This window comes from Hydractinia symbiolongicarpus, chromosome 11, assembly GCF_029227915.1.
Source record: "Hydractinia symbiolongicarpus strain clone_291-10 chromosome 11, HSymV2.1, whole genome shotgun sequence".
NCBI classification, from domain to species: domain Eukaryota; kingdom Metazoa; phylum Cnidaria; class Hydrozoa; order Anthoathecata; family Hydractiniidae; genus Hydractinia; species Hydractinia symbiolongicarpus.
In genome coordinates this window covers 26,504,195-26,648,373 of record NC_079885.1, presented here as the reverse complement: position 1 = coordinate 26,648,373, position 144,179 = coordinate 26,504,195, and the positions used below count along the sequence as shown (strand labels likewise).

General features: G+C 33.6%; 13 protein-coding genes and 2 long non-coding RNA genes across 17 annotated transcripts in view; 4 read left to right on the top strand and 11 right to left on the bottom strand.

Moving 5' to 3' along the window:
- Positions 1-5,649, bottom strand: part of LOC130614321 (uncharacterized) — a 6,038-nt gene extending 389 nt beyond the window's left edge. Inside the window, exon 1 of the mRNA XM_057435748.1 lies at positions 1-5,649. This exon is cut by the window's left edge and continues 389 nt beyond it. Within this exon, the coding sequence (XP_057291731.1) occupies positions 2,015-3,040 (1,026 nt within the window). The 5' untranslated portion in view covers positions 3,041-5,649 and the 3' untranslated portion in view covers positions 1-2,014.
- An 18,172-nt stretch (positions 5,650-23,821) lies between these two features.
- LOC130614328 (uncharacterized) lies at positions 23,822-25,297 on the bottom strand. Its single transcript, XR_008975855.1, has 2 exons — positions 25,243-25,297; positions 23,822-24,508 (listed from the first exon to the last, which is right to left on the bottom strand). It is a non-coding gene; the product is annotated as an uncharacterized LOC130614328 (long non-coding RNA).
- Positions 25,298-28,331: 3,034 nt separating this feature from the next.
- Positions 28,332-32,689, bottom strand: LOC130614327 (uncharacterized). The gene is made up of 2 exons (XR_008975854.1): positions 32,423-32,689; positions 28,332-28,932 (listed from the first exon to the last, which is right to left on the bottom strand). It is a non-coding gene; the product is annotated as an uncharacterized LOC130614327 (long non-coding RNA).
- A 1,634-nt stretch (positions 32,690-34,323) lies between these two features.
- On the bottom strand, positions 34,324-39,571 carry LOC130614322 (P2Y purinoceptor 8-like). Its single transcript, XM_057435749.1, has 2 exons — positions 39,365-39,571; positions 34,324-36,832 (listed from the first exon to the last, which is right to left on the bottom strand). The coding sequence occupies exon 2, from the start codon at positions 36,813-36,815 to the stop codon at positions 35,823-35,825; it is 993 nt and encodes a 330-aa protein (XP_057291732.1). The 5' UTR covers positions 36,816-36,832; positions 39,365-39,571; the 3' UTR covers positions 34,324-35,822.
- A 5,944-nt stretch (positions 39,572-45,515) lies between these two features.
- Positions 45,516-59,916, top strand: LOC130614318 (uncharacterized). The gene is made up of 29 exons (XM_057435746.1): positions 45,516-45,837; positions 46,264-46,502; positions 46,632-46,690; positions 46,786-46,843; positions 47,041-47,094; positions 47,544-47,735; positions 48,315-48,637; positions 48,872-48,911; positions 49,369-49,504; positions 49,644-49,745; positions 50,173-50,219; positions 51,125-51,292; positions 51,564-51,633; positions 51,918-52,106; positions 52,314-52,455; positions 52,680-52,786; positions 53,041-53,261; positions 54,052-54,867; positions 55,310-55,605; positions 55,686-55,815; positions 55,914-56,012; positions 56,606-56,841; positions 56,932-57,022; positions 57,571-57,710; positions 57,823-57,883; positions 58,586-58,619; positions 58,828-59,035; positions 59,122-59,198; positions 59,550-59,916. The coding sequence occupies exons 1-29, from the start codon at positions 45,531-45,533 to the stop codon at positions 59,744-59,746; spliced, it is 4,839 nt and encodes a 1,612-aa protein (XP_057291729.1). The 5' UTR covers positions 45,516-45,530; the 3' UTR covers positions 59,747-59,916.
- A 661-nt stretch (positions 59,917-60,577) lies between these two features.
- On the top strand, positions 60,578-63,118 carry LOC130614325 (uncharacterized). Of its 2 annotated transcripts, none has more exons than XM_057435752.1 (3): positions 60,578-60,632; positions 62,099-62,201; positions 62,698-63,118. In XM_057435752.1, the coding sequence occupies exons 2-3, from the start codon at positions 62,100-62,102 to the stop codon at positions 63,052-63,054; spliced, it is 459 nt and encodes a 152-aa protein (XP_057291735.1). In that variant the 5' UTR covers positions 60,578-60,632; position 62,099; the 3' UTR covers positions 63,055-63,118. The 2 variants fall into 2 exon arrangements, with proteins under 2 accessions (XP_057291735.1, XP_057291736.1); XM_057435753.1 differs by lacking the exon at positions 60,578-60,632 and adding an exon at positions 61,904-62,023.
- Positions 63,119-63,847: 729 nt separating this feature from the next.
- Positions 63,848-65,604, bottom strand: LOC130614320 (alpha-(1,6)-fucosyltransferase-like). Its single transcript, XM_057435747.1, has one exon. The coding sequence runs from the start codon at positions 65,508-65,510 to the stop codon at positions 64,059-64,061; it is 1,452 nt and encodes a 483-aa protein (XP_057291730.1). The 5' UTR covers positions 65,511-65,604; the 3' UTR covers positions 63,848-64,058.
- Positions 65,605-73,239: 7,635 nt separating this feature from the next.
- Positions 73,240-78,697, bottom strand: LOC130614324 (borealin-like). The gene is made up of 13 exons (XM_057435751.1): positions 78,550-78,697; positions 78,312-78,406; positions 78,130-78,163; positions 77,962-77,999; positions 76,977-77,017; positions 76,779-76,819; positions 76,629-76,660; positions 76,168-76,241; positions 75,724-75,813; positions 75,471-75,512; positions 74,997-75,090; positions 74,580-74,666; positions 73,240-73,976 (listed from the first exon to the last, which is right to left on the bottom strand). Exons 1-13 carry the CDS (start codon positions 78,683-78,685, stop codon positions 73,911-73,913), a joined length of 870 nt encoding a protein of 289 aa, XP_057291734.1. The 5' UTR covers positions 78,686-78,697; the 3' UTR covers positions 73,240-73,910.
- A 1,366-nt stretch (positions 78,698-80,063) lies between these two features.
- LOC130614369 (zinc finger protein 391-like) lies at positions 80,064-86,235 on the top strand. The gene is made up of 4 exons (XM_057435795.1): positions 80,064-80,164; positions 83,269-83,448; positions 83,863-83,983; positions 84,128-86,235. The coding sequence occupies exons 1-4, from the start codon at positions 80,099-80,101 to the stop codon at positions 85,639-85,641; spliced, it is 1,881 nt and encodes a 626-aa protein (XP_057291778.1). The 5' UTR covers positions 80,064-80,098; the 3' UTR covers positions 85,642-86,235.
- A 3,831-nt stretch (positions 86,236-90,066) lies between these two features.
- On the bottom strand, positions 90,067-100,556 carry LOC130614610 (pyruvate dehydrogenase phosphatase regulatory subunit, mitochondrial-like). The gene is made up of 17 exons (XM_057436046.1): positions 99,695-100,556; positions 99,175-99,318; positions 98,869-98,996; positions 98,474-98,555; positions 97,751-97,832; positions 97,414-97,495; positions 96,521-96,645; positions 96,274-96,294; positions 95,921-96,167; positions 95,582-95,706; positions 94,614-94,959; positions 94,076-94,200; positions 93,641-93,798; positions 92,302-92,515; positions 91,814-91,903; positions 91,538-91,714; positions 90,067-91,233 (listed from the first exon to the last, which is right to left on the bottom strand). Exons 1-17 carry the CDS (start codon positions 99,760-99,762, stop codon positions 90,985-90,987), a joined length of 2,463 nt encoding a protein of 820 aa, XP_057292029.1. The 5' UTR covers positions 99,763-100,556; the 3' UTR covers positions 90,067-90,984.
- Positions 100,557-117,339: 16,783 nt separating this feature from the next.
- Positions 117,340-118,561, bottom strand: LOC130614617 (dual specificity protein phosphatase 3-like). The gene has a single exon (XM_057436052.1). The coding sequence runs from the start codon at positions 118,057-118,059 to the stop codon at positions 117,454-117,456; it is 606 nt and encodes a 201-aa protein (XP_057292035.1). The 5' UTR covers positions 118,060-118,561; the 3' UTR covers positions 117,340-117,453.
- A 414-nt stretch (positions 118,562-118,975) lies between these two features.
- On the bottom strand, positions 118,976-120,770 carry LOC130614619 (prefoldin subunit 4-like). The gene is made up of 4 exons (XM_057436054.1): positions 120,607-120,770; positions 120,229-120,336; positions 119,874-119,941; positions 118,976-119,322 (listed from the first exon to the last, which is right to left on the bottom strand). Exons 1-4 carry the CDS (start codon positions 120,631-120,633, stop codon positions 119,118-119,120), a joined length of 408 nt encoding a protein of 135 aa, XP_057292037.1. The 5' UTR covers positions 120,634-120,770; the 3' UTR covers positions 118,976-119,117.
- A 751-nt stretch (positions 120,771-121,521) lies between these two features.
- On the bottom strand, positions 121,522-125,287 carry LOC130614615 (uncharacterized). The gene has a single exon (XM_057436050.1). The coding sequence runs from the start codon at positions 124,937-124,939 to the stop codon at positions 124,091-124,093; it is 849 nt and encodes a 282-aa protein (XP_057292033.1). The 5' UTR covers positions 124,940-125,287; the 3' UTR covers positions 121,522-124,090.
- A 152-nt stretch (positions 125,288-125,439) lies between these two features.
- On the bottom strand, positions 125,440-134,847 carry LOC130614609 (uncharacterized). Of its 2 annotated transcripts, none has more exons than XR_008975918.1 (2): positions 125,696-134,847; positions 125,440-125,615 (listed from the first exon to the last, which is right to left on the bottom strand). XR_008975918.1 is itself a non-coding variant. In XM_057436045.1 (2 exons), exon 2 carries the CDS (start codon positions 132,333-132,335, stop codon positions 126,156-126,158), a length of 6,180 nt encoding a protein of 2,059 aa, XP_057292028.1. In that variant the 5' UTR covers positions 132,336-132,441; positions 132,522-134,847; the 3' UTR covers positions 125,440-126,155. The 2 variants fall into 2 exon arrangements, 1 of the variants encoding a protein (XP_057292028.1); XM_057436045.1 differs by having other exon boundaries at positions 125,440-132,441; positions 132,522-134,847.
- A 1,751-nt stretch (positions 134,848-136,598) lies between these two features.
- Positions 136,599-140,580, top strand: LOC130614612 (uncharacterized). Its single transcript, XM_057436048.1, has 3 exons — positions 136,599-137,340; positions 137,487-137,798; positions 138,576-140,580. The coding sequence occupies exons 1-3, from the start codon at positions 136,701-136,703 to the stop codon at positions 138,779-138,781; spliced, it is 1,158 nt and encodes a 385-aa protein (XP_057292031.1). The 5' UTR covers positions 136,599-136,700; the 3' UTR covers positions 138,782-140,580.
- The last annotated feature ends 3,599 nt before the right edge of the window (positions 140,581-144,179 follow it).

The window sequence follows — 144,179 nt, the reverse complement described above, 5'->3', positions numbered from 1 at the left end:
AGATGTTTCCCTGGAAATCATTGACACAAAAAGAGGCTTTTTATTGATGATGGTTTTTTACGCTACAACAGTTAGGACATCTTTATCAAATTCTCACGATCACGATTCTCGTGATTTTAGGCTCGGGAACAACCCATTAGGATTTTTCGTTGAATGATCTTCGTGCCAAACTGAAACTATGTGTGTCACAAGTCTGAAGAATTGTCTATGCGTCTTTTCCTGTAAAGGCAAAGACTCGTGAGGTGTTCGGTCAGTTATTCAATACATAGTATTTGCTCTCAGTTTTGTTCATCTCTTGGGTGAAAAACTCCTCCAATGCTCAACATCACCATGTTTACCGATAATTTCATTTTCATTGCTATCAGCTTCGATTCGACAATCCCAAACTTCACAAGAATCTTCTATATTTGAGGCCATGTATATTCCTCCTGATACCTTATCCCCGCTATAATACCTTGATCGACCCCACAAGCTCGACATGGGATATACTTCACCTACTTCCCCTTTCTCAATAATAGATAACTTCTTCGAATCTTGATCATTAATTTCATTTTTAACATAAATAATACCAGGAGACTCAGTGTGTAGACCTGGTCTTCGTTGCAAATTTCCTTCCTCAACCACGCTTTCATGATTTGTCAAGTAACAAATTTTACCAAATTCCTGATATCTGTACGGATGCATATCAAAAATTTCTCGGATGAACTTTTTATAATATTTCTTTAAATAATTTGGTAACTTTGTGTTCTTAAACTTTAGAGCCATTATAAAAGGCATCATATTAACATTAATTTTGGAAATTTGATTAGTTGTTGGAACTGAAAGCTGCAACAGCCTAGAAAAGGTTCCGGGTGAACAAAATGATAATGGCAATCATCTTCATTAAAGCAGGGTCTGATATGTATTTTCACCGTTAGCACATAACTCCATATCATTTGTAAACCATGAGGAATACCATTCTATATTGGGCTGTCTTCATCATGTACACCAAGTAAAATGATTCTTGCAATAAGGTGTAATGGAGTTTTCAAAGTAAGATTGTTGGTTTCCTCAACTAAACATTCCATTTGAAAGTTTTAAAATTGTTTAACTTTTCAAACACAAATCAATATCTTCTCAAAACAACCAATGAATTTCTATTTTATTTTGTTTATTTTGCTAGAAGAAAAGAAGAATACAATCTGGAACCGTTGTATAATTTTAACATCTTGTGTAAGAAATTTATGGCAGTTTAAGCAAGTTTTGTGGAATTCTTAGTAAAAATGCTGTTGGAAATTTCTCAAACTTTAATCTATAAATGATGTATCTTAGGAGAAGAGTTAGAAAAACTAATTTTCCTGCAAGTCAAAAGTGAACAAGTATGACCAAAACAATGATGGTGCATTTATCAAACAAAAAATTAACGCAGGTAATATTTTCAAAAGAGTGTATTGTAATGTATTTCAAAAAATTGTCCGTGATGCAAATCTCGAAAAATTAAACTATAAAATGTGATGTTTTGTAATAAATTTTAATACCGAGTGACCCACAAAAAAGTGTTTGGTGGTCTCGTCGAGCATCAAACACCTAAAAAAAATTGTTGTTCGCCCGATATACGAATGATAACAAAAATTGACGAATAAAAAAAAGGTTAAATAATATAACAATAATAATTTAAATTGTGTTTATAAAAAAGTATAATAGAAGTTAATCTGTATTGGTAGTGAGAGAAAAGTATCCAAAAATAACAAAGATAAAAACATAATGAAACATCTAACTTAAAAGCACCATAGGTAAAAATAAAAAATAGCATGAAAGGTAAACTAAGTAAAAAGAAGTAAAAGATGAAACAATAGAGGATATACTAAAGATGTCCACAAATTTTCAGCAAATATTTTAGTTTAAATGTGAAAGACCCTCTTAAATAGTTATTAGAAGACCAAATACTGCACTCTAAAAACAGGGTTTCAAAAAGATTGTTAGATCATAGAGAAAGTCAATTTATTCAAAATAGACTTCAAATCCTGAACAGTCTTTACCCAATAACAGTTACATAGTCTTTATCAAATTTTGATCCTTTTACTATCCTTGTCATCTTAGGATCAGGAACCACACCATTAGGATTTTTAGTTGAATGATCTTCATACCAAACTGAAACTTTGTGTGTCACAAGTCTGAAGAACTGTCTGTAAGTTCCTTTTTTAATTGGCAAAGACTCATGAGGTGTTCTGTCAGTAATCCAATAAAGCACATTAGCTTTCATTTTCGTGGATTCTGGCAAGAAACTTCTAAGATGCTCAATATCTCCATATTTGCGGATCAACTCGTTACCATTATTATCTGCTTCGATTTGACAATCCCAAACTTCACAAGAATCGTCAACGGTTGAAGCCATGTAGATCCCACCAAAAGGGTTGTGGCAACTTTTGTATCCTAACTTGCCCCACCAAACAGGCAAAGGATAGATTTGATCGAAACCAGAACCCTTCTCAATGCACAATTCTTCACACTTCTTATCATCCATTTTATTTTTGACATAAATGACTCCAGGAGATTCAGTATGTAGACCTGGTCTTCGTTGCGATGTTCCTTCCTCAACCAAACTTTCATGGATTGTCAAATATCCAACTTTGCCCAGCTCATCATTATCACGAAAATCATAAAAAGCTGTTTCAATAATATCAAAATATGGTTCCAGATAATCAGGCAATTTGGTGTTTTCAAATTCTAGATCCATAATGAAAGGCATCATATTGATATTGATATCAGTTGGTTCAGGAAATTTCACTGGAAAACGAGCTTGAAAACCAGTTTGTGTTTTAAAAGCAGGAGGTGGCTCGAAATTCTTTTCATAATCCTCATTTTTCCCAAATTTGATATGCATTCTCATACCTGCTAACACTTTCTGCCATATCATTTGCACAATATGTGGCATACCAGTGAGTTTTGAGAAAGGACAGTTTTCATCAGCAACACCTTGTAAGATGGTTCGGAGGATAGGGTTTATTGGTTTCTTTTCTTTAAGCGTCAAATCTTTCAATCCTTCTTTTACCTCTGCCATTTTATCTACTTTAAAAAATTAAAAAGTCTTTTTTACAAAATTAAAACATATTTTAAAGAACTGAGCTTTAAGTAAAACCGTAAGTACTTTGAGGTGAAATGCAGGGGAAACAGGGGAAACTATGAAGAAACTGGGTGAAATAGCTGAAACGGAGTAAAACGGGCTGGAAACAAGGGTAAATGATCACGAAACTGATAAGTCGAGTGGAAATGATAGGGAAAAGACTGGGAAACAGGAAAAATTTGGGGACCGTAATATTTATGTAATTGTTATTATTAAATCGTAAAACTTGAAAATAGCTACATCGTTAAACTTATTTCACATTGATGCTAATACGTTGCATTCATTTCACTTTATTCACATTTTGATCAACAACACTTTTCGTTAATTTGTTTACACTAGCCGAGGACATGGCGTTGCACGCCGGGGTAAGTCACAAGTAAATGTGTTACCCAGCATTTAACAATCCTGTAGCGCAATTAATAAGAACCGTAAACTGTGCGACAAATTCAGGTGGAGCACTCTAGTACAGGTATACATATGTCGTTCAAAGTTCAAAAGTGAATGTTACTCCGGGCAGTGCGCTTAGTACAGGTAAACAATTCCCGCATTCATGTAGGTACAATACCTTTTTCCAAAAAAACTTTATCACAACTTTGGTCTAACATAAACACAGAAAACAGACTGTCGTTAACACTGGACTAAGCGCTTAGTTGCACGTGTTTATGCTAAATACCATTTTAGCATAAACAGTTACCCCATCATAGCAAAAAAAATCAATATTATTTTATTTTGCAGAATAAGTTGCACTAAGGTTAACAAATTAATCATGACACAGGATACACTCTGTTGAAACGCCGGGTTAAGCTACAAGTAACTGTTACCCCATGATTAATAAGAACCATCAAATATGCTACATATTCAGGTAAAGCGCTTTAGTACAGGTATATAGTATGTAGTAAATTGAGTAAAGTGCACACAATTCATGGTGTTCCTGGTGTAATAATTTTTTTTAAACATTCCACATTTTAAGCTGAAATAAAAACACAGATTGCAATTCGTTGTCACCCCGTCATAGCATAAACATCTAGTTTATGATGAAATCAATGCAAGTACCAAATGCAATCAAACGTGTTTTTTTTAATCAAGTAAATTTTATTTGAAAGAAATGTTACTAACAGCTGAGTGCTTAGTACAGGTAAACAGTGTGACACATCCATGTAGGTAGGTGTAATAGCCTTTTCCAAAAAAACTGTTATTGCAACTTTGGTAAAACAAAAAAACAGAAAACAGCTCACAGTGTCGCAGAGATGAGTATAGGCATAACACAACTTTTCATCATCATCATCATCATCATCATTCTCGGCTTAACGTCCGCTTTCCATGCTAGCATGGGTTGGATGGGGTGTATTAATGACCCTCTTCCAATCTGATCTAGACTGTGTCAGATCTAAACTCAACTTTCTCTGTATCAAGTCTGTCCTTATAACTTCCTGCCAAGTCTTTCTCGGTCTGCCTCTGGGCTTTGCCCCACTAACTATCAGGTCTCTACACTTTCTTACCCAATTATCCTCCTCCATTCTTTCCAAGTGCCCCAAGTACAACTTTTAAATATCTTTATTGCAACTTCGGTTAAAAAAATCCAGGAAACCGCCTGTCGTTATCCTGTTTAGTTAAAATATTGAGCAATTTTATTTTGCAGCATAAGTTTTCATAACAGTAATAAAAGTGGTTGCTGCCTAACTGCATTTATTTAGCACAATAATTAAGAATTGTGTTGCAGTCAAACACAGTGCATTTGGCTACTTTCACTTTTTATTCAGAGCTAGCTAGAAGGTGGCCAAAGGAGCTAACTTGGACATAAAAATATTGGCTAGGATAAAAAGCTATTATATCAAACTGAATAGTAATAACTAAGGGTAGCTAGCTACATGGCTTTGTGTAGAATGATCCTTAAAAATCTTCGTTCCTAGCCAAAAATCCTAAAAATGGTGCGTTTAAGATTTGTACATAGCTAAAAAACGTGACAATATATTTATCTTACGTGTAAAAACATATAGAAAACAAATAATACAAAATATAAAGGTTTTAGAAGAAAAAAAAGGTCAAGCAGCGCTAGAACCTTCACTGGACCACGACAACATTCAAAACCAAAATGGCCTTCGTCATCATGTTCCTTCGTTGGCATCGTCGGGGGATTTTCACGAAGCGAATTGAGCGGCGAATTCGACGGCGGATTGTATCTGAGCATGCGCAGTTCGATGCAAAATCAAAACAAACAAAACTCGCCGTCGAATTCGCTGATTTAATAAATAAATTTAGATATTGTTAGAATCGATGTTACATTCTGATACAATACTCTGGAGAGGTCAACGTCACTCATTATCACATTTGTTGCTGTTCATGTGCCTCTAAGACATAGTAGGCAGCTCCTCAACAAAGCAAAATTCAATCTCGTCTTAATCCATAAGCTGGACATTCTTTTGGTAACCTTTCTTTTTGCAACTAGATGTTCGGCCGCTTGAGAATAGAAACGACTACATTCCCGACTCATTCCACCAAAACACGTAAAAACAAGAGGGGTGAAAGACCCGTTTTCAACCTGCAGTATACGTTGGTTATACTGTCTTTTCTTTTCATTTTCGTTCTTCATGTGTGCAGCTGGAAGACTCTGATTCAAATTACATTTGGCAATTGGGTTGAAAACCCTGACGTCGCAAAAAGCCGTTTGTCCTCTGATCCAGAATCCTCTTGCTGACATCAGCTTTTGCTTCATTTGATGTGTTTGCTGAGGCGTGTACAAATTCTTCACCTGTCAATTGGGTGAGCGTTGGTTCAATAACAACATGTGCACATATCTTCCCAAGTATCTCGGCAGTCATATTTCTTAGCTCGTTATGTCTTGAGATGATCATGCCACCTTTTGCACACGAGAGCGCATGCTGGAGGTCAAAGGGACGGCCGCATACACATGTTGTAGGCATTCTTTCTAAAGGCACGTTGTATCTAATTCTAATCGCATCCCAAAATGCTTGCTTATAAGAAAGAAGCCATATCGTTTTAAGGGAATAACTAAGAGCCATATTGATCCTCCGTTTTCTCCAGCAGCTTCTACAGATCTTAGTTTAAATTTACAGTTCATGTTCATTTGAAGTTCTTCTAGGATAGCGGTGCTTTGCTTTCTCTTCTCATTTTGGATTTTTGCTTTCAGCTTACTTATTTCTTTACTGCCGTCGGTGAAGATTTTCGTTTTACCGATTACGTTCAAGGTGGTAGCTTTCGTAACATCCCGCCAGTTTTGATATTCCTGGTCACTGATTTTTGATGGAACTATCAGACCCATCCCACCAAGTCTTGCTGGTAATGAAAAGAGTGTTCTTTCCTCCTCATTAAATGCATACCCTTGAAATAACACTTTAATAAACGTGTTTATGGCAAGATCTAGTGGCTCGAAAAGGCTAGAAATACTCGTAATTGTTCTCATTACGTAGGTGTACCGATGTCTCAACCCATGGATGAATGCAGAAAATGCAGCATGTGGTTGAGTGCATGCAAATTCTGAGAGTTTGTTGAATTGTCTTACCCATTCGATAACTTTTTCCTTTACAAAACACTCTTTGTTGTCTCGAGTACCCACCACAGAACCTAGGTGACGATGGCCATCTGTAGTAATTTTGATGTTAAAATCTTTAAACGTTTCTCTAACGAAATCAAGGCGTTCTTCTTTTGTTACAATCCATGACTTGATTTCGTTTACGTGATAACCTAAATAAGGTCCATAATTTAGTAGTTTTATCCCCCATTGCTTTAATTCAGTTATTTTTCCAACGCCAGTTAAGTCATCGGCAAAGGCAACTTGAAAAAGATTTGTATTATCCTCATCCATAATCGTTGGAAGTAAGGGCATTAGCCAAAGAGCATACATGCCCATCGCTATGGGATCTCCTTGTGTGGTTCCTTCGTTTGAGTATATCTCTTTTTCACCTGTTATGAACAACGAGCTGGTCTTACATAGCAGTTGTTTATATATGTTGAAATTTCAGGACATAATATCTTTATATTGTGAAGAAGCAATTTCCGATTTATCGAATTGAAAGTTTTGTTTGCGTCTATTTGGATAAACCCATGTGTGGAATCACATTCAAACAAATCATGTACCGCATGTATTGCCACTTCACAACCGGCTTCTTGACCTGCACACATTTGCTCGTAACCCGTCGAATTTAAAATGTCAGGTTTCACTATTAACATGACAGCTTTTCCCATAATTCTGCGGAGTACTTCTCCTACTCCAATCGGTCGTACACCAGGACATTTATCAATAGGAATTAGGCGACAGTTTATCAGTGTTTCAATGCTTTCTGGATCTTCTAAGGTCAGTGTGCATAGTTGTCTGGTCATATTTGCTACAGCATGGCATAGATCATCGGAAGCATTTCCTCAGGTTGCATTACTCGTGATTTTTCTCCAGGAATCTGGGTCCAGACCGGATGGACCATGAGAACCTTTTGTTTTCGTACCACACTTTCTGATAAGCTCTGCGTTTATACCGTCAAAAACAATGTCGTTGACGGGTTGAGAGGACCGTGCAATATCATGGTATCATTTACAGGACTGGCGTCAGGGTGTTTTTGTTTCAGATTTTTTATAACAACGTCTGACAATGGCAAAACTCCCCCATTTGCCTCTTCATCTAACAAACGTATAGCAGAGTTTATTTTGCCTTCCAGTATTAAGTAAGAAAACCTTCCAGCTAATTCTTCCGTGTTCTTTTGCTTACTCAAGTTTCGGGGAAGTCTTTTTTGGATAGCCTCGTCAATTAATGCATCAATGTCTCGTTTCTTCCATAGTTCAATTCGTCGTTCTAAATGTTTTTTTAATTTCTGATGCTTTACATTTGGTTGAGGTCTTCTGTAGCATGAGAGATTGGACGACCATCGCTGCTTTTAGGCAGATGTCTCGATTTGGTGATTTTGAAGACCATTCATTAAAAAGTTTGGTAAGTTCAATAATAAATGATCTACCAGCAGCCCCTTTCGGAAGATCAAACAGGTTTCGTTTCCAGTACACTAAGAGATCGTATGCTTCAGAAATTTTATTCCGGTATTTTATTTCTTCGCTAAGTTCCTAATTTTCACTACCAGTGTTCTTTCTGTCATTTTCTGCGGCTACATTTTCGTTCTGTTGTCCTTTGCACTGTCTATTGTGTTGTTGACATCCCCGGAAGGTTTTGAAAGTTCTTTGGCATTTTAAACATGGAAAATAAATTTCATCGGCGTTATGTTCCATCTCTTATTGTTTATTCAACAAGTACAATCATTTCATCAATTATGATTATACACTTGTGCGTTTAATAAATGAAAGGTTTTTTTGTTGAAATAATTTTGTTTGATTGATTGGTATACTACGTGCAAGCAGTCAAAACAAATTAATAAAACTGTCAGTAAAAGTGTCCTATCTGTTTTCTGTGGTGGCTCTGTTCTGTCCAATCTTGGAGCGCGCGCCCCGTCTTAACCCTATTTCGCTCCGGGGTTTTTCGAACATATTATGACCCGGGGGGGGGGGGGGATAAGTCAAACTTGCCACACTTATAGTACGTCACAAAAGGGACAAAATGGCAGCAATAAATTTTTGCTTGCGTCAGCACATTTTCTGTGACGTCATTAAAAGCTTGAAATTTGTTCAAAATGCCACTATCTGCTTAAAATTTAATTACTTTTGTTCTAGAGCGAATTTTTACATTCTGTTTGAAGTTTCTGAAAGCTAAATAAATGTTATTTAACATATTTACCGGTTTTTACATAGATCGTATAAAAAATTGCCAAATATTGCCCGAAAATCCGTTTTTTTTCGATTTTCGGATAAAATCCGAAAAAATCGGGAAATCGGATTAGCTACGTGACCAAAACATGCAACAAATTTGTGTTGTAATTTTTAAGTTCTAAACATAATCCTAACAAGGGTTATTATCTTTTTCCTATTATAAGAGTTTCATAGAGATTCTTATGGGTAGTTTCGAGTAATAACCAATATCACAGCCTCTGAAAGGTATGGGACCTAAAAATTTTGCATGCAGGTGTCTAATAGATAAATATTAAAACTCGGTAAGTATTGTAGCCATGTAACATAGCATTAAAGAGTTATTAAAAAAAACCGTCAAATGGGTGGTCAGTCTGAAGACTGGACGGCCCAATCTATGGACGTAGATGTCCAACCTTAGAACAATTGTGGAAGTCAAAGAGAAAAATGAAAATTTTAGACTGAATTAGATTGAATACGATTTATCTGATTCTTCATTTTAAAAACATTTTATTTTTAAAATTTGGCTACTACAAACTGTGTAAAAATCCTATAAATGTATAATATGTTTAATACATACATGCATACATACGGCTAGGTTTTACTGTGTCCAAAAAACTGGACTAGTCAGTGCCGATTGAGTGAGTGCGCAACCACCCGATCGGGAGAGACTTACCTGAATCGGGTGAGTATTAGAGATAGAGAAATGTATGTTCTAGCACAGCCCCTAAAACGCACACGCGCACGCCCACGGTCAGCCAAAACAAGTCCCTAATATGCGACGCTTAGCCATGCCTAGCCATGGTTATTCCTTATTAAGCATTGTCAAACAACTACGAGATATCGCAAAAGGTCGTGGATTATGTAGAGGCTTTCAGAGACTGCGCAAGAAGGATCTGCTTCAACATCTCAAGAACGATATTGCAAGCCAGGAAAATTGGATCAAGGCTGTTGAGGAGAAGTTATATGCGCTCGCGTTTATCCCGGACCGGTTAAAGACGCAGGGCATGTGTAACAAGGTTGGTGCAAAGGAGCCCCTTATGCTACCGCTTGTCCCGGACCGTTTTAAAACGCAATACATGTGTAACAAAGCCATTGAGGAGGATTCTGATATGTTCGAGTATGTCCCCAACAAGTTCAAAACGCAAGACATGTGTAACAAAGCCGTTAAGGGGGATTCTGATATTTTCAGAGGGCATGTTCAGAGGGCACGCAGGGCATGTGTGATAAGGCTACTGAAAAAGATCCCGGGGTGCTCCAATATGTGCCGGATCAATTCAAGTCATAAGACATGTCGAATGGGGTTGTTGAAGGGGATCCCCACATGTTCAGGCATGTCCCGGATTAGTTCAGAACGCAAGACATGTACAATAAAGCTGTTGAAAAGGCGCCCTAGGTGCTCAAATATGTGTGACGGGAGCTACCTTTTTTTTTTTTGGGGGGGGGGGGGGGGTGATTCAAATCTTATAACATAGTTGTAATTGCATTAACTGTCAATCAAAATTCAGTGTATTTGGAAGTGCGACAGTCACGACCTTCATGGCTGGCGTTGGTATCTCCCTGCCACTGGTGCCGTTGGCACTGGCATTAGAAAAATCAGAGGAGAGGGTGAATAAATGGATGAGACATTCTAAGATGATCATCGTCCTTGTAGCTGCGATAAAAAAATGGAGTATTGCAACGACTGTGAACGTATATTGGATGCATACGACAGGTGCACCTGTGGGCGTCAGTTCCTTGTAAAGGGTAAAATGTTGTGCTGGTACTGCTACCATGAATATATTACATATAATGGGGGTGGTTGCGTATGTACAATGAGATGCAATCTTCTGACGTCGTTCGAAATATACAATAAACAAAATGCTGAAATTTGAAAATGAGCTTGTCAAACCAAAATTATTCTACTCATTTGCTGCTACCTTTACAGACATAAACGATATCAATGTGGGCTACCTGACGGTGTCAGATCCCATTCCTGCCAATGCTCCGACAAAAAAGTGCCTGATACAATCCGGAGAAACAAAGTAGAAGGAAAGATTATAGTGAAGAATAAACATTCGACATACTGGCCTCATATTTGCAAACATGTCCAATGCGCGACAGACAAATTCGCACTGGTGGAAATCTAGCCTTACGTTCCTTTTTTGTTCTCACATTTTTATACGTACAAAGTGTACTCACACTACGCGATAAGAATATATCGAAAAGGGAGTAGACACGAGACTTTCTGAATATTTGTCTGCATACTAAATGCTAATGATTTAGATTGAAAAGATTTTCTTGTACAAATAAAAAACTTCGAACAAAATTTTGTCAGTGAGGTTACGCTGAAGATAAAAGATTCGGTAACCGACCACGATATATTTCATTTTTGGTCATCTTTGAAATTTTTTAAACTTTTATCTGCAGGGACTTTGAATTTTAAGCAGTAACGACAGCAGGATTGCTGATTTTTAAAAAATCAAGAATAGAGAATTGTTCTTGTAAAGTCAGAATAGCCTTAAAACTTGAGTTCTTAAAAAGTAAAAAAAAAATAAAAAAAGAAATTACAAAAATGTATTCCATTAAAATATTTTTCTTTGATTTTACCTCAAAATGTTGCGACTGTGAGGCTTGGGTCTCTTTTTCAGTTTAAAATAAATCTAACGCTTACATCACGTAGGAAAATAATGTCATGAAGGAAACGAGAGAAAGATGCCACTAAGGAAACAATGCCATGAAACTATAGTATATAAATTAAGTGTGTAGATTGAACTGTGAATTTACTATCTTTACATAAAAAAGAAACACGTTTGACTCATTGCTAAATACTAGAACTTAAAAACACTATATCAGAAACAAGAGTTGTGCCACAACATGAAACAGCCTGGTTTTACTTGGTACAAGATAAAATAATGTGTCCTGCTTCTAATCCCTTACAAGTGTTTAAGTTTTTTACGGTTTATCTGACACAACTTCACACGTGTACAAAGAATTCTCCTAAGTCCCCATAACATTTACTTTTATATCCCATTTGATCTTAAACCCCCTAAAAGCTCTTTTTTTTTCGATATATTTACAGCATTTAAATTTTTGCACGTGATTGATGAAATTTATGAAGCTGGGAATGAAATTGAAACGGGCTAACAACTAATCGCTTATACTTTTTTGTTTATTTTTGAAATGAAGTAATAAAGACCATACAGCCTACGCTAAAGATGACATTACAACATTCTAAACAGTATTTGTCAAGAACTTTTTATGTTCCTCTTCTGCAATCTTTTTGAAAAAAAAACATTATTAGCTATTCTAAATACATATATAAATAAAGTTATAGAATACTTTTTTGAATTGACTTCTAAAGTATCACAGAGTTTGGAAACAACTTCAACGTAAAATAAATGGAACGCCCAATGATATGTTTAATTTCTGAGAAAAGCTGATGTAGTTTCATTCATCATAATTGCACGACAAGATAACTATTCTTAAAAAACCATCACATTTAGCCTACTAGCTATGCACATAAAATATATTTTAATAAAAAAAAGCGTAGTATCTGCAAAGGCCACATTGATTGAGACAACTATTAACCATTACAGTTTTAACCTAATAATTATGTGAAGAAGGTTTCCTTGTACTTTTACTGACAATCTTTGAACATTTAAATTTAAATCAATCTTGATGCGAGGTTAGAATGTTGTTTTATTCGTGTGGTTTTCGGTAAGGATAAAAGCGAGAGTTTAATCACTTGGAGACTGGTGACAATAAAAAACCGGCGTAAAAGTCATCTATAAACTTTGCCAATTTTGTTACTTTCGCAGTGGGCGAAAGAAAACTTGCCCTCGCTATGTGATTGTTTATTTCCTGGACGTGAAAAAAACCACTATGTAGGAGAAATTAGCAACAAAGGAGACCAACTATGTTAACAGTAGTGGCGGGAAAGTCTGACACGGGGGGAAAACAAAAGTATTTGTCAAACTGGGTTATGTAATACCTCAAATATTACTCATAAGCTTTGTAAGCCTTTTATTAAATAAGAATTTTCCTGGACACTGCAACATTTTAATATTTAAACCATTTATTCATGTTTGCAAAAAATGGTTTATAAGATAACAAAGGTTTTAATTTAGCTATTTTTTTTAATAAAAAAAAACTTTTATATATATAAACACCCTACATAACATTTTCTTGCATGTTTTTCCTGTTTTTTAAAGCCTTTTCTCTAGGTCAGTTATTTTATATGTAAAGTTTAGACTTTTGTTTTTAAAAACCCGGGAATTGAGTGCAGTAGGTTTTAAAAATATATAATTCCAAGCGCTGCTAAAAAGTACGCTAAAACCTTTGAGCGCGAAATATTTTTCCAGAGAAAATCTCACCTAAAGTTTGTTACCAGTCAGTTGCTTCACACTCGAGTAGTCCAATGCGCGACTTTCTTGTGTTTCTACGAAGCAAAGTTGATATGCTGAATAGCCCTAGTATTATGTCGTATTTGCTGAATAAGTATTTTTATGTATTTTGCATGCTTTTGCAATCGTTTTTGTTTAATTTAAAGAAATATTTTACAAAAGACACGGTTGGTTGACTTTTATTGTTCCCTTGTGCACGTAAAATAAAGTGTATGTCTGTTTCATTCCCGTCTTTAATTAAAATAAACAAATTAAGCCTTAAAGGTGTATTTTCCATAGAGCGCAATAGACAAAAAACGCCGCTGGTTCAGAAATTTTTGTGGTGCAGCGATAGAAAAAAGCTCCCTTGCAAAGTTGAACGAACTTGTTGTGAGGGAGCTTTTAAGCGATAGCCAATCAGATCACTTGAAAATAAAATAATTGCACGACCCTTTACATTGCTTGCAGCATTTGAAAACAAAATAGCATATAAACTTAATGGAAATCGACCTGTTTTTTAAAAAGATCCCTTTTTCAGTCAACACATTATCAGCTTCTGGAATTTTAGCCGCGGTTTATGAAAACGGTTCATGCTTGGTACCATTGGGTAGCTCAACTCCTCCTCTAAAACAGTCCTTTAGGGTTAACATCTCACTTAATGAAATAAATTTTCACAAAAACGAATTTCTCGATTTCGCGATATTTTTGGCTTAACGCGAAATGAAATGGGTTCTTGAAAAACAGCAACACAAATCTTCTTACAAATGTCAAATGTTCGTTCCCTCTCACTTGTGTTTTTTTGTGACTGTAACTATTCGGATTGGTGTTTCTGTCACCATACTGCTGGTTCGCTGTTACTTTTCTGATAGTCCTTGTAGTCTGTTGGTTTGATGCTCGTCCTATGGTCGTTCTGTGAAGAATGTTGGTTACCTGATGCAAGAGAATTTACGTCTAGAATTATTCTTATTTCATGCCAAACTTTAGCTCGGGTTGTTCTTAGTGTTAATAAAAATAATTTGAGCCCGTAGCTTTTCTCATTTGTTATGTTGATTATAAATATCAAAATAAATTGTTTGGTAGATACAATCACACTGAGAAATTGTAAACAAAAATGGATACCTTATTCTAGGAAATTAACGAGGCATAAATGTTCAATATTAAAGTGTAACGCAAATATCCGACGTTGAAAAAGTTATTCTTTAATTTAAAAGTTGTATTTAAATTTTAAAAATATATTTTTCTACCAACAACAACACAATATTCACATATACACACTGTTTTCCTTGTTTCATTGACTAAAAAATATTTCGACTAAAAACATTTTGTATTGTCCTGATGCAGTTCACTCACCTAATGTGATTATGGCAGGCTGCAAGGCAGCTGATATTGTAAACGTTTTGAAGAAAAACAAGAGATACAGGTTGTCTATAAACCTATTTTCGCGATACAGAAAAACATACTTCTTAATTCGCGTTATTTTATTGCTTTTTGTAAATTAGTTGGGCTAAATCGCGTAAGTTGTTCTAAGCAATCGCGTTATTTCCTTTATGCTAATTTATTGATTTCCGGAATAAGGTGATATGTTATTTTTTGAACTTGTTTATTTTGTGGTAAAAATCATTGAGGTCGAATCTCAAAAACTTTGTCTCTTATTTCATTCAAAATGGAGGAATAGCTACTAAAGAATATTAATATAAATATTTCGAAGCTAATTGAAAGTAAAACATAAAATGTGATTTATATGCATCAAGTATCAAGTGGAGTAAACATTCAAACACCAAAGAAATAACATATATGTATGTACGTAGCATATTTCTAAAACACTAAAAAAGATTTAAAAGACACGGTCTAATGTCAACTTTAAAGAAGCAAAAACAATTTTGTATCTAGGATACAAAATACAGTTTTAAAGGGGTGTTTTATCGACGGCTTTGCGGAAAACAGTAGAAAATATAATCGAACTTGCCTGTCACGGACACTTGGAACTGGCGTATTAGTATAAGAAATAAATAACGCAAAAAAAAGGCGAGAAAAAATGTATTAACAACATAAAGAACAAATATACGTCAATAATTTCCTTCGTATTTTTGGCTGCAAGAAGATGTATATCATGGGATCAAAAACATTGTTCAAAACATTAAATCCAATTAAGCCAATTAGAAATGTTCTTCTGTAGTACTTTGTTATCATTGGTAGAATTTCATGGGCTACCAAACTTGGTAGAAAAACAAACAAAAAAAATGTCATGACGATACAAAATGGTACCACATATTTACGAATTTTCTTTTTCGTATTCACTGTACTCGATGCAACGAGTCTCGACGAAACTATAACTTTGAATATAATCGACAAATATGCGACAGTCGTGAAAACGATAACAAAGCCGTTATAAATGTACGACGAATTCTGCACATACCAGCTATGATTAACAAGCTTTCCAAATTCCATCATAAAACCATAACTAAGAGCGATACACCATAGTATCACCAAAGCAACAATAATAACAAGTCGGACTATATACACGCGATACTTGAGTGTCGACAAAACGAACAAAAGTCGATCGCATGTCAGATATACCAAAGTCAATATGTATGAAATATGTGAAACAGTATAAGATACAACAAATCCTTCTGGAAAGACAATTTGATGAGCTTTATGGTATATAGCAATTGCATTGAGAATGATACTTGGAAATGACGTCATACTCAAATGTATTAATAGAATGCTTTGATTAGAAATCTCTCTTGTTTTTGTTTTCCATAACGAAGCAATACCAACCATGTGAAATAAAATGGCGAGTGTTACAATCACATAGTCTATACCATACACCAACCATAGTTCTGTCTCAGCTTCTGGTATTGCTTTCGTTGTGTTTTTTATCAGTGGTGTGTTGTTTAAGTTAGAAATGTTCATATCTGCGTTTTGGGAAATGTATTTTGCGTATTATCTTTTTACTTCGTTACCATGTTTCTTTGTCGTTCTCTGCTAGAAAATGCAGCACGAATTTTATTACTTTGGAACTCAATATTTATTGTAGATTTTTGTTATTTCATTACGCACGTACCTTATCAATTACATATAAATATTTTACAAAACTCAGCTGATATTTTTTATAAACAAATAATCTTATTCAACATAGAAAACACGAAATCTTCCAAATAGAATCCTACCTGTATAAGAAATATGTTTCGCAGCATAAATGTACTTTTGTGAAAGAAATTCTTCGTGGCCAGAATGTTATGCCAACTTGGAGACACTAATTCAGTTACCGTGATATTTCGGAAGTAATTTCACTTCGTTTGATGATTCTTTTTAGTGAATATAATCCTATTTTTTCCATAAAGAATGTGAAACTGAGGAGACAATCGCATCCTCCCCCTTTTTTTTAAAATTAAGAAAAACGCAACACTTTTTTATTGAATTATCACAATCAATGATATTTTATATCACATAAATTCAATCTTTTTGAGATGATCTGAACAGCATAATTTACAAAATTTCTCTCGGGGCCAAGCATGATAAGGTACTGTCGCACGTTTTCTTCTTGCTGACTACAGTTATGTTAGATGTCAAGTCCAATAGAAGTTTGTTATTTACTAAGGTTTTATCACAGTTTAGAGAACACAAACAAAAACTTCGTATTGAACCATATAAAGAAAAGATGGTTGAATTTTTTTTATTTTTTTTTTACAAGAGCAGTTTATCTCTCAACATCGCATAAAAAACAACCACATAGAAAAATGGATTAATGCTGCAATAAACCAGAATTTAAAGATTTTTAAAATGCTAAATTTAAACGAATTATTCAAATTAAGTAAATTTCGATGGTTTCTGAAAAATTAAACTTCGCGTGAATAAATTTTTGCGGTTGACTTCAGAGTTCAGGAAATTTTAATCACGTAAGGTACTCTATTATTCGGTTTAATTTTTTATTATGGTGTTTTATCACGTTTCTTATTTCAATTTGTTTTATTCATTTCACTCAATAGAACAGTTCGGGTTGTTTTTAAAAATGTAATAGAAGTGACTGAGTCATCAGTAACCTCCTGCTTTTTACTATAAGCTGATCACGCTAGAACTGTTTCCAGGCAAATCCATACTTAGTTTTTAGTTCTGCATTTTAAATCTATTTAAAAAACATTACCACTTATCAGTTCAGTCGTTGTCATTGAATAATATATTATTATCATGTCATGAACAAACAAGCGCATTTATTATTATTGTCATTGTCATTGTCATTGTCATTGTCATTGTCATTGTCATTGTCATTGTCATTGTTATTATTATTGTTATTTTATTATTATTATTATTATTATTATTATTATTATTATTATTATTATTATTATTATTATTATTATTATTATTATTATTATTATTATTATTATTATTATTATTATTATTATTATTATTATTATTATTATTATTATTATTATTATTATTATTATTATTATTATTATTATTATTATTATTATTATAATATGAATATTCGGATAGATTTGCATCATTTTTCTTTGCTACCGTAGGATTTCATATACTTATAAGAAATGTTTTTTTGTCATTATTTGGACAAGATTAGGATAAATACTGATTATTCGAATAAAAATCTCTTTTATTTGGAGCTGTGTTACTTGGCTTTTGGTGTTTTTTCCTTTTTGGTAATAATTGATAATAATTGATAATAATTGATAATAATTTTCCAAATTGTTATCAATTATTTGTAAACTTATAAGCGACTCGCCCAACGGCAACCGGCCTCATAATGTTTGATAACTTCATAATAATTGACAATTTCGCAACAACTGTTGACTCGACCACGGATTTGCATTGATACCATATCAAATAAAAGGTATTGGTGCCAACCAATTCAAATATAGCGAGTAGTTAAGGTTAAAAATTGCAGGCGTACATGTGAATTTATTGCCACTTTATTATTGGTATACTAAAGTGGCACCACAGCCATGTCCCCAGGGCCATCCCATTACTAATAATTGAAAAAAGCCCTGGGGACGAGGTTGATGGTACCAAAGTTAGCCCCTTCCAATCACATTTCAAACTTTTTTCTTTATTTATATCAGGATGGGAAAAAGTTCGTATCGCCGTCCCGATGTCAGAAAATATACAAGATGCTTTGGGGATGAGGTCGAGCAACTTCTAAAGTTACTACCGTGTAATCAGATTTACCATATGAAAACTGATTTTTAATTATTACCCATGATTTACTCCGGAGTTCAGGCGATATATTTTGAAAAGCATTTGTTAAAAAGAAGATGCCGGCGGCTTTTACAGACACCCGGCGATATTCGTTTTATTCCTGAGAAACCTGCCGGCGACAGGGTAATACTTTCAAAGAGAATTAGTTCTGCTTTGGTTAATACCTTTCTTCTTTTAGGCGCCCCACACTTGATTAAACACCTCCTCTTTCAATGATCTTCTAATAAAAGGGCCTTTCTTCGAAACGGAAGTTTCACCGATAAGATAAATACCTATACTATATGAAGTATGGAAAGAAGATATCACCGACATTGAACGCTCTTAATATAATTGGTGATGACGATATTGATAATGATGCAGATATTATATGAAAATATATGTATTCCATCGGCAAAAGAAAAGAAAAAAATACAAACATTTATTGAGCGCCTTCTCTTATAAACGCCCCCTTCTAATACGGCCCCTATATAAATCAAAAATTTATTAAAAACCCCAGGTGTTAATTCGAAGAGTTACGGTCCACACGGGCATTAGGATCTGCGATTATATCTTTACAAGAAAAACTCCAAAGGTTGAGAAATTTGGATGAAGTTAGCACAGCCATTTTTCTTCTAATTTTGTACCTTCGCGGGTTATGTTAAAGATTGTTTGGTAATGCAAGCATCGCAAAAAGCGCGAGTGGTGAATGCAGCGCTCTTAACGTGACCTATGCTCGTGAGAAAAATCTAATTCTGCAGCCTACCCACTTTAAAGTTATTGCTTGCCCGTTTAGAGTAATGGTTAAAAATTCGCTAGAATCTACTTTTTCGTCGCAGAGATTCAAAAAAATTCGCATTTCTTTATCTTCTAGAACATAATGTAAGAATGAATACAAAATAAAAAAATTGTCAAAAGTACATATTCGTGTATATGGTACGACTAATAGTAAATCTCATATAGTCTCATCTCAAAATAGAAAGATGATAAAAAACATTAAAAAACAAAATAAAATAACACAAATGCCGATATGTGAACAAACTTACGGATCAATTTAATGACGCCATTCTAAGTATGCAAATTGTGAACCAGTGCTAGAAAACAGTGACGTCAAAATTGACATTTACTCCCATACATCTTTCCCGAAATACAAGAGATCTTTTTACTGCTGGGGATTGTATGACTTCTTTAAAATATGATCCGTTACAACAGCAAAATTTAGCTTTTCGTTAATAATATGATAAAATAGAGACGCCCGGTAACTTTTTTTCGATGATACCTCAATGGAATTAGTGTCGTAGCATTAAAGAAGTCACAATCAAATTTTGACGATAATTTAAAAAATTTTTAAGCGTACGGATAATAATAGTCGAAAGTTCCTTAAGGACATTTCTGGCAAAAAATTTTGCAAGAAAGTGTTTTTCAAAGTACGCAAAGTAGTAGGCTTGTCGCATCTCTTGGTGCTGAAAAAAAAATTGTGATCCAACAGTATATTTTCTATGAGCACAACTTAGAGAGGTAAAAAGTAACCGCCATCTGTTGTAAAGATCAAAACAAATCCAAATTTCATGACAATGGGTATGGAAGTATCCAATCAAATTCTCCACTGTAATACACTATAGACTAATAAAAAAGACAATCGTCGATCAACTTACCTTTCTTTTAGATTTTTTATTTTTTCTTGTTCTTTCGTAGGACAATCTAGTTCGGATTTGGCTGAAAGAATACTTTTCTAGAAGTCCTGTACCGTCAAAACATTCGTCCACTCTATCTTCAGTAAGCTTTCCGCCCTTGATTAATTTCTTTCCTCGAGATACCAACACATCTAAGTCAATTTCTGAAAACAAGCAACGACGCTGAGACGGAGGCCTTTTCACTTTGTTCATCACTCTGAGTTTGACATATACTTGTCTCGGGTAAGCATCTATTGAACTAATTGTCTCACATTTCTACTTAACAAAACCATAACTAATTTCCTCAATTTTAAAAGCGGTTTCTATTTCACTCACTTCTTTTTCAGACCATAACTTCCGTTTGCTTTGCGAAGTAGGGGTGCATACTGATTGCGGATTTGCTGTTTTATCAGGTGTAGTAGTTATTGGTCGGTTTTTGTCATGGTAATCACTCTTGTAGAATAGATCTGTAACCACATTCGTCCCAATACTGACTGACTTTTTCATATTTCTTATGTAATAATGGTCTTCCGCCGTACTCTTACTATGCGCCATCAGGTTGGCAACTTCAGCGGTAAATTTGCTTTTATTTTCTCTTAATCCGATGCTTGTGGATTTCCTTATGATGTTCGCAGTTAGATTTTTTAGTACATCTTTGTTATCAAAGTTTCCTGCTTTCTTCCATGCTAAATGAAATCCTTACTTACGTCACCAGAGTTAATTTTCTGTCCTGACCAAGTTACAAAAACATTCTCAAATTTTGGGGATAGTTGAGGACTTGCTCTAATGACGTAGATCTTCAACAGTTCGTAGTTCTTTGTTGTTAAAATCACCTTAACCGGACTGTAGTGCTCAACTGTCTTATGATCCCACACTTCTATGAGCCATTTCTCATCTTCTTGCAACTCTGACCTTTTGAATTCTGCGATTGTCATGTTTGACGTTACGCCTGAGGGTGGTGCACTTGTAAAGTGGATCTTTGCTTACAAGTGACCCTGATGAGGCAATACTCCCGGTGTTTCATAATGTTTCAAAGACCGCAGCAGCATTTTCACTATTATTATAGCGTTTTACCTGTTCTTCATCAACAAGCATCTTAAAATTATCAATAGACTTTTATGTTTTAAAGTATTTTCCTGCCTTTTCTAATGTTTCCTCCACTGTTTAATTTTTTCAATTAATGTGTGCATGTCTCTCCTCTTTACATTCGCCATGACTATGTCTTCTGCAAGTAAAAATTCGCAGAAGTCTATCAGCGAGTACAGATATTATTTGATACTTGAGGGGTTAGTTCCTTTGGCACCGCAATGTTTGACGATATACAGATCACGGAAATCCGTTTCTAAAAACGATATCTAAGTCATCTTTCACTCCAACGGCAACAAAAATTCGCCGCACGTCACCAAAGATAACGGATATTGAACGCTCCTTTCGGTTTTTGTCAGGACCAATCATGTAGTTGAAAAATCTGTCTAATAATTTTTTTACACTTGGTCCCAGACTCATTGCTAGGCTCCAATCGGTATTTTCGTCAATCTACCAATCGTATTTTTCTTCACTTTCGCTGAATGTGCATTCCTTACCTGAACTCTCATAACTATCGGGTGAACTCTGTGAAAATATACCTTCTTCATTTCTGGAGTCCTTCTTTTTACCGGGATTGATCCTCATTTGTTCTTACTTGCAGACAATTATCAATCGGGCAAATTTTTTTTACATGAAAATTTTACTTTTGTTATCTTTATCTCAGTTTGTAGATGTTTTTCATGATCTGAATAAGATTGGTCGCAAATTTCACAATACTTCTTAGGCACAGGGTCACAGCATATTTGAAATTCCTCTTTCTTCTCCTTTTGCATGGAAAATAACTGCTTTACTCTCATCGTCAAAGTTAAAATCTGGAATGGCAAAGTTACGATACACCTGCGGTCGATATGCTCTATACTTGTCTTCTATTTTCAAGTACGGTTCTTGAAGCATCTCAGCAGAACTATCGATGGAGCTAAAGAGCTTTCTTTTGGCAACAGGAGAAACAGAGGATTTACTTTAAATATTTCTTTCCCAGCCGTAGATCGGATTGTATCTTCTTGTCTGTAAGGACCTTCTGAATTCAAAACACCTTTCAATACTTCTCCAGCAGTAACAGTTTTGTTGTTTTAGCTTTAAACGGTTCTTCAGAAGGTTTCATTTTTAGCATGACTAATTTAAATGGCTTTTCATACTTGTTGTTATTTCTCCATGGCAGAAACTTTTTCAGTTCACCTTAGTCGTACCTCAGTTCTGTATTCGGTGATATATCTTTAACGGCAATCAGGCAAAGATGTGGTCTGTTGTCGCTCAATTTCAGCATCATTTTACAATTTGCGTATTGCGATGGCGAGTCATTCACAAATCTGGCAACACAGTCCGATCCAGGACCGTCTATGCGTTTTTCTTTATTACCGATCTTGAAGTAAAACAAATAACTGCCAACGTCGTCTGCGTATGCCATTGCCTTTTCATTTGCCTCAGTTGCACTTAATAAAGCACTGCGGTATGTTAGGAGGGCATCTCCTTTTCTGTACGTTTGACATGAAAATACACCATGTCCTATAAGTGATGATAATGACATTGTTGCTCCTATTATACAGACATTATTCCTTACAATAAGCAATGACTACAACTTACAATTACTTAACCCTATTCGCTCCAGGTTTTTTTGTACATATGAAAGGGGAGGGGCGGGGTGGATTCCCTCCAAAACTTTTGATAGGCTTTTCCAAATTAGATCAACTTGGCACACTGAAACATAGCACGTCATAAAAGAATCAAAATGGCAGCAATAATTTCTTGCTTATGTCAGCACTTTTTCTGTGACATCACCAGAAGCTTGAAATTTGTCCAAAATACCACTATCTGCTTAAATGCAATTACTTTACTTTTAGAACAACTTATAATACTCTGTTTCAAATTTCAGGTGAAATCTGAAGTAATCGGAAAATCGGATTAATCACGTGTCCAAACTTTAAAGAATAATTCCCCTTAATGGAATACAATTGTGTTGCGACTTGTCAGTTCCAGTTTATAAGTATTTAATAGAAATTTAAGGGGTGGGTTCAAGTAATAACTAATATCTAAAGCTCTAAAAGGTATGGCACCTAAAATTGTGGTATGCAGGTGGTAAATAGATAAATATAACAACTCAGAGGTATCATAACCTTGTAGCCTAGCAAAAAGAAGTGATTACGAATAAACCAGCAGGAGAGGCGGAATCCGTCGTGCCCTCGGAGATGAAAAAACTGCGGATTTTTGAAACATTTGCGTGTTTCATGGATCATATATGCGAAATATTATTTTTCTGTAGGTTAGTTTAATAAAAAAAAGTATTTTTTCGCTCCCTTACCTTACTAAATATTACTAACAGGATCTCTATTTTTTATTTCTTTTTTTTGATTTCGTTCATTTTCATTTTAGGCTCTAGTTTTTTCATTTTTTTACGTGGATTTAACTTAATAGATCACGCAAATAATTTATGTAACTCACTTAATCCTTTATCAACGAAGGGGGGTGGCACATTCCCCGTCCTATGTTACCTTTCTTGCTACCATGGATTGATAAAGTAAGCTACCTGAGTTTTACTAAAACCTTATTAAACAAGATGCTGTGAATTGATTAGTTCCCAGGCCTTCCTGCCCTTGATTTATTAGCCATTGTTTAGAACTATTGATATACTTCTTTGGGAATCCTTGTAAAATAAAAAATCGTATAACTTTTGTTCGTCTCAGTTGAGTGTTTAACTAGAACTTGAAATTTCGATTCAGAACTCGAAGACTTAAGTGAACACATATATTCTCGTTATTTTTCGGAATCTTGATGACGTCATAGATAAAGTAACATAAGCGTTTTCCGCATTTTTGTTGCTCCTATAAATTTTAATCATTTCACTAAATTTCATCACATTATTATCCTATCATTAGTTTCCTCTGGAGATAGTTTGATAAAAAAATCCAAATGAATTAGGGCTAACGTACACTAACGATTGAGAAAAAAGAACTATTCAGTATAATACATAAATACTTCATATGATATAAAAAATATTCTTTATATGAATCGCATCGCAGTGGAGGGAATTTGCAGTTGGCTGAACTAAGAAGTATTTGACAACAAAAAAACTACATTATTTGCGACGAAGTACAAAGTTTTCCTAAGTATATACAAGTTTAACAGTAACCATAGTTACAGATTAAATACTAATTGTATAAATACAATGGAGTAGATCTAATGTTGTTATTCAACTGGGGACTATCCTGCATTATGAACAAAATCTCTTTAATCTCTAGCAAATACCAGTTGTTACGATGACGCGACATCTCACCTATATAAGTGGCGGTGCAGACACTGCACTTATATTTGTAAATGACGCCTGACTTTAATTTAATAAGAAGTATTTCATTATTCAATCATACCTATGAGAGAATCGATTTGATAATGGACAAATCCACTTCCGTCTAAAAACAGTGTATCCCTCCATGGTCTAATTGCATAATTTCTCACTCAAGAACAAAAAAAAATATACAACAATTAAAATGTTTGCCTTAAAAAACACAAGGTTAAAATAGCGTAAATGATTTTTTAAGGTTTTAAGGGCGCTTATTCGAAAGTATCGGTTATTCGAATAAGGGGGCGCTTATTTAAAAAATTGAAATTTTATTGTTTAAATGTTTTTGCTAAAACAAATATCTCTTTTCCAGCCTCTTCTATATCAGAATTTGTAACACCGAAGGGGGACTTTTCGGACACATTCCAATTATCACTTTAGAATGTCCAATTTCTTGGTGTGGCCAAAGAAAGAGAAATAGGGGGGTTGGACTTGTTGTGCCAGCCATGTACAGTGTTATGACAGAAAACAAAGAAATCATTCAAAGCAATAAACTCAAAGAAAAAGGAAAAACGTAACCATTTTGAGATGAATTTTGACTATCAAATAGAGATAAAAAGAGAGCTGTGTACTTATAAATGCTATTTTCTGTTTTATAAATTAATAAAAATTTAAAATAAGCGCCCTTTTTTGTTCCTAATTTCATACTCGAATAACCGCCTGGGGGCGCCTATTCGAGTAGGGGCGCTTATTTAAAATTTTCGTTTTTAGGGAGGGGTCGCTTTTTCGAACATCTACGGTAAGTAACAAAAAGACACGTACCCTCGTTCTGGAAGAAGTCATATTTTTGTATTTGCTGAACAAGTTGCAAGCCTAAAAAGAATACATAAAAAATCGACAAACAAGCGAGGTTTTTCAAAGTTGGCGTAAATATTTTATTAAGTGTTTAATACTAATGTATCAGTATATCTATCACGCAAAAACATATCACACCATTAGCGCGTGAGTAAATTCTTTAGTCAAGAAAAAATTGTAAGAAAATCTAGACTGAATTCAGTAACAAAAGTCTACCTACCAGTCCTTCAAAAACGTACACTCAATTTTGGACGGAAAAATTCATGATATAGTTTTTATCTTACTGCTTATTTTGTGTTATAAACGCAAAATCTCCCATAGCACTAATTTTTTCATTCTAAATGAATTTTTACAAGAACGCACAAAATGGAAAATATTAAATACTTTAAAAACAGCAAAAACGGGGGAAAATTCGAAAAAAAATGTGGAGCGTAACTAGGGGTAATATTAGGGCACTGTGGGGTAAATGGGTGTTATTAGCAAAATGTGTAATGTTTCTGAAGTATTTACACAGTACCATGAATGAAAGCACTGATATATAAAAAAATTAGAAACATTTTGAGATAGTGCTATTAATAACGGGCGTGTTATACCGTATGCTTGCCGTACCATCTGCTTCCTGCTTTTCTGAAAACATCATTTCGTCCTTTTATTCAAAATTAAAAAATATCGCCTTTGTAAAAGTCACAGACAGACAGACAAAAGCTCCGTATTAGTATAAGAGATAAAGAGATAGCTATCAGAGGTTTCAGGGCATTAGGTTACCCGTTTTAATGTTCCCTTGGCCTGAATAGAGTTAACAGGGCAATAATATAATCAGTATCACTCGAGTACTCGAAAACTCGAACATCTCGGTTGGTAGAACAAATTTGTCAGTCTATCGGAGAATTTTTCTCTATAAGTCTTTTTAACTAGAATTCGAACATTCAAATGTTTCCAAATCGTTCGATTTTGAAAACATTGTCAAAGCAACCAAAACTAAAACAAAACAAACAACTCTTGTGTTTAATGCTGTGCAAGAACGCGCCTGCAAAATGGAGATTAAACAAGCTAGGGATTAAAAAACAAGGACGTGGAAGAAAGTAATAAATATAAACTGACTACTTTATTGGAAAAGAAGGGAATATCTTCTTCAAGAGAAAGCACACGTTGTGGAAAATTCAACCAGTACACGCGGGAGCGAAATTCGCTCTCTTATAGTGAAAATGGGAAGCTTGTTATCCCAGGAGCCGGTTGAAAAACTTAAACAAAGCTTTGTACCGGATTTTTCCACAGAAAGTAACAAAAAAAGTAAAAAGCTTCCAAAGTCAATGTTTTCAAAAACTCGAACTCTGGATAGGTATTTTTTTAAGGTCTCGCATTTTAGCATGAACTAATGAGATTACTTTGCGGGGTCAGAAATGCAACAATGCACGACAATTTGCCGGTCGTACATATTTCCAGCATCGGTTTTTTTTGCCTCCTTGTTTGGTTGTTACCACGAAGTAAGGGATACGAAGCAAAAGTTCTCCCTTCCGTGAAAAATCAACTCTGCGGGGGACCAGGAATGAAGCTGCGCACAGCCATTTTAAACAAACAAATAAGGCTATTATTAAATAGACTTATTCGGTAAACCGTGAATCAATCCACGGGTTCGCGCATCCTCTATATATCGCCTCAGACATGACTTTCGACTCACGTTCAGACAGACAGAGTACGGGTTTTAGTAAGGAGACTAATCTTTAGCCCGTAGAAAATCTAACATAGGATGACATAACATGTAACGATAACCAAAACAAGCCGTTTATTTAAGTCTTAAAGTGAGTGAACGTAAACGTCTTTTTATGACCGCAGCAAAAAAAATATTTGAATTATCGGTCGATGTCTTCTGAAAGCGTCCTTTAAGTATTACTGCGAGGATAGAATTCAATTATTAATTAGACTTTACTGAAAGAATTTAATACTTTGCGTCTACTGGAATAGTCCTTATTGATATCGTCGCGATAATACGTTACTTTAGCATTTAATAGATTCTAAAATGTCTCACCGAAATAGCCTGGAATTGAGGTCATTACGATATTATGCTACCATTAAATAGAAATTATTGTATAACTTCTACTGAAATACGGGTTTCATTCAACTGAAATACGCGTTTTAAGAATAGCACGGCCTTATTTAATTTTCCCAGAAGTGGAGCAAGGCAGGACAATGACAGACCGTTCTCGGTAGCAAAGCCTACAAAAAGTGCTAAAATGTAAAGGCTAAAATGTAGAGACTCTTTTTAGAGAATTACAGTTTACCTTGGGATGTTTTTTTTTATTCTTATATATCAGCATCTCATTTAAGCCTCTCAAGTCTTGTTTTATAGCAAAATTATATAAGTTCCAAACATGCCAAATCCAAGGTATTTCGGAAATTCGCGAATTATAACAGGATACTAGGTCTAGAATTTAATACTGGTGCCCAAATGTAGACGAAAACCTGTCGAGATAAGCAATAAATCTCTCAAAACTCCTTTTGGGATCTTCTTTTATGCTTCACTACCAAGAACAGTAAGTTAGGCAAAGTCAAACCTGCACCACTTACGAAAAAGATTAAGTATAGCTGCGCTAATTCCGAAAAGGCTAACAGCATGGAATCGAGGCTGTTAATATATTACGCTAATTATGCCATGACATCTTCAAATATTACTGACGCACACACCTTGTCGCACCACAAGTCAAAAATTTTTGCCATTTATGGTTTCCCTTGAATTTCGCCCTTATACTCGTCCTAGAAAATTCGCATCAGGAAGATGATTCAGCCTTAAAAAATTCGTTTTGCTTAATCCACACACGCGACGCTTGAGAAACATTAAAAGTCGAAAACGCGCCGTGTTATTCAGCTATTTGGTTTGGCGTTGAGCCTCATATTTTGCCTAGAAAGGAATAACTATTAATATCCTCGTCAATTTTTTTCTCTATAACTTCCTAAACGAATACATTGAGGACTCAGCACATTTGACGTTGTCGCATCTGGATTTACGCTTGCAAATTGTGCCAACCGAGTTGTGTCACAGAATCCCAGGTATAACAGAGTAAACAGACATAAATTTATTTAACGTCAATTAAAAGGATACAAATGGAAATGTCACCTCTTGTATGAAGTCATGTATAGGATTTGATAGAAGAGTACGACTACACTTGGCTAAATTGACGATATAAAAATAAATAGATCTAATAAAAATAATAAGACTTCAGGCTGTGAAGAAAATGAGTTCAGACTTTCAGCTTCCTTTATACCGGAAGCACATCCCACAAATTTGCTCCAATGTAGGATACCGTCTGTAGACCATGTCGTGCGTTGCAATTAGGTCTACCTGTCAATTTACATAAATCTGTCGTCCTATAATACAAGTAGCTGCATAAAAACAGGATTGCAAATGAGTTTTCGTACGTATTGTTGGTCGGACACTGTAGTTGACAAGCAAGAAGGCTTTTATGGAAAAAATATGTAACAATTTGGACACTTTCTTCGTTTATTGAAAACAGTTTTCAATATGTCATAGTATTTGACGCCATTCTTTTCAAGTATAATTAATCTTGCTGCACGCTGACGTAACAATGGCGACATATTTTTAACAATTTCCAACGGTTCTACCAATTTCCATATGAACGGTTAAAACATTTGAAGGGTACACTAAAAAATGAAGAAAAAAAATGCATAAGCAGACCTGCAAAATATGGATAATAAAACGTAAAAGTTCTAAACCTACATTTAATAATTTACATTCTATTTGATCTTCTCGTATTTAAGTTACTCCAGAGTGGCCACTTATTTCCAAAAAAATAAAGGAGCTTCCAGAAGTTCTCTGTCCTTTCTCCAGAAAAAATTCGTTTGACAAAAACAGAAATTTCAATAAGCAAAATAATAATAAGATCACAACTCACTCAGTATTTTGTGTCACATATCTAAATGAACAAATAATGAGTGATGCAATTCTATCCTATCAATCCAAAATAATAATAAGATCACAACTCACTCAGTATTTTGTGTCACATATCTAAATGAACAAATACTGAGTGATGCAATTCTATCCTATCAATCCATAATCCATCACACATCTAAATGAACAAATACTGAGTGATGCAATTCTATCCTATCAATCCAAAATAATAATAAGATCACAACTCACTCAGTATTTGTTGTCACACATCTTAATGAACAAATACTGAGTGATGCAATTCTATCCTATCAATCCATAATAATAATAAGATCACAACTCACTCAGTATTTGTTGTCACACATCTTAATGAACAAATACTGAGTGATGCAATTCTATCCTATCAATCCAAAATAATAATAAGATCACAACTCACTCAGTATTTGGTGTCACATATCTAAATGAACAGATACTGAGTGATGCAATTCTATCCTTTTAATCCATAATAATAATAAGATCACAACTTACTCAGTATTTGGTGTCACATATGAACAAATACTGAGTGATGTAATTCTATCCTATCAATCCAAAATAATAATAAGATCACAACTCACTCAGTATTTGGTGTCACATATCTAAATGAACAGATACTGAGTGATGCAATTCTATCCTTTTAATCCATAATAATAATAAGATCACAACTCACTCAGTATTTGGTGTCACATATCTATATGAACAAATACTGAGTGATGCAATTCTATCCTATCAATCCAAAATAATAATAAGATCACAACTCACTCAGTATTTGGTGTCACATATCTATAAGAACAAATACTGAGTGATGCAATTCTATCCTTTCAATCCATAATAATAATAAGATCACAACTCACTCAGTATTTGGTGTCACATATCTATCTGAACAAATACTGAGTGATGCAATTCTATCCTATCAATCCAAAATATTAACAAGATCAAAACTCGCTCAGTATATCGTATCACACATCTAGAAGAACAAATACTGAGTGATGCAATTCTATCCTATTAATCTAAAAGAATAATAATATCACAATTGACTCAGTATATCGTATAATTAATTGGATTAATCCAAAATATTATTAAGATTATAACAGGCTGAGGTCACTATAAAGTGTTTCATGGTAAATATATAAACGTCACAATATTTCGGAGAAGTCTTCCATTTACAAAAGTAAATGCTTTAATTATGAATCGTAATACCATCTATCTTGTGTCTTCTGAAGGTTGAAAAACAAATTTAACTGATTGAGAAAGGAAATATATAGCTACTGCTTTTTTTCTTTCAATTTTATCAGCTTTCCTTTAGAAGCCTAGATTACCAAAGCAGTCTCTGCTCTGTGAAATAATAGTTACCCGCCAAAAACAAAAATTAACAGTGGATTAATATTACTCCAGATAATTATAAACAAAAAACCATACCTTTTTAGACTTTATTGGCTTTTACAACCAAGAAATAGAAAATAGAGATATGCCGTAATCTTTCGGTACACAAAGAAAGTATAGCTTAAGATCGCTGTATTGTGTTATATATAAAATATAGCAATTGAAACTAAATCGTGGTAAAAAATTATTGTCCGTTTATTATAAAAAACTTCAATAGCTTATGTGATCGTTAGCGCTTTTTAGCTTGAATGTTACAAGAACAAAAGGCTTCATCATGTCTTATTGTTATGGTTCACGCATGATGATAACAATAGAAAACAATTAAGGATACTATAAGGGTATAGACACATATTCAGTATATTCATTATTTCTCAAAAATTATCTTTTTCTTCAAAATTATTTATTGAATATAAAAGCAAATTAAATTGTCTATAGGATATATAAATATAAAATTTGAATTTTTTCCCCGTCCGTTTTATTTTTTTTCTGCGTCATATTAATCAATCACTATAGCATTACCATAGCAACAATACTTTGTCACATTTTTTCGAAAAAGCGTGTCGTTTGTTTTTTCCGTTTTAAAAATGTGAAAAAAATGAATTTTTGCTCACTCTTTTGTGTTTTAACCTCACTTTTTCTTTAAATAATCAAAATATACATAAAATGTGACAAAGTCATTTGCAGCAGGAATCGATGAGCTCGTGTGCAAAGTGGAGGGGAGTTTTTGACATTTTACGTCATGTATACATCGTGAAAAACAAACATCTAAAATTCCTCGTAAAAGAGTTTTTGCAACCTGACCTTTGCTACAATAGATATATATATATATACCCTGTTAAAAGAAAAATCTGTTGTGCTGAATGTCAGTTGGTATAAAAAAACAAACAAACTTTCAAAACAAATTAAAATTAAAGAGAATAAAAAAAAATGACTCTAGAACACGCTAGAAGAAAACTGATCAAGGAAAAGGTTTTCTTGCAACATTAAATCTACGAAAAAAGTTTAAAAAGTATGCTGAATAATTTAGCTTGTTTAGATAATATCCACACCGTGATCGTTAGAACTTGTAGAATGTTCAAAGTGAGATTCACACAGTGAGATTTTTTGTAAAAAAATTATATTTATACCCTCACAGTATCCTTAAGTTGAAATGTAAACAAAAGATATGTGAAGGTTCTATGCGAAGTTCTATTATGTAGATTTGAGGTTGTTATGCAAGGTTGTAAACTTTGCGTACACGTAAGAATACATTTAAGCGGTACTGTAAATTGTGTACACCTGACCCACTTATGATGATTTCTACTGGTAACATGAAAGAATAAGTCTATAGTTACACTGATTAAGCACATTTTATGAAAAATTGTATGCTAAACAAAATGTATGCAGGCTTAAAGTAATCTATACACAGATAACAATGTTTCAGTCATCATTATATTGCCACAGAATAACTCTATAGCTAGCTCTAGTTAGTATTGAAGTATCATTTACTAGCCATATTGCTAGCTAGCTAGCTAGCTAGCTATATATTTCTCAAAGCATTCAGCCTACCCACTTCCAATTCCTAGCAAAACTCATCCAGCAGCTAGAGCTGAAAGCCAGAGGCACAGCTCAGCTAGCTGGATAACATAACATAAATATAAATTGCTTCCATTTACCAACGAGATAAAGAAACTTGTGGGTAGCCACGAGATTAAAGAAATACATATATGAGCTAGCTCTAGCTAGCTAGGTGAAAAGACTTGACAGTGAACAGAAACAAATATATGTATGGCTTAGCTAAATAATATAAAAGTCCACATCAACTAATGACCTTCGTGTACTACTTACCAAAATAAATAAGCAGTAGCAGTTTATATAGCTGCTCTTGCTCGTCGTCCGCCTCAAGGTGCCATTTTAGAAATGTAAAAAATTACACGGCAGCCGGAAATGATGCAAATCTATCCGATAGCGATGCAAATCTATCCGATAGCGATGCAAATCTATCCGATAGCGATGCAAATCTATCCGGTACCGATGCAAGTCTATCCGAACGATGCAAATCTATCCGAAAAGTGATGCAAATCTATCCGAAAATGAAAAAGCATATTCTTATTCTTATTATTATTATTATTATTATTATTATTATTATTATTATTCGAGGGTCCTGCGAAGGGGGCTCCTAGTGCATAGGCTACGTTTCGACAGCTACAGTCGATTCAAAACTATTTCAAAGTTTTTTCAACAAATTCCTGTTTTAGTCTGTAAATACACCTCTTTAAAATACTGGTGCTGAATACCAGTATATTTATTCAAGTTATGGTGTCCCGATATAACTTTCAAAATTGAGCTGCAAGTCAAGTTTGATATTTCAACTGGGTTGACAATGGCATACTCAAGGACAACAGTAAAACTTTGATAAAAAACCATGTTGTAAAACCGAGAATTCGTTATATCGAATAGTTCATAAGAGTTATGAAGAGAGTGCAGAATTTAGTTCGTTGAAATAAAAAAACCCAGAAATATATCATTGAGAAAATGAAAAAAAATGTTTTGTAGAAGAGAATAGCAATTGTTTTAAAAGAGAGGACTGTTCCAAAATATGCCAAGGTTACAGCTTAGTTTTGCAATAATACTAATTATATGTAGCGAAGATAGAGAACAAACCATCGAGATGACTTTATCAAATCATTACATTGAATAAAAAATGTCAAGGTACATCAAGGACCCTTTACATCAACCAAAGAAAAGAATGATATCGGGCTTGAAAAATTTTACTTTAAACGATTTTGGTTGACATTGACACAAAACCGACCGATACTACAACTTGAAGATGGATGACGTGTTAGTTATGATGTTGGATCTTTAATTACCAGAATTCTATTGATGAGATAAGCGAGTTCATATGTGAACGATTTTTATTCATATTATTTATGTATAGCTGAAATATCCATTGGACGTCCAGTTTAAATTACATTGGCTGGATGTTTCATGAATAATTTTAATAGAGGCGTCGTTACTCCTATAAAATTAAATTTTACAAAAAATGTAAGTAACGCAGAAGGGAGAAACACTCTCCTAATGTTTTATTTATTTTAATAAAATCATTCTATATGAATTTGAAATTTACAATTGAAACGAAGACAATTCTTTGACATAAAAATTATTCTAAAAATATATATCAACGTTTATTGGAAGTGGTGTCGTTAAAATACATAAATCTACTTTTCCAATGGGACTCGGCGCAGCAGTGGTCAAGATACACATAAAGAAGGATATCATTGGCAAACTTTACAGAGACAAAAAGATCAACTTTTGAAAATTTTCATTCAGTTTGAAATTTTTACCAACAAAAATAAGTATAAAATAAATATAGACAATTAGGAAAACTGCATCTGTGAAACAAAAAATCTTAATGCGTTATCAAAACATTAAGGAAACTCAGAATCAACAAAGCATGTTTTAAGTAACATGGACCACACACTAATAGAGGTTAGGATAAGTTTAATCTGGATTCTATTCTCCTAGGTCTGGAGCACACTTTGGAATCGATACAACCACCGCCGCTTATGGGTTGTTTAAAACTCTTCTTTGTCACTACTCCTTGTGTAAAGCAAATTTCTATAGTCTGTGTAATTAACTAGTACCTGGTACATGCCATCCATATAGAATCACTGACTTGTGTATTGCGGAAGATAAGCAACGTTACGGGATAAGGGGCATTGTGAGGTCAAAAAAAAGATATCAATGAATAAAGCTATAAATAGATTCTGACTCTCGATAAATCAATGAATACAAAACTTTCACGAGACTGTCACAGCAATACATACGAAGAAATATTTAAAAGGACAACATCAACATCAATTTGACGCTATGCAGATCTACCACAATATATTAATATATAAAGACAAAACTAGACATATTTTGTTAGGTAGGATATTAAATAAAACAACAAAAAACGTGTGTCATGGTTGATTGGCGTACATCTACTTGCTGGCAATTTTTAGTTACTATAGATGAATTTTTACAGTATATAGCAAAGTAGCTAAGGGATAGAAATGTTAATCAATGAACTCAATCAATGTTTTGTGTATATCAGATAGATCAAGAATAAGGAGGAAGAAACGCGAATCAAAATTACCTTAGGTCAAATTTAGAGATGCTTCTACGCAAACAGATGATTTGAAAAAAAAATGGCGAATTTTTATACAAAAACAACATCTTTTAATAAAATAAAATAATACATTTGTAGCTAAGTCTAACAAATCACAAAAATATTTCTTTTCTTGTATTTCTAGAAACTGTACTAGTTGTCCTGAGTGGTTAATTAGCTGGAACACTCAATAAATACATTGCAAATACACTAAGCGTTTATAAGAGGGTGAGAATTACGGAATTTCTAATGGAATTTCATTCAAGGAGATTCAAGGTAAAGATTAAAAAGTTAGAATCGTTAGATTTATAACGTCCAGGTCAAAAGTTTAATCGAACATACAAGCTTTAAATAAAGATACATAATTTTTTGCCATGTAAAAATTAGTAAAAATTATTGGACTCTTCCGGTCTACTCAACCTTACTGAAAATAACTTAATATTTTACTTCCCGAACCTTCATACACAATAAACATTAAGATTTAAATTCCAGGTGAATTCTAAGAGATTTACAAGGGCTGGCCATTCCGTCAAATGTTTTTAAAATAGCAAACAATCTCCTATAAATAATTGCAAATGAATTAATGCTGGATTATATCTTTCGAGACGTAATTTTGCTAGTGTGGCTAATATTTACAAAAATAATTCCTGCTAATTTCTTTTCCAGGAGCCAACTCGCAAATATAACGCCCGGAAAACCGAATGCTGGCAAAACATACGATAGCGAAATATTTCTTTGATATTGGATTCGCAAAAATATATTCCGCTAAAAAATATATACAAATCACGCAAAATTTAAAATATTTTCTTAGTGAATCGCAAAAATAAATGCAGCAATAATTTGTCCAGCATTAATTAAGGTCTTTCCACAGGTTAAAATAAAGAATAATTTTTAAAGATTAATTTTTACATAAAAATAACATAAATATAAAAATAAAATAACTTTTAAAGTTCTTTAAAACACATAAGAATTTCCCATTTTTTAAAAAATCTTTTTCTTGTCAACATATTTAACCCAAAAATACCAAGAAAATAAAAGTCGCAATATAGTTTGAGTCAATGTTTACATACTTCATAGAAAACGAATCTATGAAAAGTCTTACTTCTGTTCATATCTAACATTAACCAGACTTGAGTGGCTGTATGCATCTAATGTACAATTGGAAGCTTTCTCTTTCCTTGCCTTTCTTTTATAGACCACTGTATCTGAAAGTGTTTTCTTTGTGTGGGTACATACGTGAGATATATACCTGCGCAATTTCTTTCGTATTTTTGGCTGCAGGAAGATGTAAATAATGGGATCGAAAACATTATTCAAAACATTGAGTCCAATTAGACCAATCAGAAATGTTCTTCTGTAATACTTTGTTATCATTGGTAAAACTTCGTTCGCTATCAAACTCGGCAGAAAAACAAACAAAAAAAATGTCATGACGATACAAAATGGTACCGCATATTTACGAATTTTTGTTTTCGCATTCACTGTACTCGATGCGACGAGTCTCGACGAAACTATAACTTTGAATATAATCGACAAATATGCGACAGTCGTGAACACGATAACAAAGCCGTTATAAATGTACGACGAATACTGCACATACCAGCTATGATTAACTAGCTTTCCAAATTCCATCATAACACCATAACTAAGAGCGATACACCATAATATCACCAAAGCAACAATAATGACAAGTCGGACTATGTAGATGCGATACTTGAGTGTCAACAAAACAAACAAAAGTCGATCAAATGCTAAATAGATTAAACTTAGTATGTACGCCATGTGTGAAATGTTGTAACACACAATAAACCCTTCAGGGAAATACATCCGATGAGCTTTATGGTATATAGCAATTGCATTAAGAATGATACTTGGAAATGACGTCATACTCAAATGCATTAATAGAATGCTCTGATTAGAAATCTCTCTTGTTTTTGTTTTCCACAACGAAGCAATACCAAGCATGTGAAATAAAATGGCGAGTGTTACAATCACATAGTCTATACCATACACCAGCCACAGTTCTGTTACAGCTTCTACTGTTCCTTTCGTTGTGTTGTTTATCAGAGACGTGTTGTTTAAGTTAGACATGTTTTATCGTTAATTTTCTAAAACAAGAAGTGTAGGTACATAGATATAAGTAGCTAATACTGTGTATACACAGTAGTGATTGCAAAGTGAAAATATTAGATTAAAATATTAGAACACTTGCTTAATTTGTGTGATATCCACACAAATTAAGCAAGTGTTCTCACTGTCTGCAGATTCGCTCATAAGAAGAAAATTTTCTGTTTTTAAACACCCGTATTCATAAAAGATAGAATGCAATCAAAAGATTTGCTGAACTTTATAATGTTAGAAAACTTTTAAACCTGAACTTCTGAATAGCATTATAAAACATTTACTAGAGATATAAAACACATCTGTGCAAACATACAGTTCAAAAGACAGACATGGTATTAAATTCTTTTTTTGTTTGTTTTCGTCACAAACAGTTAACCTATTTCTATGTAATTTCTATATATCAATTTAAATTAAATATATGTTTTTCTCATCTTCTTCTGCTTGTTTTTTTATCACAACATAATATTTTAATCCTATTTAACACAAATTTGTCATTAACTAAACACTGTTCCTAACGCTCCCAATTTCTACAGAATTAAAATCCATTTTCATAAATGCTAGGATACATCCTGCAGTGTAGCTCTATGATCTGAGTAAACAACAATATATATTTTCCAAATAATTTGTTCTTTATTAAGATTTAATTGACAAAAAAATATATGGTATTATTTTTTAATTTAGGTATTTAGACTCGCGTGATTCAACAGACTTTTTCAGATGTTTCAATCGTAATCACTTGTTTAATAATGATCATGCTAATAAGTAAATACTAAGCTGATCAAAATTTCCCTGCTATGCAATTTAACCTAGGTAACCTAGTTTTCGGGGTCTCCAAAGCTTATGAAAAGTTGGGGGAGGGGTGATAATTTTCTTAAAACGTGACAAAATTTTCAACATTTCGTGTTGCCCTCTTAAAATTACGTGACTATGAATAGTTTTTTTTGTTTCTTAAGACACCACAATGACATGCTACACACCAAAAAATGAAATTGTTATTTTACCACATAGGTGATAAAAGTAAGCGACACAATTTAAAATAACTCGTACTTGTTTTCAATGGTTAAAATAATTATACAGAAACTAACTAATATAAAGAATCAATAAGCATAGAAAAACAAACAAAAGCAACAGGTTGGAAACATGCACACAAAGAAAACAAAAAGAGGCTGGTCACACTAACCACAACTAAAATTTGATCAGCCCCAAAAAGGGGTGTGGCAAAATGGCTGACCAAAACAAACTATAGCCTAAGTGTGACCAGAAAATGCAACAAAATGGCACTATATAAATTATATATATAATACAAAATATCTAATAATAAATATAAATTTACTGGTAAAGTTTATGCCTAACTTTGCAGTGCAGCATCAAGAACAAATATGTGTTTGGTAAACACCAAGAATGACAAATACTTGGTCAACACCAAGAATGAACAAATACTTGGTCAACACCAAAAATAAACAAATATGACAGAAACAATTTTCCATGTCATGTCTTACTAGTAAATCATAAATGCTTTACGCTCCTGTATTATATAGTTATATAGCTAGTATGTTTTTGAAATCATAAAATATAACCAATTCTACATGGTTGTGTATTGATCAAATTGATAATACATGTTATCATGATAATATATGTTTGAAAACCTTAGGAAATATGGCTTTGATGAGTATTTACACTAAATGTTCCCATATACACCATTTTCCAAAATGCAGGACTCATAGTGAATTATATGAAAGCAGAGTGAGTTGAACTTTGGACCCTGTATTTTCAGTAGTTTTTCGGTAAACCAGACCTTTTTCCAACCTCTTAGTTGCACAAATTTCTGAATTATTTCAATTCCGGTTCAGAAATTTACAGTATCATGACATGAGACAGGGCCTTTTAGATTTAGTACTGATACGTAAAAAACAGAAAAATGTACCAAGTCACAGTATCAGTCTCTCGAAAAGTGTTTGCCAAAATTTGGGGTCCAAAGTTTAACTCACTACTATGAAATTTAAGGCCAACCCGGTCATCACTTTATTCATTGTATTCATTGTTTACATCATTGTACAGTTAGGCTAATTTCTTTTGTACAACACAGAATGATCCTACCTCTTTTTTCTAAACTTTAGTATTTTAAAATTTGCTGAGTTAGTTCATATGAATTTTTTTTCTTTATATACAGTTTATATTAACTTCAGCCTCAGATAAAAGTAGTAAACTGCGTGAAAATAATAATCCTCTTTCTACTCCTCATCTACCTATGTTTAACCCAATATATATATACTGCTTGCTTTATTCTTTAGAAACCACAACTAGAAGTTCCTTGCCATTTCATCAAAAAATTACAGGATTGACAGACATTATAACAATGAAATAAGCAAAATCCTTTTATATAAGCTTGGCTATACCACCCAAAATAACAAGAATTAAACATAATAAAATTCAATTTTGTCAGTTGGCTAGTTAGCTAGGTACACTTTCACTTTCGTTTGTTCGTCGTGTGAAACTAGGAAACTCTAGTTAGTTACCTTGTAAGTTTTATCGCCTATCAACAATGTCGACTACATTCCTTCAGTTGTTCAATCTAAAAAGACTTATCGTCATCATCACCACAGTCACGATTCTTAAATGTGTCATTAGCAAAGCAATTAATACAGACGTCACATTTAATCTCATTTGGGGGTTTCCACAAAGCTAAAAGGGAAAATCCCATGGAGTTCCCCGTCCATTCCATTTTACGGACCCTTGCACCCTCTTAAAATTTGATTAGTTTTTGTGTGCAGATTCCCTCAGATGTTTGTCCTTAGCGTAAGCATTTCTAAAAATCACTTTTCAACAGAATTTTAAATTCCATTCTATTTATTTTTATAATCTCTTATATGGCGATTTTTAAAATGCAAGCAGGAAATAAATTTTCGCACTGCATGAGTAAATGTCATGCCTGTACGCTTAGATACAAAAATGGCGCATGAAACGTAAACAAATGGTCTTGCCTTGTGGAATAAAATGGAAAATCTGAACAATATCTTTTTAAATCTGGCTCAGATAGCAATAGTATAGAGATAAGATTTGATTGGATGTGCATATTCTATATGGCTAGCCTAACAAATATTGAGAGATATTCTGTCTATTATTTTCTGGATAGTAATGTCTTGAGTCTCCTCTCCTAGAGAGTATTATTAATGCTCATTTCGATTATTAATTAGGATCCGTGCTCTACCAGACAACTCCCTGCAACGTCCAACGGCCCACTAAGTGTGTCGTCTTATTCATCTAACCCATCGAATCGCTGGAGCAACTTTAGCATTAACACACTGTTTTTTTTTCTGTTAATAATTATTGAGTGGCTTTGTGGCTGTATGATTGCGTGGCTGCAGGGCTGTGTGGATGTGGCCTGGGTAGCTGCAAACCCTTATAAATCCTAACCAATGCTTTGTCAATGGGATAAACCCTGCAGCTGTGTAGCCACGGCAAGTTTAGGTCAATGTCAATGTAGCTAATGATAACCTTTAGTAACGACAACTTTTCGTATAGTCTGATGCAAACCTCCAATAAGGAGGTTAAAATATTACTAAAAGAAAAACAAAAATGCTGAACAACTATGTATATGTGTTTTAATTAAATTTGTAATTTATTGCGCATGTGCAGGATATGGAATATTGTAAGATTCAATATCAAAGAATGTAATTTTGCAGCCAGGTCATTTTAGTTTTTGATTTAAAATAGTAAATTAACCACTAATCTGCGGCACCATTTAACCACTCAGCTGCAGCGCCATAAATATAAATAGTATCTATATAGTATCTCAAAAATTAAAAGACTAAGTTGCATTACACTTATATAATGATGATTATTTGATAATCAATATGGTAATTTGCTGAGCAAGAACAGGTCCCTATGTTTATAAGCAAAATACTTTATGTATAATAGACAGGGTATATCCCTCGATTTAGTGAGGCTAGTCATGTAAAATATGCATATCTATCTATCTATGTTCAATCTGCTCCTATAGACATTGTTAACAAAATCTTAAAAAGGTTCCTCAAGGAAAATTATATTCCGTCCTCAGAAATTCTTTTTCATTACGATATGTGTGCTGAAAAGAATCCCTAGGAATGAGATATTTACAAAATGCATTCGTTTTCAGAGAGTAAAGCTGCAAACAGATTGCAACATAAATTATCTTATCAGTTTTTGTAAACAATGCACTTTTCTGTTTCTTTTTTTTTTAACAAAAAATCTAGCAACATCAGAGAATGAGAATAAAATATCACATTTATTTATGTTGCATTGATTTTAAACACGCATACATTAAATATGGCAGAGAGAAGCGCTGACATGCCTTATAGCCTGTGGTGCTTTCTTGTATCTTTATGCTGTTTTTTTGCTACAAAACGACAGTTTAATCAAGAATTTGGAATGAGTTTGACACTGCTTAAAACTGGTTTGGTTAAACTTCATCAATCACAGTCTATAAGTGTGAATTGTTTGATTATAAATCACGAAGGAAGTTCAATAACACACGTTCAACAAGGAGAAAAAGTTTCTTGGTAATACTGATATTAATATGTGGAGATAGCGAACAATGTCCGCAACCAACTGTGAACTGTTTTTGCAAACAAAAAGGTATCAACTTTGTCCATCAAAATATATGTGGGTTCCTGTATAACTTACCACATCTAGAAACTTTTATGTTGAATACACATGGTAAAGTTGATGTTATAAGCTTATCAGAGACTCATATTGTTAACAATGATACTTTTGATAATGAGGTCTTATACGCTTTGCATGGTTACACGTTTTTAAAATCAATTTGGAACACTGGCCTGAGCGATGGAGTTGGTTATTATTTAAAAAATGGTTTACAATATCTACGAAGAGAGGATTTGGAAAATTCCCTCATGGAATCAATTTGGATATAATTTTTTTGTATTTAAAACTAAATCAATTTTGTTAGGATTTTACTATATTTAAAATACGAACCAGTCACAATAGAATGTGGAAATTATACAAACTATAATCACGAATGGAAAACATAGATTAGATTTCAGTGTATGAAGCCACAGATGTTAATTCGGCCGTAAACAATTTTAATTCTAAACTGCAAAATGCTTTTGACAGGCACGCTCCAATAATCTGAAAATTTGTCAAAGGCAGTAAATAAATGAACTGATCTGAAAAAAATCATGAACAACCAGGTCCAACAGTTGAGAAAAGCACGTAAAACGAACAAAGATTCTGACTGGAGTAAATATATGAGACTTAAAATTCATTGTAATTCCAACATACAAAAAGAGAAAGCAAACTATCAAAAAAGGATGATAAACGAATACCATTCTAATCCTCAAAGATTCTGGAAGGAAATCAAAACTATTTTTCCAAACAAACCCAGAAATGTTGGAGTCAAGTCACATACGAAAGATATTAAGTCAAAATTCAGCAATTTTAGTTCGTATTATAAAACAAACATTACAAAAATAAAGGAATGCGCTATACCTCTTGTCGATTTTACTTGGAAGTACGTACCACCTTCACCACAACGAACTTGCAAAACATTTGTGTTTGAGTATGTTTCTAAAGTCTTCATTGAGAAGGAATTAAGATCATTGAAAAGACAGAAAGCCACAGAAAATTGACACTTTACCATCCACATTTTTAAATAAATAATAAACCTTACAATCGAGACCTCGACTGTTCCAACAATTTGGAAAAGTGCAAGGGTAACGCCTAAATTTTAATCTGGGGATCCCTCACTGCCAACCAATTATCGGCTAATATCTATTCTTCCATTGTTATCAAAAATACTTGAAAAGGCAGTCCACAAAAATCTGTCAGACTTTTTCGAAAACGAAAACCTTTTAACGAACCGTCAATATGGTTTTCACCGTAACTGATCAACCAGGATGGCTGCAACGTTACTTTGTGATAAAATTAAACAGAATATGGACTCTGAAAAATTAGTCGGTGTTATTTATCTTGACCTTGTATAAAAGGAAAAGAACTGCTTTGGTGTATATTCTTCTGTTTAACAGATCACAACTCATTGAAATAGACGGTGTTAGATCTACTTTTGAACTGATTTTCTCTGGCATACCCCAGGGATCGATACTAGGCCCACTGCTTTTCATTATCTTCTTTACCGATTTAATAGATTTTGTTTCGTCATTGTGAGGTGATAAAGTATGCAGACAATACTATAATTTATTTTGCTCACAAAGATGTTTTTTTAATCGAGAAATTTCTTAACAAGGACATGGAATGCATCAGTACATATTGCATGGAGAACGAATTAATATTAAATACAAAGAAAAGAAAAAACTGAAGAGATGCTATTTGGCACATTAAAACGATTGAAATCATCTGGTAAAGAATTAACAATTAATTATAATGGTGTCCCAAGTAACTGTGTTACACAATATAAGGAACTTGGTGTTATAGTTGATGACAACCTTGCAATGTCTGACAACTTTAATCAATCATACAGACGTGCTAGCTCATGTCTTAGATTGTTAGAGCGTATGAAACATTTCTTAACATTAAAGGCATGCAAAAGTATCTATGTTTCAATGGTTGTTCCACTATTGACGTACAGCTGTCCTACACATTCAGTTTTTTCCAACATACAGATAGGAAGATTTGAATCCCTAGATAGACAAGCTAAAGCTGTATTGGCCATTGGTACACTACCTTCTATTTACAACCAGTTAAAGCAAGAGTGTGTTGTTCTTGTCAAAAATGTCTCAATAGTAAACTAGGTTGTGAAATTTTTAACACATTTTTTATTATTACAGCTCATGCTATGAATACAGGAAATAATTTTTCTAGCATAAAATTACCTCCAGTAAAGTTGGAAGTTGCTAGGTGTGGCTTTAACTTTGCAGGTGGTAATTTGTACAATAGCTTACCTTTATATATACGTGATATTACCAATACCTTAGATTTTAAAAAGTCTGTTTCAACATTTTTCAGCTGACTTTTTACCTTATATATACATTTTAATTTTATTGACTCCAGTGTTTTTCTTCTTTTTACAAAGTGGAAATTGTGATTCATTTTTTCTTTTTATTTATTTGCCTTCACATTATACCATTTAATGTCATCGTTACACACTCCATTTTTTCACTTTCTACATGTTTTTAACTAATTTTACTAATTTTTTTATCAAATATTAGTTTCACAATTTTTACTATCAACAGGACAAACTTTAATAGCAGTTTTATTGTACATACTCTTTGTATTATATGACTGAAGTTCCCCTCCTGTATAAATATTCGTAAAATAAAATAAATAAAAAAGTAAAATCCTTTAAAACATTTTCATACAAAGCGAAAATAAAGGTTATATTTAATGAATTGAACAAAGCTTTCTACAGGTTTAAGATTTAGATATTAAACAAACTCTGAATATACATTATCTACAAATTAAAATCTTGAGTGACTCCATTTCTGAATAGAGTTAATGTTTTATTTTTAATTTGTTCATTCAAGCAAGGTCTTTTTAAATTACTGTAAATGGCTTTTATTATTCTCCTTTTATTGCAGTTTCTAGGTGCAAAGATAATTACCTTCCAGCTAAAATAATGACCAAAGTGACTACAGCTATATACTTGGCCGGTTTAACTGTATATTTCTTGTGGACCATAATATAACAAATTTAAATTATTTTGTGTTAAATGGAATAAACCTGCACATAATTTTCTAATGTATATATTTCATCTTTTCTCTCTACGGATAACACACTTTATTGTATATAATTGATATTAAAGTGTGATAAACTTTTTCTTAGCCCTATGGAGGTCATCTATTAAAATGGCATTCCCAAAACAAATTAGGTACCTGTGTACTATGTAAGTTAAATAAAACTAATGCATATTAAAAATATAATATTTTATATCTATATTAAAACATTAACTACTTTTGTCAAAGTTATATTATACATGATGGATATTTTTATAAAGACTTTTAATCAGGATATACCCTGTCAATTGTTTTCATTGGGGTAAGCAAAGGTGGTTCTGAAGTGCATTGGGAGTGATTTAAAGCTTTCTTAAGCTACAAATCAGTTAGCCAATTAGCTAGTTATGTACAAACATTCCAACATTGATTCTTATAAGAATCGAAAAGATAAACTCCTCTTAATTTGTTTAAAATATACACTTTTGCACTCATCATATGTGTGGTGTTTCAGCCTGGATGAAACGAATTTGTGAATACACAACTCAATTACCGCTGCCTTTTCTGGTAAAAACGAGATGAATCTTTTCACCCATAACAGTGTTATAGTTTTAGCCTCAGGTGAAATTCTCCATGTAATCACTCACTTAAGCACTCTAGAAACACCTTTGTGGTCCTTCCTGGAAAAAAATGACAGGGCGTATCCTTCATAATAAGTGAGGCTAATCACAGAAGACACAACTTACCGTATACTTCTTGATACCGAATCATTAGAATTTTTAGCAATTAATTTATATTTCATTAAATCTGTATGAAGACTGAATTAAACTAATGAATTTTTTATTTACAATGTCATTAAGAGAAATGTGTTATTGGAACAATAACAAGAACATTATTAGAACAAGAACTCACCTTTCCCTAAACCAATGCAACAGCTACAGGCTACAGCGCCTGTAGTTGTTGCCTGAATGATATTTACATGATAGATCGAATGATATTTACATGATAGATCGAATGATATATGCATGGTAGATCGAATTATATATACATCATAGATCAAATGATACATACATGGCTTTATTTAGAAAATTTTATAAGTTCTGGGTTCTGTTTATTTTATTCTGTTTGTCTTGTAGAACTAAATGCAATAACATGTTTAAAAACAATGAAAAAAAGAAATGAAAATGAACATGCTCAGCTGCATTGGTCCAAAATCAGAGATGCTGTATTTGGACCTAGTAGTTTACCAAAAAGTGATGAAAATGTTTGGTTGAATTCAGATGGATGTTATGATGAAGAATTGGTTGAACCACTTGTGTTGCATCATGGTATGGTTTATGTGTAAAATATGTAACACTTTGGAAATGATAGGGTATTTATATAACAAGCGTGGTATGGTATTTCTGTACTACATTGGGAGCGTTAGGACTCACCCATTCTTTATAATACATTGTAATAGACACAAGGTACTCGGATAAAAGCTGCCTTATTTTATTTTTTACAAGGAAATAATAAAGAAATGTTAGACAATTTTTATCAGAATGTGATCGGAAAAAAAAAAGATTGTTCTATACACCTTGTGATTAAGAACAATACTATTTGTTTTTATTAATAGCTAACAAGTTTTTGTTTTTTGAATTGGTAACATAATCAGGTATTTGGTTACTACAAGTAAACTTTTCACATTTTCAAATTTAAAAATTTGCCTTAGAGATTTATTTGTAAATTTAATATATAAGTCTTTTCATTTGCAGGTACTAAGCTGTCGAAGTCAATTTGCATTAACTACACACACAATCATATCTCCATAAAATCAGTGATATATAGTGTTACGCAAGAGTCTTATATCTTGATTTTAACCAATGGTTATTTATGTGAGTGTGAACAAGATAGCAAGCAAGAAGTCTACCAATGTGTTCAACCAGTGTTATCTATTACTTCTGTTGAGAAATATAAATCATATGCTGTCATTTGTCAGGATAATGCAATAAGGGTAATTTTTTCTGAATTGTTGTCTCTTTTTTTTAATTTTCTATTTGCGTTTTTTTATTTGTTTTTATAACTACAAACTTGTACATCATTAAAATCTCTTAAAAGAAACTTATTATTTGTTACATTTTAGATTTTAAATAAAGATTTTGGCTTGGTTAATACTATTCCATTCAGTGGAACTTGTTTCGGGTATGTACAGACTCGTTCATTATGATTACGTTGTTTCCATTCTTTTATGATGTGTGATTTTTACATTTGATTATGAAGTCTGACTGTTTCTTTAGCATCCAGTACAATTTGTTTACACATGAGATTTTGACTTATGGAAGAGGCTCATTAACAGTAATTACTACTTTCTTTTGTTACTTAATCAAGATTTATTCAATTATCAATTCGTTCATGGTAAAAAATGATTTATGTTAAAGGTTTTCTTTTTTATCGAGCATATACGTTTTTATCAAGCATGCATTTGTGGAATATGTGTTTATTATGCAGTATTCTTTCTCTAAATAGTTTTTTTTAGCTTGTACTTTTTTTAGATTTGGATGTTTCGTGCTGCAGGTTCTTTGTTGATACCAAAAAAAATCATACAGGTAAGGAGTTTTTTACTGATTTAAATTTCGTTATCATTAGAACGTGTTTTTTATATATTTTGACTTCTACTTTATCTTTAGGAGTTGCATTTTTATTTTATTTGAAATATTATTGTTAAGTACTTAAAATTATTTAGGCTTGTAAGTAATTTTCTAATTACCTAAAAATTGATGAAAAAAAGTGAACCATCATGTTAAAAAAACCCAAAAATACATAAAAAGGATATAGGAATCCTCTGAAATGCTGTAAATTATTAAATTGTATGAAACAGCTTTGTTAACTAACATCTAAAGGTAAACCTATAAATTTTACCAAAGACTTAAAAAGACATGCATTTGAGTATGTGTTTTTATTTTAATGTTTATATAAAGTAAAGATTTATATTCTACCACTTCTTTACTAATGTCAATAATATTGCATGTCCTTGTATACATCCTGTGTTATTTAGGAGCAACTATCACCTAATGATGACGTATCACATGTGTTTATTGAAAATACATCAAGTAACAACCAAAGATGCTTTGTTGCTGTTAAGAAGAGCATTCTAATTTATACCTTGAGTGAAGGAACATGCATTAAAAAACTTTCCACTATCCACAATTACCCCATCACAAAAGTTCTTTTTTATGAACCGCTTAAGGTTTGTTGAAAACTTTCCTTTTGATAGTAAATTTAAAAATATGCAGAATAGGAATTTAAAATTGCTTTTGAATTTAAAAAATGGATTTGAAAAATTATTAAGCAACACTTAATATTTTATTAATAATTTATTTGTCATAAAAATAGAAAGAGACACGCTTTCAAAACAAAAGAAAGAAAACTCCAGGAAAAAAACTACAATAACTTCTTTCACACACTTCAGTTTATTTTCAAAAGTACCAAAACCAAGACTTTTTTCTTCTTTTCCCTTCTTACATAAATTATGAAAATTAATTGAACAAAATTAATTAACCATTAAGCAACTTTAGATATTGACAAAAAGATCAGCAACTTGAGATCTGACCAAAGTCCTAAGTTGTTCAGAAAAAAAATATGTTTTTAGGAGAATTAATTTTTTTCAAGAAATGTTTGTAATGTCGTCAATAAAAAAAATTTCTGGCATTAAAATAGTAAAACTTTGAACTTATCTTTAATGTCATTACATCATTTCTGGCACTACAATAGCAAAATTTTAAACACGTTCTCAGCATCATAACTAAATAAGTTTACCTGTTTTCAGCTACTTGTAACTGGAGGTAAGGATGGCTGTATAAAAGTATGGGATCGTTCTTGGAATCTTAACTGTCTATTTGTCGGCCATGCATCCTCCATTACTGCACTCACTGTGTTTCCTTATGGTCCATATATCATGTCTGCTTCTACTGATGGCACCGTACGTACATGGAGTTTAGATACAAAAGATGAAATGAATTGTCAAACACTACATGATCCAATTTATGGTTTACATTGCCAACTTAATGTGAATGTTTTCTTTTGTTTTACAAAAACAAATTTAGTTTTGTGGACAGTCAATCACTTGTATTCGCCTTTTATAGTATTAGGGTGAGTATATTGAGATAATACTGTAGAAAACAAATACAATATGCTAAAGAGAAGTTGCAACTAATTTTTTTGACTGAGACTTTGTGTTGGAAGATAGAAGATCAATCGTCAATTAATTTGGAAGTCATTTTTTTATGTTTTTAAGCAAAATGTACTTAGCAGATGTTTCTCACAAACTGCTTGTTATATAATACATGAATCATGATAGCAATTTCCACTGTTCATATCATTTAGAGTGAAGCCCAAGAAAATAAAAACAACAATAAATTCAAAGGTAGTCAAGATTTTTTTTCTTATAAACTAGTCAGTGTCCTGTCCTTTATTTTCTGCATTCGGTTTGTCTACTACTGCTGTTACCATTTTGCGTGACAGACGTATACGGGTGTTATAATATACGTTCATATTTATTCTACGCTTTTGTTTAAAAATAATCTCAATATTAGTGGCGCGTGGCCTTGTGGTTATGACATTCGCTTCGTAATCACAAGGTTCATGGTTCGGTTCATAGCGCGAGCATGTTTAGCAAGTGTCTTTACCAAAGCTACAGGTCAACCCATGCCATGTGAGGGAAATTAGGTAGGCAAGGCCGATGTATACCTAACATTCAGAACACATGACCCACATTGATATCAGTGTTTCCAACACGGAAGTGGCTGTATCCTGTATAAATATTTGGAAAAATAATAATCTGCTCGAGTTATTTGTTATTATTTTTTTGTCATTTATTAAAGGTTTCTCCAATATCATTTTCCATCTGTGATGATGCATGTATTCGAATTATTTGTCCTATCAATGGTGAAGTTGTGACTGTTTTTGTTAGTCCAGGCTTGACACCTATCTTAGATGCTGAATACCATGTTCTGCAAAGTAAGCTTTTATATTTTAGCTTAAACGTGGTTAAAATACTTTTGTGAAGGGTAAAAATAACCCTTTTTAATTTTGTAATGTATTTGTCCAGTTTTTGCTTCATCTTGAATTATTGTGTTGGTTTTTGTTTACATTCTAGACCTACTGTTTGTTCTGCTAACAGATGGTAGAATTGTAAAAGCTTTAACCACCACCAATCCATGCACTATCCTGCAACTGTGGAATAAAGATCAGACTTTCGGTAACTTTTTTAATTAACTTTATTTTCACGAATTACAGTCGTTTTTAGCAGCTTTGAAATATTTACTATCTTGGTTGTTGATCACCATAATGGCTACGAATTTTATTGGCCCTAATTTGAGGTTTTTTCAATGATTATGGCCGATACCATTCGTAAAACTTACCCAAAAATACCGAAAAACATAAAAAGCCAAAACGTCATTCGTTTTTTACCCCAGTGACTAAATCAATTAATTTTTTAAACAAAATTTATCGAATTTGCCAAAGAATCAAACATTAATACCGAAAAAATAATATTGTTAAGGTCTAATGTCCATGTAGAAGATTAAAAACACAAATATGCTGTACAAAAGCTTTGTATGGAAAATGTCCTCAAAAATAATTTTGGAAATAAATATTTTCTAATTATTGTACTTGTTTTCTTATAGCTCCATCAACTTGTACATCTATTTCACTGTATGAGTATGTAACACAGGTAAATACTTCTGAATATCTTAAATTTGAAAAAATCCTAAAAAATTTTGTGTTACCCCTTTGGAATTTGAAAGGGAGGCCGATATTCATGGAAACCCCTTGAAATTCCTTGAAAGCTGCAAAAATAGGAAAACTAGAAAGCTCCCAAGCTGACATTTCAAGAACTACTCCTAGGAAGTATTTGAAACTCCTGGAAAGTTGCAAAAAAAACTGCTGGAGAATAATTATTCTGCATCTGTTTTTGTTTAGGCTGTTTCTGTAGTTGTCAGGATTTGGGAACTGTTTCTGTTTTAAACCACATAATCCCTCGACAACTCCATAAAATACTCACTGAAGTTTTTTCTTTTGAAAGCGAGTGTATGATGGTTGGTTAAAAGTGTTAAAAAATTTTTTTAATGTATGCACAAGAAAGTAATTTAAATTTTGTTAAATTTTACTTAGGAATCAAAATATAGCAGTTGTTGTAATTAAACTCTTGTTGAGCCATAACAGCATTCATTTCTTTGATATTTCTATTAAAATTGCATGCATCAATAGTAGTCGGCCTTTTCTCTGCCCAATTATTTTATAAATATCGATTTTTTTCAGCCAAACGGTAGGTTAGTAAAGATTGAATTACCACAAACTAAAAACGAAATAATGAAATTAAAGGTATTGCAAGAAATGTTAATTAAATTAAAAGTGTAAAAGAAAATAAATCCACCGGGGTTAAACATCACCAAGATGTGTTGATTTTCAGTCCTTAGTACAGGCAAACAAAATACATAAAAAATATTCTAGTTTAAATTAAGCTAACCACCATGTTACTCTTTTATGTTTGGCAACTCACTTACAATAAATTGTTACATTTTGTTCTTCTTGTTGTTGTTCTTTTTGTATTGACATATCCTTATAAAACTGTTATAGAAACCAGATGCTCAAGATATATGGGGAAATATAATTGAGCAAGCAACAGTTAAATCACAAGCTAACCAATGCTCGACACTTCTCCTTGGTGGTTGTCATGATGGAAGTATTGTTGTGTTTAACTGGTTTGATGAGGAAAGAAGAGGGAGAATTAGTTTTAACCTGAAGGTAGAGAAAGAATGTACTGTATGAAGTTAGCATGAAAAGCTATACTAGCTGTACTGACTATTTACTTGTCACAAATCAATTTTTGCTATATACAAATTGATTATTTAAGTTATAAATACATCGCTTGTTGTACCTCTATATTGTTTTAAAATTACCTCTCAAAATGTAAGAACAAGAAGAAATGAAGAAATTGGTAAACTATGTTTTAGAAATTTTCAACCATATCCCACTCTTGATCTCTTCCGCAACGTATATGGTTATGTTCATTTAGGCTCATCGGGAAGAAATTACCATTATGGCGTCTAACAACCGGCTTAACCAATTAGCTACAGCTAGTAAAGGTGAGCAAGTTGCAGGGTATTTTTTGACTACAATCAGATTAACGGAAATTGATCACCTAATAACTGAGACATCATTCACTACATGCTAACAAGAAAATTTGATCCACACTATTGACCCTTTCAAACAGTACAACTTGTTAATCCACTCTAAAAGTGACATCCCTGACTCTAGACAGTACGACATTCAATTTTTTTCAGACATGCCCACACAACTTTTGTGAACTCTTAGATCATTGTTACAACTTCATGCAGCATGCTGTAATTGTCTGATATATTGTTTTCAGATATGACGTTGAAAGTCTGGCGAGTTTTTCCATTTGCTGACGAAGCATTGGCACCCTTGGTGATGTTTCTTCACACAAGCTCTGTATCAAATTTGATATTCTCCCAGCATGTTCTTGCGGCTGTTTATAAGGATTCTTCCAAATCATCTCACACTGTTTCACTGTATAACACTAAACGCACTAACGAAGGTATTTAGTGTGTTAAAATCATGGTATTTTCAGGGTACATATAAAAGGAGGGTTTAAAAATGTCGCTTCTTTATATAGCAGATGATGATGTTTGCATGTCTGCCTGATTTTTTGATATCATTGTCTAATATGAATAATTACAGAAGAACCTCTTCAGGATTATTGGTTTTATGATAGTGTTTATAAGAGTGTTCACTACTTCTCTAGCCCGACCAATTGAGCATGATGTGAGTGAAGATCATACAGACGTGATAACAAGTATCAGTTCATGTCTCAAATTGCGCCTTATTGTTACTTCTAGTATGGACAAAACTGTACGAATATGGAATGCTAGAAATAAGTTAATCAGGTATTTTACTTTCCATAATGTTTGAGTTTCTACATTATATATTTTCTGAGACGATTGTTGTCAATACTATCGCAGTTTGCAAGAACTTTCCATTAAGGGGATTGTTTTCGCCACGTTCTTGCATTAAATGTTCCTCAGCCTCAGTTGAAATGCAACTTTAGATTTACGTAGTCTCCAATCAACAAAAGAGTTTGTTTACTTTTAATAATTAACTTTTTAATTAGAGTATTACAACTGAATGAAGTAGCTCACAGTGTCGCCTTTTGTTCACAGAGGGGTAACCTCTTGCTGAGCGTTGGTACAAATATTTATTTTGTCCACTACAAAAAATGTAAGTAAGTTGTTTGTTTGTGTTCTACGTCTAAAGAAGTTGTTTTTTCTTCCAAACGTCTTCAAATATGACGTAAGCTTCTACAACCTTTAAAAATATTTTTTTTCTGCAAACTCTACATATTGTTTTCAGTTTTCATTCAGTGGAAAAAAACATACGATTTCTGAGCCCCAGATATTTTTTTTAAATTTTTATTTAGTTTTTAATATACCACATTTTTTATCGACATTCTCAATCGAACTCTTCTTAATTAGATTTACCAAGACCATATTTTTATCAGATGGTTGCCATGGAATTTACAGAGTGCCGACCGATTCCCGTCATTCCTATTGACGAAACGTCAAACTTGAGTGCGAGTGAAAAATCCAGAATAATGAAAGCACAGTCTTCTTATATCAAGTATATGTGTTTCATTGATAATATACCAGTTGATGAACAGAAGAAAAGAGAAGAAGAAGAAGCAACGAAGAAAAGGGTGATTTGTTTATTTTTGTTAGTCCATATGTGACTCTCTTTAGGCTCTATCAAAATGTCAGCTAAAAGCTAGAATTATCAGCATTTTTTTAGAAATTTTAAATTGGATTTTTAAATCAGTTCTAATTCACATTCTCAAGGATTAAAATTCAGGACTGTTCAAAAAGAAATTTTTACAGTTTTTTTTTTATCAATATGCCTGTAATTAAATATTTATTATTTTGGATATTATTGGATAAAAAAATAGTGTGAAATTTGAGCTAAAAATAACTGAAAATGTTGCAGGAATTTCAGTAAAAAAATGTCAGTTAAATGTCTGGGATTTCAGCAATATAAATGATAAAATTAAGTATACACCTTGTTAACACTTGATCTGGGTAATAGAGGCAACTAATTTGTTTGCCTTGTTTACTCCCGACGTGAACGTATGGTTTTATACGGTTAATTTGCTCAAAAACACAGGAATTGGCTGACACGGTAGCGATTTTTTTTTTTTGTAATGTAAGTTTTTTGTGAAATACGATACCTTTAGAAGTTTAATTAAACACCCCTGCAAAAAGGTTTTTCGGAATCTGATTCGCAAAAATAATTTTTGAGAATATAGAACAAAAATTATTTATTCCTCGCTGAAGCTTCTCACTAAAGCCACTAATTTGCAAAAAATACATTCGCAAATTGTTCGTTTCATATAATCCTGATCACCGCCTAACACTACCCCCGTCTTTGTCTGTTGTCATCAAAACAAACGACGCTAATTTCTCATCAAACAAAAAGCGCGTATATTTTTGTAGGAATTTGCAATTCTGGAAGCCAGAAATCGTGAATTAGATTTGATTAAAAATGGAGAGTTGAAGTCTCAGAAGCGTCAGAAATTAACCAGTGAGCAAAAAGAAGAAGCTTTTCAGAAGTATTTGAGTTTCTTTTATACAAGACCTGATATTGACTATCCTGAAGAAGATATTGAAGATAAAGAAGACAAATTCGTGTACAAGCTGGACGATCCCTACAAACCAAGTCTCCCCGGTGATGGATTTTTTTCGGTTGATGCCAAAAAGTCAGATATGGAGAAAATCAAAGCTAATTTAAGAAAAAGCAGAGAAGAAGATCTGCGAAGGAGGGGGAAGTTAAAGGAAAAACAACCGGTATTGAAAGAGGTTCGCTCTTTGTCAATTGAGACGGACACTGTCAATGAAGAGATTCCGAAGAAAGTAGTGAAACATCCTTTGTCGGCTGCTACTACATATACAGAGCGATTGAAAGCGATGAGAAAAATAAGAAGTGCGTCAAGACCTTGCGACGACTTTAATTTTATCGCGGAAAAGCTTCCCGTCATTGAAGCGTCGTCGACTTGTTATCCCAATCATGCCGAAACAAAAAGACGTGTTAATAAAACGATCGTGAGTAAGATCGAGCAGTCTGAATACCACGCTGAACCAAACCACGAAAGTATACCAGTTGCTCCCGATGGTTTTATACCCAATTCGGTGGTTGTGGCTTTGTATAAAGAACTTCGAAGAGAGGTATCGAGAGAAGAAAAGAAAGAAAAATGGCAGCCAAAGCAGTTAACAGACGAACAATTAGAAGAACTGGATGTGTTCAGAAAAAATGTATGTTAGTATTTCTCTCCTCATTTTTTTATAATGCTTATGTTGTAACTGCTACTTTCTTTAGCCATCACTGTTGTTGATATTGTTGCAAGCGCGTAGCGTTGAGGATAGATTATATTTTGAGTACTTTGAAGTCACCATTATAATAGCTGTATTTTTTCTGCTTTTACCACGAAGCCGAGACATGCTACAAGATGCACAAAATCGTTGGAAATGGCAAATGCGATATATTTTTTGGTACGACCTCTGCAAAGCAAATTGCTATTTTTGTGCTAAGGATAAACCAAATAGCAATACCCGAGACAGGCTAACGAATAGCCTCTTGAGAGCTCTATATCGAAATAAAAAGGCACCAATTGTAGAATAGTATTTAATATTCTTAGACTATACTTTTAATGTGTGAAAGATATAAATACTAAATAGTATTGTACGATAATTTTAGAGTGAACATGAAGAAGAGGTAGTTGAATCACCTGCAGAAGTGACAAAATTACCTTCGATAACTGAAGCGGCTGGATTTTCTGAGATTGAACAGACATCTTCTCGAATAGTGGATCATTTAAATCAAGAATTTTCAAATGCAAGTTCCGAAGATAGTGACCTCGACACCCCTCCTCTTACGCCACCTGAATCTCCAGTTCTTGAACTACCTGTTGAAGTTCCTTTCGTAAAGAAGGAAGTCATTCAACCGAGGAAACCAATCCAAAAGTTGATTGCAAAACCTGTCATTGTTGAGAGGTATTTTTTGTGGAAAGTCATATATTTATGTGGTGTCGATAGAATTAGAATTAATGTTTTCCATTTATTCTCTCTGTTAGGCCTAAAACTCCAGCGCGTGAGCTGACGCCTCCACCGCCTCCGCCCCCGCCATCACCACTACCAATGTTTATAACGCAATTTCAAACGTGTGATTGGTTTAGTGTGTGTTTTCCTGAATTCGATAGTACGGTACGTAATTTCCGTATGCTTAGAAGGTTGTGAGATATTGAGATGAAGCTTAATCTATACTGAGGAGTTAAATTTACTTTTTTTTTTCTTATTTATAGACATTTGAAAAGCCAAGAACCCGAAGCAAGTTTGTTAAAGCACTTTTGAAGTGCTTGGTAGAAACAGAGAATTATCAGTTGAAAACAAAACTTATTTCGGTGAGTATTAACATTTTTAACAGGGTTGTTTTTCTTTTGGTACACTTTCGTTTCTTGTAGTTGCATCAGTTCCATCTACCTGAAGTAACTATTTTTCCCAAATTTGCGAAAATTTGTCTGCGCAAAAACCTAAAAATGCTTAATAATCACAGGTTAAATAAGTTGTATAAAAGTTGTAAAAATGGTTGCCACAATTAACATAGTTAAAATTGTCAGTAACGGTAATTAGTTCGAATACTTCTTTAAAGCATATTAGTATAGTTTTGTTGACAAACAATTAGCTTAATTGTGTATGTTTGACTTATCAATACAAATAGCTACTTGTTTCATGAAAAAATTTTGTTACTGAAGTATTCTCTGTTTTTGTACTTTTGGATGTAGAAACAGGTTTTCAATATGACAATACAAAAACCCATTATTTACAACAGCTGTGATTTTTTAAAAAGTGCGCATGTGCATTGAATACACTGACGACGTTTTATTGTTGCACGACTGATGTACGATTTTGTTGTACGACAATCGTTCGATTTTTGTACAACAATCGGAAACCATCTTTTAATCTTTGTGTATATTTTAACGTTCTATAATTCCAGGCTCTTTTCGTTCTGTATAACCAAGAGAAGTTTGACGAAGAAATTACCCAACTCGTTCGAAGTACAATACTTCACCAGTTAAACCTCCCTGTAGAAGCGTCTCCTGTTAGCAACTCTCCTGCACAGTTGATATTTATAAAAAAATGTTTGCAACTTCTTTTCGAATTCAAAGAGATTACGCATGCACTCATTGTAGAGTTGATGACGCAATTTTTACTGGGAACTGCTTCATTCAGGTAGACAATTTTTTTTCGTTGTCGTATTTTTAGACCCTGTCCGATGCGGTTTTATGAATTTTTTTTCAAATTAATAAATTTTATTTGTAGAAAAGAAATTATGACAACTTTTGAAGAGTTAGGTTTGGAGGACTCTAATGGATATTTCCCAACAGAACTCTACACAGCTTTCGATGTCTCAGTAAGTCTGTGTCGCTTTTGTTTGGTCATTACTTTGAGTCATCTCATGGAGATATCATCTCAATTCATAGACTTTAGTGAATTCTTCCCGAAACACAACACTTCACTCAAATCACTTCATCTCAAATCCTTTTAAAACCCGAGCATCTTGTTTGTAGCCCAGCCTGAAGTGTGAGATTACAAAAAGTAAAAGGGCACAGAAGGGATTATGAACGTAACAATAACAAAACTTTCCTAAAAATCTTGTTGCAAAATTTGACAACAAAATTCCTTCTCCTTCATGTTCCATACGACAAACGTGAATCACGACTTTGTTGATATCGACATCAACAACTAAGCAACAAGCATGTTAACTTAAACAAATAAAGCCAAAAAATATTTATGTTGTTTATAAAAGAAATGCGTGTTCATATAGCATGATCCATGTTGATATTTCACTTATTCCCCTGTTAAAATTCCCTTCTTCTTTCTGCTAACATCTTGTTCCGCCATTTACAATTTCTTCTTGTTTTGTCTCTTTTATCTCTGATGTTTTGTGTGTGTATTTAGCAAGTTGAAGTCGGAGAGCAAAAACAAAAATTGAACAACCTTTGTTCGGAATGGTTGGGTTTGTGGACGAACAATTTCCAACGTCATATCACTTCGCTGACAGGAAAAATTTGTCGTGCTAGTAAAGGAAAAGTTGTAAGGTATAAAGTAATTCCGTGCTTGTAATGTTGTGGTTTCGTTCGAGGTTCGCAGTTCTGGTGACCGCGAACTGTATATTAAAACTGTGGTATTATTAGTTTGTGTTTTTCGCAGGGGTACAGCTAAATCAGGAAATGTGAAAAATATCTTAAAGAGAGAAGCTGGACGCGGAAAGGTGATTCTAACTTGTTCATTCATTTATACCACTTTAATTTGTGCGTGTGCTATCCACATGTTAGCGTTAATCCTATTTATACTGCCTGGAGGGGCGGATGGATTCCACCACTAACATACTTCTTTGTTATAACTCCTAAGATACTGCTTCCATAGGGCTAAAACTTGGTGACTTTTACATCTTTTTATTTGACAACATTTTGTGGCAAAGTCTTTAAGATCTTATTTTGGGAGTTGCTATGGCAACTGTGTCACACAATAAGATTCCTGAAAACGAATTCTCAGTTTTGAGCATTGTGTAAGTAATATTATCAAGGGTAATAACATAGAAAACACCAGTCACTTATAAACCAATCTAATTAAAAGTTGCTGATGTCGTTAAGTATTTATCTCCAATTAATTTCTTTCATAATACACTTTCTTCCAAGTTGGCATAGCTTAACCTATTCAAAAGTTATTTAAGGTATTTTTTTGGTCTTTTTTATCGCTAAAAGGTTAGACTCTGTCTTCAACAAGATTGATTTGTTTTTCAATCTTTACAGCTCAAAAAAGAGTTCCGCATGCAGCTGGGGCAAAATAAACATTTCCCAAAGTGGCACGTGGTTTATTACTTTACCAGTTGTAACGCAATATGGGGAATAAAAAAACTTAGTTGTTTTTAATATAACCTGCTTACTTATGAATGTTTGTGGTATATATTTAGAAGTCTGCTAAAGTGAAACAGCAAGAAAATTCAAGTAAGTTGATGGATTGATAGTTAGGTCAAGTATAAAATAGCCCAAATAAGTCGGGTACACCTGGTTATATGGAATTTTATACCTACGAGCAATAAAACGAAAAATTGAACTTTTTGTCTTTCTCATAGATTTTTGTGGAATATAAAACTCTTTGTGAATATTATTTGTGATGACTTCGCATTTTTCGTAAAAGTTATGTTTTATTTAGTTGCGTTTGTATCAGATGATTTTGTAAGCGAAGCAGCCAATCATATCACTCCAATTGAAGTAATCAATTATTTTTGTGAAATGAAGTATGAAAACCATCTTGAACGTGCAAGATTGGAAGCACTGGCTGCTCAGACAACACAAAAGCAAGTGAAGAAAAAAGAGGATGAAATTAGAAATACTGTGCTCATGTTGCCTTATGTGGAAGGGTGCGTTTGTTTTGTTTGTTTGTTTGTTTTTTTACATTGCTTATTTGTGCATTTGGTAATCTTAATAATTTTCGCCATCGTTTTAGATATGTCAGTCTGGCACGTGTTGGAGAGACACATCAAAGTAAATGTCACCCTGAAAGAGAAACATCGTTGACGCATCGTAAGAATGACTTAATTTTCGTCATTTTAAACTAGCATCTAACGAGAAACATTCTCGTCGATTGGACCGGGTTTGGACCATATCGGGTACTTTTAAGCCGACGATAAATTTATACCGACTTGTAATGCCGTTTTATTTTTTAAATAATATTCTCAGTTCATTTCTTAAAAACAGATACGAACTTTTGGTTCACATTACGACGCGTTCTACCAAAAAAAAATGTCATTTAGCGATGGCTGTGTCAGAATAATTGTGTGCTGACAATTTTGATCTATATTTTTTTATATTTGTAATTCTTTTTCATAAATTCATCTCAAAACACTTTAATTTTTTTTTTTTGTTTTTTTTTAGGACTAGCCCTACCACCGATTGAAAACAAAAATGGCGTCCACAGTTTATTGCTGCGTTTAAAAACCTTACATTTGAATCCTTTCCCGAATGAGTTGGACGAACTCATTTATGCGCCAGCAGCCAACGCAGATCTTGTGACATTAAGATACGCACAGAAATATTTCATTCCATCAAGATCTGTCGTAGCAGCCAACTGAGTTGTTTGTTGTATATTTGTTTGTTTGTTTGTTTTAACCAAAGAAAGCTAAAAAAATATAACTAATAATTAAAATTTTAATGAAGAAATTGTATTTTTTAACTTAAAGTTTAATATATTAAACACACTTTTTTGTAACATAGTTTTTTGTGGTATTATATTTATTGAGAATATTTTTGTTTTTTGACCTGGCCCTTTTTTAGTAAATCGTAACCATGAAATTGTGTAGGTACAATTTTCGCCTTCATCAAATATATGCTTGGACAAATTCCCTAAATTCTTTATAAAGGCTTTTAGGGCTGGCTGATACAAAATGTCAACTCGATAGTTAATCCCCAGCCAAGTCATACTAGAGACTAAAAAATTGTCAATCGGTTTTCTGCTTAGCGATTAGGATGAGAAGGGGATTGCTACTCAGGTTGTCTAGTTGAGCAGTTGTTGTTCTTTCCCCCAACTTTGTAGTTTGAGCAGGAGTTTGCACTGTGCAGCCTTTTGCAAGACTCTTATTGGTGCACCACAAAAGAAATTGATATCCTTATGAAAGGAAAATCGTGTATGTCCATTGTCTTCACTTTACTTTACCACAAAGTTAAAAATACAAAAAGCATAATTTTCACGTCAAAATATTGTGCTAGCTTTTTTCAACCTGTTTAAAATTTCTAATAAGCAACCGGTGAACAGACAAACACCCAGTGAACAGACAAGCGTCCGCTTTTAGTATTGCCCAGAAAGCAACGCTAATCTCTTTAATATTTTCCGAGGTCTGGACACGACAACGCCAGGTCATGTTGACACAGCTATTTACACAACGAAACCTCGCAATATCTAAGATGTTTCTTCTAATATCAATCCTCTTCCACGAAAACTGTTCTCAATAACAGCGGAAGGTAAGTTACACCATCTTGGTTTCGTCTATAATTTGCTACAATGGATATTTGGTCGCATCGAAACCCAACCTCGTTCCCAGGACTATTTGCTTCTCAACGGCGCTGCGCTTTCTGATAGTTCTAAAAGGTGCTGGGTTCGAGCTTGATCAAAACCATAAACAAACTTTGATGTTTATCATACGTATGACCATCTCATCTTTTATTTTACGTTTTCTTGTGTATTGGAAGTTAAGAATATATCTGAATAAACAATGTATGAATCTATTGGATTGATTTGCACGTGAATTCTGTTTGTCAAATTTTATAACCAGTTTTATAATATTACTTTAAAACAAACGCTCAAAAAGTCATGATTTTTTCTGGAACCATATTTAGCAAAATGCTTGTCATCGCAACTTCCAAATAGGTTTTTTGAAAAATTTTCTACGTAGTTGTCAGATAAAAGTTTTAGCTCTTTCAGATTTATGATAAAAAAATAGGTTGTTGTTTTTTTTGTTTTTTTTTTCTATTTTTATTTTGCTACTTTTTTGGACGTGATGTTCTTGCATATGGACATTTTTAGTTTTTTTGTATAAAATTGATAAACAAAATCACAGTGCCAATACTTTGCGCCGGTAGGCTAGATAAACAACGTTACAAGTTCACCCATAGTTGTTTTTTCAATATCGGAAGTGTGTAAATGTCCACGCAACGGTTCACAAAGGTCGAAAAAGGTAGTGGGGCGTAAAATAGAGCGTGTGGACGTAACGAAACAGATTTATCGTTTAACATTTTAGGTCTAACACCAAATAACCATGCCCGTTGTGAACATTCCCAAGTAAAATTTGAAGTTCAAATTGTGTATGTCTCTTATGTAAAAAAACAATATCTGTAAATTTGTTTTGGGTTGTACACGGACATTGGTATTGCCAACCCAATTTCACCTAACATCTTCCGAGTTGAAAAAATCCTATCGACGTGTGGAAACACTCAATTAAAAACAGTATTGGAATCAAGCTTCTTTTTTCCTCGTCTTCGTGCGTGTTGCAACCTCATTTCCAGGATCTGTTTTTATAAGAAAGGAAGAAAATAAGGCAACGTTAAGGTGTGTCTAAAAATAATAATTTCGAAATCCTTTAATGTATTTTCAAAATAAAAAATTACGTAGCCAGGGATTTAGGAATTATTTATAACTTTTTTCTTCAGAATTGAACATTTTTTAGAATTTATTTGTTTTTATAACTTCCTAAAAGTAAATTCTAGGAACATATAACGGTCTGGGTACAAGGGATTTGATATAGTATATAAAAAGATCAAAAACAAGCAATGTCCAAAGTATATGGTGACGTTCTGTATACGCGAATATTATTTTTTTCTGCTACAATTTTCTTTTCATTTATTTAATAGGAAAGGTAGGAGCAGAGTTTTTGCTGTTGCTGTGGCGGCGGTGGTGGTGGTTGTTGTTGTCAATTTTTATTCTTTTTTAGAATGAAACGTTTCTTTTTCTTCGCAATCTTCATTTTATCACTTTCACTTTGCTGTGCAGAGCAGGAAGACGTTAAAGAAGTGTATGAAGCTGATTGTAAAGAGGTAATTTTACGATTTGACAAAGATATATTATTTTGTTGGTGTTGATATTTGGTGTTGATAGGAGGCTAACAAAATCTTTAAGGCTTGCAACTTCTTTTCTTATATGTTTTTTTTTAATAGTTACCCGGCTGCTGATGGTTTAGGCCTCAAATTGGACCCAAAATAAGCAATTTATTCAGCAATATACAAACCTTACTTGGCAACCTTCCCGGTTGCACTATGGCAAAAGACTCTATAAAGGCGACATACATCAATGTTAAAATTTAGTGTGTGTTGACTTATTACTGCCGAACACGATCCTAAGGGTGAAAGTAGAGTTTACAATGCCAGTCGTGACTGACTGTTTTGTTGTTGTTGTGAATATGAATACGGAAATGCCCTTTTTGTAATGTGTAATTAATTTTGTAGTTTTTCCTGTCCCTGTAAAACCTCTACCTTTGAATCACATTTCATGACCTTGCATTCAAATAACTGGTATGTTCATGACATTGTTTAGAAAATTCACATAACTCTTCAAGTTCAGTTCGAAGCCGTCAACAAAACAAATCCACAACCGCTCTCCATCACTGTTGATAAAGGAACATACGCCGTGGATGCTTTTCTTGCTGTGAAGGACAAACCATGCTATAACCTGCACTACACGTTATTTAAATATGGCGCATTTATCGATGCAATGTGCAATGTTCGAAACAATTCGAAGAAATCGTTCTACTGGATGTTTTATATCAACAATAAATTGGCACGAGTCGGCGTTTCGTGTTACGAGGTCAAAAAGTACGACGTGTTGACAATGCGATATGTCGATACTTTAACTTTAAAGAAAACACACAAAGGATGTGGACAGTTACGATAATTTGTAACGACATTTGCGCTTGTTCGTTTGTAAGCCGAGTATGTAAACAAACCGCCGCCATTATTGTTGTTTGTTTTTAATAAACGAATTGTATAACTCCCTTACAGTTATGTAGTGGGGAATAAGTTTATTTAAAACGTCCGAAAACAACTAATTGGATTAAAACATTTAGAGGCTAGAATAAATTTTGTCACAACCTCGTCACCATGATCTTTTTCTAGTCCTGGGGTGAGTTTGATTTTGTAATCGTATATTTCTTTAAGCCTCGAATTAAATACGTTTGCCGTCAAAGCAATAATTTCATTATATATATAGTTACTGAAGCCTCTGACTTCAAATATAGGGAATACTAAATACTACCCATGCTTCGCCTATCTTTCGGTCATATTTTTCACCGCAATTTTAGGACTTTTACTTTTCCACCAGTTTAGAATAAAACAACAACACGCATTCATATAAGGCGTACAGGATACAGCCACTTTATTGTTGGAAACACTGTTATCAACGTCGGTCCTATGGTGGGTCCTATGTTCTGAATTTATACATTAAGTATACACGGTATATACGGTATTTCCTACCCACAGCTGTGGTGAAGAAACATTCTAAACATGCCCCCGCTACAAGGCCACACACCACAATTGCTTTCAGCTGTGTTTACGCAAAAAAAAAAACGTTTCTTGAGAATGTATTGTATGTACCAAAAAACCTCGTTTCCAGGGCTTATGCCTTGTTGATGAAGTTGATAGCAACAACCGCTCAGGGGCTATAAAACCCTGGGGACAAGTTTGGGTGATTTTCTTATAATCCAAATATTCTCAGCCAATGACATTAATAATAATACATTTTCTTTTTTATTGCTTAATGTTTTAAAACTTCAGAAGAGAGCTGTGAACGGGATATTGTCTGCAACCAAACTTTCTCCACCAGAAACATTGGCTGGCCCATGGAACTTCGACATGGATTTTAGATTAAAACAAGGCTTGACCTATAAAAGGTGAGCCTAATCATTGACAGTAAAAGTATTCAGGGTATCCTGGCCAATCTATCAAATCGTTCTTGTATACAAATCCTTGTACGTCTCCGTTTGGTCGAAATCTCGTCCACACGTAAATTAATTTTTCTTTTGCATCACTGTTATGACTCTGTATCACGTCAAATAATTCGTACGCATCATACTGAAGTAACTTCTGATCATATTCAGTAGTAATATTGTTACTTTTGATGGACATGCGATAAGGATTCGCATCACCGTGAAATCGGAAGCCATGATATTCGAAATACATTTTTACGTCTAACGATTTAATTTTCGACTCAGGTGAGGTAAATGGTGGATTTGCTAACTTCATTAAGTAAACAAGTCGACATACGTTTGAGCTGAGTGTACACACCACATAATCTGATTGAGCGAGAAAATATAGATCAATTAGAATAGACTCGATGACCTCTTTAGGTGGTTTGTCTTTAATATGATACAACTCCATAGCCTTCCTTCTAATACGAGGTGGCATCACAGTAATGGTGTAGTCGCTACCCAGCAAATTTATAATTTCTTCGTGGGAATTAGTATCATCTGTAGCTAAGTAGATATTTCGCTTCACACGATCTGGAAACGATTTGTCAAAAAAACTTTTTGTTGGGTTTGTATATAATTTTTCCTGATAATAGTTGGCTTCCGGCATTTTGTCCTTTCCATGTCGTATATGCATCCCAACTACAGGATGTTGAAATTTTATTTCATTTGAAACCCTGTTGAGTTTTTTAACAAACTCTTTATTCGGTCTCAAAAGCAAATATGATATCATTTGGGCAGAAAACCATAACTTCGTGTTATGAATGTTTAATTCACGCAACTCCTTTTCCGTTCGTTCCGGTATGGAACCTGGTATAACTCGAAGTGTGGGAAATCCTGGTTCCGGAATGAAATGTAAAATCCTGTACGAGTTGTTTACATCGTAACCGTTAAAGTAACATTTAGTATCATTCACAAGACAGAACGATACATATTTTTCTGCTGGATTATTTAAAATATTTTCAATGTTATTTTTCATATACCCGCACCTTTTTGATTCAGGTTTCAACCAATTGCTTAATCCTCCGTAATGTTTATAAGGATTTTGTGCGATAAGAAACATTCTACCAAGTGCATATGCAGCTTGTACGCATGCACCATATCGATGAAGCATCGAACCAAATCCAGCTATATTATTTTTTACTTCACAATATAGAATTTTCTTTTTCTCGCAATCTTCGCCCTCTTGTAAGACATAAATTTGCCTCCATATTCGATCATGTATTTCTTTGAGTTGGCTTTCGTATGGCTTTTCATCTTCATATTGAAATTCATGGTAGCTTTGTATAGAAAACGTAAATGTGGATGGCCACAAGAAAATACAAGTAAGAAAGAATCCGCTAATGATTAATGTAGAAAAACAGAACAGCTTTAATCTTCTCAACATGGTAACTTGGTTGTAACTTGTGTTTTTTTATATCGGTTTTATCCATGTAAATGATTGAACACGCTAAGTACTTTCGCTTGGACATGTTTTTGTGAATTCTATTTTAACAAATATTTAAACAAAACCTTGTTTGTTCTTAAATAAACAAAGGAGGTGTATGGTGAGAAAAAGTCGTTGTTTCAATATATGGAGAATTGTAAAATGTTGTTTTGATGTATTACCTTTTCCATCCCGCATGTTACAAATAATAATGGCCGATAGAACACAAGAAGAGCTGTGGGGTAGCCTTGCTAAAAGCATGAAGAATAAAAGAGTTCACGGCAAAGGTACGGCAAAAAAATCATCTGGACTTGGAGAGACATTTTATGGAAATGCCCGATATCGAACTAGTGCAAAGAGAAGCACATGCTCTCCGATAACTCAATCCTGATTATTTCTAGAACTGTATTGTCAACCTTTAAATGTTTAGTGTTATCTTTCCACGCTTAATGTCTCCCGTTTCTATATGTGGTTTTTTCATTGTAATGATATGTTTCTTTTTGAAATATATTTTATTTGATATTTTATTTAAATAGGATTGCAGTTAAGAGCAACTCTGTGTACTGCTTTATCCACGTGATCCATGGGTTACTTTTACTAATATCACGTGACCGTTTCTAAGATACATTACGCTTCAAACCCATATCGCTATGATCGCAATGGACGGAAAGTTAACTATTTAACTGGGATAAAAACTACCAATGCTGCTAGCATAAAATTAGCTATTTTTGCTTGGGTAAAATCAGCAAAATAGCTAGCTATAGCTAATTCTTTCAGACAGATTTTCTAGTTATATCTAGCTAGCTTTACATGTACTACGTGAGTGAGATAATTCTATAAGAATGTCCCATTATATAGCTTGTTCTAGCTACAATCGTCCACAAAATTTGTTGTCTCAGGCAATTTTTATATCAAAAGCCTAGAAACAAAAAGCTTACAAAAGTTTAGCAAAACAACATATAGTTACATAACTGTCCCCACTGATGATCAATGTTTATATAGAGGTTGACGTGGTCATGTGTAATCATTTAAGCTGCTTAGCAACAAAGGGCACTTCTTAACATTGAATATGGAGGGGAAATGGGGAGCCATATTTTTGTGGACAATTGTAGCTATATTGAAGGCACGTTAGAAACCTTTTAAACCCCGCCGGTGAGCATACACGAATGTGGCTTACGTTACAGAAACTGAAATTATGCGATATAAATATATCAGGAAACTTTTTCAACATCAACATTTGTTATTACCGACGCGTTTTAAATTCTGACAAGCACTTCTCATGCAATTGTAAACATGCATTGAAAATCTTCAAATATATTCCATATTAATTGTTTCTTATTTAATTTCCCCTTATATAGAAGTATAATGGCCTGATAATTTCTGTTTCTATAACTTGACCTTATCTTTACACCAATGCAGGATATCATGCTTAAGTCCAGCTCTAGCTAGGTACCAAGCTAGCATAATTAATTGCTATTCTTTGAAGTTTTTGTTCAGTTTGGAATTATGTAAGAGCTTTTTATTGTTATGAAAACTTGTTGTACAAATACGGCTGTCTGATTATTAGTTGGACAGGGTAACAACGGCTTGTTTTTTTGGAAAATGTGTTATGCCTATCCAGTGTTACGATTAATTTTTTATCTTTCGCATAAACTTTTCCCCTAAAATATTACAGGATTCTTTTTGCTTTAAGAGGGTAAAAACAAGTTATAAACTGTGTTTTTATTTTTAAATGTTACAAAAATTTTTCCGCAAAATAAAATTGCTTAGTGATTGTTTTAGCTTCGCAGGGTAACAACAGGCTGTTTACTGTCTGTTTATTTGAACCAAAGTAAGGATAGTTTTTTGGAAATGGGAATTATGTTGAAACGTATATGTGCAACACAGTATACCTGTACTAATCACTCAGCCCCAGTGTTAACGACAAGCTATTACCTGTGTTTCTATTTAACAGAATTTGTGCTAATTTTTCTTTTCAAGGGTTTGTTTACCTATACTAATGGCTCACCGCAGATTAAAGTACATATATATTTTAAGTTTCACCGGGAACATTTTGTGAAAAAAAACGTTTGCTGACTATTTTCGCTATGACATGGCACAGTATGTAAATTGTCTTTTTATTCTAGCTAAAGTTGAAGGAAAGATATTTCCTGAAAAATATACCGAAACACCCTAAATGTTGTGTGTGTTTCACCCGACTAGCACTGCATACCTGTACTAAGGCGCTCCACCTGAATGTGTGGTACAGTTTACAATTTGTATTAACAGTTCCACCAAGTGTTTTACGCCAGGTAACACAGTTACTTGTGCCTTAACCAGCATTTCTCAAAAGGTTAATTAACTAGGCTGTGTGCTGTAAATTCCTAAGTGTATATAATATTCACCTGTAAAGTTTTGTATATATTTATGCCTTGCTGGTCTAATGGCTATGACACTCATACAAATGACAGGTCCAGGTTCAAATCCTGGACAGGGCTACGAAAAGCATAATTATCTTGCATCTACAAGAAGCAGGTATTCATAAGTATATGATGTTAGCTATATTGAGTGATAGGTAATCTTTGAGTCGTAGAGGGGGGATCACTTTAATTTATAGAGCCCAAAGATGCTTTGTTTTTGTAATAGATCTATTACTTTTTGTTAAAAAGTTTTGTGTTGATGAACCTGGTAGGCACAAGAAACCAAAAAGGCGTTTTTTACTAAACCTTTTTGCCTTTCTCGTGGACTTCTCTGATTATTTCTAATTCTTGACTTTTTAATGTTGTTGTCATTGGAACCAAGTTAATTTTTAATCTCAGATTTATCAAAAAATGATAGTTTTTTCGGCGTTATGACCGATTGTTTAAATATTTATATTGGCACATAATTCTGCTAACATGATTAACTGTATATTGACACGATATAAATTTGACACCTTTTTTATGAGCTATTAAATTTGAAATATTTGCTCCTCAATATGTTCTATACTCCTGGTCTAATATGATACATATCCTAGAAATATTGAGTATACATAATCTTTGAGTTGCAGGGGGGGGGGGGGATTTTCTATTAAGACGCCTGCCCCTGCCTTGCTGTTCCCTGGCCTTGCCAGTGCTGACTGTTCCTTGTATGTCGACTTGTTTACTTAATGAAGTTAGCAAATCCACCATTACCTCATCTGACACAAAAGTTAAATCGACGTAAAAATGTATTTCGAATATCATGGCTTTCGATTTTACATTGATGCGAATCCTTATCGCATGTCCATCAAAAGTAACAATATTACCACTGAATATGATCAGAAGTTACTTCAGTATGATGCGTACGAATTATTTGACGTGATACAGAGTCATAACAGTGATGCAAATGAAAAATTAATTTACGTGTGGACGAGATTTCGACCAAACAGAAATGTACAAGGATTGGTATACAAGAACGATTTGATAGATTGGCCAGGATACCCTGAATGCTTTTACTGTCAATAACTCTTTCTTTTCTTTCTAACAGTTGTTATTTTGTGGAATTGTCGAACAAGAGATTCATTTCCCAGTGTTTTTTGTTTAAGCTCTAAAAAAGCGCAAATGAAGCAAACCCATTTATATTCCTAACCAACCCATCTAAGCAGCGCCACCACTTATAAATCTGGAAACTTGACCACTCTTTAATTAACACCAAACCCATCAACCACTATAGTGTTAGAACTAAAAAACAAGCAACGAAATACCTATCAACCACTATACAGTCACAACTAAAAAACAAGCAACGAAATACCTACCAACCACTATAGAGTCACAACTAAAAAACAAGCAACGAAATACCTACCAACCACTATAGAGTCACAACTAAAAAACAAGCAACGAAATACCTACCAACCACTATACAGTCACAACTAAAAAACAAGCAACGCAATACCTACCAACCACTATAGAGTCACAACTAAAAAACAAGCAACGAAATACCTATCAACCACTATAGAGTCACAACTAAAAACCAACAACGAAATACCTACCAACCACTATACAGTCACAACTAAAAAACAAGCAACGAAATACCTACCAACCACTATACAGTCACAACTAAAAAACAAGCAACGAAATACCTACCAACCACTATACAGTCACAACTAAAAAACAAGCAACGAAATACCTACCAACCATTATAGTGTTAGAACTAAAAAACAAGCAACGCAATACCTACCAACCACTATAGAGTCACAACTAAAAAACAAGCAACGAAATACCTACCAACCACTATACAGTCACAACTAAAAAACAAGCAACGAAATACCTACCAACCACTATAGAGTCACAACTAAAAAACAAGCAACGAAATACCTACCAACCACTATACAGTCACAACTAAAAAACAAGCAACGCAATACCTACCAACCACTATAGAGTCACAACTAAAAAACAAGCAACGAAATACCTATCAACCACTATAGAGTCACAACTAAAAACCAACAACGAAATACCTACCAACCACTATACAGTCACAACTAAAAAACAAGCAACGAAATACCTACCAACCACTATACAGTCACAACTAAAAAACAAGCAACGAAATACCTACCAACCACTATACAGTCACAACTAAAAAACAAGCAACGAAATACCTACCAACCATTATAGTGTTAGAACTAAAAAACAAGCAACGCAATACCTACCAACCACTATAGAGTCACAACTAAAAAACAAGCAACGAAATACCTACCAACCACTATACAGTCACAACTAAAAAACAAGCAACGAAATACCTACCAACCACTATACAGTCACAACTAAAAAACAAGCAACGAAATACCTACCAACCATTATAGTGTTAGAACTAAAAAACAAGCAACGCAATACCTACCAACCACTATAGAGTCACAACTAAAAAACAAGCAACGAAATACCTATCAACCACTATAGAGTCACAACTAAAAACCAACAACGAAATACCTACCAACCACTATACAGTCACAACTAAAAAACAAGCAACGAAATACCTACCAACCACTATAGAGTCACAACTAAAAAACAAGCAACGAAATACCTACCAACCACTATAGAGTCACAACTAAAAAACAAGCAACGAAATACCTACCAACCACTATAGAGTCACAACTAAAAAACAAGCAACGAAATACCTACCAACCACTATACAGTCACAACTAAAAAACAAGCAACGCAATACCTACCAACCACTATAGAGTCACAACTAAAAAACAAGCAACGAAATACCTATCAACCACTATAGAGTCACAACTAAAAACCAACAACGAAATACCTACCAACCACTATACAGTCACAACTAAAAAACAAGCAACGAAATACCTATCAACCACTATAGAGTCACAACTAAAAACCAACAACGAAATACCTACCAACCACTATACAGTCACAACTAAAAAACAAGCAACGAAATACCTATCAACCACTATAGAGTCACAACTAAAAACCAACAACGAAATACCTACCAACCACTATAGAGTCACAACTAAAAAACAAGGAACGAAATACCTACCAACCACTATAGAGTCACAACTAAAAAACAACGAAATACCTATCAGACTTCTAACACTGTTTTTCTGCTTGTAATCCACGTTTTGCTATTTTCGTACTCTTGACAAAATATATTCTCGGACATCTATATAATAGCCATTATAAGCCTGTCTATTTGTGACGATATTAACCACGGACAAAACCTTCAAGCTATAAATAACAAGTGCGGTATAGTTTTATCGACTTTGCTGTGGCGGGAAAACTCCCGGGGGTATTCCACGGGCTAGTTCGTATATATTTTGTGTGCCTGGTACATCAAATCACTGTTTAAGCGTCAAAATCAATATGGAGTTACTGGTGAGTTATCTAGTAGAAGAAAACGTAACTTTTCAGCTAAAGAAAACAAATCTGTATAGTAAACATTGATCGTTTCGGCTCTGATAAGGTAAATAATTCTTATACGGATTTTTGTTTTATAACATGCTACAACCTCGTTCCCAGGGCATTTTGCATTTATGATGAATTTAGTAGCGATGCAGAAACCACGAGACCCTGGGGACGAGGTGAAGTATACCACATACCACAATTTATGAAATGCATTCGGCTTACTCGTAAGATCCTTAAAAGAACTTAAATTTAATCCCTTTTTTTTAATTTGATGTAACATGAATGCAACCATTTAAAAGAGAAAAAGTAAGGAGGTTTTTAAAAGAAGAAGATATTTCTTTATAAAGTCATTACTCAAACCTGGGTAGCATCTACATGGACCCGAAATGAGATTAATTCCGATCGAAATTGAGTAACCATTTGTAAAGGTTACACAAGAGGTTAAAATTTTCATTTCGCCCCAGAAAGGCTGCCTTAATAGCATACCTTGAGAGGATAGGCACGGAACACCGGCCATTGGAAGTTTATTGAAAACAAAGAAGCGACAACCATGTTGAATAATGTGATTCAGATAACAACATTTTACTGACCTTCAAAATCATTTTGGAACTCTTTCCATTGTTGAAAACAAAGGCACGGTGAGTTTGTGTATAATTAAACAGAATATTCGACAAAGTAAACATTTTCGGAACCGGACATTTCGCAGTGTCATTTAAAAAGTGCGCAGTGTTAAGTAAATTGACCCTCCATTTCTTGGTCTTCTCACCCTCTTCATCTTGACCTAAGCAAGTTTAAAATGCTGCACAGAACTGTTTTTAAAATTAAATATTCATATCTCAAAATCTTACTCTACAGAATGATGGATATTTAAGGTGGGTTTCCACTTGTCCGTTTGGTAGCAGATACGGGCACGGGACAGACGGGAAAAACCAATTTCCATTAAATGAGAACGGGAACAGGACAAGCGGGAAAAACAAACTTTAAACGCGCCAAAAGTCAAAACATAAACAAATATGGCAGCCTTCATCAGTAAACTCAGCAGCAGAACTTTGTTATTATTATTATTCTATCATTTGAAATGCAAAAGAAGTATGAAGTATAGAAAAATAATGTGGGTTAGACAACTATTCAGGGAAGGTTGTTGATGTTGTTGTGATGTAGTATGAATAGCTGCTGCTGCTGGTCCATCTTCTTGTTCTAGAGTTTCTGCTATAGCTCTGTTATCACTAACGAGCAGCTCCATGCTCTGTTTCTGTCGCAAATACCGTTGATTTGCCATGATGAAAGCATCCTCCTCTGCATTATACAATTCTGTATCAAATTCTTTATCTGTCTCTGCGTACTCCGCCATCTTGAAATAAGTTTGTTTTGACGAGCGTAGAAAAGCAACATCATCAGAAAGATAAAATGCTACGCTTGCAAAAATACTACAATCTGATTGGCTAGTAAATGCCCTGTGCCGTTACGTAGCGGGAAAAAGTTGAACTCGATTCAACTTTGTCCCGTTTTTTCCCATTCTTGTTATCCCTTGGGACAACAAGAAAATCGTAATGCGCATGCTCACGTGATTATTATCCCGTTCCCGTGTCTCCTACCAAACGGACAAGTGGAAACCCACCTGAAGGGTTTTCACGATTTCGTCGCCTACTCAACCTGTGCACCAAGCGGCATCTCATAATGTTCCACGGGTTCACCTTTGTCACGATCTTGTCTCCTACCCAACCAAGCGCACCAAGCGGCATCTCATACGTTCAACCTGTGCACCAAGCGGCATCTCATAACCATGTGTACACCTATTCCTGCTTTCTGCTTCGCGCACAGATAATCACGTAATAAAGTACTTGTTGTTACCTCTTCAACTTTTATTTGTTAATTATAAGAAGGCATACAGTACACAAGAATATGTTGTAATTATAATTATATAAGTTATAATTCGTATCTCACGTGGATTAACTTTCGCGAGGTCTACAATATGCATTTCGCGAAGATTAATTTTCGCGAATCAGTCATGTTAAGAGATGTGTCGTAATTTTTTTTTAATTCTGAAATTTTTCTAAAGCCGTGAAATTAACACAAATTCCCATGTAAGTAATTATTCGTGTTATTATTTACAGGTACCAACATTTTTGACAAAATATTGCACGTTTTAAACGTTGTTTAAATTTCAATTTTGAGCGACTTGAATCCGGCTCAATGATCTATGTTTTTATTCTAATTTTAGCTGTTCATAGATAAATTCTCTCATCGTGCAATTAAAAAGTTAAATATTGTGTAATAGTTGACTCTCTCATCGCACGAAGAAGAAGAAACTTTGATGAATCGAATATCATTCTGCGGTATAATCAATACTTTACATAAAAGTTTCTCTGTAATCCACATCCAATCGCTGCAAAACAACCGCACCTCCACATAAGGTAACAAAAAATATTAACAAAATATGATATAATAAAATAGTAAAGTAAAAAAAAAAAATGCTTGTGTAAAAATTCGTTCACTGATTGACACGTGACTATGTGTCATTCAGTTTGGATGACAACTGAGAATCAAGATCTTCCAAGCGCGAATTTATTGCGTTCTAAAAAAACAAACAATAAAGTGAAATTCGAGTAGAAAATGGTACAATTCATATGCTAGACTAGTTTTGTCCCATTCATAAATTAAATGCTAAAAATCTCAGTAAATTAAGTTAAATTTTAACACACTTTCAAATTTCAGCGTTATAATTTTCGAGCCAAATATTTTGGGCAAACAGCAAGCACCCTGTTTTGAAGAAAATTATCGCTAAAAAGTTGCGTATACAAAACAACAGAGGCGGTTATCAAATGCAGTTGATTTTTAACAATTTACCTTTGTTAATTTTGAATCGTTTTTAACTTAATGCCAACGGTAGCCGTATTTTATATGACTAGAGATTTCGGACGGATTTTTCTGGAAAGTTTCTCCACTTGTAGTCTTTTGATTTTAAAGTATTTTGGAAAATTCTAGCGGGGAGTGTTAACAATGCATTTTACAAAGAAAATATGTTGGATTCTCACTACTATCACTCACCACCATGAAAAGCTATTTCTATATTTATTAAAAGAAATATTATATTTGAAATATATATATATTTATTAAAGAAATTTAAATATTCACAAGAACATAAAAATCCGTATAGATAGTTGCTACAAGTACTTACCATTGCTTCTTGAAGTCTATCCTTGCTTGCCATTAATGTGCCTGGACTCATTGACATCTCGAATAAGCTACCTCCCAGATATGTTTGCTAAAAAAGAAATAATACTACCACTCTCAGAGTAAGAAATTTTGACAATGTTATTTTAGTGGAGTTAGTTGATCGATATCATTCCTCATTGCTAAAGTCGGGTTTGGGGAAGCGATAAATTTGTGCTACAAATATTTGTCCGAACATATCAGCATTTTTAATTTTTTTCTTATAATATAAAATAGTGAGTTACACTCAATACGTAGGAGCTATAATTTCAACAGCTAAAAGAAAATTAATGAATATTTTATTCTTTAAAAAAAAATGCGATTTATGGACACTTTCTTTTATCGCAGATTTCATCGAAATAAAAGTGATATACATGTTTACCTGTTTACTTAAACATAGCGATACCACATTTTCATTATTTGTAGTGATGTCTCTGCTATTCTGCAATACAGGAGAACCAGCAAGAGATAACAAACTACAACAACGAAAATTCTTTATCAGGACAAAAAGATTATAGCTTTTATAGCCGCAATAATGCAAGGTGGTTACAGAAATATTAAAATGACATTTCCATAACTCATTTTTACAAAATTAAATGGTACTTCTTATGATTGCGATGGCATTTAAGTCAAAAAACAGATGACAAAAAATAACTGATATAACTGAATCAACTCAATTTATCAATACATATCATGAAATATGAGCATGCTTATAATGTAAAAATAAATTTATCCAAATACGAAAATTACCTAATCCAAAAAAAAAATGCATGACTTTTTTTATTATTTTCAGTAATTATCCTGTAATAAGTTGCAATGTTTATAAACAGCAAATTAACGAATACGCAATACATACGTTTCTCCCATCTTTGGTTCTCTTGCAGTAGTTAATGGTTTCCTGTAAGAGAAAATAAAAAAGTTACAGCACAGTGTGACTTTTATACAAATGTAACTTGGAGGACGATCTAAAATTTACGACACAGAACCTTTTGTGCTAAAGTTGTGGTAATCATATTCAATTTTTAAAATAAAGGATTTAATTTCCTATCTTTTGTATTAAACAACATCCTTACAAAATTCAAAGATGTGCAAGGCCAGAGTAAAAATACCTGGGATCAAATTTCGGTGTAATCATTGGCGTCTCCATCACAGTTCTACCTCTACCTGCACACATAGGTGTTTGGTTGATTTTTTTGGTGCTAAACAAAAATATAAATAAAGATAAAAATTTGTGCATGTGTAAAATGTCTCATTATAGGAGGTGGGCGGGTAGGTAGATGGGTTGGCGTAAGGGAAGGCGGGTGTCTTGTTGAGCAGGGCGGGTTGCGTTGGAGGTGTCAAACATGTCCTACAACCAACTTCTCTTGTTTTAGGTCATAAAAATTGGTATAAATGTCTAAGCCAATACATTTTAAATAATGACTGTCAGTAATATTGTTTGTCGATGTCAGCATTTTTCATAAACATTCCGTTTTTTAAGCACTATTATTTTGTACTAGATTTTAATGATTCTTGTTTCAAAAGTACTTGATTTACCCAAACTAGCTACTTACGTTCCTTTCCCAGTACGACTTCTTGTCAATGGTGCATCTTTTACTAATGGTGATGGTCCCACTGGTGCAGCACCCTATACATTTTAACAGAATGGCGTGAACAAAACAAACTAGTTACAAAGCTACGTCTTGTCATCTCCTACTACTTCTCTAACAGTTTTTCTTTCTTTAAGGCCACAACTTTTATAAGAAGATTAATTACAGCCAGTTAATTGGAAAATATGTTTTGGTAAATTAATAATGCAAATGTTTACTAAGGTGCATTTATGTTCTGCACTAACCATCAATGTGATGTAAATAAGTGGCAACGTTTCTTATTTTGTCTCTCTCAGGCAGCCTTTCTGAGATCAAATTAGGCACAGAACAAATGCAATCTTCTGCTGAAATCACCACATTACAGAGCATTACATGGGTACAAACACGAGTAGATAGGCGTAATTAAAACACAAACTTATGCATACCCTTTTCCGAGTAGATCTTTTCACAGTTGACACTACAAGTAAAAGCACTTTGATGAGGGGACACACAACATACACACATACACATAAATATAGAAAAGGTTAATGTATAATTAATTTAAAAGATAAAAAGTAAAGTCAATAGTGACTTACTAGGTGCTTTAAATGTGACATCAGCTTCCTCTTCTTGTGGACTAAAAATTTTAGTTTAACTAAGATTACTAAGATAACTTAGAGGGAATTTATCATATGGAAAAATATATAAAAAATAAGAAACCATCTATAAAAGAACAACTTTTTGTGGCTTTTGATAACCATTTTAGTCGCTTAAAACTCATGCACATAACTTACATGTCATGAAAACTAACATCTTCAGATACTGCAGAAGAAATCTAAACACAGACAGCAAGCGTGATTTTACTTTATACGGTGAAGAGTTCATGACAAAAACAACGAGTTAACAGTTTGACGACAACTTTTTTTTGTGATTTAGATGCCATAAAATGGTTAAAAAAGACTAAACTCAACTGCAACGAAAATTATTTTTTGCACCTGTTACCTCAATATAGGGTTTTTGAATTTATATGATAACCAGTTATAACTTTTCGATGTTTAAGGCAAAGATATAATTTAAGAAATATGGTTGCAAAAGCAAGTTCCACCTGCTAAACAAGATTAATATTTTATTATCCAGGTCATGACAGGGTTCGAATTTGAGAATAAAAAGCCCAATTTCAATATTTTGTTGATCCAGGAGCACTGTAGGCAACTTGTCATAGATCTTAATTAGGTGCTAATTTTTATTTTGTTGCGACATTCTTCATAATTTTAGGAAAATTTAGAAGTTTTCGGATAAACTAATAACTAGAGAAAATTCAATAGACCTACCTGGATTTCCTAATTAACTTCTGTTTTGAACAACACAATCCATTTAATCGGACAGTTTAATTAAAGGAACAAACCCGTATTTTTTAAAGATTTTGACTTGTTTTGTCAAGGAATCCGCCATTATTAAGCCGAAAAAAAAAACATTTGAGGGTCAATTGTTCTCTATCTTTATAAACTACTGACCCAATCCTGAGGATTGTCCTAAAAACCATTTTTTAGGATCATTTTTTTCAGGGGTTTTCGGGAGATTATTTAGTAAAGTAATAGCTCTTTATTTTTAAGGTTATTTAGGATGTTAGGTGTGGCAAGCCTGAAATTGCAAATTGCTACCTGCTAATATTTAGATTGGGTCAACCTATTGATCAACTGCCATTATTTTATGTATATTTGAAATTTATAACGAAATATTTCTTTAAGATATACTTTAAAATTATTTATATGTACATACCTCAGTGAAATCTAAGCTTTTCAAATCCCCACCAGCATCTGAAACAATGATTCATAGTATTAACTTACTTATTTTCCAAGTGTCGCTTTGGACATGACATAGGACACAAAACGTAAACAGGGAAACAAAACACAAGAGAATTATGAAAAAAAATAAATCTACTCTTACTTATAAAATCATTAATTTTCATTGATCTTATTTCCTAAAAATTAAAATAATCATAAAAACAAGGTAAATACAGTTTTGTAAAAATATATTCATACTGTATCGCTTCTTTACTTGAAGTCACCTGAAGCACACTTGAAGGGAATGTTATTTACCAGTTAGAAAGATTAAATTACTAGACCAACCTTTTTTATCAGTAGTTTTTGTGTTGTAAACATTCTACTGATATCTGCAATGATAGATTTCTTTTCTGTTTCCATCCCCAATATTCTTCTTTCAACTACAAAAAATATAATACAAACAAATACATATTTACTACAGCCGAAGAATGCTGTGAAAGCATAATTCAAGCAAAATTGATTTGTTTTATGAATGGTCAGAGCAAATAAAAGATTTAAAAAGAAACTACGATAAACTACATACTCTGAAGATCGAAATCTCTAAGGAAAGCTTCTTTCTTCAAAAGTCTGTCATCACTACCATCAGCTATAAGCGAAGCATCTGGATCGATGTTTTTATTTTTTTGGGCTAGTGGCTTTCTTGAAATACGTCTTGGCATTTTAATTTTGATCTAAATACAAATATATAAATGTTAGAATTTTTCTTATGTTAATGTACGTTATCATTCTTCTAGTTGCTAATTACGGAATGTGGCACCATAGATTAGTGGTTATAGCTTTCGTACCCCGTGCGGGAGACAGGGGGTTTGATTCCTCTTGATGGCGATTCAACATGGGGGAGTGAATGTTACCATAGCCCCGAGTTAACCCAAGCCATGTGAGCAAAATTGGGGAGATGGCACACTGTGTGAGCCATTGGATGTTGCCAGGAGTTGTCTAGTAGAGCGCATCTCTAATTGGGTCTGCGTAGCTCATAATGAGACAAGAGAGGAGTTGAACGTCCTTCACCACACCCTAGTTTAAAGTCCTATATGGAAGTCCTTTGGAATGCCACATAGTGTTGGTGCCCTTTAAAAAACACTCAGTTCGGTATTAAGAAAGGCATCCAGCTGTAAAGCAATGTTAAAAACTTCTTATTAATGGCTGTGAGAACAGTTTAACAGACAAACTGGTGAACGGGACTAAACGGGACTCAGGAGTGAAGGTGTTGCGCATGGTAGGACAGATCTCAGGTGTGAGCAGCTATCACATCACAAGGTATAGATAACACTAAGTTAGTGTTATCTACCATCGGATGGCTAGTATAAATGTTGGTACACTCAGAGGTAGAGCAGGTGAGGTAATTGAAATGATAAATGTGGAAAATATGCACATTTATATCTATCTATTTAAGGGTGCCCATTTGAGTAAAACATGGTACAATACGTGGAATCACAATCCTGATACTTAATTGTGTGCGCATCTAAGTGATTATGTAATGCCCGATGCGCACACAGAAATGGAGGTAAAAATGTAAACAAACCAAGCGGACAAGTTACCTCCATTTCTGCGCACGCAGGAAAAACACAGCACTATGGTTGAGTGTGTAGAAGGTGCACTAAAAAAATTATCAAAATATATTATTTATATAGCTAGCTATATAAAGACAAAATAAAAAATTATGTCTTACAATAGACCTTCATGAAAAGAAAGTAATGTGGCATAAAATTAATATATAACAAGTTCATACATCTGTGGGGTCTGGTATGGTGCAGGACAAAAAAGGAGCCACGACGGGATAGCTAGCTAAAAAATCCCGGAGCTAGCTAGCTATTTGTTTAAAAAATTTTCTTGGTAGCCCAAATAGAAGCTTTGATTTCACAATTTCATTTCAGATTTGTTTACATCTAATTATAACTTTACCTACTAAAAATACAAAGAAGTAAATAAATATATGTAAATTTTACAATATTACAGCTCTTCGTTTTGTTTTGTTTTGATTTATTCCCGCGATATAAATTCGATTTAAACAGCGCATGCGCTAACTTTAACCCGATATTTTTTACTGCCGTGATAATTAGTTTCTACACAAGATGGCTGAAAATTCGATTGAGGACATTTTCCTAGCAGAAAAAGTTGTGGATTCAGGATTTGGACAGGTAAGACGTATGTGCATTTTTTATAAAAGTAATGGTATTAACGTTTGAAATTTTTGAATATTTGGCGACGACCATTTTTTGAAATAATAAAGACCACCCTTCCCTGGCCACCAAAAAGGCAGCAACGACCAAGGAGAGGGCCCATCGAATGCCAGCCGACCCTAGAAAACAAAAGCTTCATAAACGAAATCGAAACCTGATTCCAGTTCACGTTGTTTCTGTTGTTCAAATATATTAGAGTAATTACAAATTTTTCTTTTTTTAAAAAAAAACATTGTGTACTGACAAGGCAGCAAAAAGTTGCCAACTTTATACAGTAGGTTAGCTAGTTAGCTAAAAAGGTGGTAGCTAGCTAGCAGAAAAGGTTTTAAACTCCTGTTGTTTTTCATTTACAGAGGTTTCAAAGTTTCATATGAAATAGAAATGGCTGTGAGTCATAATTAAGGATCTGTAACAGGGCCTCGCCATTTCACTCTGGGATGAAGTGGAAATCCCATACTTTTAAGGTCATTGAAATTAGTGAAACTTTATCAAATGTAGCAATATTGATTTTCCACTCCAAATTTATAAAGCTTTTCACACACATTAACTGAAGCTGTGGCTGGAGTAACTTCTCTCTATTTTTAGGAACACCTTAAATCCTTGTGTAGCCAAGGTCTCAAAAGTTATTATATTTACCAGAAATCCTTGAATCAACTTTTGGAGAAATTTCTAAAGGCTTTTTCTCAATTTACAAACATCTTTCCATGACTCTTGTAGACTTTATACTTCTGCTTGTCTCTTGCTAGTTAAGGCTAAGTTTCGTTGCAGGTACCTGTGTACACGTTAATATAAAATGCATAAGTTTTTTTAAAAAAACTCTCTTTTTACAATGAGTACCAAAGAAAAAATACGAAATCTTCCATTGCAGGCATTGTTATAGCAGCAGCAGGGTAAACGGTGAAAGAAAAAAAGCGGTTATGATTAGAAATTGAAAAAATATGCTCAAATCTTTAGTTTAAACAATAGTTCATTAATCATTCTGGTAATTTCAATAGAAAAAAACTTAGCAAAAGTTGAACATTTCCAACTTTTAAAAAAAACTTGTAAAACTGAAAAAGTTGTACATCATTCCTGTTTACAAGGTATGCTTTTTTATCTTACCTTTTAACAGTCCATTTAAACTTACCATGTATTTTAGCTTTTATTAGCCCTACATTAATATACTAACCAGGATGTCTGGTTTCTCAATTTACAAACATCTTTCCATGACTCTTGTAGACTTTATACTTCTGCTTATCTCTATCCTTGACAAGGTAATTCTTCTAGGAGATTTTAACATCAATCTATTAAATTTTGACAAGGATCTTAAATTTTCAAAATTCATTGACACTCTTGCTAGTTAAGGCTAAGTTTCGTTGCAGGTACCTGTGTACACGTTAATATAAAATGCATAAGTTTTTTTAAAAAAACTCTCTTTTTACAATGAGTACCAAAGAAAAAATACGAAATCTTCCATTGCAGGCATTGTTATAGCAGCAGCAGGGTAAACGGTGAAAGAAAAAAAGCGGTTATGATTAGAAATTGAAAAAATATGCTCAAATCTTTAGTTTAAACAATAGTTCATTAATCATTCTGGTAATTTCAATAGAAAAAACTTAGCAAAAGTTGAACATTTCCAACTTTTAAAAAAAACTTGTAAAACTGAAAAAGTTGTACATCTTTCCTGTTTACAAGGTATGCTTTTTTATCTTACCTTTTAACAGTCCATTTAAACTTACCATATATTTTAGCTTTTATTCGCCCTACATTGATATACTAACCAGGATGTCTGGTAATTCTAACACAATTATCGATATATATAATTTTTTCTTCTTATATATATCGCATAAAAATATATTGCATTTGATATTCGTGTTTCCGTTACATCATTTTTTAACTCAGCGGGGGGTCCGGGCAGAGACAGACGACAGCTATTATTATAGAGATATTCAATTTGGCTCCACTACCACAGCTCTTAGCTCGCTTAACATACTGAATTTAGGGATAATTTGTTGAAAATAGTTCTTACAACGTCATATTTAAATTTTACTTAAAAAGTCTTTTAAAATAATAATTTAAAATATTTTAAACCAGAGAGGCAAAGCAGATGACCATTTATACTATATATAGTTATTAAAAAAGAGACAATTGTATATATAATATGCAAATAAGGCCCAAAAACGTGCCACTTATTGCACAAAATTAAGTGATTAATAAATTTTCGATTTGTTTAATTTCGTGTCACATAAATCAAAATATTCAAATTAAAATAACAATATATATACCGATTCTTATTTTGATTCATGGACATATTTTTTGAAAAACTGTAAAATTGGATTAAAATTACAAAAAACGCATCACAGCTCATATACTGTTTTTCTATAAATAAAAACATAATCCAATATATATAATTCAATTCAAACTAACAGTTTGTTACTAAAACTTGTCATGGTTTTTCTGGCAGTTTTGTTTGCTATGGGGAATGCTAGGCATGTAGATTGCATGTTATTTGTATTCAACAAATGGGAAAGTAAGGTGTGTAGCTTTGTATTGTTAGGATCCAGTAGTTTTTTCACCATTTTAAAGACTGTTATGTAGGCATATAGGTTTTTATTAAACAGATACTGTGTAAATTTTATTTACGAAATTGCCTCACTTGTCTTACTTAATATGTGCAGGCATTTACAGCATTTAGACAAGATGTGACTATTCAGGGAAATTAGCTTATCATCCTAAAATAAATTAAGAACAAAATTATCTAAAAAAAAACTTTAATTGATTTTTCTTAACTACTCTCTTCTATTTGCAGGAACAAGGTTTAGTGTATAATATTTTTGTGTGCTTGAATCCTTTGTTTACTTCAATCAGTTATGTTTTCATTGTGCTGGACGCAAAATTGAAGGTACATCCATCATGCATTTAAATTTTTCTGTTTGAACATGGCCACCATGTTTTCAGAAGGAATTAATTTAAAAAAAATTTTTTTGTCTTTTTAAATGCAGAGGATGATATAATTTTAGCATAGTTTATCATACTTGCTAAACACATAAGTTATACAAAGTCATTTGTATACGATTTTTTAGCAAGATGGAAAGAGGTATTATAAAATTAAATGGGTTCGTTATACTTGGGAAGCTGAAGACTCCTTGGATCATATGAAAGAATTATTGGATTTATTTTGGTCGGAGCACAGTGGAGTACAAAATGGTAAAGATAAAAGTACCACAGGGGAAAGTGTTGAACAAGAGAAGAATAAAAATAAGGTAAATGTCTTTTGGGAAATCTAATGGGTAATAATAAACCACCTCCGACCACTCCAATGATCCCCACTGACCTTCTAATCACCCTTCTTCAACTCCAGTGACTCATAAAGAACCTTTTTTCTTGGAATCCCTTAATCACCCAAACTGACTCAAGATGGCAGCGATTTTGACTTATACCTTAAAAGTAAATTTTTGAAATCTTTTTCTGATTCCTTGAATTTTTTTAAGAAATAGAAAAAGTAACCAGAGAAAAAACAATGCTTGTGGATTAGACATGGTCGAATAATAATACTTTTTCACTATCGAAAAGTTAAATTTTGACCCTCATTACATGTCTTATTTTATATGGTTTATTGTGAAATATTAATAAGGAAGCTTACACTGGTTACGTGGTGTGTTTTATATTTTACATAGTCTGAGGGTAATGCGTCTGAGGTGAATTCTGCCAAAGCAGATGAAGTAGAAGAGACTAATCCTGAAAGTGGTCTTGCTGTGAGTGTTTTGTTAAAAGAAGACGACAACAGTCAAATGCAAGGTAGATGTTTCTTACAATCACGATTTATCTTCGTAGTTTTTAAATAAATTATTCAGAATTTTTGAATTTTAGCATAAGCGTGATCATTTTTTTTTTGCTGACAAAATATGGAGCGCGTATAATTAGTTTTGCTTTTTATTTTAGCTATGCCCGTGTCTACAGATGTAGATAGTTTAACACATTCAATTACCCAAAGTATATCATCGACTGTGGACGACAGTAACTTGGCGTCTAAAGTCGTGAAGTATATAACTTTACAGAAGCATACGTGCGATGTGTGTCTACGTTCTTACGGATCCGCCCAATCCTTAAAAACGCACATTAAATCACATCACCAAGAAAAATCCTTCCAGTGTGAAACATGCCTTAAGAGCTTTTCAGAACGGTCAACTTTAAAACGCCACATGTATATTCATTTGGAAGAAAAACCATTTAAATGCGACCACTGTGAGAGAGCCTTTAGCGATAAATCCACACTGAGAAGACATATCATCACACACACTGGCGCAAAAAGATTCCAGTGTCCTAGTTGTAACAAGCGATTTACACGCAACGAACACTTGCGACAACATATGTACATTCACACTGCGGAAAAGTTGTACAAGTGCGAAGTGTGTAATAAAGATTTTCGGCAGCGTTCCACACTTAAAAATCACATGTTGTTGCACCGTGCTGAGAATGGCTACAAATGCGATTCGTGCGGGGCGTTGTTTTCCCGCCAACAACAGTATGATAAGCATGTGTTATGGTGCAATGGAAGTTTAGAGGGCGGCTTTAAGTGTGATCTTTGTGATAAACCTTTTCAGGATCGCAATAGTTTAAAGCGGCATATCCTAATTCATTCTGGCGAACGTCCATTCAAGTGTGACCATTGCGATCAGTCGTTTAATGATCGCTCCATACTTCGTCGACACGTGTTCACACACATTGAGAAAAAACCTTTTCAATGTCAACTTTGTCGTAAAGAATTTATACGTAAAGCTTCTCTTGTTTCGCACTTGTCGTCGCAACATGCTGGAGAAGCCGGGCAACCTGTTTACGAGTTGGTCCAATCATTAGGCTATAACTTAAATGAAGGTATTTCATTGGATAACGAGACGCTCAATCAGCAAGTTCGATTTGTTATTCAGGAACCAAATGCAACCGAAAACCCGATTAGCCAAGTTGAAGTTTCGTCCGTTGAGAATGATGGTGTTTCCATGCTCGCCCACGCTGTTTGTGATATTCCGCCAACTGTTTTAACGAGTATGGAAAATAAACCGGATGTCGAAGAAAATAATATAGACCAAAACCAAGAGATACAGATGCAAATGGACGAAGACCTGCAACCAGGAGATAACCAGTTACTACAAGTCCAAATTATTCAAATGGACGATGGAAACCAGTTCGTACAATCCATACAAGCTATAGTTCAGGAACACGACGAAGAAACTTTCGAACATTCAGATTTAGTTGTGACTGAAAACATTGTAGTGGAACAAGCATCCATTGAAAGGAGACAGACACCCCAGGAAGAGAACACTGATCAATCTCTACCTGATGATCATCCTTTGTCTGATGCAGAAGCAGATCAAGAAGTTTCGGCCGCAATAAGTGATACCCTGGTTTCTACGAGTGATGATTATAGTGAAAAAAATATGGACATTGAAAGTGTTTAAAACGGAGAGTGACCGCATAACCATATACACCGCAAAAGCTTGATCAAACGCGTCCATGATTAAATACACCAGCCTTAAATAAATCCCTGGCAAAAATTTTTAATTTTAATTAACGTCGGGACCCTGCAATTACCGATGCGAACGCCGACCTGTAAACAAAAGTGATTCGCGTCGGCAAATGTTTGCCGATAGTTATTGTTATAATGAACTCTGCCTTACATAAACACCCCTTGGAAACGCCCAGAGGTTTTTTGTGTGCGCGTTTACGATATAAGTAGATGTATTTTTTTCATGCGTATGCGCTTCATATTTTTTCTTCCTTTAAACATGCTGGTTCAGAAAGGTAAAATTATCTGTAATTTCATGCGTCGTCTCATTTGTTACTTACTTCATTTTCTTACGTCACAATGTTAATTTTATATTCTGTATGTCAAACAAACCTTATAATATCCATTCTGAAAAAATAGAGTTAATTTATAATTCTTGACTTTTGAATGTGTGCGCCACCCTACCGCGTTTGGACGTTTTTAAAGAAACTAAGGTTGAGAACATGAGTAGTTGTAACTGCTAACTCGCGAAATTGCGAAAAAAAGCAAATTTACTGATGTAACATAGGGGTTAGACCAAAGAAATTTTAATCTATTTTAAAGTTTATAAGAAATATTTAGGCGGAACCCTTATTTAATGTAGAAAAAAATGTGTAATCTTATTGGCCCAATCAAAACAAAAAGGTCTGCAAGTAATTGTTACCTATTTAGATTTTTCGAACAAAACTTGACGATAGCAAAGTGTTTTCGGCTCAAAGTTATGAAACTTTAGGTGACAAAAAGTAGGGTTAGCAAAAAAATTAGACATTTTAATAATCACGTTGGAAAAATTAAGACATCTTACTTTTAACGTGTTTTAATTTCCTCTTAACAGTCACCGTTGCTAAGAGTAGTAATTTACAAGCCCCCTGACTGCTTCTACAAGACCCCCGCTGCTTCTTTGGTCTCTCATGTTCAGCTTTGCGTACCTTAAGGACATTCAATTTCGCGGAAATTAGTTTTCAAAAAAAATTATTGCAAAAATTAATCCTCGCGAAATTTATGACCCTTCTAGGTTATATTGGCTGAGGGTGAAAACGCAGCAGGTGTCCGCACAATATATAACAAATACTTCAAGTTTATGTTTTTTATATCTAAGTCCTTTATTTCTCGCGCAATTCGCGAATTTATTTCTTGTGAAATACTACGATTTATTAACTTTGCGAAAATTAATTTTACTGAGGAGGTACATCGGATATTCACAACTCTGTCCCCAGGACTTTTTTTCTCTTTCTGATAATTCCGGACGGCTATTTGTTCTCGCCGTCGGTTGGCAGAAAGAGAGAAAAAGCGCTGGGGACGAGACTGCGAACGTTCTATCTTACGTAGCCAAAAAAAATCTTGTTATATATGGGGCAGAGGCGGTGCCGGGAACTTAAACTTACTAAACAGGAAAAGTGAAAAAAGAGGGTTAAAAATTTGATTAGCCGAGAAGTAGGAAAATAAATAGCTTTTCTACGTTAGAATAGTTCACCACTGTGAACTCCTAGTAGTAACTGTGTGGTGAGATAAGAAGGTTTAGAGTGAAAACAATGTTTTAGCGCGGGTCAGCTGTTAGGCACACAAGAATGTAATAGTGGATATTATATTTTGACATATCAAAAGCATCCGGTATTTTTCTACCACCTGCTGATAAACGCCATAAAAGAAAATTTGTAAATTTACGAAAGAGTATACAAACGTAAATAAAACAACATATCGTGTAATAAGCATCATAAAGCACTATAGCAAATGTTCTGATTGTTTTCTGCGCGTTTTGCCAATTTTTTCACAGCAGCTTTTGTACTACTTCCGGTATACACACCACAGATTTCACGTAAATTGGCTTGGTAACTATGGTAGTGGGCACACTTACTATGATTCATGTGTGTGTGTGTGTGTGTGTGTGTGTGTGCAGTTCATAATCCTGTTGCAAAAATGAACAGACCAAGTGATCTATTATAACTATAATGAAGTGAAGTCAAAATATTTGGCGAAATAGTGTTTAACCAGCGTTCCTAAAATTAACAACACAACGAGACGGGATAGGTAAGAAAAAAAACTATTTCAGGTTGATATTCCGTGTATTTCAACAAAACTCTTCAAGAAAACAATGACTTTAGGGAAGAACTTTTTGCAATTTTGGAAAAAGTTCTGTAGTTTCTCCGAACTACAAATGTTTCGAATAGAAAATTTAAAAGAAAATAATCGGCATTGGATGACAAAGTAATCGTGTACTAAACTTTTGCCCTTTAAATAACTCCAAAACGTAAATAAAATTATCACAGTAGAAATAAATAATCATTATTTGGCAAAATTTTTTGTGAGTAAAAATAAATTTTAAAGACCTGCGACAGTTTTTTCAACGAAAAATCTAAAATGGATTAAAATAAAGAAGTTTTGTGGTGAATATGAACGACAAAAGTTTCTTTTGCAAACACTTTCTTCCCTTGAAAAATCTTTAGAGAAAGTCTGAATATTATATAGAACAACACACCCTATGGTGGCTTGAAAATTTTGTGTTTGAGATACTTAAAAGTCATCACCAGTGAGTGCACTTCAAGTTTAAGTCCAAATTAAAGTAATGTAGTAATGAGTAGTGTGTGTTACGAGTGGTAACTTTCGCGAGTAAAAAATTTACATTACTCGAGTAATTGAATAGCTTTTTTTGTTCTATTTTATTTTTCTCCTGTGTATTTACTTTCGCAAAAGACATTTTGTGTGCATTAAGTGCCGCCAAAATTCGCAAAATTTAAAATTCTCAAAAATTCAAAAATTAGCACGCGACAATTAATACACTTGGTGGCATAAATGCTTCAAAAAGTATTACAAGGCTTGGCTAATAGGATTTTATCCCTACAAACAAAAACATCTAAAAAAATATATTATTTATACAAAAATAGTTATCATCAGCATTTAACGTCCGTACGCAGCTAATGGCAGGTGAATGTCTCGTTTTTCTTCGCTTTGAAGAACTCCATCGTCTGATTGCGTTGAAACTTCCAAAGACTTACTCTCCTCCCTTGCTGGTACCATGACACGTGCGGCCATTACACTTAATGGCACAGTGATGTGTTTCTTTGACGCTTGTACATTGACTCGCCTACCCCCTTCTAAACTATGCGCTGATTGCGTAATTTTCCACTTATCTTCGATTGATTGATCAAGTTTTTTTAATATTTCATTGTTTTGTCTGTCTAAACTTTGTCGCACCTTCCGAACATGTGGTTCTCCAAAAAATATCAAATTTCTAATCTTGGCAGCTTCTTCTTTGTCGTCTCCGATATGTAGAGATCGTCTTTCTCTTCTATGTTTTATGTTTTCGTCGTAACTGTCGTGATTAATCCTCGTCAAAAATACGTCGTGATGTTCTTTAACGACGTCGCGACGTTTAATTCTGTCAATCACTACTTTATCTAATACACTGTCGCGTATAACCTTAACAGGATTTCGAATCATCATATTTTTTACAGATAAACAGGCGCTAAAACTCCACCAGCAACCACAAACTATTACTGCGATAAAAACAAGCTTCATAGCTTTCTTTTTTATATTTTTAACGACTTATTTGAACTTCCTCAGTATCACGAGGAAATCATTTGTTCTGATGTTCAAACACAAAAACATTCGATTCGTAAGAAGAGTTCGAACACATTAAGCATAATTAACCTCCTAATCTTTTGCGCCTTTTTTGCTGCATTGTGTAATCTCCTGATCGTAAACATAAACAAATGGAACATCAAGGCATAATAACAGAGATAACCAAGACAAAACTATGGAGACTGCTGTGTGTTTGTGGACAATTTCATTATATTTCTCTTAATATCTAATCATTCGTTAATTATACGCGTAAACGTCTTTTTCATCTGTGGATATGTAAATTTGATTTTAATTGTTTATAGTCTTGATGTACTTAAGGGAATTAATTTTGCGGGAACTAATGTTAAATAAGATTTCTGAAATTCAGATTAGGTAGTTCTGGGTAAATGAAAAGAAAAAAGAAGTGTAAATTATTTATTAAAAAGAAAAAAAAATAATCTAAACTTCGCAGCAAATAATTTTCGCGAATTTCGCGGATAGTGAGTTTTCCAATAATTTTCGCAGCAACTAATTTTACGAAATTGACAAAAATTCGCGAAATTCGCGAATAATAATACCCGAGAGATAAATTCCGTTAAGATAAAAAAAAGTAGTAAAATTACTTTCTTTCTAAAGTTTTACTTAAATGTTAAACAATAGGCCAATCCTTTTCATACTGTCATAAAGTATCTTGCAAATAGTTCGCAGGATATTAACAGTGTGTCACTTATTAAACTTGACATCAAAAGTGACATGGTAATTCCAACGAACAAAATGATACTGAAGATCTGATAAAATTTATTCCACATAAATTCTAACTCTAAATACACTTTACGTGTTTCTAACATATACATGATAGAAACATAATTATACATGCAAAACATACTTCGCTATAAATCAATGTATCTAAATTAACAAACAATTAGTTTACACTAGTCGGTTGCCCGTTATTTTTATACCGCATTGAGTGCGTCTCACTACTTGTGGTACCATTTTGCGTGACAGACAGACAGACGTATACGGGTATTATTAAAGAGACTAGCCGTTAACCCGTGGAAAAATCCACGGGGTCGCCTGTCCTTTATATATCGCATTTCGTGTTTCCGTAACAGGGCGCGGCTTTCGCGGACAGACAGACAAAATACGGCTATTATTAAAGAGACTAGTCGGTAGCCCGTGGAAAAATTCACCGTGTCGCCCGTCCTTTATATATCGCATTTATATATACAGTAATTATTTTACTTTTTACTTAATAATCTTTTTTTAATTGTATTGCAAATTAATTTTTTTATTCCCGGTTATGTAAATATCTAGACTAAAGATAATATTAGAATAATGAAAAAACATGCACCAAATAAAAAAATGCGTAGTTTTTAATAAAAAATTTTACAATACAATAGAATCGAATCTTTAATTTATTCAGCTAGTTTTATCGACTAGAAGTTAGTAAACAAATTCGTACAGCACGATTTACTAAAGTAAAATTTCATTTAGGAAATGTAGACAAAAATTTTTTTTAAATCAATGCCGCTAATTTCTCTGAAGATTCTAGTCTAAAAATTGTAACAGATAACACCGAGTGTACAAAACGTCAGTCAAGATTTGCTTATATAAAACTATTCTAAATAACTAAATAACTAAATATAATAAAAAAAATCTAATTCATTAAAACATGATATTAAATATTTGTCTTATAAAATCAATAATTTGAAATGAGTTTAGCATTATACATATCCAAACCACATTGTACAATCAGTTCTTCACCCTCCTTTACGTGTTTATTACTTACAATTAATCCTAACACTTTGTCGGACTCTTGTGTATATCCCACAGAAGATAATTCGCCAATCAACTCGTGCTTATGCAAAACAGGTTCTCCACCCCAGGGCCAATTTTCTGGACATGGAACAGATATTTCAAGTAACTGCAATGAAGTCTCTCCATCGTACTAAATAAAGTATTTTCTCGATTGTACTTGGCTTCTTGCACATTTAATTAAACAATTATACACAGAGTCTGAGTTGTGATAGATCTAATGCTTACCCATCCGTTAGTTTTAAACATGAAAGTACAGTGTTTAAATCTTAAGAAAAACAAATACTTCTAAAATAACTTTAGCATTTTAAAAGCATCCAAATAACAGATAACGTATGCTTGAACCTTAAGATCAACATTGTTGTCAAATCAGGCGAGAACTCATCCCAACATTCTACATAAAAAACACTTTAAACTCACACATGTAAAATCTGTACCTGTTTTCCATTCAAAACACTTTCAACAAACTTAAAATCTGTGCTGCGTTTAATTTCTGTACCATAAGAAGGAATTTTATTGGACACACGAATGGAATCGACTGCAAAACTTCCCACATTTGCAACACCATACTTATCTCCATAAGACATTATCAGACGATACAAGCCTTGAGAGAACTATAAACAGAACAAATATGGTAATAAAAACGGGTGATAGATGTTCATTTCCATGAATTAGTAAAAAAAGTTAAATAATCAGGTGCAAATTTTAAATACCTCAGTTGGAATAAACAGCTGCCAACCTGGTACACCATTCATAAAATGTCGGACGAGCTGAACCTTTGACGCGTAACCAATATCCACAGGCTGAAAAAAGTCATAGAATTTTCTAAGGTCCCAATAAAACTCTCACACTTTTTGGTTGCTAGTTGCAGTAGAGTTTTCCTACGCTTTGAATTATTAATATAATGTTGAATTTTTAAGAAGAAGGAAAACTACAAAGTGTAAGCACCATGATAAACTCAACCAGTTAAGTCTCATTAAACAGGGAAAAAATCGCAAAGGCATTTTAGTTTACTTTGTCAAGTTTTCCATTTAGGAACTCTTTGTCTCATTGTTGTTGCGTTTTAATTATAAGTCGTGAAATAAAACATTTAATAGGCACTGCTACAATTATCTCCACTCTCAAATAGTAAGACTGCCTTCTATTCCAAAAAGAAAGTTTGCTGATAAAATACCACTCAGATAAATTGAAATTTATATACCTTACAGCATTTATCAGAAAATTGATCAGTGTTATATGGTGGAGCAAGTAATTCATTTAATAACTTTTCTACATGAGGACCAAGTAAAGCCAAACATGCATATTTTCCTGATATATCTTCAACAGTAATGTCAGTGAAACCATCCTTTCTTGTGGAATCTGTTAATGAAGAGAGTAGGCGTGTATGTTGATCTGGTGATGTGATTATTGTGTACCTGTTAAAGAAAATTTATGTGCAAAATGTTGACAGTAACTTGTAGTACTCAATGTGCTTATATAATTCTATAGTTTAAAGGGTGTGATAACTTAGGGAGCTTATTGTAAAAAACATCAATAAAACAAGTAGAAATATTGAAAAGTTGAAGTTATTAGCTTTATATTTTTTTGATAAGAAGAGGCAGAAGATACCATGGGGTGTAACATTTTTTTCCAGACATGAATCCGAGTGCACACATTAAAAAAACGACAAAGACGCACTAAATGACGGGCGTAGACCAGCTGAAGCATGAGCATAACGCTTTGTACTTAATCTGAAAACTGGGGATAAAGTTTTATGAGCATTCATGACTTAAACATGACTTTTCTTGAGTTCGTTGTCATCAAACATGGTATGGGTGAGGTTTAAATCATATAATTTAGATATTTTAAGAACTTTTTTATAGGGCACCAAACCCACAAATACTGTAACGTGAGCATTTACAAAATTCTTGTAAGGCATATGTGGGCGCGCAGAGAAAAAAAACGTCATAGCAGTCTGGTAATCAGTTTACCTAGTAAAAGACCTTAAATCATATTTTTTTTTACCTCAGAATGATGAAGAAATTACAAAAGTATGTCAGGTATACTTAATTACAGTCTGAAATGATGTTTTGGAAAAAACATTCTTTAGAAAAAACAAGAAGGGCTAAGGAGTGTGTCTATGTCTATACGAACAGCAGTAAAGTCAATGATTATGGAAAGCAACCGAATTCTGATGTTACTTCTAGGCAGTTTTTTTTTTAATATGTTGGGACATTCGTTACCAAGTCATACAGAATGATCATTTATGCTCAAATTTTCTTGGCGTACTTTAAATTGTTTTACCACACCCCTTGCAAGTCGGCGCAATCCCTAAAAAATTACAACATGCGGAATCTAAGGTTTAATAAGCGTATCCAATTACCACCTTAGACAAATAAAAAAAATTTAAAAGTAAAAAATAAGTCAAATCTAAAATGGTTGAATAAGCGTTTCCTTTTCTTTAATTTCTAATACACTTTTTCTTCTGTAATTAATTGTACGGAGCACTACTATTTCTCCCCACAACAATTTATTTTCTTTAGTCACTCACTAATACATACTTGTTAGGGTTCACATTGACCAGGTTGACCATACTTTGCCAGCTCTGTTTGTCATCAAACACTGCAGTGTCAATAAAATCACCAGAACAAATCTTGTCAGAACCACTCAAACACGTTATGGAGTATAAGAAAGAAGCTAGTTTCTTCTCATCGTCACACTGAAATATTAAACACTGACGTCATGAAAAAATTATAGTTCATATTTTAGCTTTATATTATTCATCGTCACAATAAACCTAAAAAAAAAGGTAGCACCATCTAGAAAACAATGTAAGGCAAAACAAAATTACAACTAGCAAAGAGGTTTACAATGTTCAGCAAGGAAAAGAAGATGCACACTAGAAAGACAAAAAAACAAACAAACAAAACTTTTCACAGGAGTTTTAATGCAATTAGACGCAATAACTTACAGCTAAGATGATACACATATCTTACCATTATATTAAACTTGCTTTTTGAAGATAAATCAACACATCCAATACCTTCACTGCAGCTTCTTAATTCTGATTGGACATATTGTAGCCAATCAGGTCGTGCAAATGTGTGCTGGTGTTGACCATCTGATAATATAAATGAAAGGTGCTGTAACACAAATAAGGTTTAGACAAATAAAACAAAGTTGTACTTCACATAAATATAAAGAGATTCTCTTTATTTAGTTACACAAATCTTATTGCAGATTAGCCGCTATCCCGTGGAAAAAGTATGGGCGTTTGCCTGTTCCAGCAATGTCAATAAAACTATATCGCATCTGTTATTTGTAGCTTCAATATTATATGCGCAGTTTTAACACCGTTAAACGGACGGAACGGACGGACGGACGGACAGGCAAAAGCTATCATTATAGAGACATCACTATAGATCATTATTCTGTCAAATATCTGGTGAAAAAGTCAAAAACATTGTCCTAGTGGAACCAAAATAGATATTTATGTTATTAAAAAAAGAGCAACTTTTATGTTTATTTTCTTACCGTTTGTTTCTTTGAAGTAAAGCGGTACTTCCCAATTACCCGTTTCTCCCCAAACTACACCTTGTTGGTCGAGCAAACCATGCAATGGTGAATTCATAACATTGCGACAACTATCTACTGACATCCTAGGATACGCAAGTTCATAATGTGATCGTAATGCCCAAGGAATTCGATTTCTCAAATAAAACTTGTTGTTAACAGCTTTTTGAAGTCTTCTCACATCAAACATTGAGCTGTCATTCCATGTTTTACCATACGTGATAAGTTCTGAGATTGTTCGTCCAACACCTGCACTGGAAACTATTCCTGCAGAGCACATACCAGCAGCGATGTAGTAATTCTCAAACTAAAAGAAAATTTACACGCCATTATTTTTCTATGCAATACGTTTTGAACTAGTCTTTTTGTATTTGTGTTTGCAGAAAATTTGTCCCTTATTTATAACATTTGGAAAATAGCAGTTTTTTTCATGAAATAGCAAAACGCCATTGCCTGATGAATTCTCTGCTGAAAAACGCTTGTGAAAGGTCGGTAGATGTGCAGGGTGTTGCAGTTTCTGAGAAGTTAACATTATGGAACAATTGACGCAATGGCCCGTAAAAGTCGGAAAAATAAACCATGCTGCCGTCAGCAATTAATTATCACAGTTTGAGGTATAAGATCTAACTAAATTACCCAGTATCTACGTCGCTTGTAAACATTCACAGGTAAACGTTGGGAAGTTCAAAGGGTGTGGATCTAATATGAAAAAGGTTGTAAATCATCGCCTGTGCGCATGATCTTTAGAATAAGTTTTTCTTAAATAAGATTGTAGTAAATTACGACATTGCACTAACATACACACAATGAAAATAGATTTTTAAAACAGAAATATAAATCACACGTTGTGCAAATTGTAGAATTCTTAAGCGTTAAAAAATTTAACTTGCAAAAAAACATTTAAGTGAAATTTGGGATTTAAGAAATACCTGCATGGATTTACACGCATACTGATGCCCGTCTGCTGTAAATGATTCAGGACCATTAACAAAACTTCGAATTTCTGCATTCTCTAAACAGGGATACCTCCTTAGCAAACCATCCATGAGTGGACCTGAAACAAAAAAGTTAGGGGTGACACTATGTATATTTTATGTAAATATTAGAAATAAATAAAATATATAAATAAAAAATATACAAAAAAAAACAGAACTAAGAAACCTAATTTGATCTTTAACAAAAAATAAACACGTTCTTTCACTAACAATATAAAAGTTTAAAAAATTCCAATAAATAAATAAATAAATAAATGGACTAGATAAACATACCAAATTGTTTCCAGTCTTCTTGCAGCAATTGGAATTCAAATTTATCGGGAACACTATCATAAAAGCAAGGTTTACCATTAGCTTCAAATCCTCCACACAATAATCCTCCACTCCATTCTCTCACGTAAGTTCTTGCATCATAATCTCGTATGACAGGTAACATTGAGTGTACATTCTCAATAGGTTTGGTTACAATATAGAAATGTTCACTAGCATGTAAAGGTACTTCCACAGGTGGAATTGATTTCTAAACAGAATTTACTGCTATTTTAATAAATAGTTTGTGTCAAAGCAAAGTGCATTAACAAATCTAAGTTCTAGATAACTTTATATACAGATACTAAAGCACTTACCGAGCCCAACTCCCTGGACCACTAAAAATATAATTAAATAAAAGATCAATTAAACAAAAAATAGGACAGGGACAATGAAATTAATTGTACATGCAACAACATGTACAATTACAAAACACGCAACAATAACAATAGCAAGGACAGGAAAATGATGCTAAAAACCAACTACAATAACAAACAACAACAACAAAGATCATAACAAAAACAACAACAACAACAACAACTACAAAATTCGGCATTGACCTACCATCCCTGCACAATTGATAAAAATATCACAGTTAATTTTTCCCAAACTTGTATCCACTGAAGTAACACGATGTCCTTCACTTTCAACTTTTAAAATTTCAACTCCTTCCAATAATTTTGTTCTTCCTGAAACGCAATAAATAAATAAAAAGAACTTTTCGTAAAGCAAAACAAAACAAGCGAAAAATTATTACACAAAATGAATTCCTGTCAAATAAATTAAAATAACCAGCAGGTGATATTCAAAAATTTGTCTGACGCCTATTAATATTATCAATATTATCTAAGCAATGTGAATGAATTGTAACTCATTCGATTTAAACTTGTACATGATATTAATAACAGATTTCCTTAAGGCTAATATCTGCCTGATACTGCAAACATTAAATATGTGGTGCCTCTTTTTCTCAAATTCATCTCGAATTACTCTTTTATCCATGAGAACACATATAAGTTTAACCGAAGTATTTGCAGGTGAGTAAAAAAAAGCTGTCCTTTATTTACTTTAATAGCTACCATTATGTGAACAATCGAAGTGATGATACAAGTTGTGCCTTTTGTTTATCTTAGCAATGAACGAGACCTTATTTAGTATTAATAGTACATTAGACTAGTTCTCACTCCGTGGAAAAATCCTTTGCTTCGCCTGTCATACATATTCTGATCATTAGATTGTCGCTTGCTGTACCTATCCTTGTTATCGCTACAAAGTCGCAATCCATTTTAAACAGTACACAGCTGTGATTTAAAGACAAAACTATTTCGATGTCCACACAAAATATGTTACTTTTAATAAACAGAAAAATTAAAGTGATTTTTCCCTTTTTTGTTACATGTAACAGTAGGGAGTCCTATAAGAAAATTCTTGCACTAATTCAAGTAAATATCCCTAACCGTCTTTTGTTGCTTCTTTTATGTAAGTGTGAACTAAATCAGTTGGATTGACGACTGCATCATTTGGTATGTACAATCCGATCTAAGTAAAAAATCAGTAAACTCTTTAGAAATTTGTATTTGAGACCTTACATTTGTTATTTTGGGATTAAAATTTTGTTATGAAACTTCTACAACCTCTAGAATTATTGGATATTTTAATACTTAAATCACCGAATAAACACAATAATATGTGTTGCAGTGGTCATATGTAAATGCCGTATGCAGATGAAAAAAAGCGAATAAAACATCATTTTACAAGTGTAAAGCAAGCTGTTGTTAACAGCATTTCACCTACCTTAATGTCTTCAGTTCGTAAAAGTGGATTCAATTTTAACACTTCTGCACTGCTGACAGATCGACATTCTACTCCAAATTGTCTACACAACAAAAGTAACTTTATCTTCTAAACAACAATTTCATTAAATCTTCCATGCGAAAATAACATGGTGCTACCTTAGAACTTAGGAGAGGCAGTAGGTATTTGCCTTGTGTTCGACTAAATCGGAGGACATGGTAAAATCAAAACCGAAAAGGGGTGCGACTGAGAGAATGTCAACTCCATTAAAAAGAAGATGTGTGCTTTGTCTCTGAAGTTTCCCCCAAACTTCATGAGTTGTAAAACATAAGTTTAATATTCCAAGTACGCGTTTCAGTGAAATATCAGTAGAAATGGTGGGTTTTAAAAAACGAACAGGGGCAGAGGAGTTGAATACTAAAAAGTTGCTGAAGATAGGAAGAGGGAAAGGCAGAATATAAAAAGGGGAAGGGGTCTATATGCCACTGAAATTTCCAGTTTTATACATTATTGTCTCCACTTAATTGTCTCCACTTATTAACTCCATTTAATTTATTTACTAGGCATCAGCCAAAACAAAAAGCATTTTTTTTCCTAATTTTGAAATTAAGAAAACATTTGGTACTATGCCTAACGATTAAACTTAACATTATGGAAAATTACTTTAAAACAATTCCAACTGGTTTGCAATACTGTCATATTTCTGAAAATAAATCCACTTACTTAGCTTTAACTTCAACCTTGTCTAAATGTGTTGCACGATCATCAGTTTGCGCCAACAGTAAAGAACCACAACGCTTAAATCCTATACATAAAATATTTAAATAATATATTTCAAACAAAAACTTAATTTGTTTTGATAACTTAAATATTCTGCAAATAACTTTTAATATTCCATAGCATGCCCTGTTAACCAGTTCCCTAGTTAAGGCTAATAGCTTTTTCTGAAAACTTACAAATACTTTCGTATGAGAGAAACTGAATTTTGATATCTCCGAAGAAAGCTTAGATAATTAGGCTAACTAGGTATACGATGAAGGTGAATACTGTAAAGCAGGTAATGTAACTATGCAGCACTTAAAAAATATATTTTACATAAAATTTTATTATTTTCAAACCTATTCCATATTTTTCTTCAAACTTTGAATATAAATCGAGGGCATACAAACAGTTATCAGTTTCGGCTTTTGTTGTACGTATACTTCCGCACAAACCAGCTGCGTGCCATGAAGTACCACACCCAACGCTAAAGATATAAACATCACAAGAGTTACCACAAAACATTCGAAATAAATGACTTTTTTATGATTTTTAAAAAACATTTTATCACTACTTGATGTAGAAAAATAAGTTACAAATAAGTATAATCTTACAGCTTCTGTTCTTTGTGTGTTTATTTCATGTAAAATTTCACAATAACCTACCTTCCTTGTTCAAGAATCAGGATATCTTTCCATCCTAATTCACTTAAGTGATAAGCTACTGAGCTTCCAACAACTCCCCCTCCTGCTATGATAATCTCAGCTTGTGATGGTGCACTTTTAGATAATGCATCTTTTGACAAATATCTGTATTCAGTAAAATATACTTGTAATTATTTTGTAAAAGGCCCAAAAAAATTTTTGTTAGGAAATGAAAATGCCATAATTTTAAAATAAATGTTAAAAAACCATTTTATTATTTTATAAAAATAATAAATTTTTTTTAAGATATAATTTTTTCATTCAAATATTTAATTAGAAGAAATTCAAATTAAAAATATAAGAACCAGGAAAACGTCTACTTTTGTATAAACAAACCAAATTTTTTTTGACAATATAAAAATATATATTTTTTTTGCATATAAAAAATAAGATAAAACTTTTAATTATAACATGTCTAAGAACAACAACAAAAAGTTTTAGAAATGTTATATACTACTTGTAGTAACAAATGTGAACCTACCTAAAACAATTAAAAGTGTTGCTATGAGCTGATTTCTGCCAAAACTTTTGAGTGCACAATCGAAACATTGATGCAATTGGTTCGCACGGTTCTTTACAATTGAGAAGTGAATAGGATTGATAGGTTTTCACAAAAACAATCCAACTGATTTCTCTCAATTCAATCTTCAGTAACAATCTTTTAAATATTGTGGTGTATTTTTTTTCAGCATTATTCTGTTAAACGTTTTAGTTCTGATTTATAACTGAAAAAATTGCTGGAAATATGCAAGGATATATATCAAAAGCAACTTTAATAGGCATATTAATTTCACATAAAAGATAAATCCAAATGCTTACCATACCATTAGCCAGAATTTAGGAAGTCACTTCTTGGTTGGTTGATCAAGTAATGAAAGTTATTGAAAGAGTGATTGATAAGTTACTTAGAGAAAGAATTGATATAGATAAGATGCAATTTGGTTTTGTTCCAGGGCGTGGCACTACAGATGCAATATTTTTACTCAGACAGCTTCAGGAAAAGTATTTCGGAAAGAGAAAGAATCTCTATTTTGCCTTTGTAGATTTAGAGAAAGCTTTTGATAGAGTGCCACGTGAAGTTATTTGGTGGGCTATGAGAAAATTAGGTGTGGATGAGTGGCTAGTTACGATGGTACAGTCTATGTACAGCAATGCTAGAAGTCGTGTCAGGATTAACGATTCATTTAGTGATGAATTTAGTGTCAATGTTGGTGTACATCAGGGTTCTGTACTTAGTCCTTTGTTGTTTATTCTAGTCTTAGAAGCGCTGTCGATGGAGTTGAGAACAGGTTGTCCATGGGAGTTATTGTATGCAGATAATTTGATTCTCATAGCAGAGTCGATGGAAGAATTAGTTGAAAAGTTTGAGAAGTGGAAGAAAGGACTAGAAGAGAAAGGGCTAAAGGTAAACACAGCAAAGTCTAAAGTCATGATTAGTAGCATTGCAGCCAAGTGTGACCTTGTAGTTGGAAAGTGGCCTTGTGGAGTTTGCAGGAAAGGGGTTGGTAGTAACTCAATTTTTTGTCAGACTTGCAAGCATTGGGTACATAAGAAGTGCAGTAGTATTAGTGGAAGGTTAAGAGCTGACATACAGTTTGTATGCAAGCGTTGCAAAGGTGAGATTATAGAGAATGAAGTATTTCCAGCCTTAATGATGTACAACAGTGGCTTGTTAGAGATAGTTGAGAACTTCTGTTACTTAGGTGATATGTTGGGTAGTGAAGGGGGTGTTGGAAGAAGTGTTACTTGCAGGATAGGTTCTGCTTGGAAAAAGTTCAGAGAGTTACTTCCTTTGTTGACTAGCAGAGTCCTGTCAATTGAGGTAAAAGGTAGGTTGTATGAGGCCTGTGTAAGAAGTGTTATGTTGTACGGTAGTGAGACATGGGCAGTGAAGCAGGAAGATCTTGATTGTTTAGAAAGGAATGATATGAGAATGGTTATGTGGATGTGTAACGCCAGTCTGAAAGACAGAAAGAGTTCAGATGAGCTAAGAAGCAGGCTAAGTCTCCGTAGAATTAAAGATGTTATCCAGATAAGAAGATTGAATTGGCTGGGGCACTTGGAAAGAATGGAGGAGGATAATTGGGTAAGAAAGTGTAGAGACTTGATAGTTCCTGGGGCAAAGCCCAGAGGCAGACCGAGAAAGACTTGGCAGGAAGTTATAAGGACAGACTTGATACAGAGGAAGTTGAGTTTAGATCTAACACAGTCTAGATCAGATTGGAAGAGGGTCATTAATATACCCCGTCCAACCCATGCTAGCATGGAAAACGGACGTTAAGCCGAGAATGATGATGAATGATGACTTCTTAAGTTTAATATGTTTCAAATTTGATAGAAATTCATAGCAAAGTGGGATTATTATGTTTAAAAACATTTTTAACAATGTAGATTAAAAAAACATATTTTAAAAATCATATTTTTACTTCAAACAATTTATTTACAAAACATATATAATAAACCAATGACAGATATTTTCATAAAAAATTTAAAAAAACATTTAATACCATCTTTGTTTACACAAAGTAAAAAGACACTTTACTATCTCTTTATTAACCAAAATTCAATCTTAAATGTTCATAAAAAATCAATGATTCAATTGGTTTACAGTTGTTGTAACAGGGCTTGAGACCTTTTGACCTTACAAGAAAAGTGGGAGACTATTAACACTTTTATTTCCTATATTAATACCCGTATACTGTTTGTAAAATATAAAATGGTTCCTATGTAGAGTACAGTTCGCTGACAGGCAAAACAGTGGATTTTGCATGGGTAAACAACTTTATTTATATTTTATCTAATATAAATCATTTATATGACAAAACAGTCTAGGTAACAAAAAAGTAACAACTATAAACCAAGAACAACAATTACAAAAATGTCACAAATAATCAACCAATCAACAATTTGAAATGAGTTTACCATTATACATATCCAAACCACATTGTACAATCAGTTCTTCACCCTCCTCCACTTGTGTATTACTTACAACTAATCCTAACACTGTGCTATTTTCTTGTGTATATCCCACAGAAGATAATTCGCCAATCAACTCTTGATTATGTAAAACAGGTTCTCCACCCCACGGCCAGTTTTCTGGACATGGAACAGATATTTCGAGTAATTGCAATGAAAATTCATCATACTATATATAGTACTGTTGCAAATATATACACACAAATGTCATTAAGACTTTGACTAAAAAATTGATATTGCATCAATGTAATTGTCCAAATTTCTTATTAAAAATTTATTGTGCAATAGCAAACATTTTTGTATTCTGCAGTTTAAATGATACTTTTTATTTTCATTTTCTAAATCTAATAAGAATCTAAATCTAAAGACATATTACCTGTTTGCACAACTTCTGTATTGTTTCATAACTTGTTTTGGTATTTATTTCAAAGTTGTAGGCTGGAATTCTATTTTTGATTCTTATGCTATTCAATGCAAAATGTCCAACATTTTGAATTTTGTATTTTTTCCTGTAAGACATCAAGTGCTGGTACAAACCTTGCAAAAACTAAAACATAAACAAAAGTTGTTGATTTTATGAAATTCCTACTTCAATATATCTAGAGTAAGCCTTTAGTGTATACGTACATTATTTACAATCGATCATTTCAAGGAAAATTGTTAAACATATAATTTTTATTAATTAAAAATGCTTGAAAGAGGCAAAATTAGCAAAAAGGCATAATTTCCAACAAGTAAATATTTCTGCAGTATGGGCAGGCAATCAAATAACTTGACAAACATGTATCATTTTTTAAGTTGCCATAGCTTTCCCGACTATCTCTGTTTAAATCAAAATGGATATGTTTCAGGTTGGTAAAGATCAACAAATCTCACTTCAGTTGGAATAAGAAGTTGCCATCCCTTTTCCTCACCCATAAAATGGTGAGCCAGTTTAACATTAGATGCATAGCCAATATCAACACGCTTAAAATGAAGAGTAAGGAAAGTATACCATATAGAATATATATTTTTTGTATTTTTTTGGATTAGTTGCCCAACAGTTTTTATCCTTAAAGACAATGAAAAAACATATCAGGCTGAGATGAACAACAACACATTTGTTTTTTTTAATATTTGTTCGAACACGACTGGCAATTAAAACACAAAAAGTGAAACAAAAAACATATAAAAAACCTTACAGCATTTATCAGAAAATTGGTCAGTGTTATATGGTGGAGCTAGTAATTTATTCAATAACTTTTCAACATGAGGACCAAGTAAAGCCAACCATGCATATTGTCCTGATATATCTTCAACAGTAATGTCAGTGAAACCATTCCTTTCTTGTGGAATCTGTTAATGAAGAGAGTAGGCGTGTATGTTAATCTGGTGAAGTGATTATTGTGCACCTGCAAAATAAAACATAACAAAAAAGTGCATAATATTTAGTAGACAAAGCCACCTATTGAATAATTTATAATATTCCACCCCTATTATTCAATGGAAGTAATCAATTTTATCAATTGTATGCTTATGCTATCATTATTTTATGCTTATTCCAATTTTTGAATTGTTCAAACGTTGATTTCTTTTGTTTTAAACTTAATTATATAATACTTGATTGGTTAAAAGTATTTCAAAATGATTCAGGCGATTCAGCCTTATGCTTCCTATAAACGAATTTTCTTATAAAGAATGGTTTGAAGTAAAAGTTAACTTGCTAAAACTGAGAAGCATCTGGGAGATCTATTGGCCACTTGCTATTGTTTATGATTATTTTGTTGCAACAACAAGTAAAGAAATAGGTGATACAAATGATTGTTTAAAAAATTGGATTTGCAAATTTAACATTCTCTTTGTAGGATAATTGGCAAAATGCCATCCTAATTCAGAAAATTCGGATTGCAACCTGCTTATTCGATCCCTGTAAAGAGTTACAGTTGATTTTTCCATGCCCTAAGAAAACATAAAAACAGCTTACTTGTTGGGATTTACTTTAATAAGCGAGACAATGCTTTGACATTCTTTCTTACTATTTAACACAGCAGTTACCATAAAATCATTGGATGCCATTTCAGTCACATTATTTATACAGGTGGAATTTAAAAAGGATGTTAGTATTTCTTCATCAGCACACTACAGTAAAATAAATATAGATGAAAAAGGTATTAAAAAAAATATAATTCTTCCTCTTCTTAACTTTCCTCACTGACTATGTTTAAAAGCAGCCATTTTTTAGGCACTGTGTGATCTCTGCATTCATTTTCTTTTATCTCCATCATTATATAACCAAGTGAGCAATTGCCGCCAAAACATCAGTCAAGGTGTTTAATAATGAAAATCTTTTTAAACTTACACTTATCGCAAATTTGCTAGACCCTGGGGATGAGGGTGGTTGGTCATTTATTCAAAAACTTGAGTTATCAAAATCCAGCTCCATTAGTATTCCGGACCAGAATTGGGTCTGGGAATTTTCTGAGTTCGTAGTGGAAGAGAAGTGTTTCGAATGGAAGAGAAGTGTTTAGCTGAAGGAATGAAAAGAAGTGTTTTGACTAAGAAGAGAAGTGTTTTTATTAAGAAAAAAAGTGATCCATACTAAACCGTACTAAAACAACATAAAAGTTATAGCTAACTAGCTATAGCTAGCTAGTTAAGTTTACCTTCCTTGTTCCAGAATCAGGATATCTTTCCATCCTAATTCACTTAAGTGATAAGCTACTGAACTTCCAATAACTCCCCCTCCTGCTATGATAATCTCAGCTTGTGATGAAGCTTTTGTTGAATATTTGTCTTTGGATAAACATCTGATAACCCTGGAAATATAGCAAGATTTGGCTATAATGTCTGTGCACTCCAACGCTCATGTGAAATCGTTGACCTGCATTGACCGTTAAAGTTGTTTTGATGACCAGCATTCATATCATCATCATTCCCCTCCCATGCGGCCATAAGTCCCCCTCCCCCTGAACCCAGGAAACACGCTATACGAAACCTCGACAACCTTTTAGCGGCAACATCAAAGTATTGAGCCTTTTTTGTTATACTGTTTCTAAAGGGTCCGTTACACGTAGCAAAATTTGCAATAGCAAATAACATACAAGTACTTGTGCAAGTACTTGTGCAATACAATATTATGTGTAACAGCTGGTATTATGCATTGCGCATGGGCTTGTACAAGAACTTGTGCAAGTTCTGATTTTTTTAAAATGATTTAAAAAAATCGACGTTTGCTATAGCAAATAAACAATAGGTTGCAATCAAGTTCGGAATGTTAACCGATCAATGATTTTTAACTTTTGTTTTCATTGTTGTTTTTATTATAAATGAGCCAATAGGATATCGAATTGATGAAAATAAAAAATTAAAGTGTGGTGTGAATAGTTTTGTGGCGTGTATGAAAATATTTCGTTGAAGATGGAGGCGATAAATAAAAAAAAGAAAGTTGATAGTTGGACAGATAATATGGTGGGACAACTAATTGCAGAGTGGCAACTACATAAGTGCCTTTTTAACTCAAACCACGCAGAGTATCATAATGCAAGAAGAAGGAATATAGCACTGGAGTTGATTTCAAACGAATTGGCAATGCCAGTCAAAGACATACAAAAGAAAATGGTCGGTTTGAGATCGTATTACGGTCAATTAAAACAGAAAGTCCGAGATTCAAAGAAAAGTGGAGCAGGTTCGGATGAGGTTTTCACTCCCCAATGGCCTTTTTATGGGGATATGGATAGCTTCTTATCTGATTATATTACTCCTCGCACCACAGAATCCAACATTAATGTGGACGAAGATCCGAATGGTGATGATGAAACTCCTACGCCGGCGCTCAACCATAAACGAAAAAAGTCATCTAATGTCAAAAAAGATCAAGATGTATCTGTTGCGGACAGAGTTATGTTAAAAGCGTTAGAGCGATTGGATGAGCCTCGTCAGACGTCTTCCGCAGTAGCAAACCTAAACCTGAGTCCTAATGAAAGCGAAACCCAAGAACAATTGTTTGGTAGAATGATTTCGAAGAATTTGCTTGATATAGAAAATATGTACACCCGAGAAAAGTGTAAACTTCAAATACAACAGCTTCTGTTTGACGCAAGGTTTCAGAATGGACAACTGACGACCGTTCCTTCAACTTCGTCACCCTTCAACTACAATGGAGGCCACCAAACTGGTACTTTCCGCGGTCCTGAGAGAATTCAAACTGAGAGAACAACAAATGCTATCAGCCCAGAATTATCACCTAGTAACTCAGGAGATTCCCATATCTCACTTCCATCGCGTTTCAACTACTACGGTTCCCAGGTTTACAACAGTAATTACAACAACAATTAACTTTCACTTATGGTATAGACTTTATATGAAAAACGGTTGTTGTATTTATACAAACTTGTGTAGCAGCTACCCGTAGTGTTTTCTGTAAAGATTTAAGAGAATTATACAAGCATATTCCATTGCCAAGATACTTGACCTGAGCCCATGAAATAATCTTTAAAGACATCACGTATTTCTTTTGCATTTGAACTAGCTTTTCTCTGTGCGCAAGTTTGTAAGTCATTTGAGACATCAGCCATTCCCCTCCATTGACCAGGAACGATTCGATTCGTCAGTAAATCTTCTTGGTCGACAAGACCAACTGGTGCGTACGAGTCTTTAGACTTCGTCATCAGCATATTGTGTAGCGCTACGATGGCCATAACGAGGCTCGTGGTTTTACTCGGAGAAAGGTTAATTGTGCTGTTGATGATTCTAAATCTAGCGGATAAAATACCAAAAGCGTTTTCACTTATTCTTCGAAACCTTGAAAGCCGGTAATTGAAAATTCGCTCGGCATCACAAAGCGTGTTTTTGGAAAAAGGCTTCATTAAATTTTTTGATAATGCAATTGCGTCATCCCCAACGATAACGTAAGGTATTTCTGGCAAATCAAGCTGATCCCACGCTGGATCTTCACTCAGTGGAAGTTGCTTCGGAGGTGGAAGGGCTAACCTATCATTGCTCAATAAATGATATAACTCTGTATTTCTTAAAACTCCACCATCGCTAATACGGCCTTGGCATCCAGCGTCTATGTAGATAAATTTGTATTCACTATCGACAAGTGCCAATAGAACTATACTATAGAATCCTTTATAGCTGTAAAATGTAGATCCAGTGTTCGGCGGTAACTTAATAGGAATATGTTATCCATCAAGAGCTCCTATGCAATTGGGAAACTGCCACTTCAAGTTTATTTTGTCTGAAAGCGCTTTCCACTCTTCCTCCGTTTGCGGCAAACGTAAATAATCTTTCTTAAGAACTCGATAAATCGCCCTAGCAACTATAGGTACGAAAAGGGAAATGGTTTTATCCGACATGCTAAATTGGTACATCAGACTTTGATATGACTCTCCAGTAGCCAGAAATCGCAATGTTACTGACAGTTTCTCCTCTGAGGTAGTTTGTTTGGTGATGTATGGGCGTACTTTCTCCAGTAGTTCCTAAAAGGAAAGAGACTTCTTATGTGAGATGCGCTACCACTGTCCTACAAAATCTTTGATCAACAAAAAAAATCACTTACAACAAATGTTTCCGTATTCATTTGAAGATAATAACGGAAATGTTCAGTGTCTTGTAATCTTAATTCACTAAGGATGCTATTGCAAGCCCCTTTCGTTTGTCTGTCTAATAACCATGATCGCACCCAAAAACGTTTGCGTTGCTTTCTTTTTTTGCACTGACTTGTCTTTACTTTTACTGCCAGCGATAGCGCCAGAATTAAAACAACGTCTTCTTGTTCGCAAACCATTTTCAAAATGAGCGCGCAAAAACTCACATTTGTTTTTTTTTATTTTATTTGAAATCGACAAAACTTGTGCAAGTATAAAAACTTGCACAACTGCTTGTACAAGTACTTGCAGAAGTACTTGTATGTTATTTGCTATTGCAAACTTTGCTACATGTAACGGACCCTTAAGAGTTTCTACGGTCCCAAACATAAAAACAGCTTACTTGTTGGGATTTACTTTAATAAGCGAGACAATGCTTTGACATTCTTTCTTACTATTTAACACAGCAGTTACCATAAAATCATTGGATGCCATTTCAGTCACATTATTTATACAGGTGGAATTTAAAAAGGATGTTAGTATTTCTTCATCAGCACACTACAGTAAAATAAATATAGATGAAAAAGGTATTAAAAAAAAATATAATTCTTCCTCTTCTTAACTTTCCTCACTGACTATGTTTAAAAGCAGCCATTTTTTAGGCACTGTGTGATCTCTGCATTCATTTTCTTTTATCTCCATCATTATATAACCAAGTGAGCAATTGCCGCCAAAACATCAGTCAAGGTGTTTAATAATGAAAATCTTTTTAAACTTACACTTATCGCAAATTTGCTTTTTGAAGAACAATCAACAACACCAATATTTTCAGTGCAATTTTTAGTTCTGATTGTACAATTTTCAGCCAGTTTGGTCTGCCAAAGGTGGGAATCATGCCATCTCCTAGTAAAAAAAAATAATTCAGATTGCCGTTTTTTCTTGATGTTATTATTTTCCTTTTTTTGTTACAAAATTACATTTTTATTTTTTTATTACTATCTTTTGTATTTCTCTTTTGTATTTCTAAAATCACTTAATAATTCTAACAGTAGACCAAAAGGTATAATATCAAACAAATAAGTTAAGTGTTATTTGAGAAAATCTTCTATCAGTTTTTTTAATTACTTGAGAATTATTTGTTCATCAAATAACAACAAAGGGAAACTGAATAATTCCATGTCCTATTTATATATTATATATTTAAAGTTTAAGTTAGCAAAACAATTTATTACTGATGAAAATTTATCAATTCTTGAACATGATAGTTTAGTAGGTGACGTTCGGGAGATCCTTCTCCCATCATCCGGCAAAGTAAAATGATGTTGAGTATGTATTTATATAATTGCAGAGGATCGAAATTCATAAAAATTAACCAATCAGAAACGAGCTGATAATTACAGTTAATTATGGTAATTAACATTTTCGGACCTAGATGTAGGTAACTATTTTTTCTGTAGGGCTGGTAACCAAATCTCAGGAAGTTGATACAAGATGCTGTTTATGTGTTTGTTACGTGCTACACTGTTGATCGTTTCTTTAATTTTCCTGGCCGTTGTTCTGGATTCTCTGTCAATGATTTTCTTCTCATTCCAATTAAACTGATGACTTCTGCTCCAGCTGTGGTCTGCAATTTCGTTTTTCTTCACATCTCCGTTTCTCACTGCGCGCATATGTTCTTGTACTCGTTGCTTAAACTTTCTTTTTGTTTCGCCTATGTACACTGCATCACAATCTTTACACAGTAACACCCTGGTACATATGCATGATTAAAATAATATCACAAATTAATTCACATCAGTAGCAGAGCAGGTAATTCTATTTATTATGGCAAAATAAATGGCTGCTAAGAGTCCTCAAAATCATGGTAGTGTCCACCAAGAAAACTACATGCTTTTTCTTTATAATGAATGTACTTTATAAGAATATCAGGCTGAGATTTTAGATTAAAATACATATTTTGTTTAGAACAATAAAGAAATAAGAATAATAACCAGCCTGGGTAAAATTTTGCTGTTCTTATAAAAAATGTTTGTATTTTAAACTCACACATAAAAACTCATCCTTGTAGAGTACAGTGCTATTGCCGTAGATAGGACAAAAGTTACAAAACATTTATATATAGTAATAGCTGAAAATATATACAAGCATGAAATGAAAGTAGAACACATATATAATATAAGCAACAACAAAGCCAAGGTAATAACACATCTCTATATAATATTAATAAGCGTGAACAAAATATATATATACATAGCATAGCTCACAACGTAAAATGTGTGAAAACATAGAGGTATATATAATAGCAGCAGGGAGGGAGGAGGAAGAAAAACTGCTAGAACTGAAAAGGAAAACCATGAGGCAACTGTAGCTTAAATACTAGCAAGACTGCTGACCAAAATATATGCTGCTGACCAGAAAAGGCACATAGGTAAATGGTGAACTAACTATGGGCAATACAAACCAGAGTACTGTAGGAAGAAGATCTATATATGTGTGCATTTAAACACTCATAAATGGTGCTAAACTAAAAGTTTAGCACATGTTAATTGGGGTTACAGAAGGAAAGGTGTGTCTCCATTGATTCCCAGTATAAAGCTAACCTGGTTCACTAGTGTTTTGTCATTCTGCATTATTAATTTTAAAAATGTGTTGGTGACCTATGACTAATAGTCAACACTATATTAATTTAACCAAAACATTAGACTGCCTTAAGCTTGTTACTTAAGGCCATAGATCCATACCACAAGCAGGGGGGTATAAATATGGAGTAGAACACAGTAAGCCTCTTGCTCTTGAACAGTTCAGACGTTTTCCCGCCCGCCCTCCCCGATTAATGTACTAATTAGTTCTGTTTTGTTTTCTTCTATATTCGACACTAATACAACATTGGCGATGGCATGACGACAATAATGATCCGGTATACGTTATCTTTCAAGTATCTGTCGACACATAAATCCGACGTCGGTGATGGAATTAGGACAAGAACAACCTGACACAATTTCTACGTATTCATTGATGTGGATGGTGACTGGATGCGCGGCGCGGTCTGATGGTCGATGTTTGATTTAGCTTCAAGGTTTCCTTGCAGAGGGACTACGTTTCATTTGGCTGATAGCCCCCACCAAGGTTTTGAACCCAGAGGCAGAATCAACCATCTCTGTGCCATTTTCTTTCTTATAATTCAACTAATTCTGGTCAGGGGTGCTGGGCTTTCTGAGTTATTCTGTTTAAGTCTAGAGTTGTATGTTCTTTACAGTGATAGGGTTAAGTAAGTTTCTTGTGTAGAGCGTGTCAGTTCATGTCAGTCTGTTATAATGAGACAAACGTTTAATTGTCATTAATTGTCATGTACTGTCTAAAGTCGGTTGTCAAAATGTCAAAAGAAGCCAGTGGCCATATGGTGCAGGAAAAAGAAGCCCGTGGGCCAATCTTTACGATAAAAACCTCACCATAATAGACATGTAGTGTCATGAGTTCGTTGTCAAAATGTCTAAAAGAAGCCAGTGGCCATATGGTGCAGTAAAAAGAAGCCCATGTGCCAACTGTTACGATAAACACTCACCATAGTAAGACATTTGTGTTAAGTGTCATGAGTCCGTTGTCAAAATGTCTAAAAGAAGCCAGTGGCCATATGGTGCAGTAAAAAGAACCCTGTGTGCCAACTGTTACGATAAACACTCACCATAATAGACATGTAGTGTCAAGATTAAAGAGTCCGTTGTCTAAAGCATGTAGTGCGACTTGTCTTGTCTGTTACAATGTCAGTAATTTGTCAATTGTCTAGTCTGTTACAATGTCAGTAATTTATTTCAGTACTTAATTTTTAACGAAGCCCTAGTACCTCAACCCATACCCCAAAAATATAACTGCAAACTATTTAAGAATACATTTTCTACCACTACTTTGTGTCGTTTTCACTTCTGAACCATACCAATTAAATATATATTTATGAGTCACAAAAAAGATAAACGAATGCCTTAAACAGATACCACAATGTCATTTATTCATCCTTGTCTCAAGGGATTTTCGCTTGTCTCCCTTATATATTAAAAACACAAAAAACTCTGGAGATGAGGTTGGTTGGTCATCTATTCAAAAACTTGAGTTATCAAAAGCTCCATTAGTATTCCGGACCAGAATTGGGTTTGGGAATTTTCTGAGTTCGTAGTGGAAGAGAAGCGTTTCGAATGGAGGAGAAGTGTTTAGCTGAAGGAATGAAGAGAAGTGTTTTGACTAAGAAGAGAAGTGCTTTTATTAAGAAAAAAAGTGATCCATACTAAATCGTACTAAAACAACATAAAAGTTATAGCTAACTAGCTATAGCTAGCTAGTTAAGTTTACCTTCCTTGTTCCAGAATCAGGATATCTTTCCATCCTAATTCACTTAAGTGATAAGCTACTGAACTTCCAATAACTCCCCCTCCTGCTATGATAATCTCAGCTTGTGATGGAGTTTTTGTTGAATATTTGTCTTTGGATAAACATCTGATAACCCTGGAAATATAGCAAGATTTGGCTATAATGTCTGTGCACTCCAACGCTCACGTGAAATCGTTGACCTGCATTGACCGTTAAAGTTGTTTTGATGACCAGCATTGATATCATCATCATTCCCCTCCCATTCGGCCATAAGACCCCCTCCCCCTGAACCCAGGAAACACGCTATACGAAACCTCGACAACCTTTTAGCGGCAACATCAAAGTATTGAGCCTTTTTTGTTATACTGTTTCTAAGAGTTTCTACCGTCCCAACGAGTCTGAAATATTAGAGTTTTTTTTATTTTCAATTTCGCAACCTCGTCCTCAGCAGGGGTTACTTGCTTTTTTCGATTAGCCGTCAAGTAAAAGTGCTAGTGGCAGGCATCCAACCCTGGGGACGAGGATGAAGATTTAGCACACTGTTATGCAAGAGAAAACATAAAGCAAAGGTGACATTAAAATATGAAATTTCATTTTATTCATTACCTTCTGCTAAAAACATAGTTACCACTAACACCAATTGCTTCTGTTTTCGTCTTAATTCTTTGGTGTTCTTTAATTTCATTTATATGAAAGTTGTAATAAAAAAAGGAGTGATGTTACAAACCATTTTGGCTTTTCGTTAATTTTACAAAATAATAATGCAATAATATTCCGCCTTACAGCAGAAAAAAAGAGAAAAAAAAAGAAACATTCTATCAGATAATTTATACAAAGATGGAATAATTAAGTCAGAAGAGTAGAACCAACCTTGTTACGGTGTTAAGTTGATAGTGCTATATGTTTTTGGTGTACATAAGGGCTAATCAATAATAAAATGAAGCGCGTGGATAAAGACGTAAATGAAAAGATAATGAAGAATAAAGGAAAACAACAGGTAAAATTAAAAGTAAACACTAAAAGACAAACCAATTTTCGTATAGATGAGATTAAGGAGACAGCAGAGGACGGAAATCCGAAGGAAATAGAAGACAAGATACGAAAATTACCTTCACAAGAAGACAAAGATATTGAAAGTATTCATCGAATGAGACCATACAACACATCACAAGATAGCAGCAGACAAAAAACTTTAACTAAAGCAAAGACTCATCTTGCAAATGTAAAAGCAAATTTTCAGTGATTCGAAAACCTGAAAAAAATGTTTTACAACATTTAATTTAAAATTATTTGTGTACTAGAAACCTGGCTAAGCATACACCAGTTGCGGTCAAGTGCCAGGAACGAATATCATTTCTATGTCAGGAAATTTCTACTGGGAGGGAAATTATTTCTGTATCTGTGACTTGAACTGAACTGTGCACCAATGCCCATGTCATTCTAATTTCGTTTTACATTTTCTGATACGTCAGTTTCTAAATGAAATATGTCACAGGCCCATGGAATATTGCGTCAAATCAAACGCTTTCGTCTTAGTAAAAAAGGTTTGGTATGAGGTAAAAAATTCCGTATTTTGACAGTACAAAGTTGGACACATAGTTATATATATTTTAATTTAAATTTTGCTGTTGATAATATTAGAGGTTATTATTAGAGTACTCACAAAAACAAATTATATTAAATTTCCTGGCAGTTGAGGGTAAGATGTGACCACATTGGTTTGTGGGTTTCCTTTGAGACATTAGTCTAAGAAAACTGAAGTTTAATATCCTTAGTGAACTAGTATGTGAACTTCTAGGTATATGTATGCATTGATGCCCTGTTGGTGTAATGGGTATCACTCTCTTGCTAATGAGAGACACGGGTGAAAATCCTGAACAGGGAAAACATGATTATCTTGCGTCTATATAGTAGCTATATTGAACAACAACAGTTAATTTTTGAGAAAGGGAAGAATTGCAGACAGCTCTATCCTCACAGCACACAGCCTACAATTCCATTAAAGGAATATAACAATCCCATATTAGGTGTTTTACTTCATCACAAGAAAATATGTATTTAACCATTCTCGTGCCCAGAGCTCTTTGAGATTCAATTGATTAGAGTCGAGAGTGGTATTTGGGTTGGATTGGGGTCGAGAATTGTATTTAGCTACAATCTACGATCTTTCCTCTTTTAAAGGGTTTTTGCTTGCGAACCTAGGGGACCCGCTCTGCAACCCTTTTTAAAATAATTTTTCTTTCTTTCACGTTAAAAAAGAAAAAAGGCACTCTGTAAAGAAAGTTAGACAAGACTGGAAAAACTTGTTTTGTGTCAACTATTTGAATAAGAGTGTACTTAAGCTTTAGAGTGTTTCTTAAGCTAAAAAAACAATAATTAAAAGATTAATACTTAAAACACTTAACTCTGTAAAAACAAGCTGTCTTAACATCGTCGCCGGGGCTTCTTGTTTTTCTCTTTCTCAAAATCTCAGATAGCGAGAAGAAATAGTTCTTCTCGCTGTCCGAAATTGTCTAGGCACCAGGTTGAAGGTGTCCGTGTCTGTCAGTGTACGAACTGATTGAGTGAAGCAGTCTTGCTATATTGTTACAAGCAACACGAAGCTTTACTAAAGGGATTTAATGATCAGGCCCAACCTCGCCCCCAGAGTTTTTGCCTTTTTGAAATAAGAGAAGACGTCTTCTCTCATATCAAAAAGACAAAAAAAAAGTGGGGACGAGGGTGCTACAGGGGTTTAATGATCTACTTGCCCCTGCCTCTTTATTGTAAATATTGAACGCATGTGTAATTTTTTATTAATGGTAGAACCTTTTTAGCGCTATTTGCAACCTTGTGTCAGTTTACCTTGTTGAGGACGAGGTTGCGTTGTTTCGTCATTTTCGCGGAAGTTTATGCCTTTGGAAATTTTAAATCAGCAAACACACCACAAAATAAAACCAAAAAAAAAACCCGGGAAAATCTCAAAATTAGTGGTTTAATTCTTCTTTAATTATCAATTACAATAATACTTTTGGTAGCGAAATTCTCTCCCCCCCCCCAAAAAAAAAAGTGTAACTACTACAGATACTAGATTTTGCGCTAAAATTTTGCATAGTTTATACAAAATCCATTAAATCATACATTTTCAACAAAAATCTATTTTTTAAGTAACTTACTTCGAAGGAATATATCCACAAAAATATATAGATTAAATATCGACTTCGCCCATAGATAGACCTAGCTGTATCTAGCGTCCCAGACTTTCAGTACGTCTACACATCTAACAGTACTATTATTGAACTTAAAAGAGCCAATCACAATGCATATTAGTTTTGAATAAACAAACATTGTTGATGAAAGAGATATGGACTATAAATAAACAAACAAACAAACGCTGTCTCTATGAGCGTTTCATATTTCGTGTAAGGTCAAAATATAAGTCTTCTCCATGACACCTCCACTGGCAAATCTAGTGTTGAATTTTTGTATTTCTATATGCACTGCATATGTAACCGTCCTAATCCAATTTTTTCTAAAGAGTATGAATTAGTAAGTCAATCAATAACTTTTGTTAACTAACGGTTTCACTCGGGGAGTAATGTTACATGACTAGATAGATAGACGGGGGAGTTCTATTCCACACTTGCACGGTCGGTATCTTAAAAAATGTTTCCACTTTCAGTATGATACGAGTTTTGTCAGTCTAATACTACTTCTCCTACAGTTCAGTACTTTGGTGAAGAAAGGAAATCATATTGCGAAGTATTTTTTTTCTCGAGAGCAAAGAAACCAAATACGTCATTCGCGTCTCCAGGGTTGTTGTCTGACGTCAAACCGCCGGCCTCAACTTTAAAAAGGCCAAGAATCCTTGGTGTGTGACTAGGTTTTTATTTACACTACTCCACCAAAAAAATAATAAATACATAAATAAGTGAAAAAATTCCTTACAGCACCATATAAACATTTAAATTCCAAAGAAATTTCTTGAAAAAAGTATTTAATTATATGGACCAATCTCGTTCCCAGAGCTTCTTTTTCGCTTTTTAGATATGCGTGCCGGCGCGAAAGAAGTAGCTCTGGAACTGACTGGTAAAAATGCCCACATATAGTGGGTATTTTTTAAAGAGCTGTTTGTCTTGCTTGTTTAGATTTTACCGAAGGGACATAGGAAGGTAAGCAGCAACATAACAAATCATGCACATTTAAATTAACTTATGTCCGTTACGTTCTCGCCTTGAAGCCACTCGTCTTATAACTCGCGAAATTGAAGAGCCAATGAAATTCAAACTTCAACTAGCCAGTCCCAGATCTACTTCTTTCGCGCAGCCACATATCTTAAAATCTTAGCCCAGTGCTATTATAAAGTACTCGAGCTGAAAAAGACTAAGAACAAGCCATAGAGTTGGGACACATAACTGATTTGCATGAAAAATAATGTATTGTATTATCTCTCTCATTATGAGATTAATTTCTACTTTATTTTACCTATTTTTTTACTTTTTATTTTAAATTTAATTTTTCAAATTTAAAATTATTTTACACATTGCCACATCGTGCATTTCGCCGTAAACACATGCGCTTGTGCAAACATTCTAAGCGGTAATAGAAACCAGCCCTACGCAACATGGAAATGTCGAAATAAAGGGGTATAGTTGGACGGATAAAATATTTTAAAGTCATCCAGTTCCTTATTTTAGAATGGTGCCACACTGTCATTGGCTTTTAGAACATCAGGGAAACCGTTGTCAACTATTGAAACTACATTTGACCGCAAAAACACGTTTTAATAAATTTCGATTCTGGCGTGATTTATATAATTTTTGCAAATACACATTTGTGAAATTTTAAAAATAAACCAAATTTTTAAAAAAATTTTGCGAATTAAAATTTAACAGCTTATATTATAATTTTTATTTACCAAGCTTAGGCGTGACTAGAAATCGAAAAGTTGTACCATCTTCCTCCATCCCTTTCTCTCGCCATTCCTGACCTAAACGTCAAATTCGAAAAATGTCTTATCTTATTGTTATTGAAAGTAATTAAATTTGAGGTTGGTAAAAGTTAAAGAATTTCTCTTACTCTCTAATGTCGGAGAGATGTTTACTGTACACTTTTGGATTTTTGGGAAAGAAAATTTTGCCTTTTCCCTCTGACACGTTTTTTCAAATTCGATAAAATTTTGCTCCCGCGAAATTTCGTTTTCGAAAATCGCAAAAATATAAACGTAAATGTAGAAAGACAAAAATTGACTAAAGAGTGTTCTTTATTTCGTTAAATGGATTCCCAATAACTAACTAAAGTTTTATATTTTCTTCTATTACAGTTGAAAACCATATTTACATCACTGGATACAAAATGTTTACTCCGAAACCACAAATCGATTCAACAACTGCTCCTTATCAAGAAACAAGAGATCCCTATCCACAGCAAATTTGACGAGTCTCTCAATAAAACCAGTATTTGACAATAGCATTCCTCTTTTTTGAAAAACTATTTTAACAGCAGATATAGGTCCAATGTTTTGGGAAGCCATTAAATATGCAACAGCTAAACACCCACTTCTATTAATACCAGCAATACAGTGTATTAAACATCTCCCGTTTGCTTTTCGAGCGGATTCAATGAAATCAAACGTCTCTTTAAAATGCTGCATGATGGGATAACTTTCTTCATCTTGTGAAGTAAAACCATGATATACAAAATCAGGACCATAAAAACCTTGACCAGTCCTTGTATTTTGATACAAAGCGTCAACAGTATTTAATATATGCGTAATACCTTCTTCTTTCAGGGTTTTGACGTCGGTCGAGTCTTCAAAATTACCCAAATATAAAAAATCCGTAATCTTTGTCATTTTTTTCGGAATATGTGAGACATCGGCAACTATATATGATATCGTATTTACGTATTGCAGCTGCGTTTTATCAAGACCGCAAAAGCGACTGTAATGCATCGGAAAAGTCATTTTATATCAGCTGACGTAAATATATCTCCGATATCCTATCAATGGATTTGTTAGTTCAACTAAATTCAAAGCAAAAACTGACAAAAAAAATTTGATTTTATAAAAATTTTATCCGATTCAAAAACACATTTAGGTACAGCATAAAAATTTTCTCAGACTAAAACTGTTTTTTTATAAGCAACTCCATTTTTCATTTCAGTTACAGTTCCTAAGTGCAGGATTCTTGGAAGAAGAAGTATTTGCTTGTTAGATTATTCAGATTTAGCCTTGGTTAACGTTCCAAATTTGCGGTCTGGTCTGTTGCTTAGGTTTTGAGCTTTATCTCGAACTCACTCCTTAGCAACTCGCCTAATAAAACACGTGCACACGTATCTTGATCATCCGTCATTCCCATTTGAAGAGAACCCGAAGTATAAAATGATGTTGGACTTATATCGTAGAGGTTAAAAAGTTGGTTAACAAGTGTTTTGATAATTTTTTAAAAAGCTTTTTTCATTCTCATGATATTCACATTTAAAGAATTTCAGATTTAATTATGCTGCATAAATTATGATATCATATTGAGTGATAACAAATTTTGACATTTTCTGTCATCAGTAATTTTAGACCTGTTAAGGGGTGTGCTTTATTAACTTATTAACTTTATTAATGCATTGATATTATAAAGTTGAATTGATTAACACACTAAATCGCAGATCCCGAGTTATTGGGTCCTTGGAAATAGTTTAAAGAGGTCTAGGACGAGCAAATCAGTGTTAATTCAGTAAAAGATTTTATATTCAGCCATTCTTTATCGTATCTATGCAATGATAAAGTCTGAATGCAAATCCCTTATCAGGTCTAAATTACTGATAACAGAAAATTTCTTTATACCTTGGGTTCCCTTTAAAGCTACATTAAAAAAGATCTATCTCCATTTCCAAGCAACCAGTGTATATAATATTTGTCGTAAATAGTAAAGCAATAATATACATAGTGCTAAAAGAAATAACAAAATGAAGATCTGTTATTGGTTGCTATATATATATATATATATATATAAGCTACTACAACTATATCTAACTATCTTCATCTTCTTCTAAGTTAATATTTGTTCCAAACTTTGCATACAGTTTGACTTTCAAGTCTTTTAATTCACCTTTATACTGTTGCATTTGTGTGTCTAATTCTCTTACATCATTCTCTATTGTTTCTTTTTTCGAATCGATAAACTCTTGAGCTTGTTCCATACTTAGATGCATGAATGTCTCACCAACATGTACGCTGTCAAAGTGTTAAGAAAAATTATAAGTATATATAAAGATTAATACGATCTTAATAATAATAATAATAATAAGAAAATCAGGATATAAAGTATAGGTTAAGTATAGGTACTTTTAAACCCGCTCGCATTTTTGCTTAAACTACAAAAAACTACATTTGTGTAATTTACAGACCAGAATGGGGAAAAATATATATAAAAGATAAATTAGAATATCTTGAGTTTTAAATTTTGAAACAGGTCAATTGACATAAAAAGAAAAAAAAATTATTCACAAAATCTCTTTGTGTCACATGGTCAGTTCATACCTTACAGACCAGAATAGATTTTTAGTGTTGTGTAAGATTGGAATTTCCATAACGGATACTGATTGTTTCTAAGCAAAAATACAGTCGCAAAAATCTTTTCAAAATTATCAGTACTATCACTTGAAAGATGGTATTGACAGCTATGGAGAGATGTTGTTTGAAACACAACAGAGTCATTTCCGTCCCCTGTTAAATTTTAGATTCCATTCCTCCAGTTGTAAATAAACACACAAGTAAAAAGATACGGTATTGTCCCTTCATCATCAAGAAGAATTAATTCATCACCAGCATCTTCCAGGTTTTGTAGTTCTTTCTACAAAGTAATATGTCATGTTAAAGAGTTGAAAAAATACGTTGTGGAGAATAAAAAGTAGCATTGGGTTAACATTGCTTTCAGACTACTATTTCTTTTGTGGCACCCTATCACCCTGGATTTTAGCTCAGTAATTTAATAATGCTTTACAATCACATCTTGAGTGACATAAAGTTTTATAAATGTGTCAATTCTTTTTACCCCAGGGTAATACTACGTTCTGTTTAATCTGATTCATCTGAGAATGTAAAAAGGTTACACGTAAACATAAAGAAAGTTTTTGTTACCTTTTTGTTCTCGATGATTGTTTTAAGCTCATTTTGTTTTGCATTTTTATTAGCAAATGAATTTATCATCTGCTGGTCAACATGCGTGATTTGCACTTCATCAGTAACCTAAAAATAGGTATATACATTTTAAAATACCAAACACAATAAATTACTGTTCAACGCATTTGCAGATTAGTTTGCATGTGATTTACTAACTTTTCAACAGAAATAAATAAACTTAATAAAAAATAAAAACAAAAATGAACTAGCATTGCATCTACAGATTTTTTTTGTACTGTACAAAGAAAACACGTTTATTTTACATTTTCCCTTACCTAAACAGTAAAGTGGTTTTAATAATTTAGGGCTAACATAAAACTTGTATTAGGTATTTACCTTTGTCTTTGCTACAGCAGCTGCCATGTTTTTTAATATCTATATACGTATAACAATAAATTTATATATTTACTCATATATAGATTTAAAGGTAAAATATCAAGGGCTTTACCAATTGAGGTGGTTCTGGTTTATGTTTTTTAAACAAGTTGTCTGTGCCAAAGTAAATTCTATTTAAGTGCTAGTCTCTAAGTTTTATTGGTTTATGTAAATAGTTCCCCTTTTTATGTAACCTATACATTGCCTGTTTGCGTTGGTAACTCCCCTCCATTTCGTTGAAAACTAGCGAAACAATTTTTTTGAACCAGTTACACGTCTGGCTACAAATTCTTGTTTTTGTTATTTGAAATTTAAATAATTCTCGAGTTATAAAGGAATGATTCATCAAACGAGGTACATTCGTGGATTTATGTAGTACTTTAGACAAAATGTATTATAACTTGAGAAGGAAATTTTATTGAAAAGACGTATAGTAAGATATTGTAGAGCTGAATAAGAGCAATACAACAAGGTATTTTCAAACGAAAAAAAAAATGATGGGAGGGAGTTACCAAAGCTTTACCAAAGGAGGGTGTTTTTTGTTTGGAATTTTTTTTCTCCATTCCAGTTTTTTTTTTGTAAATTTATTTTCTATAATATATAAAAATGTTTTTTAAAAAGGGAAATGTTAAGGAGATATTTTGAATATATGAATATACTGAACATGTGTCGAAAGGGTCTACCGTATCCTTAATGTGGCCTGAATTTTAACTTATAACCCTGTTTTTAACACTTTAAACTTTATTGTAAACTTCACTTGAAAAATTATGACATAATGCTCTGTTCCCAAAGTTTCATGTTCATTATCATTCATTATCATTATAGGCTTAACGTCCGTTTTCCATGCTAGCATGGGTTGGACGGGGTATATTAATGACCCTCTTCCAATCTGATCTAGACTGTGTTAAATCTAAACTCAACTTTCTCTGTATCAAGTCTGTCCTTATAACCTCCTGCCAAGTCTTTCTCAGTCTGCCTCTGGGCTTTGCCCCAGGAACTATTAAGTCTCTACACTTTCTTACCCAATTATCCTCCTCCATTCTTTCCAAGTGCCCCAGCCAATTCAATCTTCTTATCTGGATAACATTTTTAATTCTACAGATACTTACCCTGCTTCTAAGCTCATCTGAACTCTTTCTGTCTCTCAGACTGGCGTTACACATCCATCTAAGCATTCTCATATCATTCCTTTCTAAACGGTCAAGATCTTCCTGCTTCACTGTCATGTCTCACTACCGTACAACATAACACTTCTTGCACAGGCCTCATACAACCTACCTTCTACCTCAATTGACAAGACTCTGCTAATCAACAAAGGAAGTAACTCTCTGAACTTTTTCCAAGCAGAACCTATCCTGCAAGTAACACTTCTTCCAACACCCCCTCCACATATTGATAAGATTTTTTGTTTTTAGATTCGGGGTCTGTGAAATATATATTATTATTATTTACAAATGTTTACTTGGGATAAGCGTAAACCAGGAATTTGCACTTCTATATGGAACTTGAAAGTCAAACTGGTAACAATGTCACAAATTTCCTATTTTTTTTAACACGTTTGTCACATCAATAAAGTTTGTGGATTTGTAACAGCATCCATGAAAGGATCACAAAGGTATTACAAAGGCAGGTAGGGTTCAACCAAAAAGATTGCTTTTGAACACAGGCATAGTACCAGGAAATGCAAAAAAATACCATTGTTTGGTGGAACATGGGAGATCGAGAGATGTGTGTGTGTGTGTGTACAGAAGAAGAAGAAGAAGTATTTATTCTACAGTAATAGCATACGTGAGGTAAAAGTCAAATAAATATCAAATTTATGAAGAAAATCACTGTAAGGAGACCAGCATTATTAGCCTACAGCTATGACAAGATGCTGGCCACCCTTAATATACAAAAACAAAACAAAAAAACAAACAAAAACCTATGCAAAACGCAGTAACATATTAAAAAAAAAACAAATGATGACAAACTCAGCAGTACAATGAGAAAAAGAACTGGATCAGAGAAGAAGTTAGTTTAGGAGAGGTGAGAGAGACTAGTTGAGTTGAAGGAAAGGAGTTTTGTACAAAATTGCATGAATAAATGGACTGACTTCGAATAGGGGTCAAGCCGAAGGATTTAGTTAACACAGTGCGGGGATTTATCAAACCAAGAATAGATCCTCGAGTCCGATAAGAGTGGGAAAAGTCAACTTTGTAAGCATCAAGAAGTGCCTCTGGGAGTTTTCCGTGATATAAATTGTACAGAAAAATTAAATTTTTCATGTGGACCAAATCAGCAAGTTTTAAAATATTAAGATTAGCGAAAAGAGGGGTAGAAGTCATTCTGCATTGCGCAAAAGAAACTAGTCTAACTGCACAACGTTGTAAACAGTAAATACGATCAATATAGTGATGACCAGGTTGGCCCCAAATTTCATTGCAGTAACGAAGATGGCTACTAAAGATAGCATGGTACACAGTTTTCAGAACACTTTGTGGAACAAGGTGTCGGAGTTTAGCTATAGCTCCATTAGCCCTCTTGAGTTTAATCGCAATCGCATTGATCTGAGATTTCCAGTTAAGATCAGAATCTAAGAGAATACCAAGGTACTTAATGCAGTTACTGGGGAAGAGTTTCTTGAAAATTTTATGGCACAATTTAAATCATTTATATAAATAAGAAAGAGAAGAGGGCCTAAAACAGATCCTTGTGGCACACCATGTCTAACAACTTTGTACTCAGATTCAGTTCCATTAATTGATACAAATTGTTGTCTGCTAGATAAATAAGAACGAAACAGATTAAGAGGAGTTCCTTTGATACCATAATGAAAAAGTTTTTTCAGGAGAATTTTGTGATCAACAGTGTCAAAGGCCTTCTGGAGATCAACAAAAACACCACAAGCAAACTGGCTATTAACAAGGGCATCCATTATTTTTTGGCATATATTTTGAAGAGCTTGTGCAGTGGAGTGTTTTTGTCTGAATCCAAATTGTTGAAAGTACAAAATTCGGTGTTGTGATAAAAACTGATATACATGTTTGTAGATCAGTTCTTTTAAAGATTTTGTCAATATTAGATAGTAGAGAGATTGGTCTATAATTTGTACAATCAAGTTTGGACCCTTTTTTAAAAACAGGAATAACTTTTGCAATTTTTAAATTGGATGGAAATACACCCGAAGAGAAAGAGAGATTAATCAGGAGGTTTGGCAAATTCAGATTTCAGAAGAGATAGCACTGAACTAGGAATACTGAAGGGACCTGATGCTTTTTTGCTGTTTAATGATGCAATGCAGGAGGTTAATTCATCAGTGTCCGTTGGAGAAAGAAAAATAGATGCAGGATTTCTGTTATGAAGGAACTGGCAAAAGTGTTTCGAAGAAAAAGTAATCTTGGATCGAATAGTATCAGCAATAGAAGAAAAATAATCATTAAAAACATTGGATATTACAGAAGGATCAGTCACCATTGTCAAGGTTTAAACAGTTAGGAAAGGATGGCTTGGATTGTTTAGTAGATATAATAGAATTGATGCCTTTCCATACCTTATAAATATTTACAAGGTTATTGTTGAAATAGGAAGCATAAAACATTTTCTTACTCCGCCTACACAAGGATACGATTAAGTTACGATACTGCTTATATTGATCATTAAGAGCAGATTTAATCAAAGGATCTTTAGCCTTTATAAGGGATTTATAAAGGCGATCACGTTGCTGAATAGACTTAATGATACCTTTAGTGATCCAAGGATTGGAATCACGCTTTTTTTGACGCCTTGTCAATAACCTTGTGGGCACATGCTGATCCAGAAGGCCATCCAACCTGTTGATGAATTTATCAAAGGAGATATTTACATCATCAGATTCAATTTCAAGGGCCTGTTCCCAATTAGTATCAATAATTTTGAGGATAAAATTTTCATGATCAAGTTTTTTCCAATCTCTGACCATGGCATCATTCTCAGGTGGGCAGATTACAGCTTTCTTTTGGAAGATTAAAAACTGAGGCATGTGGTCAGAGATTGCAGTACAAATATTACCAGACATGTTGTCAAAGTTAGGTGTATTAGAGAATATGTTATCTATAAGGGTGCTGGAGGAATTAGTTATTCTAGTAGGAAGAGTTATATGAGGAAGCAAGGAGAAAGAGGACGTTATATCTAAGAAATTTTCAACAGATTTATCAAGGTTACAATTTAATAAGTTGATGTTAAAGTCCCCTAAAAGAATCAACATTTTCTTTTCTTTGGATACAGTTTCTAATAAAGGGGACAAATATAGTGTATTGAATTCATCCACTGACATGCTAGGATGTCTGTAGATGCACCCAACAACTACATTCCTGCCCTTGTTTTGAGATATCTCCACAAAAACAGATTCAAGTTCTTTGCTTTTGAATACAAGTTGATTTAGTTCGTTACGACAAGTATAATTAAGTGAGGATGAAATATACAAAAGTGCACCTCCTTTATCAGAATCAGAAACAGTATGTTCAATGGAATAATCAAATAAGGAGAGGTTTTCAGAGATATTATGACTGGATAATTTAGTCTCAGTAATACCAATGATACTGAAGTCAAACCCAAGTTGGCCGAGTAGAAGCTTTAGTTCATCAAAATGGAGAGAAAGGGATGCAATATTTAGGTGGAAAGCAGAAAAAGTTTTGTTATAAAAATTATTAGAGGCAAATTCATCAATATCATAATACTTACAGTTGACCTCCCCCTCAAAAGATTGATCCCAAATTTCAATTGAAAGAGAACTTAACTGTGAAAAAAAAGGTCTCAACAGATTATTTGGAAAAAGAGATGGGATACTTTTGTCAATATTAGAAGGGGCATCTTCACGTAGTAAAGGAAAAATTTTGGGACAACATTCGATACAGTGTCAATCATCAGTGTGGGTCTATCCAGTTTTAAGGTCGGGTTGCTCGGAATACAATTTTAAAACTGAGATGATATGGTAAGTTAAGTTATTCAAACTAAAAAATATACATATACAAATTTAGTTTTAATAAACGTTTGACAAAATAAGTTGAAATATATTTTTAAATAATCGTACCAGATTGCCCAAGTGTGAAACCAGATAGACTTGAAATTGAATTACGCTAAAATGTTTCTTGAAAGTTTGACGTGTGTAACAAATTGTTTGATGCTTTTTGTATAAAGTTATTTTGTGACTGCTCAGTTTTTGTGATTTGACGGAATGAATGAAAATGTAAAAAAAACGTATTATAAAGTAATTGACATGAAATCCCTAATGACACGATCAAGTAACAATTAACAATTAAACAATACGTATAGCTAAGATGAAACATAATGATACAATACAAGTGGGACGTACGAGACAATGAGACACGGGACTGGACAAGTGAGTAAAGAAATGAATAAACAAGGCATAACGATAAATGGTAACACTACACATGACAAGTTACATTTTACGGACTAACATAAACAATGAATTTTGATTCAAGAATATATATATATAAACACAACACTCCACCAGCGGAAGTATCAAACATTCATTGTTGAAACATGGAAAGTTCGTCCATTATATCTAATTCATCAACATGGTGAATTACAACCAAACTACGAACTGCACGACGAGTAATTCGATTGACCTTTTCATTATGGTTACGATAACGAATTTCGACTTTACGTATCTTTTCGTCTTTATCCATCACGACTGCTTCGACAATACCGTACTGATAATTTGAACATAACGGGGTATCTTGTTTCAGAAACAATACAATATCACCCTTTTGAATACTTTTATCTGATTTATACCATTTTGGTTGAGCCATTAATTTCGGTACATGACTCAGGAGCCAATTTTCAAACCAAGCATTGAACACTTCTTGATTTGCTTTAAATACTCGATCTGGATCATTTGTCACAATCATACTTCCAACGGGACTCCTCTCATTATTTCTACCCAACCTCAGACGATTTGGTGTAAGAAGATCCATAGATTCAAAGCTGGAAACTATGTTACCCAAAGCTAGTGGTAAATTGTTGATGTTGTTAGCAATCTCTGCTGAAATCGTCTCCCATTGCATGATAGATAATCTTCTATTGGTCAACGAAATTTCTAGCGACTTTTTCACTTCTCTTATCTTTCTCTCTACTCTGCCATTAATGTTATGACCTCCTACTGGGCACAATTCATATTCAACTGATACATCCTTGTGTAAGTTGTGTTTGATGTCAACATAATTAAGCTCCATTGAGTGAAATGCTTTCACAATTTGACTTCCTTCGTCGGATAGCAACAATTTTGGATAGCCATTTTCACAAGAAAATCGCACAAACGCTTGAATAAATGCAGTTGATGAATAATCCTCCATTGTCTTAATTGCTGTACAAGAAGTTGTGTTGCAGCAAAACACGACCAACCAAATTTTGATAGTTGCTCTTTTGTGATGATGTGAGTATGCTCTAAACGGTCCACACAGATCAACTTGAGAAATATAAAAGCATGGTGCAATAGTAACATTATACCTTGATATTGGTCCCATTGCTACTTCAATATTTTTCCTTTGAAGATAACGACACCTTTGACAGGATTCTCTAATCCATTTAACAATACTTCTTCCTTCGATTATAAATGCTTTCTTAAGCACAAATCTCCATACAGATTCTACACCAGAGTGCCTTACTGTGCTGTTGTACCAGTGAACTTCATTAATTATGCAATATGCTAACGGGGAGTATCTATCAACCACAGGTACACAAAATGTGCTGGCTGACAGATCTTTCATTGCTTCTGTCATCTTTCCCACGATAGTTATCTCTTCAGTTGGCAAGATACGGCCAGTATAATACAGGATGCCATCCTTTTCCTTGGTGAATTTCTCGTACTGTTTTCGTGGTAGAAAATGCTGGATTTCAAGAGCAGCTTTTCTGAAGAAATATTTCTCAGCTTTTCGAATGTCGTCATCTAACAGTAGCAGAGTGGATTTTGTGGTAATCGGTTGTTTCTTTATTGATTGCAATGATGATTGTCTATGACTGATAATACTTTTACGCACATTAAATACAAATTTGAAAACAATGGCTAGTATACGAATCACGGTTTTAAAACGGTATTTGTTGGGATCGATAATATAATTAGAAAATGCTCTTCTTTTAAAAACTTCATCGGGGATTTTCCTCTGCACATAAGATAATCCGTCAAAATCAAAAGGACTTTCTTTTCTTATTTCCTCTTGTTGAGAATTGGTAAGAGTAATATCTTTGATACTTTTGCATGGGAATTGACTAATTTCATACCTCATCCAGTCATATCCGTTGCACCATCTTGAATCTTTGTCAACATCTTTCAGGCTAACACCTCTTCTTGTGCCAAGATCTGCAATCATGTTTTCTGATTGGATGTATCTCCAATCTTCTATCGTGGTAAATCTTTGAATGTCAATGACACGGTTTCTCACCCATTGTTTCAGAGATCGATTATTATTACAAATCCAAAACAGGACAATTTGCGAATCGGTAAATTTCACGCTGCTTTTATAATATTGGTAAAATGCTTTTCTTACCACCTCTGATGAATGAGTATTAACTAATGAGGCGTACAACTCTGCTCTTGGTAAGGACAGACCTTCAGGAACTAATCTTGACTTTGACAAAACTAATTGGCAAGAGTAACCTCCACATTTCCGTTTAAATCTCACATAAATTGCAATGCAAATTAAACACTTACTTGCATCGCCAAATGCAAGTGTTTCCACGTCTAGACTTAGGGCGTCTTCTGGTATGATTGCTCGATCGAATTTCAGGTTCTTCATCTCTGATATCATCTCAAAGTGTGATATCCATAACTGGCGTAAATTATCTGGTATTGCATCATCCCAGTTAAGCCTTTTGACAACCAAATCATGTAAATCAAGCTTCATTCCAGCAATGATAGGTGTTAACATCCCTGTGAGATCAAATACCTCTGCGACTTTTGATGCACAATGTCGTCTGGTTAATGTTGATGGTATTGATGTGATTTGAACTGTTTTTCTTCCTCTATGTTTTCTCGCAAAGTTAATAACTTTTATGTCAAGCGATATTAAATCGTCTTTTGGATGCCATAGTAAGCCAGCGACACAAATTGTGATGCCATCATCTGATAACGAATTGTGAGGATCTGAACCAGAAAACGTTACTCCTTTTAACTTAAAGCCTCCGCGATTTAAGACCAGTTCTAATTGATCTGCTCTTTCCAATGACTTTTCTTTAGTATGTTCACCAGACAAACAATCATCTACATAGATATCTCTAAACACGATCTCCTTGATTTCTGGAAATTCTTCTTTGGACAACATGGCTGTTTTCTTTAAGCCAGTTTCAGCTTGATTACCACTAGACCGGACGCCATAGATCAAAGTTTTGATGATTTTTTGTTGGAGTGGTTTTGAGTCATCCAAATTCTCCTTCCAGAGATATCTTTGAAAGCACCAGTCATCTTGATGTAGTTTTACAGAATTATACATTTTCTGAATGTCAGTATGAAATCCGTATTTGTAAATTCGCCATCGGATGAATATTTCTACGAGTTTGTTCATGTTGTTTCTCCCTTTTGCCAAGATATCATTGAGACTAAAACCTGTATCAGTAGGCTGAGACGCATCGAATACCATGCGGCAAAGAGTGGTGACCGAGTTGACTTTCCAAACAGTTCGCCAAGGTATATAGTTTTGAATTTGAGCTTCTTCAAGTGATTTTTGAATTGATCTTGGAAGATTTGTGACATATTCGACGTGGCCTAGAGTGTGCAGCTTCATCTCTGATTTGATTACGTCATCTTTATCCTTCTGGGTGTTGGCTAATTTTTTCATTTGTTGATTGAATACCTTTAATGCTTTGAATTTGTTTGGACACAATTTGACGATTGGATTGTGTGTCATTGGCAGTCTTGCCACAGTTGAATTATTGATTTTATCTAATGTGACTGATTTTTCGATCATCTCCTGTTCCACTTCTTCTCTGATGCTGATAGTGTCATCTCGATCATGCATTTTACATACTTTGCAGTCTCTGCATTGCACACATCTGTAAGTGATTTCGGTTCCAGCGTGTTCTACCTTCTCAAAACTTTTGAGTTGACGGTTGCATATCATGACTTCTTTGTCATTTTTATCTTCTTTTTCATCGTAATCTAAATCAAACTGATAAGAATGGTTTTTATATCCAATAATAGAAATATCTGGATTGACTTGGTATCCGTTTTTGAATAATGGGTATTGCATGGCCACAAAATTGGATGTTTTGCTAAGATGATGGTACCTTTCTATTTCAGTGAAGACTTGATGAGGCCCACCAATGACTCCTGTACTTCCATCACTGTTCTTAAAGCAGGACTTATATATGGTAAGACCAGATGGCAATTGAAAGACTTTTTCGGGGAAGTAACGTAAGTATTTTATGCCTATCATAAAATCAACATGGCCGCCCACTGAAGATGGTAACTTAGGTAAATAATTTACATTACCTCGATTTTTGCGGTATTCATTACTGATATCTGTCTCCACCTTTCCTTGCAATGGAAAATCAGGAAACTCTGGTGTTATCTGTTGAAGACAAACTCCTGTCATAATTGCATCATTCCCATTTATCAAGGGTAATTTAACAGAATAGATTCCAAATGGTGATTCTGTCATCACACCTCCAACACCACCTATCTTAATTGGTCCATTAACTTCTTTTGTAGCATTTTCTCTGAGTCTCTTCACAGCATCAAATCTAGAAACGAAATCTCCACATCCACTATCATAAAATATGGTAAAAGGTTCATCATTTACCTTTATTGTTTGAAGCATATATATTGCACTTTCGTCAACTGCATCTGACTGAACATTATTTCCGTGTGCTGTGGAGTGAAAGGTCAGTTGAATATTTTTTGAAAAATCTGGAAGCTCAAATCGTTGTCGTAGGATGCATCTCTGCTTATAGTGTTGAAGCAAGTCCCTATTCTCAGGTGTGTCTTTGTGCTCCTCACATACCAACACGTGCATTTTAGATGGATATTTGTCATGTGATTGATGTTTACATGTGAAATCTCTCTGGCATTTCCCCTCTCGATGTTTTCCTTGCTTTTGTTTAGCTCCTGGAAATAGACACTGAAAGCAAAGACCATTTCTTCTTAAAACAGTAAATCTATCTGCGGGTGACATATCGACAAATTTCTTACAGGCAAAGTACTGTATCAACATGGATCCAGAAGGTCCATTAGTAGCTACATGATTTCTTTCTCCACATATAAAACAAGACAAATTTGATATTACCTTGTCATCGAAGTCATTGTTATTGAAGTAGTTTGATTCTTTGACTTGTGGAGGTTTTCTTTCTTTTCCTAGTAACAGTATCTTTTGTTGGTAGATTCTCATATCTTTTTCCAAAAAATCAATCAATTTATTCCATAAATTTTCACCATCTTCCTCACATTCTGTCGCGAGCCATCTTGTTACTCTACTATCTCCTAGCAGCTTATAAATTCTTTCTAGTGCATCTCCATAGAAAAGATTATTTTCCAAACCATGCTTTTTGCATAATGAGAGCAGATCCTTCATGACTGTAATAATTTTCGCTATTCCGTTTGTAACCTTTTCCGGGTCTCTTAGCTTCCACAATAAATCCATGTTGCTCACTTCATGTAATTTTTTCGCTAGCATGGTTTTGCAATCACCATATGCTGCTATGAGTCTTTTCCATATCTCTTCAATGTCGTCAACATTCCTAACTAACATTAAAGCAGGATTCTCAAGGTAATTATTTCTTAACAGATCAGGTAGTAAGCGTTTTGGTGTAGATTTAAGGTAGAGTTTCTCAAACATAGTTTGAAATGTGTAGATATCAAGAGGTGAGCTATAGTCCTTGAATTTAATAAGCTTGATATTTAAAGAAGAAGTGTTAAATGACTCAACTTTCTCAATTTCTCGTGAATTAACCTCGTGTTCCACTTTCTGAATATACTCTCTCTTTAGAAATTTAAGGTTATCATACCTGTCCATGAGTTTTCTAACATCTCTTATCATAGGTGAGTTTTCAGGAGTATTAGTACAAATTTTTTCGATCTTCTCTCCTATTTTTTGAATTATTTTCTCTTGACAAATTAATTCATCGTACCTCCTTTTGATTGCTTTGTCACTTTCTTCTTCAGGTATGCGGAATTTCTCCTTTAGATCATTAATAAGTCGATCGGATTCATTGATAAGAAACAATGTTGAACTTTCATTGCAGAATCGGATGGCTTTCTCTTCTTCCACCTGTAATTCTTTCTTCTTTTGCTTGATCGCTTTAATATATTCACTGATTGATTTGTATTGAAGAGTGAACGATTTTCCATACTTTCCTTCATAATCTTCTCCAAAGTGTTTTTGAAGTTCTCCATGCTTGTGTCTGTAATTAGCACGTAGTGATAGTGCTTGCGAAAGAGCTTTTTCATATATTTCATTCGATGGATATAAATCACTCACACTATCTTCCTCGAAGAGATCTTGAATTTCCATTACTAGCATAGATTCTTCAACAGCTAAGTGGTCCTTTAACAGGGACCTATTTTCCTCTTCAGACATATTTTCATCCAATTTCCAGTTGTCCACCAAGAGGCTTAGATTTTCGATATCATTCTGCGAGTCTGTTGTAGTAGTAATTTTGGTAACTTTTTCGCCAGTGTCAGATAATGTTTTGTAGTCCAATCTTTTGCTCCTCCTCATCGATTACATTGGTTCTGTTTGAATGTGGGTCTATCCAGTTTTAAGGTCGGGTTGCTCGGAATACAATTTTAAAACTGAGATGATATGGTAAGTTAAGTTATTCAAACTAAAAAATATACATATACAAATTTAGTTTTAATAAACGTTTGACAAAATAAGTTGAAATATATTTTTAAATAATCGTACCAGATTGCCCAAGTGTGAAACCAGATAGACTTGAAATTGAATTACGCTAAAATGTTTCTTGAAAGTTTGACATGTGTAACAAATTGTTTGATGCTTTTTGTATAAAGTTATTTTGTGACTGCTCAGTTTTTGTGATTTGACGGAATGAATGAAAATGTAAAAAAAACGTATTATAAAGTAATTGACATGAAATCCCTAATGACACGATCAAGTAACAATTAACAATTAAACAATACGTATAGCTAAGATGAAACATAATGATACAATACAAGTGGGACGTACGAGACAATGAGACACGGGACTGGACAAGTGAGTAAAGAAATGAATAAACAAGGCATAACGATAAATGGTAACACTACACATGACAAGTTACATTTTACGGACTAACATAAACAATGAATTTTGATTCAAGAATATATATATATAAACACAACAATCAGTGGAATTTTGTAGGGAGATATAATCACTATTAGCAAGGCCATTACAACGATTATGGATCCATTTGTTACAATAATCACATTGTACAGCTTTGTGATTAGAACTTACAGAATTGCCACAAATACCACAAGGGTACTGTGGCATTTATAGGTTATAGGAGCTTATAATATAAAATAATAATATAAAAATTAAGACAAAACTAAAAAAAAACTAAAAACAACAACAAAACAAAACAAACGAGCAGAGTAATAACACAAAGAATCTATCTAGAAATTTAACACCAGTGTCTTTTAGTTAGGTTAAGAGACACAGACTAACTTTCTAGAAAGTTGTAAACACAAAGTGGTAAAGCTAGCTAAACCACATAATTATACACTTGGGATAGATCATAATGTACAATAATAGAAAAACTAAAATGAACTATATATCAAAGGACCTGACAAAAGAAAAAAAGAGTAAGATCATAGAAATTTATATTGCAAAGCAAACAAGAAGATTCATATACTGAGACACAAGTCGCAGCAAGTACGCCATTATTGATGATGAGGCGAAGGAACTTGTTGGAATTCAAAACGGCAAAAATGTACCAGGTAGTCAATAAAACTGGAAAAAGGCGCGAAAAAAAAAGGCGCGAAAAAAGGGGCGTGTCACGGGTTTATACAATTACCAAAATATCACTTACTTAAGTAGATATTGATAATTTCAATATCTACTTCCTTGAATAAGTTTTTGAGATCTTAGATGTCAGTTATTGGAGTAATATCTCCAAATTCAGTAATTTTAATCTGAACTGTCCCATTACTTACGCGGAAAGACTTTAACTGCTTCCGTTGCCATAGTTTTTTGCACTTGTTCCAGATATTTTTATAGTAGGAACACAGGCTTTCGTTTATGTATATTTTAGAACCAGCAGGTAGATCAAAAACTCTGCCATCTATATTCTTCAATTTGGACCTGTTGTGTTTCCAAGCAATCTATTCTTTATGATTATGAGATAAAAGCTGCTTAGACAATAACTAAAAAAACTGTTCACCAGGACAACTTAAAGCTAATACGCACATTCAACCAAGACAACTAAAACACAAACTGTGAACAAATACATCTTAAGACACAAACTGTTGAAAGGACAGCTTATAACACAAATATGAACAAGGACAGCTACAAATGACAAACTATCAACAAAGGAGAGCTTAAAATTATATTAGGAAAACTAAGCACAAAATATATAGCTTATGTTGCTAAACGCAGCACACCCCCTATCCACGCAGCACACCCCCTACCCTTTGATAAGTTATTAATTGATACAAGTAATTTACCATCAAAAGTATCCGGTATATAGCTACACAAAGCAAAACACAAGTAAAACTCTCACAAGGACATATATATAATTAAATTTTAGGAGCTTTTCATTAAAACAGGGAAATTACGTGAAAACGCTTCATAGTATTTTGCAAGATTATTAATCAAAGTCATAGACATAGCATAAATATATCTTTTATCACAGCAACCACCACACTGTAGCTATCACTATTTTTGACAGTAAATTGTTTCCTTCAAAAATTCTTTAAATCAGGTTTCCAAAATACAAAATTGGTATGAAAAATATGACCTAATGGCTGGGAAAGCCTACTTGTTGAGGGAAAGTGTTGCTAAAAATTTTTGCAGGGGGTGGAGGGTGTTTCTCAGGGTGGTAAGTTGGGGGTGAGTGCTCATAAAGGTGACTTTGTTTTCTTTATTTTGTGTGGGAAGTCTTAAGACACGTTTATTTAAAAAAGAAATTAAACATGCAGCTAGTAAAGTCGAAACATGCAGCAGTCTTAAAATTACTGCCATTTCTGTCTTAGTCTCGCGTTGCAACCGCCCTTGTTCAATATTTCTATATAAAAAATTATGATAATACTGTGAGATATGTGATAGTAAGTATGTCCATGGAATATTTAGCCATGGCTAAATGAACAATAATATAAATTTTAAACCCTTGACATTATAAAACCATCGACAGTATGGCCACAACTTTCGTTTTTCACATAAACAAACTTTAGCTACTTACTACTAACATTATTCCTCAGGTTTGATTTGATTTGCTGCAGCTATTTACACTGGATTAAATTTTGTAATTTCTGTCGAATGTTTAAGAAATATGTGTGATGTAGTTTGTGAGACACATAACAAAGACACAGTTTTCAAGAAATTTACAGAAAATATGGGCTATTCAGGTTCAGCACTTTGCTATTTAAATTCAGGCTTTTATATTCTTGATCAGAGTTTTATTTATTTTTATTTAGCCTCTGCTTGTTTTATTAAGTTTAGTCATTAATTTAGTCAAATTTATATAAATATTAAGGTTTTTTATGTATATACAAGATTTTTTAACTATGTGAAAGAATTTACCTAGCTATGTGACAGCGCACAGATGATAGATAGATGTGCATATTTTACATGGCTAGCCTCACAAATTCGAGGGATATACCCTGTCTATTATTTCCAGGAGGGGCCATGGCTTAGATAGAGAGTCCTAGAGTATTTAATGCTCATTTTGAGCGCTCTACTATACAACTCCTGGCAACATCCAACGGCCTACACAGTGTGCCATTTTCCCAATTTCCCTCACATGGCTTGGGTTAACCCAGGGCTATGGTAACATTCACTCGCACATGTTGAATCGCCGTCAAGAGGAATCGAACCCTGGTGCATCAGAATGGAATCACATAGGTCTTATTAAGAGGCCTCAATGACACTTTGTGTGTGATTTTCCATGTTAGAATATTCAGCCTATCAAATATTCTGTTGAGATCTCCTTGTAGTTCAGAGACATCTTGGACATTTGCAACACTTTGGCTGACTTTGCTGTCATCAGCAAAACATTTTCAGTTATTGTGTTTGATATCTTCATCAATATCACCAATAAGCATCTGACAAATCAGTGGACCTAAGACACTTCCTTGTTGTATACCTAAGAGAACATTAACTGGTACTGATTTTTCATCGTCCACTGATACCAGTTTAGTGGGATCGACTAAGAAGTTTTGCAACCACTTGAACATTTTCCCAGAGATGCCAAGACTTCTTATTTTATTTAGCAGGATATCAAATCATCTTTGGCAAAAGCTTTGACGAAATCCAAATAAATTGTATCTGCATTTTTACCAGATTCCAATATTTTTAAGACTTGATTTTGCTTGATCCTGTTCGTACCAGATTTTCTTTGCATCTGCACTAGAACCTTAAAGTGAAATTTCTTAGCAAAAAACAACCAGAAATAGAACAAGAACAACAAATATTTAGCAAGCACCAAAATGTATATAATTTTATTACTTTTAGCTTAGGTATTATTTTACTACCACTGTCTTTTACCTTTGAATAGTAGACCGAAATAGGTCAAATTTCTTTCTGCATCCTGAATTTACAATCCAAACAAAAATTGCATTCAGATAATTTTTCTATGACTTTCTTTTAATAAATTATGTGGACAGTGAACATGAATTCATTAACATTGAGAAATTATCAATTGTTATATTAAAATATATTTTATTAGCATCATCCTTTTATACTGTCTCTGAAAACCATTGTGCCTGTAGAGTTTTTTAATTGAAAACAGTACCTTGACAAGACCTTCAGCCAAAGTAACTGGTTTGCATTTAAACATCTTAAAATGTATTTACAAATGCATTTGTTTTTTTCCCAGAAAGCAACATTTACGCATGGTGTTGAACATTGTAGTCAGTTGGTTACATGTTGTAAATGATGGATGAGCTGGTGCCGCTTATAGAATCCTCCCCACAGAGAAATTGCAGAGAAAGTAGACCGCACTATTTAGTTTACCAATGGGGGAGCACGAAGCAGTTGCTCTCGAATCTTCTCCGTTTTTTCTTTTGGTCATCTGGTTATAATAAACGTTTAACATCTCTAAGTCAGTTATATAGCTTCTACTTATTTATCGTTTGTTGGTATCAAGTGTGTTACGAAATTGCTAGGATAGCTGGTTGTCCTGAGTTTAAATGTAAAAGCAACAATGTTACTGTACATTCAACAAAGCAGTTAGAGTATGCATCTTTTTTATCAGCGTCGATTGGATCTGCATGTTCATACACATTTATGTTGCTTTGTTTGAACATGATATACAAGCCACGTGGAAATGGAATTAGTCCTTATTTTGGATTGAAAGATATGGCTAATTCTAAAGCGAAAATCATTTTAATAACTATGCTCATATCTGGGGGGATTTTTATTGGTTACATTGCATTGTTTGTGTACATATATTATACAGAGGGCCACAAGCCAAGACGAGCAGTTTATCTAATCAGCCTGTCATGTGAGTTTATTGCAGAGTGGGTTGCCATTGTATCGCTATATGCTTTCTCGTGTTCATCATTTGCAGTAGGTATGAAATCTTTAAAACCATTTTTTGTTAAGTTTTTAATATCAAATGCATGTATAGTTAACTATCAAACACTCAGCCTTTATTATGCTATTTCTTATTGTTAATTTGCATGGTAGAAGGAACTGTGTGTTTTGTGTTTTATGTAGGAGCGTTTGCTGCAGACACATTGCGAAGAATAAAAACGTTAACAGGAGAAACTATCGACGATGTCATAAAAATTCATAAAGAGTTACGTCTCATTGTAAAAGAGACAACGGATGCTTATTCAACATGGTTTCTCCTTCATTGGTTAATTTTTGGTATCACTGTCATTATTGGTTTTGTTGTTGTTGCTTTGCATAAATTTGGACATGACGAAGTGATCAAGAAGACATATTTTGGCACCTATTTTGCATTGCATGTATTTCTTTTCATCTACCCATGCGCATGTGCAGCATATATTACAAGTACATGTGCATGTAAGTAAGTCAATGAAAGAGTAGCTAAACAGATAAATAAATATTTCGAAATATTTCGTTCGTTGTAAATCGACATCGCTATACTAACGGGAAAATTCATTATAAATATCGTTTGCTTTTGTTTGTCTTATAAAAAGTGCACGAATAAAAGCATGCAGAATAAAGAAGTGCGGAACTTATTAATGCGAATTTATGTAAAAATTTACGCCAAAAAATAACTTGCACCTAGGAGGAGTCGTCTCTTATAAGTTTCGCACTACCTTAAAACCAATAAATTGCTTTCTTCCAGAACAAAAAATGTGAATTGGATTAATTACTTGTTTAAACACTGCTATTGGAAAACTTTAATTTGAGGGCCACATTGCACTACCGTACTTAGCTCCCTTAGGTTAAGCCACCTGTAGATTCAAAATGGTCCTACCTGTTACAATTTTAAGGCGGTACATTATTTTTTATAAACTGGGCTGTTGTTTTTGCAATTTACCTGTGTACATTTTTATTAGTGAAAGTTGGACACACCTTACCTCCTAAAATCTCCTAAAATTAGGACCCAAAATACTGTTTTTTTCTAAATTATTTAAAAAATTGTATATATAATTGTTCTTTCTTTTAAAGTATTTTATTATTACGTTTTGTTAATAGTAACTCTTCATTTGCTTCTAAAAATTTTCAAATTTAGAATATAAATGATTTTTGTGCGGTTTTTTTTGGCAACCCTATTGTAATGTAAAGTTTTGATTTGTGTACAGGACGTAAATAATTTATTATTATATTTAGCGATATCTGCTAAAATCAACAATACAACGAGTGAGGATTGGAAGGAAGGTCATATTTTCAAAGATCGTCGCCAATTACAGATGTTTGTGTCGTACTGTTCTGCAAGTCCCGTTTGCTTTAAGATTGGTCGCATTACTTTTACATCAACGTTAGCATGGTTTTCGTTTTTCTTTGGTGGAACGGGTCTTCTGTTTCATTTTTTTTGAACATTAAATAGCTTTCAATGTGTGCGTTGATCGTCAATCTAACGTTAAACGACAAATTGATGTTTCGATTTGTAAGTCACTCCCAACATATGGAGATTTTAACTTTACAAAAGTGGTTTGTGAAATAATGCTTAATTCTAGAATTTTTTTTCGTACGTGTGACCAGAGCAAGGCTAGTGGTTTTAACTTTTGAAGGGCTCAAAGGTTTTTAAAAGCTCACCCGTGTCAATTAGTTCTTGAACCGTAAACGTCGTAAAATGACACGCTACTAGTCGAAGTTTTTGGGTCTTCTTTGTCTCAAAAATTAAGTAAGTAAGTTAGTAACGGAACCATTCTTCCCCTCTGACGGCAACTAAGTTACATTACCCGCTAAAGAAACGTATATCATTGCTCCAACTTGGTTGCCTGCCACACAAGTCAATTGGCGGTGAGTGGATGGTTCCATTTTAGCTAACATCACTACATTTAAAGTGCGCCTGAGTGAAGACTTAAACCTGCAACCTTATGGTTACAAGTTGACAGCGCGAACACTATACCATTACAGCCTGAAGAAAAAATGTTTAAAAATAATAATATTACAAAAAAATGTCTTTATGGTTACTGTTTTATAGGACTTAGATCTTTAGTTATTTGGTCAAATTGGAAGAGGTTAATTGTTGCTGACATCAGCTTGACCAATTTTTAAAAATGGTCGGTCTTTTTCAGCCATATTATGGTTGTTCCATATTGCGTGCCTGCTAGAATGAACAACTAGTGTTTTTTATGTGGCCTATATACCTTATCGGTGAAAAATCCGTCGGTCATTAATTTCGTCGGTAAAAATGTTCGTTACCTACGAAAGAAATTGTCACTTCTTACCGAATTCTATTGGTCGGGTATATTTGAAGGGGGAAAAGATTCAGTATTTTATTCAACATCAATTAGCATCAATTACAATGCAACCTGTGTCTTCATTTATATTTGATGTCAGTCATCAGAATTTGCTTTAATTGGGGGACTTTCTTCTTTAATGTTGTCCACTACTTCGAGTCCAAAATTAGATCTTTTTTGACGTATGTCATGCAAAAAATATTCCTAGCTTATTAATTTCGTCAGAAAAAAATTTTCGTCACCTGCAAAAAAAAATCGTCATTTCTAACTGACGAAATTTTAACCGATAAAGTGTCTACGCAAACGCTGCAGAGTTTTGAAAATTAATTTAATAATAGTAATAATAACAATAATAATAATAATCGATATTTTTCTAACATCCATTTACAATGCTATTTCTCATAAAAAGGTGTAAGGAATATTTATGTAACGTAGATAAAACCAAACGAGCAAACAACGAACAAAAATTTGTCGATATCTAGGGTCTAAACCGCAACCAGACGACTGAGGATGAAGATAATTAATCGACACATCAATAGGTCATCAACAGGTCAATTAGATGTATAAAGTAAGATAAAAAAAAATTTTCTACGGACACAAAAGTAGAACAAGTAACGAAGGTACAAATGTTATACTCTTCCATAAATTGTTATTAGTATATAAATACTCAGTTCGGTAATTTGTAAGAAATTACCATTACGCTTAATTCATTTATATTATATGTATATATATATATTATGCAATATTCTCGTTTCTAATTTATATTTGAATATATATATTTTGTATTATGTTCTGTACAAGTTTTGACAGTTTTCTAGAACGAAACTTCAACTTTTGTAGTGTGTAATTATTCTTTGGTGAGTTGTAACAAAACAATGTGTTGTTTTATGGTTTTAAGAATGAGGAGGAATAAAAAACGATATTGTCCCGCCTCTGTAACGGTCTTGTTTAGTTCTACTTCTGTAAAATGTTGTTGTAGCTAAGTAAAAGTAATCAACTAGTTAAGTTAAAAAAATCCAACTATTAAGATTTAATTTGACTTATGGAATAAAAAACGGGGCAAAATGACTAATTTTGACATTTGGAGGAAAGCATCGGCTATAAGTTTCCCCACTAACTACTAACTAAATCCCCGACTACATTAAGTTGATTTATTTAGCAAAGATTAATTTTCGCAAATTCTTTCTTTATTTGCAAAATTAAGTCCGCGCAAAAATTCCCTTGAAATTAATGTTTTTTTGTTTTCTCTCGGTTAAGCAAAGTTCGATTAAAAGCTTTATCTCAGCAGGCCTCATCCTCGTCCCCAGGGTCTTGTGGCCCCTGAGCCGTTATTTCGGAGTGGCTATCAGCTTTATCAACAAGGCAAAATGCCCTGGGAACGAGGTTGAGCAGGCCTAAAATAAATAAAAATTGCAAAAAAAAGTGCTAGTAGATTCGCAAAAATAATTTTTTACTAAAAACTTTAAAATGTTTAAAAAATCGCCATATGAACATGAACATAATCTTCGCGAATTTGAGCCGTGTGGTGAACGTTTTCTGCAACTTTAGCTAGAATAGAAACTTTACTTCCTTGCTATTTTTTGCTGAAATGCATCAAATTTGTTACTAATACAAGAACTCTAAATGAAAAAGCAATCATTAATTATTTTGAGTAGTTTTTATATTAATCAATAAAGATGGATAGCAAAGAATAAAAAAACACAGAGCGAAATTTCCCCTGGCAGTAAGAATCATCCGCACTGTTAATTTCCCAGACTAACCTGAACGCCGCTTTCTTTTTCTCCAAACAACGCTTTTTGTATAAAGTTATTTTGTGACTGCTCAGTTTTTGTGATTTGACGGAATGAATGAAAATGTAAAAAAAACGTATTATAAAGTAATTGACATGAAATCCCTAATGACACGATCAAGTAACAATTAACAATTAAACAATACGTATAGCTAAGATGAAACATAATGATACAATACAAGTGGGACGTACGAGACAATGAGACACGGGACTGGACAAGTGAGTAAAGAAATGAATAAACAAGGCATAACGATAAATGGTAACACTACACATGACAAGTTACATTTTACGGACTAACATAAACAATGAATTTTGATTCAAGAATATATATATATAAACACAACAATCAGTGGAATTTTGTAGGGAGATATAATCACTATTAGCAAGGCCATTACAACGATTATGGATCCATTTGTTACAATAATCACATTGTACAGCTTTGTGATTAGAACTTACAGAATTGCCACAAATACCACAAGGGTACTGTGGCATTTATAGGTTATAGGAGCTTATAATATAAAATAATAATATAAAAATTAAGACAAAACTAAAAAAAAACTAAAAACAACAACAAAACAAAACAAACGAGCAGAGTAATAACACAAAGAATCTATCTAGAAATTTAACACCAGTGTCTTTTAGTTAGGTTAAGAGACACAGACTAACTTTCTAGAAAGTTGTAAACACAAAGTGGTAAAGCTAGCTAAACCACATAATTATACACTTGGGATAGATCATAATGTACAATAATAGAAAAACTAAAATGAACTATATATCAAAGGACCTGACAAAAGAAAAAAAGAGTAAGATCATAGAAATTTATATTGCAAAGCAAACAAGAAGATTCATATACTGAGACACAAGTCGCAGCAAGTACGCCATTATTGATGATGAGGCGAAGGAACTTGTTGGAATTCAAAACGGCAAAAATGTACCAGGTAGTCAATAAAACTGGAAAAAGGCGCGAAAAAAAAAGGCGCGAAAAAAGGGGCGTGTCACGGGTTTATACAATTACCAAAATATCACTTACTTAAGTAGATATTGATAATTTCAATATCTACTTCCTTGAATAAGTTTTTGAGATCTTAGATGTCAGTTATTGGAGTAATATCTCCAAATTCAGTAATTTTAATCTGAACTGTCCCATTACTTACGCGGAAAGACTTTAACTGCTTCCGTTGCCATAGTTTTTTGCACTTGTTCCAGATATTTTTATAGTAGGAACACAGGCTTTCGTTTATGTATATTTTAGAACCAGCAGGTAGATCAAAAACTCTGCCATCTATATTCTTCAATTTGGACCTGTTGTGTTTCCAAGCAATCTATTCTTTATGATTATGAGATAAAAGCTGCTTAGACAATAACTAAAAAAACTGTTCACCAGGACAACTTAAAGCTAATACGCACATTCAACCAAGACAACTAAAACACAAACTGTGAACAAATACATCTTAAGACACAAACTGTTGAAAGGACAGCTTATAACACAAATATGAACAAGGACAGCTACAAATGACAAACTATCAACAAAGGAGAGCTTAAAATTATATTAGGAAAACTAAGCACAAAATATATAGCTTATGTTGCTAAACGCAGCACACCCCCTATCCACGCAGCACACCCCCTACCCTTTGATAAGTTATTAATTGATACAAGTAATTTACCATCAAAAGTATCCGGTATATAGCTACACAAAGCAAAACACAAGTAAAACTCTCACAAGGACATATATATAATTAAATTTTAGGAGCTTTTCATTAAAACAGGGAAATTACGTGAAAACGCTTCATAGTATTTTGCAAGATTATTAATCAAAGTCATAGACATAGCATAAATATATCTTTTATCACAGCAACCACCACACTGTAGCTATCACTATTTTTGACAGTAAATTGTTTCCTTCAAAAATTCTTTAAATCAGGTTTCCAAAATACAAAATTGGTATGAAAAATATGACCTAATGGCTGGGAAAGCCTACTTGTTGAGGGAAAGTGTTGCTAAAAATTTTTGCAGGGGGTGGAGGGTGTTTCTCAGGGTGGTAAGTTGGGGGTGAGTGCTCATAAAGGTGACTTTGTTTTCTTTATTTTGTGTGGGAAGTCTTAAGACACGTTTATTTAAAAAAGAAATTAAACATGCAGCTAGTAAAGTCGAAACATGCAGCAGTCTTAAAATTACTGCCATTTCTGTCTTAGTCTCGCGTTGCAACCGCCCTTGTTCAATATTTCTATATAAAAAATTATGATAATACTGTGAGATATGTGATAGTAAGTATGTCCATGGAATATTTAGCCATGGCTAAATGAACAATAATATAAATTTTAAACCCTTGACATTATAAAACCATCGACAGTATGGCCACAACTTTCGTTTTTCACATAAACAAACTTTAGCTACTTACTACTAACATTATTCCTCAGGTTTGATTTGATTTGCTGCAGCTATTTACACTGGATTAAATTTTGTAATTTCTGTCGAATGTTTAAGAAATATGTGTGATGTAGTTTGTGAGACACATAACAAAGACACAGTTTTCAAGAAATTTACAGAAAATATGGGCTATTCAGGTTCAGCACTTTGCTATTTAAATTCAGGCTTTTATATTCTTGATCAGAGTTTTATTTATTTTTATTTAGCCTCTGCTTGTTTTATTAAGTTTAGTCATTAATTTAGTCAAATTTATATAAATATTAAGGTTTTTTATGTATATACAAGATTTTTTAACTATGTGAAAGAATTTAC

Coding starts and splice junctions, on each gene's coding strand:
- LOC130614322 (XM_057435749.1), bottom strand. CDS start 36,815: ATGTCTAACTTAAACAACACGTCTCTGATAAACAACACAACGAAAGGA.
- LOC130614318 (XM_057435746.1), top strand. CDS start 45,531: ATGCATGGTAGATCGAATTATATATACATCATAGATCAAATGATACAT. Junction 49,746..50,172: donor GAATAAAGATCAGACTTTCG/GTAACTTTTTTA, acceptor GTTTTCTTATAG/CTCCATCAACTTGTACATCT. Junction 52,787..53,040: donor TTTTGTCCACTACAAAAAAT/GTAAGTAAGTTG, acceptor CTTCTTAATTAG/ATTTACCAAGACCATATTTT.
- LOC130614325 (XM_057435752.1), top strand. CDS start 62,100: ATGAAACGTTTCTTTTTCTTCGCAATCTTCATTTTATCACTTTCACTT. Junction 62,202..62,697: donor ATGAAGCTGATTGTAAAGAG/GTAATTTTACGA, acceptor GACATTGTTTAG/AAAATTCACATAACTCTTCA.
- LOC130614320 (XM_057435747.1), bottom strand. CDS start 65,510: ATGTTGAGAAGATTAAAGCTGTTCTGTTTTTCTACATTAATCATTAGC.
- LOC130614324 (XM_057435751.1), bottom strand. CDS start 78,685: ATGCCAAGACGTATTTCAAGAAAGCCACTAGCCCAAAAAAATAAAAAC. Junction 75,814..76,167: donor AGTCGTACTGGGAAAGGAAC/GTAAGTAGCTAG, acceptor ATTTTTGTTTAG/CACCAAAAAAATCAACCAAA. Junction 75,513..75,723: donor ACACCGAAATTTGATCCCAG/GTATTTTTACTC, acceptor TTTCTCTTACAG/GAAACCATTAACTACTGCAA.
- LOC130614369 (XM_057435795.1), top strand. CDS start 80,099: ATGGCTGAAAATTCGATTGAGGACATTTTCCTAGCAGAAAAAGTTGTG. Junction 80,165..83,268: donor TGGATTCAGGATTTGGACAG/GTAAGACGTATG, acceptor ACGATTTTTTAG/CAAGATGGAAAGAGGTATTA. Junction 83,984..84,127: donor CGACAACAGTCAAATGCAAG/GTAGATGTTTCT, acceptor TTTTTATTTTAG/CTATGCCCGTGTCTACAGAT.
- LOC130614610 (XM_057436046.1), bottom strand. CDS start 99,762: ATGTTTCGATTGTGCACTCAAAAGTTTTGGCAGAAATCAGCTCATAGC. Junction 97,833..98,473: donor AAGGTTGAAGTTAAAGCTAA/GTAAGTGGATTT, acceptor TTTGTTGTGTAG/ACAATTTGGAGTAGAATGTC. Junction 96,646..97,413: donor AAAAGAAGCAACAAAAGACG/GTTAGGGATATT, acceptor ATTGCGTTTCAG/GAAGAACAAAATTATTGGAA.
- LOC130614617 (XM_057436052.1), bottom strand. CDS start 118,059: ATGACTTTTCCGATGCATTACAGTCGCTTTTGCGGTCTTGATAAAACG.
- LOC130614619 (XM_057436054.1), bottom strand. CDS start 120,633: ATGGCAGCTGCTGTAGCAAAGACAAAG. Junction 119,942..120,228: donor CAATCATCGAGAACAAAAAG/GTAACAAAAACT, acceptor ATTACTTTGTAG/AAAGAACTACAAAACCTGGA. Junction 119,323..119,873: donor GATGATGAAGGGACAATACC/GTATCTTTTTAC, acceptor ACACTTTGACAG/CGTACATGTTGGTGAGACAT.
- LOC130614615 (XM_057436050.1), bottom strand. CDS start 124,939: ATGTCAGTGGATGAATTCAATACACTATATTTGTCCCCTTTATTAGAA.
- LOC130614609 (XM_057436045.1), bottom strand. CDS start 132,335: ATGAGGAGGAGCAAAAGATTGGACTACAAAACATTATCTGACACTGGC.
- LOC130614612 (XM_057436048.1), top strand. CDS start 136,701: ATGATGGATGAGCTGGTGCCGCTTATAGAATCCTCCCCACAGAGAAAT. Junction 137,341..137,486: donor GTGTTCATCATTTGCAGTAG/GTATGAAATCTT, acceptor TGTTTTATGTAG/GAGCGTTTGCTGCAGACACA. Junction 137,799..138,575: donor TATTACAAGTACATGTGCAT/GTAAGTAAGTCA, acceptor TATTATATTTAG/CGATATCTGCTAAAATCAAC.